At 40.5% G+C, this 144179-nt stretch overlaps 1 protein-coding gene across 1 annotated transcript; it reads right to left on the minus strand.

The window, feature by feature from the left end:
• Positions 1-24258: 24258 nt before the first annotated feature.
• Positions 24259-111082, minus strand: ADRA1A (adrenoceptor alpha 1A). Its single transcript, XM_061199434.1, has 2 exons — positions 110200-111082; positions 24259-24776 (listed from the first exon to the last, which is right to left on the minus strand). The coding sequence occupies exons 1-2, from the start codon at positions 111080-111082 to the stop codon at positions 24259-24261; spliced, it is 1401 nt and encodes a 466-aa protein (XP_061055417.1).
• Between the last annotated feature and the right edge of the window lie 33097 nt (positions 111083-144179).

The raw sequence follows: 144179 nt of genomic DNA on the forward strand, positions 1-144179 counted from the left end.
GTCACTGTGTGAGATGGTGGACATGTTAACTAACCTTATTTTGGCAATGATTTCACCATATGTATTACATCCAATCATCACATTGTACACTTGAAACTTACACAGTAGCATTTGTCAATTATATCTCAATAAAGCTGAAAAGAGAAAAAAATACAGCAGCATCCATCCTTGGTTGTTTTGGGGGCTGGGGATCCTGTTAGTGTCTCTTTAACCTCTAACATCACTCACTCCCTCTCTCACTCCATCCCCAGCAGAATCACCGATGTGGGTCCTGCACTGTGTGTCATTAGGCTTGGGATGGGGGTTCCCGTGGGAGGGGTGAAGGGACTATAAACACAGCTGAGCTGGGCTGAGAGCTCCCTGGCTCTGGGCCCTATCTCAGGTGTGGTTTTGTGCTGCTTTTCTTTCCTTCCGAGAGACTGGTGAGGTTAAGCATTTGGAAGGATGTCACTCCCCACTGAAAGAGATGCATCCACTCTTGCCCAGTCCTGGCTCCCACCCCCAGCCCAGGCTGGGCTTAGGTTCCCCTGCCCAGGAGGAAAGACCCATAGTAAAGATATGTATGCCCCAGATTAATTTATGAATGTAATACCATTTAAATCAAAATCCTGTGACTTTCTTAGAACGTGGCAAACTAATTCTACGTTACTAAAATTTATCTGATGGACTGACTAAATGGTTAAGTCTAATCAGAAGTTTTTGAAAAAGGAAAAAAATAATGTGGAGAACTTGTCCTAGCAGGTCATAAAACATACTATGAATTTCCTGAAATGTCCTTGCTTATAAAATGGGGGACAAAAATGCTTCCCAGCAGGTTTTTTTTGTAAAGATAATAAGGCATAACTTGTAAAGTTCTTAGCAATTGATAAATGGCAGTTGTTATTATTTTATTCCTGGGATAGCTTTGATAAATTTGTAGGTTTGGGGGGTACAGTCAAAGAAACAACCTTTGTTGTTGAAATAGGAAGTGAGGACTTCTGTGTAGGAAGGGGGGAAGGGGTTTGGGACCCAAAATATGTCCAAGATTGCAGCAGCAACTGAAGAGAGTGAGGTTGATCAAGGACAAGTATGGCTGAGGGACTAAATAATATTGGACCTCATCAATCAATATGTATTGTTTCACAGCGCTGATTCTCTAGCTGCTTGACCCTGGGCAAATTACTTAACCTCTTTAAACCTCTGTTTTCTAATAGGTAAAATGTGGATTAATAATAACCATCTATAGTATTGCTGTGAGCAATAAATGATAGCACATGTAAAGCATTTATCATATTACCTGACGTGTGGGGAGGACTCCATAAGTGGTAGCAATGATTAGTTTTGTAGCAGATGGTTGGTTTTGCTGGGCTATGCAGGGAAGAATGACTGAGCCAGGGGACTGAGGGCTCCAGGCATGGTGAGGAAAGAAGTAGGATGAGTGGAGGGTCAGAACATGGAGCCATCAAGGGAGATGGGCATGATTCTCTTGATATTGCCAAGCACATTAGTAATCATCCATGTAGGCTTCAACTTGCCTAAGTCAAGATCAGGCTTATCTATGTATTGGTTGCTGTTCACCAGCGAATACTTCAGCCCCGGCCCCAGGAGTCCACTCTGCCCTTTCACTGATGGAAGTTCTGAAACTCAAACCATCTATCATGTCATTTTTCTTTCTTTTTTGTTTTTCAAATTATTTTATTTTATTTATTTTATTTTTTCCACTCTGCACGGATTGCGGGATGTTAGTTCCCCGACCAGGGACTGAACCTAGGCTCCAGCAGTGAAAGCACTGAGTCCTAACCACTGGGCTGCCAAGGAATTCCATGTCATGTCATTTTTCTTTGTAGCCACACCTTTTTCAAGTTGCACTGAAATGGACTGATGGTTTTCCTTTGGCCAGGCACTAGTTAGAATACAGTTCTGGAAGGATCTATTTTTTTGTCTACAGGCTTACCCATAACATTTCTGGACCAAGACAAGAGTGTCAGTGGAGGCCCAAATGCCATCATCTTAAATCAAATACAGTCATCTTCATTATTCCCAGATTTCAGATTTGCAAATTTGTCTACTTGCTAAAATTTATTTGTAACTCCCAAATCAATACTCGTGGCATTTTCACCATCATTCCTGCGTCCCCATCTGAGGTCGAACAAAGCAGCAGTGTGCCTTCTTGTTTCAACTCAAACTGTAATCGAGGGTCCTTTTTGTAGTTTATTTAGTGTCATGTTTTTTGCATTTTCTGCTTTTTGTTGGGGATTTGACTGTTTAAAATGACTCCAAGTCTAATTCTGAAGTGCTGTCTGGGGTTCTTAAGTGCAAGAGGGCTGGGATGTGCCTTATGAAGAAAACACCTGTGTTAGATAAGCTTCATTCAGACATCTGACAGCGCTGTTGGCCATGAGTTCAATGTTAATAAACCAACAATATATATTAAATAAGGTCCCTTCAAATAGAAGCACCCATAAAACAAGGGTATGTTTTGATCAGTTGACAAAAGTAGTAACCAGAGGCTTCCAGGAACCTAACCCTGTATTTCCCCTAAGAGCAATGGTTCCGTATTTGCTATTCAGGTTTGCAGCCACGCTATGGACCATGACAAGAATGACTGTATGTTCTTCCTCCTACGATGACAAATACACATTCAGAATGACCTGGAAGGCAGGTTCAGATGCCCAGACCTGTGCTGGAGAGCTGGCCCCTGGCCTGCAGCTCACTTCCTTGCCACCTTCAGCTCTGTGTGTGCCTGTGTCTGAACTCCCTGGGCTGCAGGTCCAAGCTCTGCCCACAGCCCTGTAAACAGCCCTCCTTGGCCACGGCTTAAATGGACAGACAGGGGAAGAAGCCAGGCAAGCTTTGGAAACAATCTCAGGGCCAGTTGGGCAGGGCATTTTGGGCATGCCAGGGTACCTGGGATGTGGTCTAGAAGGTTGGAAGGTTCACCCTGGCCTCATGGATTTCTTGCCATATCCAAAATGAGGCCTCTTAAGGTCAAGGCTGAGGACTCTCCTGCCTGCCTACACAGCTTTTAACCCTAAGCAGGTGGGAAAGTGATGCTTGATGATCAGTGAAATTTTTCTTCATTTCTATTGATTATTTCTCAGGTGACTGCGATCCAAAGCAGTGCACAGGGATCTTGTACCAGAGACATGAGAATCTTGTCTTTCCTGTCTTGTTCTAGTATTTTCTCTTCTAGGTATTCTAGTATCTAGTATTTCTCCTCCAGCTGGAGGCATAACTTGAAGTTGTCTCTTCCAAGTATGAATGTGAATTCTTCTCACACCTCAGTATTCCCAAATTTCTGCAGGGTACTGAGCCTGGAGAAAAGAGTCTCTTTGTTCCCTTCCTAAATACTTATCCTAATGTGACAGGACCCCTCTCGCCCTTGATGTGGGTAGCAGGCAGTGATTAAGTCAGCAACTCTCCAATTACCAGCTAACTGGGGGCGAGGGTATTAACTCTGCTGCTGTCTTTGCAAGTAATTAAAAACAGTGTTACTGAGATGAATTCTAGGAGGAAATTTTTCTGGAAGCAATATTTACTATCTGGAGGATTTCAAGATCTGAGTCCTTAGGGAGGCTTCCAGCTGCAAGGCCAAATGTGGCTGCAAAAGGAATAATAATTTTTGGTGCCTCGATGCCGGTGTCCACGTTTTATTGGTGCCGGGCCTCTCATTGGCTTTCTCATCAGAAAGTCAGGAAGTCAGATTGTATCAGCTCACTCATGGGACTATGAAATTAGTTTAGGGGCTACTTAATGCAGTTGCGTGTAGGAGAGTGTTAAACTGACGATGCTTGCTTGGGGGAACTGGGGATTAGTGTAGTTAAGCAACCATAGGTCTAGGGATGCCCCACCTCTAAATATCTTGTCTGAATTTGAAAACCGCATGTCCTAACGTTGGAATGAGAGAATATTGTCAACAGTGGGCAGTGAATATACTTTTGTAGCGAAGCCATAGTCAACATTTTATTAAAAGCTTGACTATGTGCAGTGGAGAATTTTAAAGGAAATGCACTAATTTAGGGTAGCGTTTGAATATTCTGCATTGCAGCAAGTTTCTCTTCCTTCTTTGCCAAAAAGTGAGGTTTATTAGAGGCAGAGAGGAAATGTGACTCTGGCATGCAGCAGCTGGGAAACTGTGAGCTGTGCTGGACCTCGCTATGCCTCGGTTTCCTCATCTGTAAAAGGAGCTTACTACGTGCTCTAAAAGCTGGCTGTAAAGAGTAGCTTGGGCAGTGTGTCTTAAGTGCCTGTCATATAAGGGTGTTTGAAACCATATAATGACTGTCATAGTTGCTGACTTTTCGCCCAGCGCATGGCTCTACCTTTGCCACCATTTGCAGGGAATCAGCCCCTCGGCTTTGCTTTGTCGCCGGGTCTTCGTACTGCCCTGAATTTTCTTCTTACGGGAATTGGGGGTCCATTGCTTGCCTGACGTTTCCTGATTGGACAATTTGGAAAAAGCAGATAGGGAAGCCCCTCACAAAGCTCAGTTGCCCACGGGTATAAGCTATCTCCTGCAACTTGAAGCTTTATTAGCAATAAAACTGAGAGCCTAGCTTCCAGAGGCATCATGGCATATTGATTAAGAGATTGGTCTCCAGAGTCAGATTGGCTGGCTTCGAATTTTAGCTCTGCCACTTACTGGTATGTAAATTTTCCAACCCCTTAAGCCCTATTGGGCCTCAGTTTCTCTTCTATAAAAGGGAGAAAATAATAGAACCTACTTGATAGGTTTATTGGGAACTTTGGATGAGTTAGTAGTATATGGAAAACATTTAGAACAGTACCTGGTAAACAAGTGTTAACTAATTGCTAGTCCCTGGTCACGGTCAGCAGTTTATTCAGGACTTGCTCAGGGAAGGCAGATGGTGGACCCTGGGCCCCGCAGAGACTCCCATCCCCGCTTCTGCTCTTCCACGGCTCCCCTGCACCCTTGCCACTGTTCCTGAGCCCCAGCATCTCCTGGCCACCCCACCTGCCCTGGCTGTAATTCCCACGAATCCTGTTTCAATACCACTGTGCCACTTTTCCAGTTTTAAAATAGATTATTCTCTCTGCTGGAAATTGAGTGTCTGTCTTCTCTGTCATCAATTATCGTTACACCATCCACCCAGGCCGTGGATTCAAAGAGAGTCAGCGCCCTTTCCTCTGAAGTCCTCATAAACTTGTGCTGGCTCTGGATTTCAACCTTCAGCAAATCGTTCTTGCAGATGTGGGCCCCTGCTTGGCAATTATCTTTGGTTATCGGCCCTCTGTTGATCTTTAGCAGGCTTCTTTAAAAACTAAGTTCTTTAGGGAGACACTTTGCCCCCCAAAAGCCTTTTACTACCTGATTCCCTCCCTCACTTGGGAAACCTTTATTGGCTGATTGCTTTGTGCCAAGTCTACGAGAAGGTGAGCTACCCCCTGGCCCAGAAGAATGTGTAGTTCAGTGGTGCTTAAACCCTGCTCCTGGGGGGTCCTAAGGGTCCCGCGGGGGCTCCTCAGGGGCCACCAGGGAGAGAGTGTGTGTGCAGTGGGCGTGTCTGAGTGGTTGCGGTGTTACCCTGCCTCCCACATCGTTCCAGAACGGCTCTGCTTTGCTTTGTTCTGCATGTCGGCCTTCTGTGTACGATTCTATCCACAGAGAGGACTGAACTGTTTGTAAAAAAATTTGAACACCATCGACCTAATGTTTTCCACTGAATTTATTCAGAATAACTTTTTATAGTGGTTCAACCCTTCTTCCAGCTTGTGTCTGGCCAACAAGATGACAGAGCAATCTGGCGGAGACATTGGCACCAGTCACACACAGAGTCAAACAGAGGGGACCGTGGAAGTTCCAGAAAGACCTAGCGGGTCAAGGCTAGGATATTCGCGGTCATAAGTATACAACCCGGGAAGGAGGAGGAAGAGGTACCACATAGAAATTGATTCCAAAGGTACTCTCAGAAGAGTTCCCCAAATATTTTAAGCAGTGACAACGCTGTTGAAATAAGTTTATGGCCCCTAGAAATGCTAGACGCTCTAAAATAAGCTCTTGAAGTCGTTTTAGACTTCAAGAATTCAAAATATTCAAAATATCAAACAGGAACTTTGCAAAGGGCAGGAGACTAGACTTTGCTCTCTTAACTTTGCCAGGTGTTTGTTAAGGCAAAACTTTACAGATCTAAGATAATCAAGGATCGACCAATTGCTCAATCCCTGAACTATAAAAATGCATACACTGTAACCAATCAGAATATCTGGCTCATTCTCCTTTTATAAACATTTTTAAAGGATCCATATATTTGCATATGTGTAGAGCATTTCTGGAAGAGGCTCTAGAATGGAAACTTCATGGGGCAAATCTTTTTTCCCCTGCTTTGTTTATTAATGTATCCCGTGATGATGCCTGGCATATAACAGATGTTCAACAGATATGTGTTGAGTGGTAAAGGTGGTTGCCTCTGGGGAGTAGGGCTGGGAATTGGTGGAACTATTACTTTTCAGCTTATACCCACAATGGGATTTGTTCGTATGGGGATGGTGGGAAGAACGTCTGCTTCTCTCCTTGTACCTTTGCCTACAGAAGACGAAGACATTTAGATTGGACATTTAGATTCCATTGGACATTTTAGATTCAGGCAAGTCAGTGTAGGAAAACTTGCGTGGGAAGCGTTCTCTTGGGGATTAATGAGAGTTGTACTTTGTTTCCCACTTGGCTCTTATGTTTCTGTGGACAGTTCCTGGAGAAGAGACTACAGGGTGGTGTGTGGTAGCATTCAGGGACCCAAAACTCATCTCAATCCTATGACACTGTAGTGCTTTTATTTACTTAGTCTACCGTGTGCATATATTATCTTTGAAAAGAGTGTATGGATAAGAAGATAATAACAAAGTGAGAAGGGATAACGGGTTTTTTGGTCCACCTACACAACAGAATAATTATTTTTCATAAACACTGTTGAAGGCAATTTGTATTTATAAACAGAAGAGATCATAATAATTGGTTGGCAGAATGATTTGGTATGAAGAGGCTCTTTGAGAAAACTGGCTCATAGAATCATTAAATACTTTGGTTAGGATAAAAATGCAAAGGAGTAGAATTACCACTGAAAAACTCTGGTGTCTGAAACAGACACTAACACATTCAATGTGAATGGGGGGTGAGGAATCAGTTGCTATATAGTGTCTAAAATGGGATTGTAATATTGTCACATATATTTTGGAAGAGTTGCTCCTCTAGGAATTGAGAAAGGGTGAACACTTTTGTTATTCTGAGATGGCTTCTGCCTTGTGTCTATGTGAAGCAGTATTGTATTAACAATGACAATAGCAATAATAACTAACATCCACTGATTGCTTACTGTGAAATAAGCACAGAAATTCTTTACATGTATTAAATCCAGTGAGGAAGGTACTGTCATTATCCCATTTTACAGCTGAGGAAATGAACACACAGGTAGGCTTAGGTCACATACTACTAAGGGGGCAAGGTTGGGATCCCAGGTGTGCTAAAGTTGGCTTCTATGGCTCTAGAGAGATGATTATGCACATCTCTCCCCAGCACCATGTTCAATGACCTCATGTTAGCAGCTTGATATGGGTCACTGTGGGAGAATTTACACCCCAAGAATTGGCAAATGCTGTAAATCGTGGGGGTTTTTTGGTTTATTTTTTTTCCCTGAGACGTGGTTGCTAAACATTTACTGACACATCACTGGATAGGGTTCTAACCCAGGCAGTTTGATTTCAGGGCATTTTGGCAAAGATGAATGTTTTCATGCCAAATTATTGATAATAGTATTACACATTTCCTATTGCGTGAGCCACTTTTATTTGGGTATTCTGTTACTTCCAGACAAATGCACGGTAATTGATTCCTAGCACTTCCTTATAGAGTTGTTATGAGGATTAAATGAGATGATGCATCTGAATTAGTTAGAATAGGGTTTCCCATAGTAAATATTAGCCATAGAAGAATGCCCAGCAGAGATATGTCCCTAACGTCACTGCGGTCATCAGTTTCAAACTATTTCTCTACCTTCATAGGAACTAATGAATGGCAAAACTGAACATATCTCCATTTCCTCTCTCTTCCGGAGTCTATATCCTGGGGCAAAAAATAAATGAGTTAAGGAGAGAAGTCATCAGGATAATCCGTGCTGTTAGTTTACAAACCCGTTTTGCCAGTTCCATGCTCCATGAAAACAAAGCCTGAACAACTGACCTCCCACCCTGCCTCTGCCCTGCACTCCACACCCTCTGTGGGACCCCAGGGAGTGAAGCTGGATCGTGACCAGCAGAGCATCCGTAAGACATGACATCATTTGGCAAAACCCAAATCAGCATGTATAGGAGATGTGGTACTGTCATTTGACTGAGATGCTAAGGACTTTGGGTAAAAAACCATAATGATCTCTTATCACCAGGAAGGCAATGCTCATCTTTGTGGGCAGCCAAAAACAATGGCCACAACAAAAACATCAAGATCAATGAGAAAAGGAACAACCTATAATTGCTGAGTGCTAACTAGATGTCAGGCATTTTTCTAAGCATTGTGTATGCATTGTTTTATTATATTATCCCAGCAACCCTCTGAGTGATGTACAGTAAGTGTCCCCATTTTTTAGAAGAGGAAACTAAGATTTAGAGATGTTGAATAACTGGCTTCAGATCATATAGGTGGCAAGAGGTTGAGGGAATTTGGAGCCCGTGACAATTTGACTCCAGAATTCTTGTCCCCAATGATGACATCATGTTGCCAAGGAGTCCCATTGAGGGAATGGAGCTAAAGTGTTGTCTTGGGGCTTCCAGGTTCTGAGACCATGGTCAGACAAGAATCTCCATCAAAGAACTCTCCTTGAACTGTGTTTCCCAAGACCTTCTCTGACCACTAGCCCCCTTAACCTATTGCCTTGGCTTTGGGTTCCTTAGCACATCTATCCTTGAACACATTCAACATTTTTGTGTGTCTGGCTTCAGTATCAACTTCCCCTTCCTCTAAACCTGATGATGCAGTTATATTTCAGCTTTTGTCTGTGCCTTGAATACTGCCAACTCTCATATCTTAGGTAAAATCTACCTTAGATAGCTGACTGAAGGCATCAACTTTCCTTCTTAAGAGTTACCCACTCCAGTTCTCAACAGACATATTAACAATGCCTTATGATTGAAGAACTAGGGCACTGTGTGTATAAAGAAAGAGGTTTAAAATATTTTATTAGAGAACATACATAGATATTGAACAACACTTAATTTAAACATTATAGCATCCATATTTAGAAGGATAGTATAAATGCTTATAATTTGAACAGTCACTTTATTAAACAAATAAAATAAATTCCTTTTGAAGAGTGGGCTGCATGATTCATAAAGTCCATTTTTTCCATAATTTATTCATCTGCTTTATATATACTTTTGTTTTCTTAAAAAAAAAGTAACCAACATGATTGTTCACCATATCACATCAGAAACAAATGGATCTGTAAAAATGGCATGTAGAAAATGCAGAAACACTTAAACAGCACGTTCTATGGATATTGAATCCATTTAAAAGGAATTAAATGCTTTAGAAGCCATTGTAGTCAGCCTGGGAGTCATATACATGCATCCATACAAAATGGTGCAGCGAATTCAAGTATAACAATTCACACACATGAGCATGTTTATCTGACATCAGAGAGACTCCTCCCTCCTGTAGCACAGAGCACAGACCGATCTCCCAGCATGATTCAGACGAACTTTGTTACATGGCGGGAAAGGGTGGTGAGATCAACTCAACCGACCAAATAGCAAACCTGGAGAAGATGGACGTGTACGCAAGCAGTGCGTAGTGGAACTCACACGTCGTGGGGATCTTATTTGTCACAGCAATAGTAGGGGTTATAGGAAAACCATAGCAGCTAAACTCAGCCCGTCAGCTCACATTTGCTTCCCTGGCAATGTGGAAATGCTGTGTTTGTGTCTTGAACAGATCTAATGAGGCGACAAACCATAAAGCTGCAGTAAGCCGGGAATGTCCTGGGGTTCATGCTTAAATGGCATCAGCTTTATTTACTAAAACACAGATTTATTTTCATAGACAGAAGGAACCTCCAAATTTGTTTTCCTTAGTCCCAGAAAGTCAAGTCCCTCCTCACTGCTGCTTGATTGTAAAAGTGCAGCTCCAAGGCCTTCATTTCTGTTTCAGTTTCTCCCAACACCTCTGTTGCACTGGGTGTGGAATAAAACCCTAGGTCCCCTTCAATAATTATGTGCCCTGATACAGCATAAGATACCCACCCTTCACTGATGGACGGTGGGAAAGGCAGCCTCTGGGGGTACTGTAGTGATCCAATTATTTTCTGCATTTTTTTGGTAGGAAAAACTCTTTCTTTGAAAACGTATTGCACGGCCATTTTCTTGCTAAAAACAATTCCTCCATTTTTAAAAACATTAATTGCATCCTCTAAGATTTGCTCGTTAAGACTAACAGAGCATTTGGTTATTCTAAAGGATTAGCTACTTCATGTTCAAGCAAATGTTTATTTGCACGACAAGAACTAGACTTGTTTTTTTCTGTTTAGCCATCCCCCTGTAATGCTGTGCTAAGCCTTGAGACCTAAGGTAATCAGAAGACTGAGAAAATAAGGCCCTTCAGCGAAGCCAAACGCAGGAGCTCTGATACGAAAGGTCCTGGACTCATCATTTACTGGCTCATCCTTGGTTCTTCCTTGGCTTAAAAGATGAGTGAGAAGAACAGCCAGCGTGGTTTGCCTGCAGAGGACGTGAGGGCTGGGGATTTGGCCGCCATGATAAGCGAGGCTGCCTTCCACTTGCCCTGGCCCACTGGAGGAAGAGGCAGCCCAGCACATGCCCGGGGATCACAGCCCCTCGGCTTTTGCACGGGTGCATCCCTTCCTTGCTTGGAACAACTCCCGCTGTTTCCAATTCCACTTTGTCCTCCAGGATCCCACCAAGAGGTCACTAGTTTTGAGAAGCCTTCTACCAAGCTCCCGTGGTACCACGTGAACGCTCGTGCTCTAGCGCTTATCACTGTCTGCTCTCACTGACTTGCCTGGACTCTCCACAGACCACAGGTGCCTCACCGGATATTGCAGAACAGATAAATGAGGGAAGGAGCCGCGTGTGCAAAGGTAGCTTCCTTTGCAGGAAGGTGATTTTGTTTGGCAGTATGACTTCTACTTCTATCGATGTGCTAGAATTTGAGGGACACAAAAGGAACTTCAGCGTTTACCTTTTCAGAACAGAACAGGGGGAGTTGTACTAAGCTGACTCTCAAAATGTTGAGCTATTGTTCCTCAAATCTGTTTTCTTCATTCTCTTCACATTCAAAATCATTTCCTAAATCACTGTTGTCCCAGCGCTGACAAGAGTAATCTGCAAGGTTTGTGCCTTAGTCAGATGAATGCTGGATAAAGAAGGAAATCCACACGGCAGGGAAGACTTATAGGCTCCTGAGGTGGATTCAAAAGACAGTGGCTAGCAGGAAAGGGGGTTGGGATGGATACCCACCCTCCCCTTCAATGGGTGGTAAGGACCACACTCATGAACATGAAGCTGGCTTCATGTAATGGATGTATGTCCCCTCCAAAAACAAGGCAGATCAACCTTTAATGAATTATATTAATACTCAATATACTAAACGTTATGCATCAAATTGATCAAAATTTTATCCTCCTGTAGAGTATGAATTCTTACTCCAAACCCATGTCTTCATTGGCACAAGCTCAGACTTTGGTGAGCCGGTTCTTTGTAAATCGAAGCCCACGCTTATTTCCCTGTTCGCAGCCCCTTCGCGTTCTGCTCCCTACGAGGTGATGCTCAGTTTTCCATCTCCCAGCACTGAAAGGGTGGAAAACTCTTCTTTCCAATTTGGGCCAACACCAATCCATTCACCCCTGCCACAAGTCAGCAGCTGCTTCAAAACCCCAGAACACCGAAATAGACATAGACTGTGTTTGTACGAAGCAGAGTTGGGCCAAGGACCTCATCTCTGAAAGTGACTTTTCCCCTCTGTTTAAAACAAGTTTGAGATTCTGAGTCACGAGAGGCCGTTTGGCAGGGAGAGGATGGCAGCTCCTTGGCCAAACACCGCCTTTTGAGTCCAGCTGCCTGCCCTGGGCAGGCTGAGTCGTGGTGAGCTGAGCTTGCAGTGTGGACTTTCCTATCCAGCCACTTGCCCAGAAGGGTCCTGGAGATCATTTAAAGGGGTCCACAGAAATGCCGAGGCTGTCACGAGCAGAACTTGAAATTAGAGCTAAGACTGTGAGTTGGTGCTCCCGTGATGTGGGTTTTAATTCCGGCTGAAATCTAAACTGCCCGCGGGTCATGACTGGAATTTGCTATTTTGTCTTGTAAACACTTACTTCTGACAGTTCCCCAGCCCAGGTGGTGCCCAGCCCTATTTCCTGAGACGATTTTAGACCCAAGCTTTGCTTCAATTGCTCTGCTGTCTTCCACAGGTCAAAATTACTTCTCTTTCTTGTAACATTAGTTATGGAGACACATACACGTCTTTTATGTAATGACTGCATCCTATAGACTGTCTTTCACAGAACAATGATGATAACAAAATACTTCCTATTTGCCAAGTAAGTCGTCAGTGTGAGAAGGATGACAAACACCAGCACTGGGTACTCTTGTTCTGGGTCGTCTATAATTTGAAAGTTGGGTGGAAAGCCTCAAAGTAGCACAGTGAGTCTGACTTTTAAAATTTAAAACAAAATGTTCTGGTGGGGATATTTCCAACCAGAAGAAAATAGCATCGTGGAAGGTGTCAGGGCTCGGGGTGTGGAGAAATAACTGAAACTTGGATTTTGGTGGCCGGCACTCTAAATTTAAGAATGACGGCACCCAGGCAATGGTAAAACACCCATTCTGTGACTTCCTTTCTAGTGAAAGAGTCACTAGTGTCTTGAACTGGTGATGACTAACTTCTAGAAAGGATCAACCTGAACTAGGATGAAGAACAAAGGAAATGGAAAGACTTATTCCGTCTTTTCCTGCACGTGGAGTTTTCAGTGCTTTAAGATACCATAAAGGTGATCTAATTTATAATAATGTTTTATTTATATAGCACTTGTGAGGGGAAATGACAGGGAAAGAGGGCTAGCATTTATCGGGGGCCTACTGTGATTTCACACGTTTTATCAGCACATGAGGTGTTTTCACCTCCACCATTTCATTTGCTTACCCATTTCACAGATGAGGAAGACCAAGGGGCCAAGAGAGGTCACATGACTTGTCCAGGGTCACTCAGTTAGGTGCAGAGTTGCGGCTTGAAATTAAGCCCAGGCCTTGTGGCTCCCAGGGCCCTGCTTACAGAATCCACCAGTTCCCCTCCTATGATGGGCTCTGGGGTAAAGTCAGGCCAAGGGTTCAACAAACTGGGTGCCCTCCCGCACAGGTGAACCCCAGAAAAAGGTGCACAGAGAGCTCAACTTTTTCCAGTCTTTCTCTTTTTCCTGAACTCCCTTATGACTTTACTGTTTTTATTCTTCTCACACCCATATCACTGTGAAAATATTTCTTCGGTAACGCGACTGTAAAAATGTATATTTTACCATATCAAAAATGTGCAGAGGGCTTGGCACATAGCAGATGCTGGAAAAATGTAATTTTCACTCTTCAGAATTTATCTCTACATATTCCATCACAGTGCCTTGTATGGAGCAGACTCGTTTCATTGTCTGCAATATTGGGTTAAGTAGGTGTGGTAATACTGGAAAATGGATTGCTTATGGCTTGTTATACCCCAGAGACAAAAGTAGCTATTTTCCTCCCTCCACATCTGATGAAGAAAGCATGTGTTTTGACTCGGGCTTTACAAGCTGAAGCAAGGTTTCTGTTGCAGGATGGCAGCTCTCGTGTGCTGAAGTTTAGGGATCAAGGTTGTATGCGATGTTTGGAATAAAGAGGCAGAGGGTCAGGGGAGCTCTTAGGAATGGAGACAAAAGCAAGAAGGGGACCCCACTGTTTTCTTCAATGACTTCCTAATAAATGTTTAACTCCGTTATGAAAGTATATAGAAAACTAGCAATAACTTGTTATGTAAATATTTGTAATCCTTGCTTGTTTTGCTCTTAAAGATACTTCATCAGCCTACTTTTTAACAGCCTTCCTACTTATCAGATTGAATTGGAGCATCCTTATTTTTTATTAAATCTGCTCATTTATCTACCCAGTCAGCAGTGCTCCCTGTTTCCCAGCTCTCTACAGCCACTGTCACCTCTGCTATGACACGGGGCCTGGGTGGGGAGGACGCTGGGACTAAGATGCATTCATACTGAAGCTCAGCGTTTGATTAATATGCCCAGGGCCTTCCCACCTTTGAGACTTCAATTAGCCAAGCTGCAGAGCTAAAATCTTTTCACTATTAAGGTAAGGCTGGGTTTAGCAAAAGGCATGGGGACCACAGTGGGGAAGAAAAACAGTTCTTTCTTTTTACTGGATAAATCAAGAAGCCATTGTGACACACATTCAAACCTAATTTTGGATGGTTTTGGCTTAAATACACTTAATGCTTTTGTAGGACCCGCCTCTTCATGTGATTTTTCCTCCTGTAATTTCTAGATTGGATTGAAGCTGGCAAGCCACATCACTCTAGACAAAACTGTGTTCCCTTGTGATAGATATTGTGGAACCAGGAACACTTCCAATATGAGAGTCTCTGGGGAGGAGACAGGGGGGACGGGAACCGAAGCGGCATTGTTCTTCGTCCAGAAAGCACCTCTGAGCAGGGAATGGCTGTCTACATCCTCATATCCAGTCAAGTCAGTGGACTTTCCTTTACTCTACTCTTAGGCTGTGACACAAAGCAGAGTAAAAGCTAACTGGAGGCTGGTTGGCACCCATTTTCCAAGCTAATCCTGATGCAGGGCAGGCGTCATTGAAATAGCACTCACCCATTGCTGGGATTGGGGCCCCGTGGTGATCACAGCCTCCCATGTGCTCCTCAGTGACCCAACTCCCAGGACTAGGTTCTGCCTTTGGTTCTTTTTTTTTTTTGGCCACAAGGCATGTGGGGTCTTAATTCCCTGACCAGGGATCGAACCTGCGCCCTCGGCAGTGAAAGCACAGAGTCCTAACCACTGGATCACCAGCAAATTCCCTGGCTTTGGTTCTTGATCCCATCTTGCTCTGTCTCACCTTCTCTCAGGGTCTAGAGTCTGTCCCATTCATTGATGGCTCCGGGGAGGGATTCCGTGCCTGTGGGTCTGGAGACAGTCACTAGCCTGGGATTCCCCACTGCTGGGTTCTGAACCCTGATTAGAACCAGAAGCCTCTTGTCAACAGCTATTACCCGAGCCTTCCTGGTGGAGCATCTGGTGCTCCCAAGAACCTGTGGTCCTTGTCTCCCAGCCCCTACCTGTAACTAGTGCTTGAATTAGTGGTCCCTTGCTTTCTCCTTGCCTGCTTATGAGGGGTCCCAGTTCTCAGAGGTGACCACCCAGGTGCTGAGGACTGCTGTGGGCATATGAAGTCATGTGACACTCCCTGTCCTCCAAGAGATTTCATCTAGTTGAGAAGACGAAACCTATGTAGGTAGAGAGTAAAGTACGTTTTAAAGTGAAAAAATAGTTATAGATTTTAAAAAGCAACAGAAAGATCACAATAAAGTGTGCAAGTAGTTAAATATATTTTATAGACAGTCGCTGTAGGAACTTGGAGAGGGTGATCAGGAAGGGCTGCATTTGAACTTCTGATTTGGGAAAAGAATTGTGGAAAAATTTTTATGGGCAGAAAGAAGACAGTGGGAAGGGAAGTGCTATGGGCTGAATTGTGTCCCCCCTAAATTTTGTATGTTGAAATCCTACTCCTAGTACTCCAGAATGTGACTGTATTTGGAGACAGGGTCTTTAAAGAGGTAATTGCAGTTAAATGAGGTCATTGGCGTGGGCTCTGATCCAACAGGACTGGTGTCCTTCTAAGAAGAGATTAGGGCACAGACACACAGAGGGAAGGCCGTGTGCAGACACAGGGAGAAGGTGGCTGTCTGTAAGTCAAGGAGAGGGGCCTCAGAAGAACCAACCCTGCCGACACTTTGATCTTTGACTTCCAGCCTGTAGACTGTGAGAGAATAGATTTCTGCTGTTTAAGCCACTCAGTGTGTGGTACTTTGTTATGATGGTCTGAGCAGACAGAGGGATTACAAATGCTTGGAGCTGTGTCAGCAAAAGGAGGAGCACGTTTGGTAGGAGAGGACCCTTTGCTTGCAGTAGAAAGTCTCCCGGTGCAAGGATATGATGAAAGAATAGAAGGAGTCCAGGAACAAGGTCCAGGAGCAAATGGGCTGGTGGGATAAAGACGGGGCACAGCAGTACCAGAAAAGAAGGAACACCTTGCACCCAGTTGAGTTTTGCCTACAGTATTTCTTTTGGGGGAATAATCATTGCTTCATGCTAACATGAAACCAAGTTTACAAGATTAATCAAGGCCTCAGAGGCCCTAAGGCACACATGAGAGGGAAGTGAAAGGAAAAACAACAACAACAACAAAGGCAAGAGACAAAAGTTGAAGAAGAGAAAGAGAAGGGGACTTTGCAGGGTCCGTAAAGACTTCCGAACTGAGAGTGAGAGGTGGCAGCTGGTAAAAGGAGAAACGCACATCTTGGGGGAGGGAATAGATACCACTCCTGACTCTTCTGAGATGTGACTGCACATGGTGTTTGTAGCCTTCATTTGGAACTAATAGTATAAGAAGACAAAGACAGCAATCTGGGCAGAGGGTAAGGGTCCTTGGGGAGGCCTCGCCTGCGCTCTCAACCGGCGGGGGTGGTGGTGGAGGGGTGTCTCTTGCCCTGGACTCACTGGAGGGCACGGACCTGCCGTGGGAGGGACCTGCCGTGGGAGGGGACAGAGCAGCTGAGGGAAGCCCCAAGTTGTCAGCACTGTACCCCGTGGGAACTGGCCCCCTCTGGAGCAAGGGCACCTACCCCAGCATCACCACTGCTTGTAAGCTTGGCAAGAGAGGGAGGGCGGAAGGATGGAGAGAGAGGAAGGGATGAGAAAGGAGACGGGAAGGAAGGGAAGGAGATGGTGAAGACAAACAGGGCCGGGAGGAGGGAAGGGAAGCTGCCACACAGCGCCTGCCCCAAAGCCTTCCCTTCTGTGCCCACCACGGGCAGTGGTGTTATTACTGACTGGTCTCCATGCTCCCAGGTCCTTCCCGATCAGGTCTGCCCCTCCCCCCATCCCATGCTCCACCCCAGCCGAGTCTCATCTCTCAGCCCCGTGCACGCCCGGTCCTGGGCCAAGGGAACGGCACACATTGTTCCCAGCTGGGACAGCCTTCCTCGCTTGACTGCCCATCAGAACTGGGAGGGGACGGGAAGGAAGCCCCGCCCACAAAGCGCCCAGCTCAGAGAACTATGGCTCCGTCATCCCAGGGGAGGTCTAAATATGTTCCCCATAGTAACGCCATGTCGAGGCTAGTTAGGTCATTTCAGACTTAAACAAAAAGGAAGAGAAGAACAAGAGAAGGAGGCAGAGGAGAGCGCCTGCTAGTAACTAGCACTGGTCTTGTGGCTGCTGTCCTCCCGTCCGGCACCTCCTCTGGACCCCAGGTCCTCACGAGCTCCAGGGCAGACCCTCAGATGCCCGGGTGCCTGCGCCGTGGTGAGTGGGCCTTCCCAAGGAGCCAAGTGTGGCCCCTAAAGCCTCTGGGGACCTCCCTTCGGCAGGCTCCGGGGGGCTGGGAGGGATTTCACATCGACCTTGGTCAAATGGCTCTGATTGGCTGTTGCTTCTCTCAGAGATGGCCAGATTGTGCTGGGGCATTTTGCCAGTGAGGGGAAGGGCTGAAAGACCCCCGTGGATGCCCCTGGGCTTCTGCTGACTTGCCTGGTCTGCAGAATACAGCAGTGGGAGGGGGGATTGAAAATCACAATGACATACTGAAGTTATCTTTTCGGTGGGCAGGTCATATGGGGCAGGAGCCAGCCCTGAATATGAACTTGTCACTTTACCTAACAACTCATACAGTTTGGGAATGTTAATGTAGTCAAGTGTAGATGTGGCAATGGAATATTAAAAAAAAAAAAAAAAAAGAAGCTTGTATGTTGAACACCTAAATCCACTGCTTAGCATTATTTGTACTACACTGTAAACTAGTAATAGCAGAGATCAAGGATGGTAAATTGTGGCCCATGGGCTCAATCTGGCCCATGGCCTATTTTTTGGTATAGCCTGTGAACTAAGAATGGTTTCTACATTTTTAGAGGGTTGTCCAAAAAAATAAAAAAATTCAAACAAAGAAGAGTGTGTAATAGACCGTATGGCCCACTATGCCTAAAATATCTACTGTCTAGCCATTTGCAGAAAAAGTTTGCCAATCCCTGGTGTACGTTAAATAGATTTTTATTTTTTGGTTCATCTGGGAACATCCTTCCCCGTCCCCGTTTAAAACAATGCCTCTTGGAAAAATGCAACAGATGAGCTTGGAACACACCCAGATCATAAGCTGGGGACTGTCTGTGCCTTTCTGTATTTTTTTGTGCCAAGTGCAGCGCCTGGTGCAAGAGAAGAAGTGAACAGCTTGCTGATGGTGATGATCGGGGTGTATACAGTTCTCACTGGAAAACAAACATTCCCGAAACTCTCTCTCTGGGACCTTTCCTGAAGCCCTTAACGTGTCAATCACTGCTGGCTTTGCCTTACATGTCACCCCGTTGAGCAACCCAAGAGCCCCCCGCCTTGCTTATTTCCTTAGCTCTTGCTGCCTATCTAAGGAGAAAGAACGGAATTACATCTGCTTGTCTTTTAGCCAGTGAGAGAACCCTAGACAAATATGCACTCAGCCCCTAGAACAATCTTGATTGGCCCAGCCGCTGGCAGAGATACAGCAGGAGAGAAGGTACAAATAGAGCTGAAAATACGGTTCAAGAGGTGAGTGAAATGTGAATGTCAGAGTCTCGAGAAATGCAGTGGACCTTGGGGATATTGAAAGCATCATGGAAAAAGAAGTCAGAGGCTGGATTTGAAGATATTCAAAGAAATCCTTAAACCTCACGTCATCTTTCCCCTTGCTTTTTCATATGCTAGGTAAAGATAATGATTCCTTCCTTCTCTTTCTGCCTCACAGGGATAACTCGAGATAGACAAAAGTACTTTGGACCCGTATGAAATATTATATAAATAGAAGAAAATATTAAACTCATGTTGGGATTTTCTGTAGCTTCTTTTCTATCACATCGGAATGAAACTACTATATTCAGGTTTTTTAATAGGTCAGTGCCTTCATTATTTTTTTCCCTGCCAAATATAGTATTAATTTGCTCTTAGATTTTTTTTTTACCTAATTAAGTATGTATTTCTTATAGTTTCGCAATAATCATTTCCAGCTCATAACGTGCAACGTTGACTGTGATATGGAGGGAAAGTATTGTAGTAACTCCTGAGCCACAAGTATAAGAAAGACAACTATTTTGTCTTTGGAAATGAATAAGCATCAGCTTTAGGGAAGTTCCTTGTTTATCAGTTGCTGCAACGCATTACCGAACAGCTCTGAGCAATGTCCACAGTGAGTCTTCTTCCTCCTCAACAGCCCCCTTCCAACGTCATGACCTTCCTTTTAGGTGGGAGACTCAGTAGTCCGTGTTGCAGTAGCAAAGAAGTGACATTTTCCTATACAGAACAGACAAGGTCCATCCTCAGCCCCCATGACATTTGGGTCTGGGGAAGTATGAAAGAGGTAATGCTGATGGGATCACTGGCAAGGGCTGGTGTCCTCCGCTCAAATCCCAGCTGGCTTTCGCCAGCCCAAACCCACAACAGTCATCTTCACTCACTCATCTCGCAGGGACTTTGGAGGACCAGAGGCCATTGCTGCCATTGCTTTTTGAAGATGGCGGACCCCACAGCAGCCTGGGCTCAGCCCTGCTCCACAGCACAGTTTGTAGACAAGGAGCATGGGGCCAACAGTGTTCCAACCGGGCTCGACCGGAGCTGTGTGCAGGTAGTTTCATGGTTAAAAGTCCTAGTAGTGTAAAAAGAAATCAGAGTGACAAGTGAGCATACCTCGGATGCCTCCATATTTACCACCGCTGTCTTCTTTTTAGTCTCCCTGGTTTTGCTTGAAGAATTTACTTTCCATGTGCTTGGGCTCCCTTCTCCCTTTGCTGACAAGCAGAGCTCTTAATTAAGTCAACAAGTACTCAGACACAGAGGCAGCGTCTCTTTTGGCAAGAGGATCTGAGCAGAAACAGCCCCAGAAGCAAGTGAGAATGTTTGTCAAGCTGTGATTAAGCAGCTGTGATTAAAGAGAGAATAATTCCCTGCCCGAGCAAATAGTTCCTAACAACTTATAACTCCCAGGCCATAACCATGAAACCTATTGGGCCAGAAGGTCTGTGTGATGGTTCACTTTGAGGGATGGGAGTAACTGAGACACTCAGGACTTAAAGCTTTCATTTGTGAAATCCAGGAGCAAGAGGATGTCATCTAAGAAGCAGCCATAGCTGCCAACTTATTCTTCATTTTCAAAGCTTGCCAAGGTCTCTGGCTACTTGAAGACCAGCATTCGGAACCATTTCCTCATGGTGACAGATATGAAATTCACATATTTGACACACTCTCTGGGCTTTGTGTAATTCCTGGTGAAATATCTATAATTCCTTCTCTCTCTCCAGCTCAAAAAAACACTTTTTTTGGAGTACAGGTGAATGTAAGTGATACTGTACTTGCTTTTTGTTTATTTTAAATAGGGATATACTTCCTGAAAGTGTGCTGATGACCTGTGGCTGCTCGTCAGTGACTTCAACACACTGCACAATGCGTTTTGCATCCACAACTGTGTTTGCTGTTCTAAGCCAAGCCAGCCTCTTCTGCATTCTCTTATATGTCCATCTTCACCCAGTTTGATATAATTTGTCCTTCATGCAAAGCCTGAAGAACATTCCAGGCCATTCTCCCCTACAAAAGTGGTGCCATCTGATAGTTAGAATTATAGGCGCCAAACCCTTCCCATTACGACCTGCTCTTGGGTTTGTCTGGGATGGAGATTTGGCAGCATGTTTACTGAGATTGACTGGAAGCAAATCCCAAAGAAACAAAACATTAAAAAGTGTGGGTATGGTTTCGTATCCTCAGCATATCCAATCCCAACTGGGGGAGCTTTGACTTTCATTACTTATGAGGCTGGGGTATTGGTGGAGATCACGCGGGCTCTACGGTTTGGAAGACCTTGGGTCGAATCATGGTTCCTCCTTGGCCTTGGGTGAGTCCTTAGTCACATTTAACTATCAAATTTTTTATCTGTCAAATAAGAAGAATGGAATTGCTATGACATTTAGAGGCAATGGGTGCCAAATGCTCTGCCAATGCCTGGCATACAGTAGCACCTAACCAGAAAGCCTTAAGAAAATATTTATTTATCCAAACGTCACTGTCTACTATGGATGGACCAATCCAAGTAGGTGGCGAGAGCGTTAGAAGCCTTAATATCTTGGGGAGCGTTAGCAGATCCCAAGTGATTACAGGCAGAAGCGGTCTTTAAATGAGACACAAGGGAGGTAAAAGGAAGAAAACTTGACACGTAAAATGCTTTTCTGAAATCCTTGCAAAGGTCTGGGGAAATTCTTGAGTAAAGAGATTCAAGGTCTCCCTTAAGGCGTGCAATTTGAATTGCAGGAGAAACTCAAATTTCACCTATCCCATAATGTCAAGTTGATTTTTGGTGATGTTTAGACAATCCCAAAGCAACTGCTTTTTATAACACATTAGAGAAGATATTTTGACCACTGTTACTCTGGGTATGTTCTTCAAACTCCAAATAGAAGCAGTAAACATGTGAGTATAAATATGACGATCATTTATTTAACTGTGACAATTTTAGAGAGCTTTTGGCATGCTCAAAGGTACAGAGATTTTTGTGGATGAGTAAAAAAATAACTCGTACATTGTTTATCCCGCTTTGGACTATGTCTTGGGGGACAGTATCAATTTCTTGTAAAATTGGCATGTTTATACCTAATATCATGTCATGGGAAAGGAAAAAAATGTTAAAGTTTGCCTCCCTCGAGGGAGTGGGGATGGAAAAGGGTGTAGCAGACAATTATTTATGGATAGTTTTACATGAATACAATTGTCATGGCTTTTATCTGATGACCGAAAGATTTCCGAGTTGTTTATTTTGATTAGAAGTGGCATTAAGGCTAGCTTTCCGGTGATCCTAGGCTTTCTAGTATCTAAAATTTAAATTTGTCTGTAGAGGTGTTTAAAGAACATCTCAAATATGGAGCCATGTTCTGCTGAAGAAAAGCTATTACCCTTCTTTTCATGGGGACACACTTCCTGTAAGGGGGAGCCTGGTGAGATTTAAAAATTCAGATCCTAAAAGAAGTTCTTCTCAACGATGAAACTGAAGTGAGGTTTGCATAGTCAAGTCCTTCCCTGATGCCTACAGGCATAATAGGACACCTACATCTGGAAGAGCTGTCAGGAGACATACAAACAGACCAGAAGAGTCTAAAAATCCAACCAACATCTACTGTCAGAATCCAAGTTACGAGCATAAGGCACAGTGTCTATCTGGTCAACAACGAGACACTTTCCAGAAAGGGCTGAGAAAGCAGTAACATTCTAGGTCAAAACACAACCAACAACCAAACTCAAATCCACGTGCAAGCATACCGTCCAGCGCAGTATGTGAAGAAATTAGCCTTTTAGAAAGATTTCAGGAAATTATCATTTTGCTGCAAGAAAAGAAGGAAAGGATGCTGGGGATGCTACCTTTGCTGTGAAGGTTAAATAATGGCTACAATCTGCCTTGAAATTCTTAGAGGGAATTACCCCAAATAGGGGGAAGGAGGCCACAGAAATGGTCAGGAGTTTAAGAACAGTGATTCTAGTCAAGAATTATTTCCAAAACATAAATCTTCTTTTAAATTCTTATTGTGGAATGCGAAAATATTTTAATTTTTACATATAGTCACCATCTGTATCTTTGTAATATACGGAATTATTAAGGTTGACCAAAATTTGGTATACAGAAAGCAAAAAATAGTGTGTTCCCCAAGTTCTTGTAAAAAGTGGGGATAGATTAAATAAACGGACTATTGGATCTTTTATCAGCATAAATAGGCTTCTGTCAAAAACCGTTTGCAAACTTCTGTTTCTGATGGGTTTTTGGTGACCAGAAAGCATCCTCCCAAGCTAAGCGTGTGTATCTTTCAAAGTTCTGGATCATCAGGCTCATTCCAACATGTCCCATTTGCCCCGGGGACTGTGGACTTCGCTCATTATGCAATAGTGAAGCAGCTGAGAAAAAATGGGAGTTGTGATGTGCCTTTCAAAATATTATAAGCTCTGGTTTTTTCATAATGGAATTCTGGAAAAGGTAAGTGATTTGCCAAGAAAAGCCTTTCTAGGCCATGTTGAAAAGCCTGTGGAGTAATTTTGCCACCTCTATCTTAGCATGAAATTAGCATCCACCCCAACCCAACCTCTTGATCTTTAAATATGTTACACAAGAAGCCTTCTTCCAACTGATCTTTGAGCCACTTAATGGAATTCTGTCCGTAGAAGTTAAGTTGAAAAACTGACCCTCATCTTTACTGTCTTCCATTAGGAAAAGCCATCTTTCCCCGACTGGTTCTTTCAACTCTTTCTAGACCCAAGTGTAGATGATGTGCCTCCATTATATCAGAGACATAATGAGTGCCCCTCACTCTCATCCTTAGGGAATCAGAAGCAGTCACATTATAGCCAAAGGTAAATCTCACTGTCAAGTTTCACTCAAGCCGAGAAACTGGATGTGTCAGAAATGGTGGAGTTTAAAACTTGCTCTAAAAATAACGTGTCTGGATACCGGCCACCATCTTAAGGCTCTTCCTCTCCAGGCCTTCTCCCCGTAAAAATCCAAAGTGGTTCTCAGTAAGTTTAGCCTGGAAATAAAATCCCCTCACTCCATCAAGAAATAGCTCCAAACTTAGAGTGCATGCTCAAAATATTCATGATGAAATCATAATCCTATATTTATAGTCTTCTGGATTGTGTATGAAATTCTGTTTCCCATGGTGTTTTTCGTTGAAAGGGCCAGACATGGAAAGCGGGCTCAGAGGATGACCCAGAGAGCATCAGCCTCAAGGAAGTGCTGTTTATCATCATTGTGAACGGGATGGTTGTGTGACATCCTCCCTCTTCCCTAAGCCCTACCCACTGCCCGAGAGTCGGGTCTCCTCCCCAGCCCGTTCCCAGATGGTCCCTGGTTTAATGGTCCTGTCTCATCATCCACAAAATGTGAACTGGCCTTCCCAGTAGGAAGTGCAGTGGGTGCCTAAGATCATGCCCCTGTCCTTCTGACCTTCCCTGTCCTCTAGACTTCCTCCCCATTCTCACTGAGGGAGATGGTATGGATCTTAATGGTTGGAATTTGATGATTCTCTCCATGGCTGGGTGTCGAGGGCCCCGTGCAGCAGCAGACCTGCAAAAAGCTTTTACTTCTCACCCGGGCAGTGGTGCAGGCTGATTGGTCTTTGGGCACTGTAATCCTGGCAGATCCACGGGGCAGGGAAGAGAAAAATTTCCATTCACAGACCCCATCCGTCTTGGAGATCTTATAGAAGGTCTCTCCGGATCCCACTGGAATGCGCACCAAGTCCTTGTGCTGTCCCTCCAGGGCATGGCTGGGTGGGTGCAGAGTATAGCCCAGGGCATGTTTGGAAGACCGCTTTCGGCTCAGACACTGGATTCTCAAGACATTCTGAAAGGCCTTTTTAAACTCTTGACTGAAGCATGGGTATATAATGGGGTTGATGCAGCTGTTTAGGTATCCGAGCCAAAATGCTATTTTAAAAACTGTTTCTGAGGGCCTGAAATCGGGAAAGAAAGACCCTGGAAGAAAACACACAGATTCATACATGTTATTTGCAAGCCAACGGCCAACTGGTTAGGAAAATAAAGCAAACCAACCAACAAACACCTTATTATATCTTTAAAAAGTTTCAAATGATTCCCAATGCATTTGAGTTTTCACGTTTGACTGATTGTTCCCTAGGAATGTAACCCCTTGGTAATATCCTCAAAGGGCATTCTCACTTGGTCCACATGTGCAATATTATTTAAGGGAAAAGACCCAAAGGGTAGGGCTGTGCTGGTTCTTAGTGATAAAACATTACTTGGTGTCCGCTATAAAGCTTTAAAAGATGAAAACATGAAATTTAGGCTGAGTCTACATATGCAAATTGTTTTCCTGAATTTAAAAATAAGTTGCAATCCATTCAAAAATTCATAATAAAATAGGGTTACCTGAATGTTCCCTTTGTTCTTTGATGCAGTGTTACACAGGCACAGCCTAAATAATTATGAATTCTTTCTCTCCTGAATATTGGAGTTGTATATTTTAATGAGAATCCCAAATTTATAAAATATTGACTTGGCCAACTTTGGCCAGTGATTTTTGATTATTTTTCCTTTGATGATGCCTTTTGACAATTTTCCTTTGATGATGCCTTTTGACATTACAGTATACTTGTCTGCTCAAAATACTCCAGTAGCAACCAAATGCTTGTCAATAGCTTGACATGCAGGGTCCTTCACAGTGCTAAACCTACTCTAGATTTCTAACATTAATACTTCCACTCTAACCAGACTCACTACAAACCTTTCTCCAGATCATTGCTCATTTTTTTTTGTTCTCTTAAGTTGGGTCCAGATGTCTAAAACTCTCTTTCCTGTCCTCTTCACCTATTTAAGACATCCGCTAATTTACACGGCAGGGATCAAGTTTCAGGCGTCTTTACATTTTTTGTGGTCACTATCTCACAGCTCTTGGAAGCAGAGTGGCAAAAGCATGGAACCCTAAAGCAGGAACTGTCTTAGAGGTTATTTTATTCAATTATTCAATTTCCAAATTAAAAAAAATGATATTAAAGTGGCTGCCACAAACTTAATAGCTACAGTACTAACATAGTGATGGATAAAGAGATATAGAACTCCAAGCCCAGTGTTCTTTATTCTCCGCACAACTTTTTTCTTTTGCCTCAGCCGAATAAAGGTCTTGATTTTATGTCTTTCTTTTTGTCTCTGCTCTAGAGACCCATCAGAGTCATGACAAACTGATGGGTAGGCTTAAAAATCTACTGTGGCAAGCAATGCCCTGAAATTTTGCAGAGAATCTCATAAATATAAACAAAGAGTAAAGTTAAATATTGCAGAGCCAGAGAAGGCAAAATGGTACAGTGATTAATGAGAGCATTTTTTTTTTATCTCTGAAACACACTCCCTGATAAATTCAGTGTGTCTCAAAGAAATTAAGACACACACACACACACAACCACACACGCAGATGATGATGATGTTAAGTGAGAAAGTATTATTCTTTAGCTCCAAAGCTTTTAACATCTTCCTATAATTATAAGTTACTCATATGGGATGTCTGGTTTGGAACAGGCTGTGTGCTAAATACTTTACATACAATTTAATCATCATTAGTAACATCAAGAGTTACATGATTCCTACTGTAGAGCACAGGGAACTCTACTCAATTCTCTGTAATGACCTATATGGGAAAAGAATCTAAAAAAAAGAGTGGATATATATATATGTATAACTGATGCACTTTGCTGTACAGCAGAAACTAACACAACATTGTAAATCAACTAGACTCCAATAAAAATGTTTAAAAAGTTATATGATTCGTATCAACATCCCCATTTTACAAATGAAGAAACTGGTTTAATGAGATTGAATAATTCAACTAAAGTCACTCAGCAGATGCTTACTGGTAGAGCTGGGATGTGAAATTGGGAAGTCTGACTTTGGGGCCTATGTTCCTTTATCGAGTCTCAAAATATATTAGAATAATACATCTCTAGGGAATGAGGATGGTGGGTGGAGAATGATGAGGTGTACAGTTGGGAGTGTTAAATTGGAAAGATGGTTTTTCAAACTTAAGCAGAGAGGTGAAGAAAGCAGCCAATACCAACATGAATGGTGGTTTTGAGTGAATGTAGTCAGTTCCAGAAAAAATTCGTCTTAATTATGATGCCTATATGTTGTCCAATATTTCTTCCTGATAGTAACAGTGACAGGATTAAGGGAACCTACTTCACAAGGCAGGCCTTGGCTCAGGCTTAATGAGAATATATGAGCAGGGCATGCCCCAAATTACCTTGTCTTGGAATTTCACTATTCTGTAAATCAGCTAGAGAGGGAAGTGTATTTCCCTTATTTGAAGAGCTTAAATTAAAAGAAAAAGAAAAAAAAAAACCACATGAATTCTGAATGTGAATGCTAGCGAGGTGATTTGGGATCCTTGGAATTTCCCATAATTCCTTCAGGGACGCTCTCTGTGCTCACAGAGCCCCGTTCTGCATTCAGACATCTCAACAGTTCCTTTGAGTCCCTTTCCTCCCATTCCTCTTCTCTCCTTCGAGGCCCCCTTAATGCCAGGTCTGGCCGACCCAGCGCCAAGTCACTCTGGCCTTCCTGTTGTGTCCACAGCTTCAGAGGTAAATACTGGTCCTTTCCCTCATGTGCCCTGCTCAAAACACCCATTTCCTCACTGCAGCTGAGGTATAGGGTGAGAAAGGAGATGGTTAAAATGAATTTACACTAAGATTTGAAAAGTCAGATAGTCCAGCTTTAACCCTGCAGGAATACTGTGTTGCTAATCCAAGCAAATCTCTAGATTTTTGGCTTTTCAGATAGTGAATGGGAGAGTCTTCTGGCCAGAGGCTTTCCCATAAAGGAAACCACTTGGTTTATCCCATCAGGTGTGTGACAGCACCTAGATGTGTCTAAACCTAGCATGATCTGCCCACTCCCAATCTGATGATCCCACAGGGGCGGATCATGGGACCCATTTCTCCTGCCTGCTGTGTCCATCCTCCCTTGGGGGTGATTCTCTCTCGTCAGCTCCCGGCTGGGGTTAAGAGAGAGACTCATGACTGTGCTTCCTTCACATGCTTTCCAAAAGTTAAGAAAAGACAGCACAAGGCTGTTTCCATCCTTATTTATATTATTCACATCTTTAGATATCTTCCTTCCCTTCATTTTTCCTCTCCTAGGAAGAGAAGGTTGAGCTGGGATCAGGCTTGGAAAAGAGTTGTTGCTTCCTGGTCCCGATCAGGGTGTGCTCATCTCGGTACCCACTTCCCTGCCCAAATCTTTCCACTCAGGCGCCATCTTCTCTGAACTCCTCACAATTTCTATTCCCAACCTCACTTTCTTCTCAGATCCCTCTCTTCCTGATGACGATGGTGTTTTTTAGACTAGGAAGGCAGCTGGACCATGCTTCTCTCTGTCGTCCACCCATCATGGCGTGGAGCACCAGGGTTGAACCTGCCTGGCTTAGGGATGGGCACCTCAGACCCAGTCACTAGGTTGTAAACTCCCTCTGAGCCGGTACCATGTCAGTTTTGCTTGCTCATGGAGCTCCAGAACCCAGCACACTGCTGGCATCTCAAAGGCATCCTTCTAATTTTTGCTGAATGAATAGCCGATTCCTTGAATGACCTACCGAATGAATGAATGATCCTCTCCATGACTCTGCTTCACAGCGCGGCCTCGTTTCTGCTCTGCTTGGGTCATAGCTCTTATTTCTCTTCCTGCCCCTGCCTTCCTTCTGTTGTCTCTTTGTTTTTTCTTTGGCCCAGTTGCTGCTCAAACCTCTGCTTTTCTCTGGGCTGTTATTACACTATTTTATTTTTCCGTGCTGCATCACCTGGTGCCTAACAAACACTCTAGTTTTTCTCACCATGCTTCATAGGAAGAGCCAGACTTTTGAGTTATCCACAGAAGCATAAGGTCTCCTATTTTTCTTGTCACTGTAGGTATGTTGTGCTTTTCAACAACTTCTGTCCAGACTCTGCTTCAAGAGGAGCAAATAGCTTCCGGCTTAATTCCCAGGAACCCCTCGCCCTGCGGGTCATCCTTTGCATATGAATTTGCCTCATTTAATTCTTGAGCTTTGGAAACTCTCCAAGGCCCTGGGGACTCTTCCCTTCACTGAGTTTTCCTCCACGATTTGATCCTGCTGCAGAATTTCTGACTCTTCTTTTCAGGATCCTCCAAACTCCCTGATCGACTAAAACTTGGCCAGACTGAGATGGGCAGAGCATGAATTTATCCATGAACATCATCAACATCTTCACCCTTGGAGAGTCAAAATCTTGGCTTCCGTTGTCAAGGTCCCTAGATTCCAATAAGAAATTGAAACTGATGTGTTCGAAGGATGCCACTTAAGTCTCATCACTTGATGTCCCCTCCATTGGAAGCATTTGACTTTTTGTTTCTGATCTGGGGCTTATCTGTAGGCTTATGATGGTGGACACTGGGGACCATCTTAGTGAAGGCTGTGCCACTACAGTCCCATTTTAGCTACAAAGTTACAGCAAAATTTGTTCTCAATGCCCCCAATACAAAGAAAACCATTTTCCGGCCAATGTTGGTCTCCTAAGTGAGTTTTCTCCACCAGTGTTCCAGTTCACTCTAAAACACAGTGAGGATAAAAATGGAGTTCTCAAAACCCAACCCAACACTGGTAATAGAAGGTTCCTCTTCAGTTCAGCTCTTGCAGAATCAGGGGACTCGGTATAGAAGCAGAAAACCATGAGTCAGTCTGCTGGGTTCTAACCTCCCAACTTCTAAGCTTCATTTCACCTACCTGAAAACTTGACATCTTAATGACAACCTTGAGAGACATTGGGTTATGACAAACCCTAATTAGCTGGAGTCACAGAATGCTAGGGTGTGAAGAGTGGCAGAAACCTAGCAGGCACTGTCAACCTGTCCTATGCAGATGAAGAGAGTATGGATGAGAAGGGAAAGTGGTTTCCACAAAATCATCTGCTCATCTGTGGTCCAGTCAGAACGAGACCCAGACTCTGCTCTGCTTCCCCCATTTCTGCTCCTGATCTTGTGCACCATGTGGCAACCCCAGAATGGCTGGGAAGTGTTAATGGCAATATGTCCAGCTGTTGTCATAGGATGACAACAGGTCCTGCAGAGATAATGAGAAAGAAGGGGGAGGAGAGTAGTGTCATCAATAACTGCATCATTTAAAAAAGTTGTACTGTTCAAACACTGGAAAAAAAAAAAACAGTGGGTGACGATCTTGGAAGGGCTTATCTGAAGGGTATCACATTCTGAAGACTGGAGTTTAAATGACTCCAATTAAAAAAAAAATATGGACTCCAAAGCAGAAGCTAATGCTATGTGACCATAGGAGACAATAACCCTTAATCGTTTCTCTTTGTCCAACCAGTAGTCTCTCCATATGTCTGGTACCAGTCCAATGTGGCTGGTATACATCTAATGAACAGGGGACAGACACAAGCTGTTACACAAATAGGTGGCCAGTTCCCTAGACCAAGGAGCTCCAGTGCCAAGCAATATTCAGGCCAGATCAGTTGGCATCTTCTGGCCAGGAAAAAAGTTCTGTCACATTGATGTAATCCCAGAGAAAAGCTGTTGGAATCAGAGTGTGAGCACAGACAGACCCAAGTTTATTGTCATCCTGGAGTCTACCAGACGCCTCCATGTTTGGCTGCTGGCTTCCCTGTGTCACAGTGACTTGCCTGAGCCCTCCTGAGGTTTATCCGGGGCCACCCTTGGGCAATTCTCAGCCAGACAAGAATATTTAGGTTAGCTACCTGGAATGGTGGTCAGAAATCTCTAAGAATGCTGACCGGATTAACCGCAGACTAGAACCCTAGGCTCTCAACCCAAGATTCATGGATCGACTTCCCATGAAATGAAATACAGTCTGTGTATGAACAGAGATTTTCCTGAGAACAGGAATTCAGCTTTTGTCAGCTGTGCACAGTGGTTTTGGAGACGCAAAAGATGGCTGAGCCTGCCGCCCAGCTACTGAGCAAAAGCTGAGCCTCTGGCTGGTGCACGTCACTTAGCCCATAGGTCCTGATAAGAGCATCCAGCTTATAAACATGGCAAGAGGGTGCCAGTTTACACCTCTTTAGAAGGACCTGCTCTTTTCTTCTCCTAGTTAACTGGGACTTGAAATAGCACAGCGCTCATCTTGTGCCTCTGAGGGCAGGCATCTGATTGCTCCCTGGAGAGAGTTAACATGTTGGGTCTTTTCTGAACTTCCTGGAGGGAAACTTGAATAGTAGTCAAGGTGAGGAAGGATGGTGTGGGAGGGTGTAGTGAGGAGGGGGAAGAGAGGCACATTGTTTGCTGGGTATGTAGTGGTGAACAGAACAAATCTGGAGTGCTGTGGGGACCAGTGGAGGATGGGAGCGCTGCCCCTTTTCTCTTTTTCTGGGGACTGAGGTATATCAGCCTATGGTTACTGTTGTCAAAAACCACCGCTTCTTCTAACCATGGTGGGGAAAAAGGTCGGTTGGGGAGACATTTTCTCATACCTCATACTTCTGCAAGTGGGAGACATTCTTCATGGGATCTTTCTGGCTGGTCAAGTGTAATTCTGCAGAATCAGGGATTTTATCCTGGAGGAGTCCAAGCTCCTCGAAGTAAAGTTCTTCAAAGAGTTCCTCTCTCCAGTTACCGAAGCCCCAAACAGTATTTCTCCTTTTAGCAAAGAGGACTGTGTCTCCCAGAACATGCATGTGAGGCCCCGAAACCCACGATGACTCGGGAGAGAACGACTCTGACGCAGGTGCACTCGACTCACCATGTACATTTCCCTAGAAGAGCTCCTTGCGTTGCCTGTTTCCTTTTGAAATGAATACATAATTCAAACGATTTCAACAGATTGCAAGATTTTTTTCTCCTTTACTTAACAAAATATATTTTGATTCAGGAAAACGATAGTAACTAAGTCACGTGTTCTTTTGTAGGTTGTTTCCTCAAAAGCAATCTCCTTTCATAAACCAACTTATTTTCCAAACTTTGCCTTTTTTCATTAAGGTCACCATTGTTTCATGAGTCTCACATTAGAAGCATCTTCTTTTTTTTAAAAATTTATTTATTTATTCATTTATGGCTGTGTTGAGTCTTCGTTTCTGTGGGAGGGCTTTCTCTAGTTGTGGCAAGCGGGGGCCACTCTTCATCGCGGTGCGCGGGCCTATCACTGTCGCGGCCTCTCTTGTTACGGAGCACAGGCTCCAGACGCGCAGGCTCAGTAATTGTGGCTCACGGGCCCAGTTGCTCCGCGGCATGTGGGATCTTCCCAGACCAGGGCTCGAACCCGTGTCCCCTGCATTAGCAGGCAGATTCTCAACCACTGCGCCACCAGGGAAGCCCTAGAAGCATCTTCTTATCATCTCTACAAAAGCTTTCTCCTACCACCCAGTGTAAAGCAGAGGCATCCTCGAGCGTACACCTGTGAGCGTGGTTTATTTCTTTCATGGCGTGTACGATTTCTTTTTTTTTTCTTTCAAAAAATTTTTCTTTTTCCTTTTTCTTGTGATGAGGATGTTTAAGATCTACCCTCTTAGCAAATTGCAAATATGCTACTGTATTATTAACTATAGTTACCATGCTGTACATTATATTCCCAGGACTTTTTGTTTTATAACTGGAAGTTTGTATCTTTTGATCCATTCACCCATTTCATACCCTGTAAGTCGTCTTGTTTACTTGTTTTCTTTGACAGTCTCATTCTCCAGAGTGTCTAATAAGCACTACAGTGGTTTTCTTTTGGAAAGCCAAAACTGTCAAAAATGATACCCAAGTCTGTGTCAGGAGGGATGATTAAGGAAACTTGTGGGGAGATGGCCAGAAGGGAAGAGGGCAGATTGAAAGGGGGGAACTCGAGGTCCTAGGTTAGGTTTTAGGGAAAACATCCTGATATCCATCCTGGAGATCTGTGTCTTCTGGAGGGAAAGAAGGACTGGGAGAAGAAATCCAAGGGCTGTTGCCATGAGACACACCTGTGTAGAGGCATGTGTGACACTCTGAGGCCCAATGACAGTGAGTCACACGGAGTGGGAATGGCATTTGCTCTTCTGTGGTCCAGACTGCTGGCGGCTCCAGGGCACCCGTGCTCCTTGGCAACGTGGGGGCTTCACACACGCACATCTAGGGCCTAAGGTGCTATGGCAGATGTCATCTGGTCACATCCAAGGGGATGGGACAGAAAGCGGTGGAAGCCATGAGGGAAAATTCCCAGGAACAACCAAAGGAAGGGGAGGTTTTTCAAGGGGATAAGGGAACATCATAATAGTGAGATCGGCCAAGATATGTGTTGTACATGATCTTTTTGTTGCTGATAAGATCAAGTTCAAGCTCATCACCTTGTCATTCAAGGCCCTTCATCATTTGGTTTCACCAGCCTTACACGACTTTCTCTCCCGTTATTCATTCACTTAACAAGTAATTTGCTTAGTGCCTTCTACGAGACAGGCACTGTGGTAGACATTGGAGATAGAATGATCAGGAAAATGCACACGGTTCCTGCCCTTGGAGTTTACATTTTGTAAGTATTTCCAATAAATGCCTGTTGAACTGAATTGTGAATTTCCAACAGCAAGGCTATCTTCTTGCCATGGTTGACTTTTCACTGTAACTCTGTTAATCCACCAAGGTGACTATGGCCTTAGCTCACATGGTTGTCACCTTCATTCTCCTGCTCCTCTCTCAGTGACCTGTCCCTCTCCCCTAGTCAAACTTGGATTCATTCAAAATCTCTCTGTCTTCAAAATTGTGTTCAAAATCCAGCTCATCCATGAACCCTTCCTTCTTGATAGTGTAACTTGTTTTCTCACCTCCCCTAAGCATTCAACCTTAATTCCTTTTCTCTATATAGCACTCATCACCATCTTCTATGCTTATTTCTTCTTTGTCCCTTTCCTTGAATATGAACTCCTTGAAGGCAGAGGTTTTTGTCTTTTCATTTCACTGCTACATCCGCAATGCCAACAACAGTTTATAACATATAGTAAGCTCACAGCAAATACTGTTGGATGAATAACACAATCCTTATTTTTAATGTCTCTCTAAAGACACATACTACTCCTTATCCTTCATTTAAATTTCCTTCAGTGACGAACAAAATTCTCAATAAATGTGTATCAAATCAATGGATGACATTTGCTGATGGAAGAAAATGACATTTTGTATAAAACTCCCGCTTCAACTACTTAAAGCTGGAAATACACTCTTAAATGGAGAAAGAGAGCCTGTCTTAACTCCCATTCCAACACTTTATCTTCCCGATCTTCAAGACACTCATATTTACACAAAAATAAAACCATTCTACAAATAATTTTATACAGCTAAGTTGTAGGCACTTCATAAAATGATTACTTCCAGTACTTATAAAGACATTTTATAGGGTCCTGTAGGAAAGGTCAGAGCCTGTAATTAAGACGCGATAGTCATCAGCAGCCTTTCATATTTGTGGGATGTGAATCCGAGGCCAAACACCACAAATCCGAAGCAGTGACAGAAACAACCAAAATCGGTCACCCAGGGAGGAAGCATGGGAGTTCCTCACGTTGATGTGCCTTCATGTTCAGCTTAAAGACTACTGCAGGCTCTGTTCCAGAGTCCGGCCACCAGGGACATGGGTGAGTTGGCTGGTGCTTATGTAGTAAGAGGTTAATGGGGGAGCCAGCAGGGGCTGTTGACTCTGGACTGATGGTAAAGATATGGAATCTGAGTTCTCTGGACAAGTCCCTACTTGGAAATGACAACCCAGGTCCTCTCACTGGCCACTGGGTCTCCCAGAGGCATGTCCCCTGATGCTGTAGCCATCCTCCAGGAATATCATCTAGTTCAGTTCAAGGTAGAATACGAAAAACACTTTGCTCTCCACCAGGAGCTCCTGCACATCCCCTTCCCCTGCCTGGGTTACGCCAGGGATGGAGGTTGTCTTTGGCCCCTGCTACTTCTCCCCAGCCCTAGACTCAAGCTGGACCAGACCAGAATGCCTGACCTCCATCAAATCAGATGGTATTCAAACTGACATAACATACACGCATAGGCATTTTACTAGCTTATTTTTCAAAATAAAAGGTGCTTTTGGGGAAGTTGTAATCTGACTTCTAAATATAGCTGGGCAAACTAATTTTAAAATGCAGAAAAGGGTTGGGAAAATTTACTTTTTAATTTTAAAGGGCAATAGAGTATGGCCCTGTTTTGATTATAGACACCTTTGAAAATAAGAAATGACTATGCCTCCATCTTTCATAATAAATGCAATGCCGAGACATCTCAGTTTTGCTTGCAGGAGACATTCTCATTCTTTTCAAACTTAACCAAGCCTTTTGCAGTCTCAACTGAGAACCGTCTGACACTTTAAGGGGGAAGATAGAGGTCAGGGAAGCTCATCCATTTCCATGGTTTCGATTTCTTTTTTTGCCTTGACGAATTCTCTGATCTCTATCCTGAGATCATATCTGGCTCCTAAGCTCCAGTTCTGTGTACACAACTATCACCAGACATTTCTCCTGATGTTCCCAAACCATCTCATCCTTAACATAACCAAACTGAGTTCACTGTCTCTCACAAAACCTACTCTTTCTTCTCTGGTCCATCCTCAGTAGATGGCACCCCTTCCCCTAAGTTGTCCCAGCCAGAAGCCCACTGTCATCCTCAGCCCTTCCCTCTCCCAACTCTTCCACTCTCTCCAGCCACCCAGTGCAGACCACAGAACCTTCACCCTTCTTGTCGCCATCCATCCTAGCTCAGGCCACCATCACTTCTAGCTAGGATCCCGCATCAGCTTACTAACTAAGCTTCCTGATTCTCATCTCACTGCCTTCCAACCTACTTTCACATTGTAGCCAGAGAGAGTCTGAGAAAACAAAGCTGATTTTATCTTCCTTGATTAAATCATTTCAGTGACTCCTCGCTGAATTCAAGATCTAGCACAAATTCTGTACTAGGACTTATTAGGTTCACGGGTCTGGGAGAGTGAAAATCCACTTTGCTAGATAACTAGTTAGTAGACTACGGTGATCCCAGTGCCCCTTCAAGGACTCTAGTTAGTATTATAGAAGAGTAGAAAATTATAACCAACAGGAATAACGGTGTGTAACTGTTACCTCAAGTGAGTGATAGAGCATTTCTGTTCGCTAGGATATGGTTTAGGGTTTCAGTGGTTGATGTATCATTAAGGAGTCCTTAATCCTAAGGAAACAAATATTTGGCTTCCAGACAGAATCATGCCCACTAAAAAGTCTTCTCAAGGTCAAGGAATAGAAACCACTTATGAATTTCCAGCCGTTCCAGTGGTAGTGATGACAATGGTTCAGAGAGTTTTGCAACATCTGGAAGGTCTGAGTTGGGAATAAAGATGCCTGGAGGATAAACATGGAAAATGGTGAAGAAAAAGCAAAGACACAGACAAATGCCTTCGAGGCCTCCCGAAAAGAACGAATCCCTGGTGCATGGTGTGATTTTCTGTTACCAAAAACAGTCATGTTTCTAAGGAAAGGTTGTTCCCCACTTGGTGGTTCCCCTCTGAAATGCCCACCCGATATCTGCTCGTCAGGTGATTAATTCAGAAGACACTAGATAATCACAAACAATATTTTTTGGATGCACTGTTAGGAAAAGTAGTTTCCCTCAGCAACTCCAGCCCAGCTGGGTTCAGTCCCCAGGCAAGTGTGGAAGCAGCAGGACTTTTACCTGGATTGGTTGTCAATTTGTCTCTCTCATTCACAGAAAAATTTCCATGGGAAGAGAAGAAAGCTACAGTTTGTCAACATGAAAATAATGATACTCATTGTTGTCTCTTATTCCAATTTGATTCTGGTGAGTTAGAAGTTAGCTCCACTTTACGTCTCGAGATGGATATCAGTGTTAGCAAGTGGCTGGCTTAGGAACATGCTAGAACCTGGGGTTCTGGCAGGTTTCCATTTTCCTAGTATTTTGTTTTTTTCAGAAAGCTTACATATCTAAGAATAACTAAAGAGGGATGCTATTAGCAGCAGGGAGACCAACTAGGAAACTAGTACATTAATCTGTCTTAGATTTCTGACCAATGGCTAAAAGCTGTAGGAAATCAGATTTGGGCTGCCCTGAAAATAAGTCTTAGCATCAGTGAAAGTATCCTAAGATAGGATGGATAACCACTCACTGAAGCATCATACTGGGGACCCAAGCATCATAAAGCATCCTATTAAAATACTCTTAAGGGAGCCTTCTAACCCTGAAGTTTTAGAACTCCCTAGGAAAGCAAACAGTATTGGGGGACAAAACACTGGTTGTTGTGAATGTCTTGCTTCCTTTTTAATACTGCAATAAAGAAATTGTGCATTGGAAGGATTTTAAGAGGCACGTACATATAAGAATACGGACATGTTATTGGATCTGACCATTTATTCAGCTGATTTAACTTTTTCTGGGAGTGGGACTAGTCTGCATGTATTTCAATAGTTTGTAAATTTTCTTCGTAGTCTATTTGGGATCCAGCATACATATTTTGATCTAAATTGTTGTTGAAATTATTTATAACCACTTCCTATAAACTCTTGAGGCACCAAGAGCCAAGCGGACATCTGGGCTACAAATAGATAAGGATGTGAACGTGCAGAAAGGGTAAGGCACATGCTCAGGCTTACACAGCTGGTGAGCAGGAGGGCTAGATTAAAAATTCTTGTCTTCAGACTCCCGGATCATAAACCTTTCTATTAATTAATACACTGAATTTTTCAATTGCAAGAGTGGAAATATCTCTGATTATTTGGGAGTGCTCAGAGAATCTGCTCTAAGAAATATGGATGCCATCAAGATTATTATCTGTAGCTAGCATTTAGATATTAAGTATATAGCTTGAGGCCTCGCTTATTTTTTGAACTCATGACCCATATGTGCATCTCCACTTAGATGTCTCACAGGAACCTCAATATTAATCTGTCCAAAATGACACCCTAATCTGTTTGCCTTCCAGTATTCCCCACCTCTATAAATTATATTTAACATTCACTCATTTGTTTGTGACAAAAACATGGCCGTCAATCCTGATACCGTCTTGATATCTCCAGTAGACTATACCTCCTAACATTGCCCAAGTCTTTGCACATCCCTCTGTCTCACTGTCATGGCCTAATCCAAGCCACCACCATCTATCATCTGCAAGAGAGTCTTCTCATTGGTCTCCTGCATGCATGCGTCATCCTCCTTTTTCTCTAGGATGATCTTTATGAAATGCAACTAACTCCAATTCCGTGATATCTCTGCCTATATGTCTCAAGTGCTTTCCAGTACTCTTAGATGAAATCCACAATCACTAACACGGCTCATCAGGCCATACAATCTGGTCTTGCCTCTCTCTCCTAATCTGCCTTGCATACCTTCCATGACTCCTCCAATCATCCTCATCTTCTCTCAATTCTCTGCCCCAGGACCTTCACACCTGCTGTTCCCTTTACATGTAATGTTCTCTCCATCTCCATCCCCTTTGTAGAGCTTACTCTTCCTCATCCTTTAGGTCTAAGATTAAATTCCAGCTCTTCAGGAAAACTATCTCTGATCTCTCTCTACCCACCTACACACTCCGGATTCCACCTAGGAATTCTCTTGTTAAATGCAACCAAAACATCCTATACTCTTCATTCCTAACACTTGTCACAATTGTTCTTATATGATTACGTGTATGATGATTTGCTTAATGTCTTTCCCTATATAAATTTCATCAAGATAGGAATTGTGCCTGGAACAGCATAGGCATTTAGTAAATATTCATGAAAAATACTCACATTCACTGAGCACTCATATGCCAGACATCATGCAAGATATTTTGCAAACATTATCCCATTTAACTCCTCCCTAAAGCCCTATGTGGATATATTCTCACCCTCATTTTACAGATGAAGAAACTGAGGCTTAAGGAGTTTAATTCACAACTAAAGAAATAGCTGAGCTCAGATTCAAACCCACTCCTGTTTGGCACCAAAGCTTATGCTTTTAACCTCCAGATAACGCTAAGAGTAGGTCTCTGCTTTGGGGGCTTTTTAATGAAAATAGTGTTCACTGTTACAATGCTCAAAGTTCAAAACAAAAACAATCATCCGAGTGGCCAAGAAAATTAATCACACATCTTATGTACTATTTTTCAGAAAGCAGAGAAATGTATAATTCAAATCATTAAAACAACAATAAATTCCTCCAAGTTAATAATTTTGTTTGTTCAGGTTAGACATGATTGGCCATGTGAAAAACTGTGAACATTATATTCTGTCAAAAAACCTTTGACAAAACTCTATTAACAAAGTAGGCTCAGAAAACAATCGGGTTAGACTAGGTCAGAAGGTATGATTTTTCATTTATTAAAAAAAAATTAGAGTTCAGGCCTAAAAGGAGAACTGAAGTCTGTAGTTCTTGAACATGGAGAGTAGGAAAAAGTGAAGGAGAGCAAAATGAAAATAGTTACCATCTATTGTGGTGCATAAAAATACCAGTTCCTGCTACAGACTCTTTAGAGCTGCTCCTTGTTCCTGGGAAGGAAATCCTGAATGCTCACTTACTGGTCTACTGTTAAGGGCAGGTTTCCTACCTTCTCTGTGCCTCAGTTTCCTCCTACAGGTAAGCACAGTGCCTGGCTGTAAGCACTCATTACATTTGAGTGATTTCTTCTTGCATATATGTCAGTTCTGCATCTAGTTTCAGGGTATCTCCCTCATTCATTAGTGCTGATCTTGTCTTTTTTTTTTTTTTTTTAAATTTATTTATTTTTGGCTGTGTTGGGTCTTCGTTTCTGTGCGAGGGCTTTCTCTAGTTGTGGCAAGTGGGGGGCCACTCTTCATCGCGGTGCGCGGGCCTCTCACTGTCACGGCCTCTCTTGTTGCGGAGCACAGGCTCCAGACGCGCAGGCTCAGTAGTTGTGGCTCACGGGCCCAGCTGCTCCGCGGCATGTGGGATCTTCCCAGACCAGGGCTCGAACCCGCATCCCCTGCATTGGCAGGCAGATTCTCAACCACTGCGCCACCAGGGAAGCCCTGATCTTGTCTATTTTTAACCTTCAGGGATACTTTCCAAGGTCAGAAACCAGACCTTCTGGTTATCCATGAGTATATCTTCTTATCGAGATGCATCTGGGATTCTTGTTCTGACAGTAGGGCTCTGGTCTCCTGTGAGCCCTCCCTGATAACATTTCTACTTGATTATCTCCTTAAACAATGATCAGCCAGGTACCTCACCTGTCATTTTCTCAAAGCAGCTGCTCTGAGAATTCCCAGGTACTTCGAGAGAACTTTGACTCTTATTCACTGTATTGGGGGGAAAAGAACATTCACACTGACGTGGGTTCCCATTTCTTGAATAGCCTGCTGCCTGATAATACCTAATTTTGGCAACAAAAAGGAAAGGTATAATTTTGTCCATTTGAGAATTTTCTTGGACTGGGTTGAATCTAATTACATAAATAGTAGGTGCTTTTCCAAGTTGTGCTGTGTCCAGACTAGGGCTAGAGCCACACGCTCATTCCATTGCATTTCTCTCTTGAATCCCCTCCTCACGAAGGGGCACCTGGCCTTTCTACCACCTGGCACTTTGTTTCTTATTTTTGTCTGTTTTAGATGAAAAGGCTCTTAGGAATGAGGCATAGTTTTGTTGGTTTTGTCTTTAAAGTATTTAAAGTTTCACGATCCCATAAAACCTGCAAGAATTCTTCAGAGACCATGGGAGTGACAATGGCGGTTCTCGTAATAATAACAATAAAAATAGATGTTAATTATTGAGCACTTTCAAGTGTCCAGTATTGTGTTAAGTGCTTTTCATGAATCACCTCATTAACTCATCACAACCCTATAAGGTTATACTGTTTATCCCCATTTTGCAGATGAGGAAAATGGGACTTGGGGAGTTTAATAACTTGCCAAAGAACAATCAGCTAGTAAGAGTGAAGCTGTGTTCAAATCCATCTCTGTTTGACTCCAGATCCTGCACTGCGCCCCCTAATACTGAACTTGCCAAACAAACCAATCAAAAAATGAGACCTAAATAGACATTTCTCCAAAGAAGACATACAGATGGCCAACAGGCTTGATTCATAATTGCTAAAACTTGGAAGCAACCAAGGTGTCCTTCAGTAGGTGAATGGATAAATAAACTGTGATACATCCAGACAATGGAATGTTATTCAGTGATAAAAAAGAAATGAGCTATCAAGTTGTGAAACGACATGGAGGAACCTGAAATGCATATTACTAAGTGAAAGAAGCCAATCTGAAAAGGTAAATACTGTATGATTCCAACTATATATGATATTCTGGAAAAGACAGAACTATGCAGACAGTAAGAAGATCCATGGTTGCCAGAGGTTAGAGGGGAGGGAGGGAGGGATGAATAGGTGGAGCATGAAGAATTTTTAGGGCAGTGAAACATTTGTATGTTACTATAATGGTGGATACATGTCATTGTACATTTGTTCAGACCCATGGAATGTACAACGCTAAGAGTGAACCCTAATGTAAACTATGGACTTTGGGTGATTATGACATGTCAATGTAGGTTCATCAATTGTAATGAATGTAGGACGCTGGTCGGGGATGTTGATAATGAGGGAGGCTGTGTGTGTGGGGGGGTATATGGGGAATCTCTGTACTTTCCTCTCAATTTTGCTGTAAATCAAAAACTGTTTAAAACTTTTATATAAAAAAGACAAAGCCTTTCAGAGTTAAAAAAATTAAATATGTACTGTTTGTGAAAGAACCAAAATAAAAAAACATAATATCATTATATGGCTAAAAGAAAAATGTAGTTTGGAATTACACACACACACACACACACACACACACACACACACACAAACCAACATGGGGTAGCAATATTAGTATCAAACAAAACAGAATTCAAAGTGCAAGGCATTTCATGGGATAAAGATGCTTATTTTATGTTGATAAAAGGCATACTTCCCAATAGAGCTATATTTGTTAAATTTTATGTACCAAATGATATCAAATATATATATATGTGTGTATATGTATAAATATTAAAATGCTCTTAGAAAAAAATTGATAAAGCTGTACTCATAGTAGAATGACTAAAATATAAACTCAGCAAAATATCTATTGATAATTTTTCAGTTGAAGAGTAAATCAAAACTGCAATGACAGACAACTTAGAAAATACTGAAATCTGAATTTCATATAATTTTTGTGTTATAAAATATATTCTTCTTTTGATTTTTTTCAATTGTTTAAAAAATGTAAATGTAATTCACAGGCCTTCAAAAAAAGGAAGCAGCTTGTATTTGGCCCGTGGGCCATAGCTTGCTAATACCTAAAGAAGGATTTATCCCTCACTTTAAGGGGAATTTGTTTGAGATCAGAAATATTTTTTCTGTTCTTTCCTTGATTATTAAAAATGTTTTTTATGGACAAAGGTGTCTAAAATTATAATTAATGAACAATATTCTAGAAGGCACAGTCAATGCAATGGCAGAAGAAAAGAAACAGGGGATATAATGGAAAAGACAACTTATTATTATTTGTATACTGCACACTTATGATTTGTTGCCTGGAAAACAAATGGTGTATTTTATCCTAAAAAATCATATTTCCTAGCTTTGACTACTAAAAAGACCTAGAAACAATGAACAATGCAGTGTAATAAGTCTCCTACTAGACTGTGGCCTCAAATACTGTTTCCCACTAAAAAGAACCAACGATTCTTGGAGAAATCAGGTCTGCGCAGGAAACAGACAAAAACAGACACGAATATGGTAGTCATGAGAAACCATGGGATCATGTCAAAAGGACTCAGGAACTAACCTGAAGAAGTTGCCACTGGCCAAAGTTGGCACAGTTTGAGGCTTGATAAGGATTTTTAAAAAGTATTAATCATCACAGTAAGGATTAATAATGTGTTTCAATCTATAAGTTTGAATCAAGCATTTATCCTGCCTCTCTTGTAAAATCTATACCTCAACTACTCAAATAGTTGATGAGTGGAAGTTGCTCCTTTTAGATGTTTTCCAGCTAATAATAAATGAAGATAGAATGACAGAGAATAGAATAGAATGTAACCATTTTGTGATCCTAATAAATAAAGCAAATTGATGAATCGAGGCAGAGGTCATCATTATTGATAGAGAGAACCAATAAACATTATGTACCTCCTGATGGAAGTACACCATCTAAGCATTAATTTTAAAATGAAGTCAAACATCTGATAAAGGCTTTTGGTTCTAATGACCAATTTCCAGGAAATACAAGGAGAAAAGAACATGACAACACAGGGATGAAGTCAGCGGAATCTAGACTACAGAAAACTGTGCATTCAAATAAAGTAAAAATAAAATTTTTAAGGAAAAGGAAAATAAAGAGATGAAGGAGGAACTTGTAGGGTGAAAAAGATTTAAGATACATAAAACCAACTGTAATATATGAACCTTATTTGGATCTCAATTCAAACAAAAAGATTATAATAGTAGTATAAAAAAATTAGAGAAATGTAAACACTGACTGGATATTTCATAATAAGTAATTATTGTTGACTTTCCTCTTAGAAATGATAATGATATTATGGTTATGCTTTTCAAAAATGAGTATTGTAGAGAGGTACATAGTGAAAAATTTGCAGATGAATCAATGTGCTGTCTAGAATTTGCTTCAAAAGCAGCTGCATGGAGTAGGGAATTTGAATAAAACAAACGGTCTACATCTCTATTTATAATTGTTAAAATTGGGTGATAGATAGGGCAGCCTCATTACCCTGTTCTCTCTACTTTTGTATTTGTATTTGATAATTTGATAATAAAAATTTTAAAAATTAAAAAAGAATGAAAGCATATAACTATCAAAACAGTTCACTTATTACCTGATTAACTTCTAATATGGTAACATCAACAGATGTAATCCACATAAACAAAAGCTCTTTGAGGGTCTCAATAATTTTTAAAATTGTAAAGGAGGCCTGAGACCAAAAAGTCTGAGAACTGCTGTACTCAAGTGTTTATTAAGGATACAGAGAAAAAAAAGGAAAAATGTCAAGGTAAAAGTGGTCAAGACGTAGTAATTACTTCAGTAAATAATCATTAAACACTCACTATGTCCAAAGTACTGCAATGAAGCTGGAGGGATAAAAGTTATCCTCAGGCTGTCAAATTGGCTGTCTGTTTGATTCAAAGTCAGACACAAATTGTTATCTGCATTGACAAGTAAGTTAGCTTTCAATAATTCCTAGTGATGATCCAAATTATCTGCTCTTTTAGCTGAGTGGATGGGCAAAGCTTTGAACATCTCTCACTAAGAAAAGCATAGCTTTACTAACCCATGGAGAAAGAACGTGTTCTAAAAAGGACTCCTAATATATTCAGCAGATCCAAATACACTTATCCCTTTGCTTATACAAGTCATCAACACTAACAGTTCTCACCTACCTCCTGCTTATTCTCATTTACTTTTGTTCCAAGGACATTTTTCAGAGATAACAGTTCATTTTTCTTGACATATCATTTAATGCATGGGTAGGGAAAGCCAACTTCTTTGACTATCTGGAGTCTAATGAAAAATAGAGCTAGAAAGGTATATGCCTGCAAAAAAGACACAGAGCTGTAAAATATTCTAAACTTTACAAGAAGAGTATATTTTAGGAATTATGTAGGTTACCATTCTTCAAAACCCAAATGGAGGGGTTACTTCTTTAAGAAACTTTTCCAAAACACTTCTCACCCACCACCAACCCCATGTCAAAATTAAATACTCCCTTGTGCTCCTCTGAGCACTTTGATTTTCATCTTATGTCCTTTATTAATTTCTTGTATATGACAATTTATTACACTACTTTCTCCTTTGCTTCCCTGCCTAGGGAGACCTTTTCGAGCAGGTACTTTACCTTATTCATATTTGATTCTCAACAATGTGGTACATGGTGCCAATTTTCAGTAATGGACGTTAAATTTAATTAGCTAAAAAATCCTAAGAGTTACCTATGTTGCATTTGTTTATTTAATGTGTGTAGTTCTGAACATTACCAACCGCCTTGATCTACTGTCATTTATATAAAACATTACTTTCAAGGAGCATGGGGTACATATTCTTTTTCAATTCATAGTGCACTCACCAAGATAGACCATTAGCTGCTTCATGAAACAAGTCTCATTTCATTTAAAAGTACTGAAATCATACAAAGTCTGACCATATAAGAAATTAATAATGATAACATATGTAAGAAAACCCACACTATCTGATAATTATGCAACATATTTCTAAATAATTCATGAATTAAAGATGAAAACAGGAGGGATATTAGAAAATATTTTGAACGAATAGGTAATGAAAATAAAAGACACTAAAATGAATGGGATGCAGCTAAGGCACGCAAAGACACAGCTAAAGCTTAGAGGGAAACTTAGAGCTTTAAATGATTACATAAGAAAAGAAGAAAGATCTAAAATCGGTGACCTAAGCTTACACCGTTAGAAACTAAGGAAAAATAAAACCAGAATAGTAAATTAAAAATAAGTAGAAGGAAAAAATAATAAAAAGGAGAAATCAATGGAATAGAAAACTGACATATGGTGGAGAAAATTAACAAAGTCAAAAGCAGGTTCTTTGAAAAGATCAATAAAGTGGACAAATCTCTAGCTAGACTGATTACCCTCCTCCCCTGCCAAAAAAAAAAAAAAAAGAGAGAGAGAGAAAATAGGAGTCACCAATACCATGAATAAGAGTGATGCTACCACTACATGTTATATAGACATTAAATGGATAATAAGAGAATATTAAGAGCCACTCTGTGTCAACGAATTTGACAACTTAGATGAATTGGACAAATTTCCAACAATATATGAAAAGGATATGACCCTTCATGTTATGACCTATTATGACCAATTATAGATTATTCCAGTAATACAAGCCTGGTTTAACCTTCAAAAAATCAAATGATAAAATTCACCATATTAACAGAATGAAAGAGAAAAACTAAATGATCATTTCAATAGATACAGAAAAATCATCTGACGAAAGTAAATAATCATGATAAAAACTCTCAGTAAACTACGAATGGTAAATGATAAATGACACCTATGAAAAACCTACAGCTAATGGTGAAATATTGAATTGTTTTCCCCTGATACCTGCTCAGGACATTAGGAACTAAAAGGCATAGAAGTGGAAAAGGTGAAGGAAAACTATCCTTATTTGCAGATGATATGATTATGTATATAGAAAATCTCAAAGGCTGAGTCTACAAAATAACTACAGAAACTAGGAAATGCATTTAGCAAACTAATAGAATACATGGTTAATATGTAAAAATCAACTGTATTCTTATATGCTAGCGGGAAACGTTTGTAAAATACAAAGGTAATCCCATTTATAGTAGCACCTAAAACATAAAATACTTAGGAATACATCTAAAAATTTGTCAAAGACTTCTATACAGTTTTGTGTGTGATAACTGTACTTGAAATCACTCTCTTAGCAAATTTCCAGTGTTTAACACAGTATTAAGTTTAGTAATCATGTCTATACATTAGATCTCTAGACTTATTCATCCTACATAATTGCAGCTTTGTATCCTTTAACCAGCATCTCCTCACCCTCTCCTACCCCATCCTTGCCCAGCCCCTGGTGACCACTCTTTTACCCTCTGCTTCTATTAGTTGGATTTTTTTTTTTTTTTTGTAGATTCCACATATAAGTGAGACCACGCTGTATTTATCTTTCTCTGTCTGGCTTGTTTTACTTAGCATAATGTTCTCCAGGTTCATCCATGGAGTCACAAAAGGCAGAATTTCCTTCTTTCTCATGAAAGAATAATATTCCAAGGTGTATATATACCACATCTTTATCCACTCATCTGTTAATGGACTTGGGTTTGTTTCTGTAACTTGGCTACTGTGAATCATGCTGCGATGAACATGGGAGTGTAGTTATCTCTTCATGACCTTGCTCTTATTTCCTTTGGTTAGATACCAAGTGAGATTACTGGGTCATACAGTAGTTCTATTTTTAATTTTTTGAGGAATCTCCATACTGTTTTCCATAGTAGTTGTATCAATTTACATTCCAACCCATAGTGCACAAGGGTTCCCTTTTCTCCACATATTTGCCAACACTTATCTTTTTTCTTTTTGATAATAGCCCATTCTAACAGGTGATATCTTATTGTGGTTTTGATTGGCATTCCCTCATGATTAATGATATTGAGCACCTTTCCATATATCTGTTGGCCATTTGTATGTCTTCTTTTGAGAAATGACTATTCACATCCTTTCCTATTTTTAAATCAGGTTATTTGTTTTCTTGCTATTGAGTTGAGTTTCTTACATATTTTGGATATTACCTGCTTATCATGAATGGTTTGCAAATATTTTCTCCCATTCTGTAGGTTATCACTTCACTCTCTTGATTGTTTCCTTTGCCATGCAGAAACTTCTTAGCTTGATACAATCCCATTTGTCTATTTTTGCTTTTGTTGCCTGTGCTTTTGGGGTCATATCCAAAAAATCAATGTCAAGACACTTTTCCTCTGTTTTCTTCTAATAGTTTTATGGTTTCAGGTCTTACATTTAAGTCTTTAATCTATTTTGAGTTGATTTTTCTATATGGAGTGAGATAAGGGACAAGATTCATTCTTCTGCATGAGGAAAACCAGTTTTACCAACACCACTTTCTTTCTTTCTTTCTCTCTCTCTCTTCTTTTCTTCCTTCCTTCCTTCCTCTTTCTTTCTTTTTCTTTCTTTCCTTTTCTTTTCTTTTCTTTTCTTTTCTTTCTTCCTTCCTTCCTTCCTTCCCTTTCCTTTCTTTCTTCCTCTCTTCTTCCTTCCTTCAATTCTTCCTTCCTTCCTTCCTTTCTTTTCTGTCTTTCTTCTTCTTTTTTTCTTCCTAATTGTTATGGCTTGGACTTTCAGTACTATATTGAATAGAAGTGGTGAAAATGGGCATCTTTGTTTTGCTCCTGTTCTTAGAATAAAAGCTTTCAGCTTTTCACCATTGACTATGATGTTAGCTGTGCGCTTGTCATAAATAGCCTTTATTATGTTGAGGTACATTCCTTCCATATCTAATTTGTAAAGAGATTTTATCATGAAAGGGTGCTGAATTTTGTCAAATGCTTTTCTACGTCTATTGAGATGATCATATGATTTTTATCCTTCATTCTGTTAACATGGAACATCACAATTATTGATTTACATATGTTGAACGATTATTGTATCCAAGGATAAATCTCACTTGATTATGGTGTAGGATCCTTTTAACGTGCTTTTGAATTCAGTATTCTAGTATTCTGTTGAGGATTTTTGCATTTATGTTCACCAAGGATATTGGTCCCTAATTTTTTTTCTTGTAGTGTACTTGTGACTATGAGAATAATTTGTTATGAGAATAATTTTGGCCTTGAGATGAATGGATAAGTTCCTAGAAACATGCAACCTACCAAGAGTGAATCATGAAGAAATAGAAAATCTGAACAGACCAATAATGAGTAAGGAGATTGAATCCGGAATCAAAAATCTCCCAACAAATGAAAGCCAGGACCTGATGGCTTCACTGGTGAATTCCACCAAACATTTAAAGAAGCATAAATACCAATCTTTCTTAATTTTTTCAAAATATTTCAGAAGAAGAAACATTTCCAAACTCATGTCAACAGGCTTTTTTGTTTGTTGAAATTAACAAGTGAACCTGTAAAATTTATATGGAAATACAAAACATCTAGAATAAACAGAGCAATTTTTAAAAGAACGAAGTTTGAAAACTCATATTACCTGATTTCAAGAACGTAGAAAGCTAGAGAACTAAGGTAGTTTGGTATTTGCAAGACTTTAGGTATGTAGATCAACTACACATTATAGTCCAAACAAGAGCCTACATAAATATTGTCATTTGATTTTTGACAAGGATGCCAAGGTAATATGTAGTGGGCAGAATAACAGCCCTCTAAAGATTTCCATGTCCTACTCCGAGGAATCTGTGGAATATATTACTTTACATGGCAAAAGAAACTTTCCAGACATGATTAAGTTAAGGATGTTGAGATGGGAAGATTATCCTGAATTATCTAGGTGGATGCAATGTAATCATGAAGATCCTTATAAGTAAAAGTGGAGGCAGGAGGGCTGGGGTTAGAGTGGAAGTAGAGGTAAGAGTGATGTGAGTGCTGACTTTGTAGATGGAAAGGGCCATGAGGCAAGGCACACAAACAGTCTATTGAATTCTCCAAAAGGCAAGGAACAATTTCACCTTTAGAACCTTAAGGAACACAGTCTTGCTGATTTTGATTTGATTTTCGTGCTGTAAGATCTATTTCTGACCTCAAGAACTGTAAGACCACAAATTTGTATTGTTTCAAGCCATTAAGTTTGCAGTAATTTGTTATAGCAGCAATAGTAAACTAATACATATCCAATGGTAAAAAAAAGTGTTTTTCAACAATGTTTCTGAATCATCTAGTTATCCATATGGAAAAAAAATGAACATTAACCCTTATTACATACCATACATAAAAATTAATTCAAAATGGATCATAGGCCTAAGTGTAAAACCTAAACCTATGAAATTTCTAGAAGAAAACATAGGAGGACAGCTTTGTGACCTTGGAGTAGGCAAAGGTTATTCAGATAGACTACCAGAAGTATGAAATATAATGAAAAATATTGATAAATTGGACTATATCAAATTTTTGTTTTGGGAAGACACTATTAAAAAAACAAAAAGACAGGAAGAAACTAATCTGCAACATATATATCAGATAAAGGATATGTGTCCAGAATATACAAAGAACTCTTACAACTCAATAATAAGACAATATATGTCACATAATAACAAAAAATGTGTAAAAGATTTGAAGATATCCTTCACCAAAAAAGAAACAAATGGCCAGTAATCACATGAAAAGATAATACACGTTGTTAGTCATCAGGAAAATACAAAGTAAAATCACCATGAGATACCATTGTACACCCATTACAATAGACAAAAAAACCTGACAATAGCACATGCTGGTGAAAAGCAATTGGAAACCTCATACACTGTTGGTGGGAATGTAAAATAGTCGAATCGTTTTGCAAAATATTTTGAGAGTTAAAAAGTTAAAACACACACTGAGCACATGACCCAATCATTTCTCTTCCATTTACCCAGGAGAAATGAAAACATATATCCACACAAAGGCTTAGATAGAAATGTTCAAAGCAGCTCTGTTTGTAATAGCCTCAAACTTCAAAGTTCAGGTAGTTGAAAGTATAAACATGTTATAATATACATATTACTCAGCAACAAAAAGGAACTAACTTGATACACACAACACAGACACACCTCAAAATCATGGTGAATTAAAGAGGCAAAAAAAGAGTACATACTATATGATTCCATTCACACAAGAGTCTAGAAATTCCAAACTAATATATAGTGACAGAAAACAGATTAGTGTTTGCCTGGGGGCACAAGTCCATGACTGCACAGTTGTGTTCTGAATTACTCAAACACATGTCACTGTTTGTTTAATGAACAAATGCTCATATAAAGTGGAGAACATCTAAACTAAAAGTTTGGGGACTAATTCCAGAATGACCACTGACAAGTCAGGTAACCTCTGTGCAACCCATCAGAAGAATATCTAATGCCTTAGAGGTTGGTTGTATTAGAGATCAGATGAGATGACTTATGAAAAATAATAGCAATTATAAGGTCTGATAGAAATTTAATTTATTCTTATTGTTTTGTTATTAACAGCTAGAGAGAAGCCATGAAATTGGGATTTCATAGCTCATCAGTGAGCATCAACCATGGGTGTACATTAAAATCAACTTTGGAGTCATAGACACACACACACACACACACACACACACACACACCCACCACTTGGATTCCACAGATGTTGATTCTGGAGATCTGGGGCATAGCTCTGAAATTTTTTCTAATGCCACCGGTGATTTGGATGCTCATTTTAGGCTAGGATTCAAATCCTAAAAGATCAGTTAGATGGAGCTTCATTGTGACCACTGAAATTGGGGTCACATATGTCTACCTATCTCTTTTACTTAAAGTCACCTTCCTAGTTTGCCCAGGGCAGAAGCAGTTCATTCCAGTTGTCTTGGCATAATTATTCATAGCCTCTCTTTCATTCTCTAAAGTGTCACGGGCAGGACAGCAGATTAACATGAATTGATATTTGCTGGTTAGGATCGACAAGGTGGGTATATCATTTCCACCTTAAAGATGAGGCAAATGATTTGCTGTAATGAAGGGAGCCCAAGACCAGGTCAACCAAGACCCAACATTTATTGCATGTTCACTATGTACCCAGAACTTTATAAATGTGTTCCATATATTATCTCACTTAATTTTCCAAAAATGCTATGAAGTAAAGTATTATTACAGATGAGGAAACAGGCATGAGAGGCTAAGGAACCTGCCTGACACCACTCAAGAAGGAAATGGAGGAAGAGGATTTGAACTCACGCAACCCAGTGATCTGGAACCTATGCTCTCAGCCTGTGCTCCTTGACCTTACCACATGCAGCCACATCTTTTTTGTTTGAAGAATGAGTTGGCATGTTGATCTAACAGTTTTCTTCCTCGGAAGGAAGAAAGAAAACCTCTATCTATCAGACCGCCACTTCTGCCCCACCTCTGCTCTCCCCCCAACCCCAGCATGACCCACTGTGGGGAATTATTACTGTTCTATTTTTAACTGGCTGCAACTCATTCAGCCTCCTAACTGTGTTTGCATCAAAATAATTTCCACCACTGCTTTCCTTTGGATACGGTAAAACCAGCCCCAGAAGCTGAGTGTTTACGCATAAGAGTTTATTTTTTAAATTGAAACCAGGCTTCTGTTTTGCTCGTCCTTTGTAGTATAATAGCGAAGAGGGTGTAAAAAGCTCTTTATCAGTTAATACAGTGGCCCTAGGTGGAAAAAAAAGCACTATTCAAGTTTTCTGTGGATTCTGACTCAGTTTTAATGGAATGTAAGTACAATGCCAGAGCCTGACAAAAATAGAAATTCTCTGGTGTCCAGGCTCTTCTCCAGATGGTGCATGGGAATCCAGATAGTAACTCATCACTGAGAGGGTCACTATTAATTAGTGGGAAGATGTCAAGCTTTACACAGGGCAGTAAGTGAAAATGGCTTAGAGTTTAGAGTAGAGCTGTTGCTATTGCCAGAGAATCAGGGTTGCTCCCTAAGTGTCTTTGGGAGCAAGTCTCTGGATTAATTGAGAGCTCAGTCACTATATAAAGCAGCCACATGCCTTGAAGGATGAAACAGGAAGAGACGGCGTGGTTGGCCCTGGTTAGATATGGCCTGAGGGAAAGTCCTGGAAAAGGAGAAAGAACCCGCCAGATATCCACAGAAAGGAAAGTGACATCCTAGACCCCACTTAAAAGAAGTAAAAGGAAAACAGGGCAGAGCCCTCCACCTCAGGTCACCAGAGTGGATGGGAGTGGGGGCAGCAGACCTTGTGAGCACTGAGAGAGGATGGATGAGTGGGAGGAGGGCCGGGGCTCGGATACGTATGGACCATCTCCTTCTCTACTGAGGGCCTGCAGAGCTTGACTTTGGCCTTGTTCATAATGTAAAACTTATGTAGGGGAAACACTACAAAAGAAAATGTGTTCAATGAATGAGCTTAAAATTCCCAAAACCCGTGGCTCAACAAGGTCCTATAACCAGGCGCAATCAATATAAGAAGAGAGAGCCTTATAATAGTTTTCACAACAATAATTATTTTCCTTCATAAAGATTACAAGCTTACCTGCCTCCCATTAAGCATAGCCTCCTAAGAGGAATTAGCTTCCAGCCTTGGGCAAGCCACTTACCTCTCCAAGTCTTCCTTCTTTATCTGTCTAATGAGGATGATCATAGCTATTTTCACAGGATTTCTTTTAGCAATGAAATAACGGTGTACGTGCAAGAATCAGGGAGGGTGATTAAGCACATAGGTGATTAAAATATTAGTTTACGTAATGAAAGAAATACAAATGATTGGTACCATTAAGTTAGAATCAGAGCGAAATGAATCTTTCTTTCTGATTTGACTGCAGGGTATCTCTCCCTTAGTCAATTCTTACTAATTTTCACTATTAAGAGTCAGTGTCATTTACAAGCAGCTCATGCAGCTCAATATCAAAAAAACAAACAACCCAATCCAAAAATGGGCAGAAGACCTAAATAGACATTTCTCCAAAGAAGATATACAGATTGACAACAAACACATGAAAGAATGCTCAGCGTCACTAATCATTAGAGAAATGCAAATCAAAACTACAATGAGGTATCACCTCACACCAGCCAGAATGGCCATCATCAAAAAATCTACAAACAATAAATGCTGGGGAGGGTGTGGAGAAAAGGGAACCCTCTTGCACTGTTGGTGGGAATGTAAATTGATACAGCCACTATGGAGAACAGTATGGAAGTTCCACAAAAAAACTAAAAATAGAACTACCATATGACCCAGCAATCCCACTACTGGGCATATAGCCTGAGAAACCATAATTCAAAAAGAGGCATGGATCACAATGTTCATTGCAGCACTATTTACAGTAGCCAGGACATAGAAGTAACCTAAGTGTCCATTGACAGATGAATGGATAAAAAAGATGTGGCACATATATACAATGGAATATTACTCAGCCATAAAAAGAAATGAAATGGAGGTGTTTGTAATGAGGTGGATGGAGTTAGAGTCTGTCATACAGAGTGAAGTAAGTCAGAAAGAGAAAAACAAATACAGTATGCTAACACATATATATGGAATCTAAGGGAAAAAAAAAAAAAAAAAAAAAGAGGTCATGAAGAACCTAGTGGCAAGATGGGAATAAAGACACAGACCTACTAGAGAATGGACTTGAGGATATGGGGAGGGGGAGGGGTGAGATGTGACAGGGTGAGAGAGTGTCATGGACATATATACACTACCAAATGTAAAATAGATAACTAGTGGGAAGCAACCGCATAGCACAGGGAGATCAGCTCGGTGCTTTGTGACCACCTAGAGGGGTGGGATAGGGAGGGTGGGAGGGAGGGAGATGCAAGAGGGAAGAGATATGGCAACATATGTATATGTGTAACTGATTCACTTTGTTGTAAAGCAGAAGCTAGCACACCATTGTAAAGCAATTATACGTCAATAAAGATGTTTAAAAAAAAAAAAAAAAAAAAGAAATGAAATTGAGTTATTTGTAGTGAGGTGGATGGACCTAGAGTCTGTCATACAGAGTGAAGTAAGTCAGAAAGAGAAAAACAAATACCGTATGCTAACACATATATATGTAATCTAAAAGAAAAAAAAAAGTGGTTCTGAAGAACCTAGGGGCAGGACAGGAATAAAGACCAGAAGTAGAGAATGGACTTGAGGACACGGGGAGGGGGAAGGGTAAGCTGGGACGAAGTGAGGCTGGCATGGACTTATAAATACTACCAAATGTAAAATAGATAGCTAGTGGGAAGCAACCACATAGCACAGGGAGATCAGCTCGGTGCTTTGTGACCACCTAGAGGGGTGGGATAGGGAGGGTGGGAGGGAGACGCTAGAGGGAGGAGATATGGGGATATATGTATATGTATAGCTGATTCACTTTCTTATAAAGCAGACACTAACACACCATTGTAAAGCAATTATACTCCAATAAAGATGTTAGAAAAAAGAAAGAGTCAGTGTCACCTATCTGAGAAGCTGTTCTGGAATGCTGTGCTACATCATTAATCTCAGTGTCTGTTGTTCTTAATAGGCAGTGAATCCCTTCAAGAGAGGGGCTGTGCCTCATTCAGGTGTGTGGTCTGCCAGCATGTCTAGTGAATGGAGGTGCTTGGATATTCATTGAATAAAGGAATGAATGAAAACTTGTGTTGGTGGGAAACATTGGGAAGAGTACTCCCTTTGGTGGGAATGTGGCATGAACAAAAGAAGCATACTTATAATATTGAGGAAGAGGCAGGGGAGGGTGGCCTGGCTGGAGAACAGGGGTTGGGGAGTACTGAGAAATAGATCTGCCACAGAGGCCAGGACCCACCTGCTTTTGCTCCTCACCTGTAAATTCTGTTCCCTTCTTCCTTTTCGCTGCCTCACAAGATGGCTAATTCTCTCCATCATCACCTCCTTCTCCTCTCTGGACACAGACCCAGTTCCCAAGCCCCTTATGCTACGTCCTCTGCAATTCCTTATTTTTTTGAGTTCACACTTTAATGGCTAATACATTTACTTGGTTCAAAAATTAGAACAATATAACAAGGTATGCACAGAGATGTCATACCCCTAGGCAATTCTGATCAGCCCGGTTTGGAAACCATTGCTGGAGAACTCGATAAAGTTGCAGAGATCCAGTCCTTTCGTATGGAAATGATCCTGGCTTTTGGAGGCTCCGTTAGCTCTCCAGCTGATCCTGACACACACCAGACTTCGAAAACCACTGTTCTAAGAGAGATGTGAGGCCAAATATCAGAGCCTTCCGTGGTTGCTTTGTTTTTAATGCCAATTGTTCAAATTTTGCACAATCTTTTGAGACCTTAAAGTTCTCTTCTGTATTAGCCTTTTCAGGTAGAGTTCTTATTACAATGATTCTGAAAATAATGGTAGAGTAACAAGTTCTCTGTAAAAATTGGTTTTTATTCATTGGTTTGAACCCCTGTAAAATCACAAATCCCACAAAAATAGGAAATAAGTTGTAAAAAAAAGAAAAGACTCTATCTATGCTATTCCCCCTCAGCCCTACAGGAAACCGTTTTTATTACTTTCTTGTTTACTATTCCAAAGTTTTATTTTCTGCAAATGTAAGAAAGTGTGTCTATATAGTCTTGTTTGCTTACATTTCCTCCACAAAATGTAGCATACTATATATACTTTTACTCCTTTCTTTTTCTCACTTAATGCATCTTGGTACTCACTTCTTTATCAATGTGTAAAGATCTTTTCATTCTTTGTCCTAGCTGGATAGTATTCCACTGTGTGTATTTAGCACAGCTTATTAAACCAGTCCCCTATTGCTGAATTCTTGGCTTGATCCCTCCCTATTTTTCTCACTATACACACTGTGGAAATGGATGACCTAGTAATTTTGAAGAGTTTTTGAATTTGGTCTTTTACTTGTTATTGCCTTTGTCCCTTGGTGATCTCAGCCATTCTTAGAACTCCACAGATGACTTCCACACTGGTGGCAAAGCCCTTTTGTGCATGTGTGCCCTCTCCCCTGTTCGAGCTGCTTGCAGAATATTACAATGTTGTTATCTCAGAAATATCTCAACTGCAACTCTAAAACTGACCTCATTTCTCCTCTGCCCTCCTCTGCTTAGTAGGTTTTCCTACTAAAAAGGTATAAACACTGAGATGTCATGCTCGCTCTCCTACTCACTAAGATTTAAAACTTCTGTTGCCTGTGACTTCTTCCCTCCCTTTACCTCTACATCCAGTGGGGCAAAAAAACTCATTTTTTTTCCCCCCTGTACAACATTTTGGACATACGTCCTTTCTTTTGGTTCTGATTGCTGCTATCTTGTTCAGGTTCTTGTTAACTCATACCTGGAGACATTTTAAAAACCAATATATAATTAGTTTTTCCACTCTAACCATACAGAAAGCTTTGTGGGGGGCAGATCACCACAATTTTGATGGGATTACTTCCTGTCATCACGCATATCCCACTGCTGGTGAAGAAAGTTTATATCGCTGCTTGTAATCACACTTAGATGTGAGCTCTGTAAGAGTAGGAACCTGTCTGCCTGCTTCCCATCCTACCCCTCTCATCTCTCATGAGGCAGGGCATATGGAATGTGCTAAGTATACAACTGTTGAATTTGTCTCTACAAAATAATTTTAGTGGGAGTTTCCAATCTTACCTCCCACTAATCCTCTGACTGAACTTTAAACCAAAGCCACCTTGAACACTGTGAAAGATGCCTTTTGGGCTTCCACATCTTGGGTTATGCCATTCTCTCTGCCTAGAATAGTCTTCGCTCTTCCTCATACGCCACTCTGGCCACATACTGAAAACCCATTATTCCCCAAGGTCCAGCCTCTCTGAGAAGTACTTTCTCATTACCCTAAAAATATTGAGGCCCCAAAGGAAGCAAGCTACTTAATAGAGAAAACCAAACCATAATTCTGGTGTCTCAGCTTCCATGAGCCAAGAAACAGTAAGAGACTCTGCTGTTGGAAACTACTCATTTCTATTTCAGTGTCATCTGGTCTTAGACCGATACTTGCCTTACAATTTTTATTGAAAAATAGGGAGAATCCCATGAAATAATAGATAGTAACCATTTGTAAAAACACAAAATCTTATCTACTTTAGTGATGCACAATGGACACTTAAACTCAAATAAATAAACAAACATGTATTCAGCTTTTACCTCTACTATATGCTGGGCACTGTGCTATACATGGAATGCAGGGATGGTCTGTTCCCTCAAAGAGCTGAGGGACAGTCATGGCCACTGAGTAAGCCTCATAAAATGCAAAGTGATGTCACCTACTCAAAGGAAGATGAAAGAGTGACAATCCTGAACATGGCTTATCTCTGTAAAAGACTTGCTGTATAATTTTGGCAAAGTCTCTCCAGCAATTTGGTCCTCAGATTTCCTAGATGGTTAATAGAATTTCTTCCTTAGATTATTAAACTCTTTCCTGTGTCTCAGCTTGCAAATTTTATAACAGCAGTCGAACTCTCTAAGAAGGAGATCTTCCCCTGGAAACTGGCTGCCCTTCTCTTAACTATGCTCCATCGGCTGGCTTGTACACGTCTTTTTTTGTTAACCATTAATGCTTTAAACTCAGAGGTCAAGTCAATAAAAGCCAACATCTTGTAATGTGGCTATCTCAAGTACCAAAGTAACTTTTTTTTTAAAAAAAACAAAAGAGTAGTCATGTAGTTCTAGTAATTCAGGTAATTTCCACTGTGGATTAATTTCACATTGAATTTCTGAATTCCCTCTGCAGTTTCTACTGAATGTAATCGTGATTGCAGATTTTTCTACTTGCTCCATCCTACGAGTTGGTGACAGGCAACAAGCTTAAAACAGCTGCTCCATTTCAACAGGGAGAGAGGCTGCACATGTACTCTGAATGAAACCATATGTTAGAATCTTCTAGCAGTGTGTTAAGGAAGGAAATGGTGGAGAATATTTCAAGAAGCTCAGTTAAAGGTAACTCAGTATTTATGGGATGATCTGAAGCATCTTAAATAAGAAGGCAAGCCCTTATTAACATCTCACTCCTAAGTCACACTGGCAAGGCAGACCCGGCATATTCCAGCCTAAAGTACGCACAGTGATTTTTCCTTGCAGAAAACCAACTAGTTCATTAGAGAGATGGCATGGAGATTTTAGCAGAGACCAGAACTTATATTTCATTTCTACCTTCCAAATCCCATATAGCCACTCCTGTGAATCATGTATGGACAACACATCTTTGTTCCTTGGATGGCAGGTTTTGCAATTGTTTTTAATATGTGTGCTTCCTACTTGACTGACCCCAAAGAGTTTGAAAGTAAAAAAAAACAACAAAAAAAGAGAGTTGCCTTAATTTAAACTATGATTAACCAATTATTTGAAAAGTTACCTGAAAATAAAAAAATCAAGATTCACCTGGCATGGCATTTTATTCTTTCACGATTTCCTCCAAATGTGCTTCTGTGCTCAGTTAGGTTTTGGAGTTAACGTGAGTTAACTCCGGTGCACGAGAGTATATAAGTGGGGCTCTACTTCAAATTTCTTGCATTAGAAAAAAATTGAGATTTAACTTAAAATTTGTAAAGTGCCCAGATCTTCAGCATCCAGCTCAATGGTCTTATATGGATGTGAACACACAGGAAATTGCTAACCAGATACAAATACAGAACATCTCCATCACCTCAGAAGGCTCCCTCATGCCTGCTCCCAGTCAACACTCCCCGTAAAGGTAGTGGCTCTTCAAACCTCTAACACTATAGCTTATTTTACCTGTTTCTGAACTTCATATAAACAGAGTCATGCAGTTTGTTCTCTTTTATGTCTGACTTTGTTCACTCAATGTTGTCTGTGTGATTCATTCTTACTGTTATATATATATCAGTAGTTTGGGTTTTTTATTGCTGTATAGTATTCCACTATATGAGTACAACACAATGCATTTTCCTGTTTAATAGGTGATGGGTATTTGTGTTGTTTCTTGTTGTTGGGCTACTCCAACTAACACAGCTATGAACATACTTATAAATGTATTTGGGAGACAAAAGCCCTTTAAAAAAAAAAGTCTGATTTGATAAATTAGATATATTTAATGTACTTTCTCTTGGAAGAAAAAGGCAACATGACCTGCTGCAATAGGAAGCTGAGAAAACAGGACTCTGATTAGATGAATCCAGAGGTAACCTCTGCAAAATTGTGTCTTTTCTGCCTTTGATATGCCTACTCCTGCCTCTTCCTTCCCTTCTGCGTCCACTCCTAAGGATGGCAGCTCTTACTCACCCATTCTTGTTCTGGGGCATTCTCCATACCTTCTCCACATGCCTTCAACTTACATCTACTCAGAAAAAAATATAATCAAGTGACTAATACTTAGGCTTAAATAATAATGACACCACTCTCCTGATGATACATGCATGTTAACAGGAAACAAAGGAAACATAGTGTAACTACAATTTTTAAGCATTAATTACAACCATATACTTCTAGAAATTGTGAGCCGAAGGACAGGTAATGAAAGATTATACTCGCTTTAATAGTTAAACATAGTAGAGGAAGGTTTTTCAGTGAAAGCTGTTCAGTTGCTCTGAAAAAGCAAAAACTGATAAATATTGGCTTCCTCCTATTATATCCATGGTAGGCAACCTACTCCAAGCCACCAAAAGATCAGGTAAAATGATTTTCAGTAACATACCTAGTGGGAGGCTTTTAAAGGCAAGATTAGAAAGAAGGTATAATAAATATTTGGCACTCTTTTGTCTTGCCTTTCTCAGCCCTACCCCTCCCAAACTTTCTGCCTCATGGATTAATGAAGACTTAGTGAATTAATGAAGACTCTCCCTGTAAGGGAACCTGTGGCTGAAAGGGATCTTAACTACCCTTGCATCCATCCATCGATCTGTGCATGCATGCATGCATGCATCCATCCATCCATCTATCCATCTGATGCTTAGATCCCAGACCACCACTCCACAATGTGGACATTCGGTCTGTGTTTCATTCTTTCCAGTGATATAGGACCCACACAAACCAAGCAGCCAGCTTATTCCTGACAAAGTAACAAGGTCAACAAGTAGCTTTGATAAGTTAGCATTCTTGTGTTCTCATTATTTTATTCTCCATTGCTATAACCATTGTTTCGGCCACTGTGCAATAGGACATTAAAAACAAAAGGCAATTTCATATGTAAAGGTCTTTTAAGACTGGAATATAAAACCTAGACAAAATGAAGGGCAAGTCTTAGAGCTAAAGTTTTTCTATAAGAGTTGGAGCAGGAGAATAATTTCTTTACAAGTGACAAGGTCCTGATTCTGTTTTGCAGTGTGGGGCTCACACATTTGCTTTGTTTGGCCAGCACCATATTTCTAAAATAATGAATACATTGTTAAATTTTAACATTAGACTATTTCACATAAAACTTGAGTCTGGCTTATCCTAACCAGACTCAGAAAAAGGACGCTTAATGATTTTCATGATCCTTTTTCATAACTTTAAAAGAATATCTTTGGTGATTACTATCTGATATAGTGAAGAAACACTCCCAGGAATGAAATGATTCCTTTAATTTGGCTTTAATGTATTTTCTTTCTGCCAAATAAATTAAATTTAATACCTTAAAATTAAAAAAGCATATATGTCACCATTTTATGTTTCTTTCCATCCATCCATCCATCCATCCAACAATTTTTCCATTTTTAGACTGTGTTGGCCAAGTGATAATGGCTGTTATTTATGGATGGTAGAATTTTAGATGGCCTTTAACTTTCTTTTTGTATTTTTCTGAGTTGCTGTCATTTTTAGTATTCAACACATATTTTTACATAACAATAGTCATTGTCACTTAACAAATTTCTTTAATATTCAAATATATTTCTTTTCTTTTATCTCTTGAACTGAACTTTTAATGGATATGATTAGTGAAATCTAAATTAATAATAAACATCATTTTTCAGATTATAAGAAAAACTTAAAAACCAGAGTTTCTCTATTGGATAGCTTTTGCCTCTAATACCAACCCTTATTATTTAACTCATTTTAATAATTTAGAAAAACATGTATTTTATTCCTTTTATTGGTCAATATCATTTAGACATATGGGCCAAAATGTCAAAAATTTTCACTACCAAATTCTCATCAAGACATACTGCATTAACTTCTATGATAAAAGATGGTAAAATAATACTCTTAAAGAGACTTAAAGATCACATGTAGACTTCCATTTCTGGAAATAGGACAGACGAGATATATTGAAAACTTCCTGTAACAGAACACCTAGACATAATGGGTAAAATTTAATAAGACCCCTTGTACGTACATAGCTAAGTTATAAGATAGCAAAAAAGTTCTCCAAGGCCCAACAACAAGAGGTAGTTGAAAACAGAGTATCAACATAACACTGACCTAATGTTGCCTTAGGGGCACTTACTGTTCTTGATTATCCAGAGATGTGAGTTTCAGGAACCACATGGGGACAGAACATGAAGGTTTGGGTCTGCATAAGAGTAGGGGGAATATAAACTAAGATCCTTGCATGAAACCTGGAATCCTCAAAGGGCTAGGCCTTCAATGAAAAGGTAGATGACTAGGAACCTTATCAGTATCAGCCTGGATCCTGATTGTGGGAGAGAAAAGTCTTTGTTGAGAACTGAACCATAACAAAGATTAAATATATCCAAACTTGGAGGTCGCAGCCAAAGCAGTACTTAGAGGTATATTTACAGCCTTAAATACTTCTATTAGAAAAGAAGAAAGCTGAAGATTAATGAGCAAAGTATCTGTCTCTGTTCTCTATAAAACAGAGGTTGATGCAAGGAGTAAGTGCTAATGCTTTATTTGGAAGGTCCACCTCCAGGGCAGAAAGAATGAGGAAAAAGGGAAGTGAGGCAGGAAAGGTGGGAAGCAAAGAAAAGTGATGTGTTAGTACACTGGCCATTGATATATCAGAAGCCATGATGGGACTCAGCTGATTCCTTGACAGGTGTATCAATTTGGCCACCCTTGTGTGTCTGTGGATACAGGTGATACAGAGAAATAGTGCCTCAAAACAGAATCCTGAGAAAGTGTACCTTTTGGTGTAGGCCTGGGAGAGGGTAATAGCCGCCCTTGCAGGAAAGGCATAAAATACCACCTGGATCCTTCTCTTTTATATTTCCAATGGAAACAAAAACCTTAAGCTGATGTGGGAAGGACATAAAACCCTCTCACCTTTAAAGCACTGGAGAAAATCAAGCAGGGTAAACACAGTAAAACATAACAAAAATTGCTGATAACCAAAGACAAAGAGAGAAATTTTAACACAGATAGAGGGGAAAAAAATGTACATTACATACAGGAGAATACAAATAAGAATTACAGAGTTCTTATCAGAAACAATGCAAGCCAGAAGACAAAGATGTGACATCTTTAAACTGCTGACCCAAAAAAATCATTCCAGAGTTCTATACCTAGAGAAAATGTCTTTCAAAAGTGAAGGAGGGCTTCCCTGGTGGTGCAGTGGTTAAGAATCCTCCTGCCAATGCAGGGGACATGGGTTTGAGCCCTGGTCCAGGAAGATCCCACATGCCGCGGAGCAACTAAGCCCATGCGCCACAACTACTGAGCCTGCGATCTAGAGTTGCGAGCCACAACTACTGAGCCCACGTGCCACAACCACTGAAGCCTGCGTGCCTAGAGCCTGTGCTCCACAATAAGAGAAGCCACCGCAATGAAAAGCCTGCGCACCACAACGAAAGAGTAGCCCCCACTCGCCGCAACTAGAGAAAGCTCAAGCACAGCAACAAAAATCCAATGCAGCCAAAAATAAATAAATAAATAAATTTATTTTTTAAAAAAAGTGAAGGAGAAATGAAGACTTTCTCAGACAAATAAAAATTAAGAGAATTTGTTACCAACAATCTTGCACTATAGGAAATAGGAAAGGAAATTATTCAGATAGAAAACTGAATCTACACAAAGAAAATGAAGAACACTGGAAATAGAATAAATCAAAGTCATATAAAATCATTTCCCCTTATTTTTAATTGTTAACAGACACCTCCAGAAGTAATGTTTTACCAGCTATCTGTTTCTTTTATTCTGTAAAGTTGCTTAAATTCCTTTAAAAAAATTCTTTAAATCTCCCCTTGAGGAGTAATTTCTTGATTAAATGACCTTGATCTCCTTCACCTACAGCTTCATATCCATTCAGCTGGACAGTACACACATTCCTTTCTCTGTGAGACTTTTCACCACCTTACTAAGGCATGTACCAAGCATTCTCTGCTTCTCTGCTACCACCTACTACCTAACCAAGCCATGCATTTGTGGTTTCATATGCATACATATGCTCACATGTGTCAATATATAAATACTGTTACAAAAGAGAACTGGCTTCATTACACTGAGACTCTGGAATGATATAGTGTCTATAAGTAATGGGTGTATAAAAATTAAAATTTCTTTTGAGATAATTGTGGATTCACATATAGTTGTAAGAATATACAGAGAGGTCTCTTATTACCAGGTTTTCTCCAATGGTAACATCTTGTAAAACTATAGCACCATATCACAACCAGGATATTGACATTGATACAGCCAAGATACAGAACATTTCCATCACCCGCATACCACCCCTACTTTGTTCCCAACCCCACGTCCTCCTTAACCTCTGGCTACCATTAATCTGTTCTCCATTTCTATAATTTTTTCATTTCAATAATGTTTATAAATGGAGTCATACAGTATGTAATAATTTTGGAATTGGCTTTTTTCACTCAGTATAATTCTCTGGAAATTGATCCAAAGAATGTTGCATTTATCAGTAGTTCTTTCCTTTTTATTGCTGAATAGGAATGGATCAGTTTGTTTAACCATTCATTCACTAAAGAACATCCGGTTGTGTCTGGTTTGGGGCTACTACAAATAAAGCTGCTATAAATATTCCTGTACAGGTTTTTGTGTGAGCACAAATTTTCACTTCTCTGGGATAAATGCCCAGGAATGTAATTACCGGGTTGCATGATAGTTTCATGTTTAGATTTTTAAGAAATTGTCAAATTTTTCCAGTGTCTGTACCATTTTACATTGCCACTGGCAATTTATGAGTGATCCAATTTATCTGCGTCATTGCCAGCATCTGATGTTGTCACTATTTTTTATTTTAGCCATCCTGATAGTTGTGTAATGATATCTAACTATTGTTTTCATTTGCATTTCCCTAATGGCTAATGATGTTTTTCATTATCATTCAAAAGTACATCTTTTCGTGTACTTATTGAGATGTCTGTTCATGTCTTTTGCCCATGTTCTACTTGGATTGGTTTTATTACTGTTGTTTTGAGAGTTCCTCAGATATTCTAGATAGCAGTCTTAGGATTGCTGAATATAGGATTTGAAAATATTTCCTCCCAGTATGTAGCTCATCTTTTCATCTGCTCAACAGGGTCTTTTGCACAGTGAAATTTTAAAATTTTTATAAAGTCCAGTGTATTAATTTTTCCTTTTATGAATAATGCTTTTAGTGTCAAGTCTTGTCTAAACCTAGATGTCAACGATTTTCTCCTTTGTTTTTCTAAAAGTTTTATAGCTTCGTGTTTTTTACACTTACTTCCATGATACATTTTGAGTTAATTTTTGTTTAGTGTGTAAGGTTTAGGTTCAATTTTTGCCTCTGGGTGTCCGGTTGCTCTAGCGTTATCTGTTGAACAAGCTATCTTTCCTCCATTGAATTGTTTTTGCATCTTTGTCAGAAATCAATTGGGCATATTTGTGTGGGTCTATGTTTGGGTTTTCCATTTTGTTCCATTGATCTGTGTGTCTGTCCCTCTGCTTGGTTACTGTCACTATATAATCAATTTTGAAATCTGATAGAGTGATTCCTCTCACTTTAAATTTGTTTCCAAGTGGTTTTAGCTATTCTAGTTCCTTTGCCTTTCACATAAATTTTAGAAGAGTCTTATGTATAACTATTGATACAAAAAAAATCTTGCTAGAATTTTGATAGTGATTGTGTTAAACCTCTATATTAATTTGGGGAGAATTGATATCTTTGCTATATTGAGTCCATGAACACAATATGTCTGTCCATTTATTTACATCTTCTTTGATTTCTTTCATCAGCACACAGATACTGTATAATGCACTATTAGATTTAAACCTAAGTCTTTGTATAGTATTGATATATTTCATTTTGATGTCTGTGTGCTCATTACCAGTACATAAATATATATATTTTTTGTTTTGTTTAACTTGTATTCTGAGACCTTGCTGAACTCTCTTACTAGTTCTAGAAGGTTTTTTAAAAAATAGATTCCCTTGAATTTTCAATGCATATATCATATCATATCATCTACAAATAATGACAGTTTCATGTCTTTTCCTTCCTTTTCTTGCCTTACTGCATAGACTAGAACTTTCAGAATATGCTGAATAAGAGTAGTGAGAGGGAAGATCACTGCCTTGTTCCTGATTTAAGGGGGAAAGCAGTTACTCTTTTACGATTATGTTGAATGTAATCTGTAGGTTTGTTGTAGATAATCTTTATCAAGGTGAGAAAGTTTCACCATCTACTCCTAGTTTTCTGAGGGTTTTCATAATATCTGCATATTAGCTTTTGTCAAATGCTTTTTCTACATCAATTGATATGATCATGTGACTTTAGTGTGTTAATATGATAAATTACACTGATTGATTTTCAAATATTAAATTAGCTTTGCATCCTTGGAATAAATTCCACTTGGTAATGATATACAATTATTTTTATATATTGCTAAATTCTATTTATTATTTTGTTAAGAATTTCTGCATATATTCATGAAAGATACTAGACTGTAGTTTTCTTTTTCTCCTTTCCCCCTTCCTTCCTCCCTCCCTCTCTCTCTCTCCCTTTCTTTCTTTTTTTTTCCTTCCTTCCTTCCTTCTTTCTTTCTTTCCCTCCCTTCCTCCCTCTTTTCCTTCCTTTCTTCTTTTCTGGTACTAGCTCCAAAATGAGTTGGTAAATATTCCATCCCCTACTATTTTCTTTGGATATTATTCTTCATGGAAACCATCTGGGTCTGGAGATTTCTTTTCTGACAGTTTTAAGGTGACAAATTCAATTTCCTTAATAGTTATAGGGCTATTTAAATTATCTATTTATATTGTGTGAGTTGTGATAGTTTGCACTTTTCATGAAATTAGTCCATTTCATCTAAGTTGTCATATTGATGTGTGTAGAGTTGTTTGTAGTACTACCTCATCCTTTTGATGTCTGCAGGATCTGCAGTGATATCCTGCTTCACTCCTGATATTGGCAATTAATGTTTTCTCTCTTTTTTTCCTGGTCAGTCTAACTAAATGTCTGTCAATTTAATTGATTTTTTTCAAAGAACTAGCTCTTTGTGTTATTGATTTTCTCTCTTGTTCTTCTGTTTTCAATTTCATTGATTTTTACTCTTTTTTATTTCCTTTCTTCTTCTTGCTTTGGGTTTATTCTGTTTTCCTTTTTCTAGTTTCTTGAAATAGAAGTTTAGATTATTTGAGACTTTTCATTATGATGTAAGTATTTCCATCTAGCACTACATTAGCTGTGTCCCACACATTTTGGTATGTTTGCTTTTCATTTTCACTCAGTTCAATGTATTTCTGTTGAGACTTCCTCTTTGGCCCATGGATTATTTAGAAGTATGTTTTTTAGTTTCCAAGTGTCTGGGGTTTTCCCTGTTGTCTTTCTGTTATTGACTCCGTGTTTGATTCCACTGTGGTCAGAGACCACCTGTACACGTATGCTTTTAATTTTACATTTGTTGATGTGAGTTTTATGGTTTAGAAAATGATATATAGTCTAGGAGTCCTTGAAAAGTGTGTTTTCTGCTGTTGTTGGGTGACATCTTCTATAAATGTCAATTAGACACTCTTGATTGACAGTGCGTTGAGTTCTAAATGCTTGCTGATTTTCTGTCTGGTTGTTTTATCAATTGTTGAGAGAGGGGTGTTGAAATCTCCAAGTATACTGTGGATTTCTCTGTTTCTCCTTTCAGTTCTATCAGTTGCTCCACATCTTTTGCAGCTATGTTGTTTGGTGCATACACATTTAGGATTGCTAAATGTCTTCTTGGTGGACTGACCTATTTATCAGTAATTTGCATGCTCTGAAGACTACTTTATCTGATATTAATATAGACATTCTTGCTTTCTTTTGGTTAATGTTGCATAGTTTGTTTTTTCCATTGTTTCACTTTCAAACTCATATATCACTATATTTGAAGTGAGTTCCTTGTAGACAGCATATAGATGGGTCATGTTTTTAAAATCTACTCTGCCAAGTCTGTGATTTATGAGGCAAAAAAAGACAACACAGGAAACTTATCACTGTGTTGTTCCTCAGGTCTGAAGGTCTCTAGCTGGTCTACCTTTTCTCCATCTTTCAGAATCTTCTGATGTTTACTTTATACATAATGTCTAGGATTTTTAGTTAAAATTAGTGGAAGGGATAGGCAAAAGTACATATACTCCATCTTTCTGGAAGAAGTCACTAGTCACATTTTGTAAGAATTTTTTGTTGCTATTTATCCATCAGAAGTAAAATACAGTATGGTGGTTTAGAGAGGAGATTTTGGAGTCAGACTAGCCAATATCCACCATGTTTCCACTATATATGATCTTGGCAAGCGAACAAATATCTCCAAGACCTACATTCTTCATCTGTAAGATTGTACTTACCTCATAAATTGTTTTAAGGGCTAAAGGAGATTACACATACAAGTTATTAGCATGTGGCTATTGAGAACTTGAAATATGGCTAATATGATTGAGGAAGTGAAGCTTTTAACTTTAAGTCATTTAAATAGCCACATGTGGCTAGTAGCTACAATATTAGACAACACAGACTTAACTGTTATAAATGAGGATAATAATAATCCTCACAGGATTAAGGTAGAGTAAATAGAACTACAGAAAATAAAACTGCTTTGAAGACATTCTAGTATGTAACCTAAAATGATATTTTAGTCAATATAATAAATCAAGGACTTTTTGGGTACAGACTGAGAAAGGTTTTTTTCTGCCTTCCAACTGAGAACTGACTTGTTTTATTATAGGCATGAATAGAAAAATAAATACTTGGACCTAGAGATGATCATACTAAGCGAAGTAAGTCAGAAAGAGAAAGACAAATACCATATGATATCACTTATATGTGGAATCTAAAATATGACACAAATGAACATATATATGAAACAGAAACAGACTCATAGACATAGAGAACAGACTTGTGGTTGCCAAGGGGTGGGGAGGGATAGATTGGGATTTGGGATTAGCAGATGCAAACTAGTATATATAGGATGGATAAACAACAAGATCCTACTGTATAGCACAGGGAACTGTATTCAGTAACCTATGATAAACCATAATGGAAAAGAATATGAAAAATAATGTATGTATGTATAACTTTCATTTTGCTGTACAGCAGAAATTAACACAACACTGTAAATCAACTATACTTCCATAAAATTTAAAAAAAGAAAAATAAATACCAGCAAGAAATGGACAAAGTGAAGGAGGATGGCAACAGGAAGCAAAATGTGTGGCTAGTCTTTCTCCAAAGTGTGCCCCTCTCTGTGACACACTCAGACACCCGCACAGCATGGCATCTTCCTTCCACAATGTCACCTGATGAGCTCCACCTTACATGGTGGCTCTCTGCTGGGGGCTGGGCACGGGTAGCAATTTTCTTCTGCTTCCTCACAAAGCATCATCTCACAGAATTCATTATGGAGATAGGTCTCCCACAGGGATGTGCTCTGGCATGAAAAACTTGTCCCTGATTAGCCCCATCTCTGATTCCCCCCTCTCAAAAATTTGTACAAGGAAAGTAGATGAGGTTCATTGACAGATAGTTCATTATTTCCCCATGACAGGTATAAATTCCTGAAGAAAAAGAACTTTTCTTCCATCTTGGAGATGAGGACAAGTGGGCTGGCTCCAGAAGCACTGGGAATGCTATGAGGCTGCCCGGGTTCTCGGCATATTTGTGCCACCAACTATGTATGTGGCACCAGGAAATTCAGCTCCTTTTCTTCCTGTGTAAACTGGAGGATCAGAACTCAATGGCTCAAGACCCCCACCAGGACCACAATTCCATTGTTTACACCTGACGTGTACATTTTTGTGACTACAAGGAAAAGGAAACATCACTCCCTGATGTATATCACAATTACAGCTGTATAGATGAGGAACCAGAGGTACAATAAGACCACGATTTGGTCAAAGCCTCACAAGAAGTTGGCAAAACTGGAAATGAAAACCTCAAACTCCAAGCCCTCGGGTCTTTCCCATATACCATGGTGCTCTGAGCTCATTTACTAGTTTGTTTTTTTTTTTGGCCTCACTGTGCTGCACGTGTGATCTTAGGTCCCCGACCAGGGATCGAACCTGTGCCCCCTGCAGTGGAAGCGCAGAGTCTTAACCACTGGACCGCCAGGGAAGTCCTCTGAGCTCAATTAGAAGACAGTACTGTTCAGGGCTGGAAAATGGAATGCCTAGTGAATATACCTGCTTCTCTCTCCTTCCCCTACCTTCGTTGCTCAACCCCTACTTCTGTTAACACCAGCCCTGGTTCAGATATGTAGAAAGGAGGATAAAAGCAGTACAAAAGAAATAGGGAGCCATAAAAAGTACAAAAGATGCTTAATAGTTTCCATTGGTTCAGAAAGAAAGGCACTTAGAGTTTCCATGAGAGCCAGCATCTTCATAGAGTCATGAACAGTTAAAGAAAGGAAAGACAGGAAGGTGGAGTGACTTGTTTCAGGTGACAGAGGTTTATTTAGTAAGTGGACACTAATAATGGACAGCAGAGCCTGGGAATTAAGGCCAATTCGAGTTCCAATCTCAGCTCTGCCACACTCCAGCTGGGAAACCTTGGTCAGGGCAGCTTCTCTGAAATTTTATTTTTCTCATCTCTGTAAAGGGGGTTGGGATACCGCTTCATAAGTTTATTGTGACGATTAAACAAGATAATGTATGTAACACAGCTGTCCAAGATAAGAACATAATAGAAGAGAAGATTTATTAGTTTGGACTAGAACCCAGATATTGTTTCAATCAAGTGATCTTCCTGTTATAATATGCTGCCTCTCCTCTTCCCTCCCTCCTACCCCAATGCCAGCTCATTCCCTTAAGCCATCTAATTAGCTAAATAAAGAGTGCAGACAGGGTCTATGTAAAAATGCTCTCGGAGCCAAGTGAAATCCCCAGGGATGCGAAGAAACCTACATGGCCAATTACCATAGCATCATTTCATTTCCTGGGAGTGACTAATACCCAGAGATGGTCACTTAAACACTAATTGCAGGAGAACAGGTAGAAATCACGTTAAATGAGCCCAACACTATTTCTGGGGAAAAAGACAGCAAGCCTCTCTGATCCACGAGTATGTTTGCTTCTTAATCTACAGAAAGACCGCGGCTTCCATTTCCAACTGGACATAAGATTTCGATTGCATTGGTAATTGTTCTTAAGCTAGTGGGCAGATTTACAGCATGGAACTGATTTATCATCACAAAAACGTGCCAGCTCCATTCTGTGAGCATTTGATTTTTCTGAATTCAAGCAGTGCATGAAACAACGATGCTTCAGAGAAGCCATCCACACCCACACCTCTTACCTTGAGCTTGCTAGACCTTCCAGGGCCTCGGTGCCCACTTCTGTGCTGAGAGCGGGGGAGGAGAGAGCCTCTTCTTTAAGAGGGTTTTAGGGCAACTGTGAATCATCCCTACCCATCCCCTAGCTGGCTTTCCGCCTTCCAACAGTACCTTTGTTTCCTTTCTTCTCTCTTCCTGCTTTTAACCATACATCCATCCAACACCAAAGACAGAGAGTTGGGCTGCATTACAAAAGGTGTAAGGCAAGCAAGGAGGAGGATGGATTTCCTTCATTTCCTAAGTCAGCCCCACTTCCTTACCTGCAAAGAGATCGAAAGCCCTTCTCACTGGTCAGCCTTGGGTCTCTCATCCCCCAAAGGCTGTGTTTACCCCACCTGCAAGCTGTCAACCATTCTTGTCAAAATGTCCTAATCCCTCCTACTTAAGTCTTATTTATTCTCTAAGTCCAGGTCAAGTACCACCTCCTTAAAAAGTCTTCCTTAGCTGCTTCAGCCCTCATACAACTCCTGTTGCTTCTTTAGAAAAACACAAAGCGTACTTCATAATTATATACAAATTGTATTGTTGTGTAACGTAGACTCCTTGTCCTGATTTAATGATACTGAAGGAAGGAGAGCAAATCTCCCATCACTCTTGTATCCTCCATGGGTGTCTTGGTTCAATGCTAGGCACAGACCTGGTTGCCTATTTGATACCTGCTTAAAACAGAAAACCCACTTCCAACTTCCACACGCTGATGTTTGCATGAGGGAACGAACTTGGTAAGCCACAGAGACAGCTTTCCATGGTGCTAGGGTTCAAATCAACACAGAACATATTTTTTTGAATTCCCCCAACGTGCCAGGTACTGAGCTGGCCACTGGTCGTATCAGAAACACACTCCGTGCAATGCAGTCTTCACCTCTTCTTTCTCAGGAGATGGCCAACCCTACAAACTGACCTTACTCTCGTCACGAGGATAATGAAAACAAGGTGCCTTACAGCTGAGCCAATACTTCATGTCTGTCAAGGCTCAGCTCAAGTTGGACTTCCTTCTGTGACTTTCCTCAGACTGCGTAACCGTAAGTACCTTCGCTTTCCCCAAGGAAATGAAATGAGGAATGTTAGAATAATTGACTAAGACGATTGTCTCACGAGATGATCTTTTGAATCTATTTCCAGTTGGTGGCTGGGTGTTCTGAGTGGCAGGCAGCTCTTCAGTAGACTCCTTCCACCTGTGCTCTGCCACCCCCGAAGGCCTTGGTGTCACCTGCAATCAGGAGGCGGCAGTAGGGCCACATTACAACTTTCATGGCTCTTATTCCATACAAAATATTAAAAATTATATTTTATGACTGTTGGTATAAAGATGAATATATTATGCATGAATACATTTTCTTTGACCTAAAAGTTTATTTTTTGATTCTGATTTTAAAGAAATTAAAACCTCCCATGAGGCCTTAAGAGCATCCTGGTTCCCAGGTACTGTTCTTATCCAGTCTGTGGTCATCTCTCCCTGGTCTGAACCTCCACGGCGCTGGTCCGCCCATGCCCTTGGCAACCAGCTCGTGGGGACTTGCTCTGCCCACATGATATGTGCACATGAGACAGAGAGTAGGGTCTTAGGCGTCTTGCTAGCTCTCCAGCACATTGCACAGTGCTTGGTCCAGAGCTAGGGCTCTGTGTGTTATTGATGACACAGCTGTGCATGATTGGACAATTTCCTTGACTCAGTAAACTTCGTTTCCTCATCTGTAAAATGGAGCTCAAGATTTGAATCTTTCTCATGGTATTGCTGTGAGGATGAAATGAGATGATTCGTGCTTCACACAGAATCTGGCACATGGCAAGCACTGCATAAATGTCAACTTCGTTATCATTATGATTTAATATGACGATAATTCGTAGTTATAGAATGCTAGGGTTTTCAAAGAACTGCCACAGGATGATACTGTGTGGCCACAGTTTTCATGTCTCACTGCAGCCAAAGCTGGTTTATGGAAAATGTTGAGATTTAACCAAAAGGTTTTAGAATAAGACAGATGTGGATTTGAATTCCACTCTGCCACTCACCAGCTGGGTGACATGTGACACATATTTAATCTCTCTGAGACTTCGTTTTCTCATCTATAAAATCAAATCATAATAGCAGTTGCTTTACAAGTACTAAAAAAAAACCGTCCCAGAGTTTGGGATTGACGTGTACACACTGCTGTATTTAAAATGGACAACCAACAAGGACCTACTGTATAGCACAGGGAACTCTGCTCAATATTATGTAACAACCTAAATGGGAAAAAAGAATTTGAAAAAGGATACATGTATATGTATAACTGAATCACTTTGCTGTACACCTGAAACTAACACAACATTGTTAATCAACTCCAACTCCAGTATAAAATAAAAATTAAAAAAAAACCCCACTTAGTTCATTTTGCTGTTCAGTTTAAAAAACAAAAGCAAAAACAAAACAAAACCATCCGGGGTCTCCCTGCCACCAAGTTGCCTTACTTTTTTGTTGAGGAAGAAGATTAGTCTAACGAAATCCCTCCTACTTGCGTGTGGTTACGAAAGCCTCCAAGTCCTCATGGGAGACCAGGAGATTTGGTACAAAGCTCAAGAATGCTAGGTCCTCTTCCCTCTCCCATCCCTGTTAAAATAAAAACACTGTACTCCTGGAAGGGGTGAACACCCAAGTCCTTCATCACTCGCTAACAGCTTAACATAAACGTGCTTCTCGTCTCCAGAGAGCAGCTCCAGTAGCTGGTGAAGGGAGGGAGGATTTCAGAACGCACGGCTGGGGTCTAAAGCCTGAGATGCTGAGGACTGACTGTGTTTCGTTCTTTAGGCATCTGTTGTTTCTGTGATACTGGCATGACCACAGTACGATGAAATCCTCTTGGTTTTAGAGTGACTACGCTCCCTGTAGACCTCTTCTCTAATAAATGAAGTCGTGGGGTGTACATTTCAATTCTTTCAAGTCTTTGTGGTCAGTGGCCAAGAGTCAGTTGACCTTAAACATTGGAAATGCCTGTAGCCTAGTGAGCATTGATATTTGCTAGGCACACGTCATAACCACATGCAGGGCATCCTTGGTTAGAACCCAGGGCCTGATGCCAGTCCTGCCTTTGCCACATACAAGCCACATCACTTAATCATGGGATTACTCCATTTCTGTTTCTTCCTTTAAATTTGAATCATAACAGTACCTACAGGGCTGTACGCATGAGGTAGTTCAGGTCAAGCTTACGGTGTCTGGCACATAATTTTGCCAGAAGCGTTGTATCTCAGTACAGCAGAGCCATGGTACACAAACAATTGCTGGAAGCCGGGAAACAAACCAGGAACCATGGTGCCTTCCAGCTTCCACCTGAGCCGGGGATCAAACCATCACCCACCCTTACCTGTAGAGCCACAGGTAACCTGCCTGCCTCACTTGCTGGCAAAGCCAGGGTCTGGATGAACCCTGCTGGATTCAAGACCAGGTGACAAGAGGGGAAATATAGGGCTGACAAGAAAATGACCACAAAACAAGGCAAATTCTAATGGCTACCAGTAGTAGCCATTAAAAGGAAGCAACAGGAAGACAAGACAGATCCAGAACATTCCAAAAAATGAGAAAATGAAGAGATATGCATGTCTCTTAAAGCAAAGAGCAATATTGCAAAGATTCCAATTCATCCCATATCTTTAATAAATTTACTTTTAATGGAATTTTCATCGGCACTTAAAATTATGTTATAAATTTCACCCATAAGAAAAGTGGCAAGGAAAAGATGACAATTCAATAAATGGAGAAAGAAAACAACAACAAAGGAACACTAGGCAAAAGGATAAAAGGCTCAATCACATAGCAAAGAAATGCAGCTACGTAATCTTTGATTCCACTTCTGAACATACAGAGCCTGCATCTGAAGTTTATTGTGAACGTGGGCAAACAGCTAGTGTCGGGGCTCAGAAGACTACCTTACAGAACATGGAAACCTAGAAAAAGATAAGTAATTCCATAACACATACTCCTGGTAAGGGTCTTCAGAGGAAATACTGAAAACCCTCATCTAAGATGCAGGCAAGCTGAGTTGAGGCAGATTCATTAGGGAAACAGTGGCTCTACGTTCCTCAATGCAGACGAAGGCGGACTGGGTATTGCAGGGAGAAGAAATGGCAAAAGCTTGAAGAGAACAAGGTGTGTGGGAACCAACCTCTAATAGACTCAATTCAACTCTTTGTGTCAGAACCGCGAGGACCCAGCGCAGCCCTCATGAGGCAGAGTATCTGGGAGTGGGGCTGCGAATCTGCACGTTGAAAAAGCTTTCTAGGGCTTCCCTGGTGGCGCAGTGGTTGAGAGTCTGCCTGCCAATGCAGGGGACGCGGGTTCGAGCCCTGGTCTGGGAGGATCCCACATGCCGCGGAGCAACTAGGCCCGTGAGCCACAACTACTGAGCCTGCGCGCCTGGAGCCTGTGCTCCGCAACAAGAGAGGCCGCGATAGTGAGAGGCCCGCGCACCGCGATGAAGAGTGGCCCCCGCTTGCCGCAACTAGAGAAAGCCCTCGCACAGAAACGAAGACCCAACACAGCCAAAAATAAATAAATAAATAAATTAAAAAAAAAAAAAAGCTTTCTAGGTCATGCTGAGGCTCACCAAAGCTTGAGAACCACCACTTTAGCACCTGCCACCCAGACACCAACGGCTGCTTTTGGGCAGGGCCCAGCGGTCCCATAGGGTGGGGAGTAGAAGGCTGGGTCAAAGCCCAAGACCACTGTTAGCAGAAGATGCTTCATGGCCTGTTCCATCTGCACCTGCACTTGATCCTTGGAGGCAGCCATGGATACCCTGCTTTTTTTTTTTTTTTTAATTATTTATTTATTTATTTTTGACTGTATGGGGCTTCGTTTCTGTGAGGGCTTTCTCTAGTTGCGGCGAGCGGGGGCCACTCTTCATCGCGGTGCGCGGGCCTCTCACTATCGCGGCCTCTCTTGTTGCGGAGCACAGGCTCCAGACGCGCAGGCTCAGTAATTGTGGCTCACGGGCCCGGTTGCTCCGCGGCATGTGGGATCTTCCCAGACCAGGGCTCGAACCCGTGTCCCCTGCATTGGCAGGCAGATTCTCAACCACTGCGCCACCAGGGAAGCCCGGATACCCTGCTTTCAAAGAAAGGGGAGGACCTGGAGGAACATGGCTATGAAATGAGGATGCGCCTTACGGTCTCACTCCTGTCGACCCGGTTCCAAGCCCTGCTTTCTTTTGCTGTCTCCAGAAGCTCCAACTTAGTCATCGGGACCCACAACTGGACCACAGGGAAGTGGCCATGAAAGGATGAGGCTCTGGACAGTATTCTTTCAACTCAAAAAGGGGAAAAGTTAACAGAAGGTAAAAACCAAAGATGGTTTGGCTGGAGGGACAGCGGAGTCGGACCTTCCTCAGCGTGGCTAACAGCAAGAGTTGGCAGAGACGATGCTTTACTTAAGGAATTAACTGAGAAATAGCTGTTCTGCCCACAGTCATCTCAGCTGCCAAAACCTCAATTATTTTCCTACCCTGAAGTGATCTTAGGAAAAGAATCACTCAAGCTCTGCCACGGTGTCAGCTACTGCCTCTGGACTTTGTGTTAACCCTTTCAGAAGATTAAAATATGATTCTGCATAATGAGACTAAAAGGACCTTGATTGCATGGGAAAAGCTCACAAATGTCTAAAATACCACGTCTTGTGTGATTCCATTTATATGAAGGCCAAAGGCTGGCAAAATGAATCTATGGGTTAGAAGTTGAGAGAGCAGTCACTTGGGCTGAGAGGAAGGGGGCCACTGGGGCCTCGGGCTTCTGGTGATGTTGGTTCTTAAGCTGGGTGCTGGATACCCAGGTGTGCTCACTTTGTAAAGATTTATCAAGCTGGACACTTAGGTGCACTTTTCTATGGGTATACTATGCTTCTATAAAAAGTTTTTTAAGTTAAATATATATATACACACACACACATATGTGTATATATATATATATATATATATATATATATATATATATATTTGATTCTGTAGCTTGGAAGCTGGTTGCTGCATAGCCTCCCAGATGGAGTTGGTTGGGGTCTTTCCCTCTCTCCCACGTTCTCTCTCTCTCTCTCTCTCTCTCACACACACACACACACACACACACATTTTTTCCTCTTTACTTATTTTCACAGGATTAAATTATTTGAATGAAGCCCAAGATATTGGTCTTCATAAGGTCTTTGTTCTCACTGATGCATCATTACTTCCCAGACTTCGGGAGACGGAGGTCTTTTATAAGGAAATATGCTGGGAAGATGAATCGTCCGCCAGGAGGCGGGCGGGCAGCGAGGCTCCGGAGTCGGAGCCAGGGTCGCTGGAGCTGTAACCTAATCATGTATCCTTGGCAGCTAAGGCAAGATCCCCTGCTGACTTGTCAAACTCTCACATGGACGTTAAGAAGATTAAGATAACAGCATGCCTAACATAGCTAATAAAAGAGACTTAAAACAATTGGCAAAAATAGATTGAGTTATGAAATGCTTATTAGGGGTAATGATCCTGTGTCACAATAATAGCATATAGGGTCAGCTCAGTTTCATACACCAGAAAGAGGAGAGGAGGCGCCAATGAAGACCAGCCAGGGGATATGCTTTATGCCCAGTGCCCGACCAGGCAGAGACACACCTGCCTGGCAACAAGCCCCCCACCATACCCCATCACTGATCATGGCCAGTTTGGAAAGGGTGTAGAGGTCATGGAGGTGCCAGGTCACATCCAACATCTTAGACATGGGAGGAGGTGCATCTGCGCCCAAATATCCTAAATAGATTTTTCTCAGTTTAAGAATATTCACCTCGGTCTTCCCCCTGCCCAGCCTGGGTACATCAGCGACATGCCAGTTTTCTTCCTGCTTGTTTTTAGGGACCAGAAGAGCACAATTCCACTCACAGGGGACTAGCTAAGGACCCTTTTGGGCCCGCTGTGTCTTCCATCCATTTAGAGGAAGGAGTCACCTGGAGGCCTTGGGACTCTCTCAAGCCCGTCAGCCTTGTCTTTCCCTCACCAAACTCTCCTTCTTTCCAGCAGGGAAGAGACAAGGTTGGGTCTGCAGTGGGAAATGACAAAGGCCTGAAGCAAGCCCTGATGGAAGATGAGCCCTTTGATCTTCAGGGGGAAGCATAAGCAGCTGGGAAGTCTCCTCCGTTGCTGGTGAAACGATGTCGCCGAGTCTTAAGAAGGTTATCCAGCAACGTCTTCTAAAACTGAAAGCACACATACCCTTTAAACCAGCAATCCTCCCCTTAGGGATCTATCTCCTAGAAGCCAAAGCACCTGTGTACATAAGCACCTGTGTACATAAGGGAGGAGTTGGCAAAAAAAAGAGCAAAAGAATGACACTAAAAATTCAAGCAGATTGTACAGGTCAGGGAAATGGATTGAGGTACAGACTCTGGGCAGTAGACTCCACTCCTTGGGAAGTTGACTCTGAGATGGAGGTTTGCCTGCAGGAGGTTTATGGGATGTGCCCTCGGGGTCACACCTGTAGGGCAGTGAAGCCAATCCCAAGGGAGCTGGGAGAGCTCTGGACAGTTGCCCTGAATTAGGACGAAGACTGTCATTGGACGTGGGCTGCTCCCAGAGAGGGGGCAGCTCCCACCAACAGAGATGAGACGGAACTGTGAGCTGTGGGCCATCAGCACTTCCAGCTCCGAGAGGATGACTGCTTTGGTCCCAGAGGCAAGGGACCTGATGGCCCAGCACAGCATCCACTGCACGGGATATGATCACATGTATGTGTATTTGAGAAACTACAGATATAGGGTCTGTGCAGATATATAAAGGAAAAGCGTAAGCAGAAGAAAAGAGCAGCCTCTTTGACTTTCAGATTTACCTTGTACTTCGAACGTTGACAATTCTGAAGCCTAACCAGACTCCATATCGAGGGGAAACAGAGGAGATGCCCAGCCTGGGCAGTTCTGGTGATTTCCCCTGACCTTGTCAGAGTGGACACCAGGCACACAGTCTCCCAGCTGAGCCAACTTCCACTCCTGAGAACTCTGCCTGCCTTCTATTTTTGAATGGGTTGGAAATAGAACCAAGGGATAAATTTTATCTTCCTTTTGCTTGTCAGGGGTGGGTACCTTGAATACGGGTTTGAATTAAAGTCAAGTAGGAAATGCAAAGTAAAGACCTCAGAAGGACCCCCACTGTCTCCCTGAAAGGCAGAGCTATATAAGGTGCTGTAAAACTGGAGCAATTGCTGTGACCCAGCCCGCACTAGGGAGCCCCGCGGTGACTCAGGTAAGCACCTTCTTGAGACTAATTAAGATGCTATAAAATGTAGAAACCTCATAATTAAACTAGAATCAATCCTTCAATCCCACCTTCTCCTTCTTGCCCCATATTACTAAGGCAAAGCCAAGAGAAAGCACTCAACTTGCATATTTCTCCAAAGATTGCCTTTCACAGTCATCTGAATGAGATTTTACTTCTATCAGCAAGTGTTTGAGAAACGATGGAGAGGAACAGGAGGCTGACACAGAGCTTTAAAGTTCCATGTTTCTGCTGGTAAGAAAGAAAGCCTATCGTCCCAACAGGATATCTTCATTTATTTAACATTGTTCTAGAAATAATAGCTAATGCAATTAGCCAAGAAAAGGGTGAATTATATATATTGGAAAAGAGGACCACAGTTAGTAAGTGCAGATGAGTTTTGTATACCTGGATAACCCCAAAGAATTAGCTAAAAAATTACTAGAACCATAATAAGAGAGCAGGGAGGTGACTGGTTAAACCTAAAGTATATTAAAATCTATAGCTTTCTTATCTACCAGCAATCATTAGAATTAGAATGTAATGGGGTCAAGATTCCATTCACAGTAACAAAAAAAATCTAAAATACCTAGGGGTATATTTAACAGGAAATGTATAGAATAAACAAAGGGAAAGCTACAAAAATTAACTGACTTGGGGCTTCCCTGGTGGCGCAGTGGTTGATAGTCTGCCTGCCAATGCAGGGGACACGGGTTCGAGCCCTGGTCTGGGAAGATCCCACATGCCGCGGAGCAACTGGGCCCGTGAGCCATAATTACTGAGCCTGCGTGTCTGGAGCCTGTGCTCCGCAACAAGAGAGGCCGCGATAGTGAGAGGCCCGCGCACCGCAATGAAGAGTGGCCCCCACTTGCCACAAATAGAGAAAGCCCTCGCACAGAAACGAAGACCCAACACAGCCATAAATAAATAAATTAAAAAAAAAAAAAATTAACTGACTTGAATGAAATGATGCATGCTTGGATACATGCTTGGATGTATGGGCAGTCTTTATATTGTGAAAATATCACTTTCATTCATTTTAATATACAAGTTAACAGAATTCCAAATCAGAGTTTATTTAGAACTAGGCAATTCTAAATTTCATCTGGAAGAATAAATACGGATGAAAAGCCAAAATCAGATGAGGATTGTCCTATTCGATATTAAAATATATTTCAAAGTTACAGTTGACTGTCGAACAACATGGAGGTTAGGGGTGTCAGTGCCCACGCAGCGGAAAAATCCGTGAATAACTTTGCAGTTGGCTCTCTGCACGCGGTTGGCATCTGCAGATTTAATCAGCTTCTGATTGTGTAGTACGTAGGAGGTACTTATTTAAAAAAATCTGCATATAAGTGGACCTGTGCAGTTCAGACCCCCGTTGTTCAAGGGTCAACTGTGCATCAATTTATAAATATCAATACCAAAATGGAAAGCAGGCTGTCTGCTGATCATTTAGCCACTTCTGATGGTCCGGACATGGAAATTAGCATTCTCTCCTTCCTCAGCTGACCGTGGCTTCCTGTGGATGGGATTTCTTCTCCTGGCTACCTCCACCCACGTCCCATCGGCCCTGTGGTCCTCGACACCACCTTAGGAAAAGCGCTTGTAGCCCTACACTTTGGGCCTTTATTCCTTTTGACGATACTGGGTCAGACTCCGAGGTTGGGACATTAGAGCATGTCCTCTGGTTGTGTTTACAAGACACCAGACATCTTCGAGAGAAGTGACCCATCCAGCTGGAACAAACTCTTACATTTTCCACTTCCTGTCAGCCTCTTAAGGGATAGGTAAAACATGCAACCCTCATTTTAATTTTTCACTTGTCTTCTGGATTTCTGATGCCCCACATACCACAGTTTCTCAAATCTGTGTGAAGGGCCAGTTTTTTCCAAATACAACATGTACCAGTCCTTTTTTTAAATGTAAGAAAAATAAATTACAAAAAAGGAGAAAAATACCTTAAAGACCGAGCAAATACAAGCTCCTATTTTTATTATTATACTCAACAGACATAAAATTTCTGTCATCTTGCTATAAATGTCTCTAAATACTCTCTTCATAGACCAGTGACTACCGTCCCTGGCCAGGCACCCGGTCCCCAGACTGCACATTCTAAACCTCGTCACCACCAAACTGGCTACCACTTTAGACAAGGATTATTCACGGCCCGCGGTCTGTGTAACAAGACAATCTTACATTTGTATAACACAACTTTTTATAGCACTCAAATCTTCTCCCTCAGATGACTCTCCAAAAATATTATTCTGAGGTAATTGAGGCAGCTTTTAAACAAACCCCATTTGTCAGGCAAGAAATTCAGATCCTGGCAGAGATATTTAGTGACGCGGCCAAAGTGGTTAGTGAGGAAGCTATATTCACTCACCTGAAATGTTCTGATTCATGATCCCGAGATCTTCCCACGCCTTAAAGGAGCCACACACGTGGCAGTGACCTGGTTACTGGTCTACGCAACGAGTCTAATCTCACAGCCCTGGGCCACAGAGCATGTTTAGTACTCACACTACAGAAGTCCCTCTCTACCTTTCTTGACCCCATATCCTCGAAGAGAAAGCCCACCAAATTGTCCAGAGCCCTAGGGCTAATGATACTGTTCTTATACTGCAACACTGTGTTAGGAAACAAATTTCAAATGATCCATAGTTCTCAAACACAATAGCAAAATCAAACTGCAGCCACGGCACTAAAAACTAAAAACTCTCATTAAACTCTTCGAGAAGCACAGCAAATTATTTAGGCTCCGTGGCCATAACTAAGGTGGCTATGTTCACCTCCTAGCTGTTTTTCCTACCTGCAGGTACTTTATGTAACAGCAAGTAAGTAGCCTCTTGTATGCCAAATTTGCAAATTAAACTACACAGAAATCTCGGAAATTTCAAACAAAATCTCTGCTCATTATTCAAAAGGGGATGCTTTTCTCTGTCTTCTGCAGGAGGTGCCAGCAATGGTGTTTGGTGTAGGTGATAGCAAAGGTGAATGCTCAGGTCATCTCAGGCTTCGTGCGGTTAAATGCAGCCCAAAAGAGCTGCAGGGAAGCAAATGACCAGCTCTGGAAGGCAGTACAGTGCAGGGGCAAGGTCTTGGTTCCAGAGTCAGAGGGTCCTGGTTTGAAACCCAACCCTGCCACTCCTTAATGGGTAATGGGCCTAATAGAACAACAATTATTAAACAAAGGTATATGGAAATGGCTTAGCACATAAGTGCTGGAAAATACTTGTCTTTGTAAATAGAAAGAAAAAAGCAGGTAGAGTTCACTTCCTCTACCAGGCATCTGCCTACATCTTTTCCAAAAGACCCTTCTGAAAGATTTTTGATTTATTTTGGTCCCACACAGATTCTATAGTATTAAAATAGCTTCAGGTGGAGTGTGGAATCTACAGGAAACTACACAGTCAAAAGGAGAAGCAGTGGAAATATGTTAATATAAATGTCTCAGACATTACATGAAATTTCTAAAAATCTTATATGTTCTGGTATAATGTTATAAGTCATAATCCTAGTTATTACTTTAAAACGTATATCTCAGAAATAACTAATTTTCTTGTGAACTGCATTATTATGAACTTTCATCAAATCTTTAACCGTGGTCATTTTTAAGTCTTTTGTCATTTACAGACAGTTCTGGGTGTACTCTGATGCTTTTGTAAATATGTTCCTATAAAAGGGTTTCATCTTCAGGAAATTCATGGAAAAGACTCTGACAAGTACAGGTTTCTGGTACCTGACTGTACTGCTGAACTGAATGAATAAGCATTTTCAGAACTCTAATGAAAAACTGATGAGCTCATAAAAGTGCTAACAAAAGATCAAGATGAAAAAAAAAATTAATTACATGGGACTGAGTGAACTGATGAGGATGAGTATAATTTTTGTGACTTTCTGTTTGAATTTAAAAAAAGAAAAAATCCCACAAGGACTCAGAGGCAAAGAATATACAAATCAATTTTCACTGCAAAGTAAAGGAGCTGTTGCAGTGGAGGATTACTGGACTGAATGTCAATATTATGACATAGTATGAGTGTGTTTCATGTTTGGTAATTGCAATCATTGTTGCTTTTGTTGTGGTCATCCATGTACAATGCTTGGTGTCAGTCTATTTATCTCTTGTAAAAATAAAATACAGTGTGTGTGAAAAAAAAAAAAAAGGAGAAGCAGTAAGAGTTGCATTGAAGTCTGCACTAGCCATTGGTGCTCAAATGGATAGCTGGAGGGCTGATCAAAGTCAACAGTGGGGATGCTTTATTTGCAGTGGCTGTTCTGACACCCAATGATCTAACACACAAGGAGAAGATGCATCATCTATGGCTCAGTGTTTCCACCTTTTCTGGCTTTGATTCCTGTCCTAACACCTTATTCTCTAACAAGGCAACTCAGGACAGGGAAATAGAATTGTCTTTAAGTTACTGCAAGCACTACAACATACAATTAGGACAATTCAGATTTTTTTCTTCTTTTTATTTTTTTTGCTTGAGTTGTTCCAGTTGGCTGTAGACACTGATCACAAGACTCCTGTTTCTCAGGGCTATGTAGTTAAGCCAAGTAACCAAGTACAAACCAGAACAGGCTTTCGATCATACAGATGTTTCACACTGTGTTTACTTTTCTGGCACCAAAAGAAAACTTAGAGACCTTTTTAGTTTACAAGATCACATGTAAGTGTTTTGGATAATTGAATTTTTTTTCTTTTAAATTTAAATATTTAACAACACGAGGCTCGGGCCAGTCTTTGCCTGAATCTACATCTGAAGATTAAAGTTGGACCAACTTAAAGAGCCAAGTCACCACCAAGTCTCTGTGACAGGGAGAAAACCCAGACTCTTGGTTCTGCTATTTATATACAATATGGCACAGGATCTCTGAACTCTACATTAAGACCTGTTTTATCATCTCATGTAGAACTGACTTTGAGTCTCTTTAATTTAACTCAACAAATATTTATTCAGTACTTACTACTGTGCATTGGACATGAGGATTCAAAGCTGATTAAGACAGATTTACGTGAGACCTGTAGAATATAATACAGAGCTTAAGAGACATCACCTAAACCAGGCCCATCATTCTTTTGGTGAAGAATTGAGGTCTACAGACATAGAAAACAAACTTATGGTTACCAAAGGGGAAAGGGGGGTAGGGAGGGATAAATTAGGAGTTTGGGATTAACAGATACACACTACCATATATAAAATAGATAACCAACAAGGACCTACTGTATAGCACAGGGAAATATACTAAGTATTTTGTAATAACCTATAAGGGAAAAGAATCTGAAAAAAAAGATATATATGTATGTATAACTGAATCACTTTGCTGTACATCTGAAACTAACGCAACATTGTAAATCAACTATACTTCAATAAAAATTAATTAATTAATTAAAAAAAAAGATGGACTTCCCTGGTCGTCCAGTGGTTAAGACTCTGTGCTCCCAATGCAGGGGGTACGGGTTCAATCCCTGGTCGGGGAGCTAAGATCCCGCAGGCCACACGCTGCGGCTAAAACATAAAAAAAATAAATAAGTATATTAAAAAAAAAAAAGAATTGAGGCCAGGGGAGAAGGAACCTTCCCAGAGCCACATAGTAGCAAGTGTGAACCTTTAAAAGTCATGCTTCTGAACCAAGGTAATTCAAAAGTTCAAAATCATGGTTAAAATGTAGGTGCCATTACTTTTAAAGAAATGGTAGAAAATAAAAAGAAATGGTAGAAAATAAGAGTAGTGTATGCACGTCCCGTATTCTGTAGATCTGGGGCTTAGTTGTCAATCCATTTCCCAGCTGGACGCTACACACGCAGCTGTCCAGCCGGCCACCCCTTCACATAAACTGCCTGCAGATTCTCCAATCTGTCCCCTCAGTTCTGAAGGCAGAGTCAAGGCCACAGTTACTCTCACTATGTCCTCAGCTCTATTCTAGGTAAGTCAGTTATTTAACCCACAGTAATAAAAACCGGGTTTTCATGCTGAAGATTTTTGTAATCTAAGGGGATATCGAGACAGACTTGCATGCAGATGTGTGTATTTAAAATCTACATTTTAATGATGAAATGTGCATGCTAATTACATTGAAAAGATCATACTCATCAGGTCACTTCTCTTATGAAGCCTTTTTGACACGCTGCCCCCAAATTGGAAAAGGAACCTCTTCCAACGGTACCTGTGTAATAATCACAGCCCTTTATTGGGCTCAGTTACTTAGGTCTCCACCTTGAAGTCAGGGTCTGCTTGCATCTGCCACCCAGTAGGCTCTCAATATGTTTCTTGCATAAAGTAAATAAAAGATATTTTGAGATTCTAGTCCACTCTGGGGTGGCTTCCCAGAAGAGGAAAGCTGGGATTTATTTTAAGAAATGGAAATGATTTGGTGGAAGGAGGCACATTTCTTCCTTGGTTCCTTCGCTCTGCCTAGAAAATAGGAGCAGGGTGTGGGATGAGGGTGGTGAGAAGGGCGTGGGGAAGAGGAAAGGCACTCGCTGTCCCTATGATTCTCCCATGATTGGAGGGAAGTTCTCAGAGGCAGGCTCTTCTGCCAGGTTCAAGGGTGGGAACAGGAAAGGCATTCCTGACTCTCGGTACAATTTCTTTTGCACTGTCATGCCATATGTTCTCCATACAAGGCACCTTTGTACCGAGCTTTGTAGTGACCTTGGGAAATCACTTCCCTCTGGAAGCTGGGGTGAATCACAGGAGGGCAGGATGCAATTTCTCCAGTTTGTAATTGGCCTGGACTATCGAATCCACGTTCTAACCGTTATGAAGCACGATTGCCCAAGAGTACTGACAGATGCAACATTGGTAAATCAAAGCGTGTGGCTCTAACTCCCATCCAATGAACACAGTTAGATAGAGAGAGAAGTCACAGGTGGACGCAGCTGATCGTTTGACTTTGAGAGGACGGCTGACCCTGGGGAGCTCTGGGCACTTGGTCAGCACAGCAGCAAGGTACAAGGGTGTGGGGAGGCAGTGGTTGGGTGGGGAGGCAGTGGTTGGGTGGAGAGGGTGTGCATGCAATATTCTTCTCTCTGGTGTTTGTCCCAGGAGACCTGTCTGATATTGACACCTGAACTTTGTGACAGCTCGGTTCTGCTCCACTGACGTCTATACAAAAAACATGATGCAAACCAGCTGGGGTAAAAGCAGTTCCCATGGAAACCCCCGACTTTACTTTGGAAAGTAAAAGTGATATTTAGGATGACCACAGCTATGGTTTGTATCAGCGCACTTCCTGGGAAGTTTCTTTTTATCCTGAACTTGAGCATTCCTTTTTTTTCCCTTGCCCTGCGGAATTTGGCAACAGAAAAATTTTAAATCATATTGAAAATATTACCTTCCCAGTTAAATGGCTAAAACAGGAGGTCTTGATTTATTCAAACCATACTTGTTAAAACAAATTTAACTCTAAATGGAGAAACTGTGTAAAGGTCAAGTTTTGTCTTGGATACTTTGAAAAGAGTTGCTAAGCATTTTGTCCCCCATGGAGGCTGTGTTGACACCAGGAGGTGTTATTTGTGTTATTTCCCCATAGCCATTTTTCCACCTCTCAGTAACAAGAGGAGAATTACGGCTCTAGAGAGCAGAGACACATCCTTATGTGGGCATGATCACAGTTGTGGTCAACATGGTCACGATAGCAGGAATAGACTGGTCGCTTTAGCACACTAGCCTGAGAACACAGAGGACATTAAGGGCATGAGGTTGGGCGCCAGAGAGACTCATGTTCCAATACCTACTCTGCCACTTGTACTTGCTGCATGAACCTGGGAAAGTTACTTAACCAGCCTCTGCCACAACTTCCTCATCTCTGAAATGAGAACCAGAGTACCTATTACTCCAAACGTTTGCAAGGATTCAATGAAATAATGCACACAAAGCATTCACTATCAGCCCACAATAAACTAAAATCCAAAATTAAATCAGTCTCTAACAACTGTTTACCCTAATGGCAACGAGGACAAATGATCTTTGTCTGGCCAATGGAGTTGCCAACACATATGCACGCACGCATGCACACGTATTCAACTGTATACATCTATTTTTAAAAGCAGCTCTTCAAACACGAGTGTAATTACTGATCTTTATAATTAAATAGTATTGAATTAATTGCCCCTATGTTCATAGTAGTGTGATGAGCCCTGTGCAGCTCAAGTTAAACTGAGCCCGTCCTTGTCCTTACAATCTGAAACAGATGACACGGGCTTCCCTGGTGGCGCAGTGGTTAAGAATCTGCCTGCCAATGCAGGGGACATGGGTTCGAACCCTGATCTAGGATGATCCCACATGCCGCGAAGCAACTAAGCCCGTGCGCCACAACTACTGAGCCTGTGCTCTAGAGCCCACGAGCCACAACTACTGAGCCCGCGTCTAGAGCCCGTGCTCCGCAGCAAGAGAAGCAACCACAATGAGAAGCCCGCGCACCGCAACGAAGAGTAGTCCCCGCTCGCCACAACTAGAGAAAACCCGTGTGCAGCAACAAAGACCCAACTCAGCCAAAAATAAATAAATAAATAAATAAATTAAGTTTATAAAACAGATGACACTGACATGGACAAATAATAAGTGTACATGTAGAGTTGCAACAGTTTTAGAGAAATCTAGAAAGCTAGGGAGTAATACTATGCATAAATGTTAAGGTCTAATGCATTAGAAAAAAAAGTCAGAATTAAATCGATCTGAAGGAAGAATCCAGTGGAAGGGAAGTGGGGAAGACAGGAGAGCGAGACCAAACTGAGCAATTCCCCGGCTTCATGCAACTCTTCTGATCTCAGAGGACAACGGCCACAAGCCCACCCACAGCTCCCCTGCTCCCCCATCCCCTGGGCCCCCCAAAGTCTAACCCCTCTCCTCATGCCCCCTTCCTCATTCCATCCCAACAGTAAAGGTGTCTGGTTTTCACAGGTACCTTCTTCTTCTAATCCTCTGAACCAATCCCTGAAGAGTCTCTCTTTTGTATCCATCTTCCTTTTCTTGGGGAAAGAAAGAATACTTGACTGTGACGCCTTTGGTGCTGACAGTTCCATCTTCTTCCTTCCTTTCCCTTCTCCCGGCTGCTGGCTCTGCTCCCCACCTTTATTTTCTTCCTCCACATCCTCCTTACCAAGCCCTGGTCCCACCACTCTCGTGAAACTGTTCCTAGTCCCCGAAATCCTACCCCGGTCTCAGAGAGAGCGGGTGACATTCCTATTTAATCACATCTCTCGCTCCCTCCGCCATCGAGTTTGATAGGTCACCAATGACCTCAGATTACCAAACACGATTTCTTTCCTGGTTCTCTCTCTCCGTGACGTCTCTGCAGCATTTGACATTGGCACCACTCCCTCCTAACTGACGTTTTCTCCTTGTTTTGTTGCCAGGATGTTATGCTATGCTGAGTCTCCCACTTTTCTAAGACCTAGGGCAATTTCTGTTTGTTCTTCTTATGCCTCATTCTCTCAACTTCATGTATGTCCTAAGATTCATCCCTAGGCCCTCCTCCTTGAGAGATGACCCATTGAATTAGCATCACCATTTCCCCATTCCCATCCCAGGAGCTACCCCATCACCAAAATGCTGATATTTGCTACTGATGTCTAGATTAGTCCAGTGCAACTGAACATCCCGAGATGATAGAAATTGTTCTATACCTGCAACTGTCCAATATGGTAGCCATTAGCCATATGTCACTAATGAGCCCTTGAAATTTGTGAGCCTGAATGGGGAACTAAGTTTTTATTTTTATTTTATTTTTATGGAACTGTGTTTGTGGCTGACACGGCATTTATATCTGGTATGGGGTATTTCCAAAGCACTGAGAAATTTAGGGGAGAGGGGATGTATGAAATGGGATTTAGAGTGGAACCACATGGGAAAAATGTTACATGTGTTTTTGCAAGAACTAAGTTTTTAATGTTATCTAAAGTCAATGAATTTTAATTTAACTTCAATGCACCACATGTGGCTAGAGTTTACTGTATTGAACAGCACAGCTCTTGATAGTTTCACTTAAACACCACGATTTCAGGTTGAACATGGTCAAAACTGAAGGCCTTGCAGAAGATATTCATCCTCCCAGCGTCACTGTCCTTGGCACTACAACCCCACTCCGCACTTAAAGCACAAATGCTACGTTTTGTTTATCCCACTCTGATTCTTCACATGCAGCCTCTGATTCCCATAGATTCTACCTTGAAATATCCCTATTCTCTGTGCCTCATGGCCTCACCCCTGTTCAGGTTCTCATTCAAACATAGACAGTCAGCCTGGGTCTTGCCCCCACTGCTGATCTCATCTCATTCTAACACTTGTCCACCATGTCACCTCCCTGCTCTCTACCCACAGTGGCTCCCCAGTTTTTCTTAATTCAAGGCCAAAATCCTTGTCTGGTTTTCAGTAAGACACGCAGGAGAATGGCATCCACCAAACCTGGTCAATGTTGTCTTCGATGGCTGTCCCTTGCATGTGTGCGCTTACACACACACACACACGCACACACACACACGTGCTCAACCACCCTCCCCAGGGGGATGAGCTCATTAGCGCATAAACTTGCCGTGTTCACTTCTGCCTTGGAGCTTGGCTTTTCAAATCTTACCTTTCAACACCCAATGGAAGACTCTTTCCCTCCACAGAGATTTCCATGACTATCTAATCCCTGCCTGACCTATCTTGCCTCTGAATCCTAGAGCTTGTCCTGGTAACTATTGTTTCATGGGTGTCATCCTTTTCTTCCCAGTTACACTTGAAGGCAGTGGGTCACCTTCTCCAGTATCCTCCATTAGACTTAGAACTGAGCACATAGCAGATGCTGGGTGCTCCGTAAACACTTCTGATTAATCAGCAAGTTCAGGAGAAGAACTGGACATGAAAACATCTGAGAACTCAGCGAACATTAGACTTACATGGTTAATAATTTACTCCCTGCTCCCTCTCATTTTCTGCGTATCCCTCCACTTGTCCTGGCTTTTTCCAGCTTCAATTCCTTTCATATAACTACTTTTTCCCTTCATCCAGGAAATTATACGAGCTAATCATGACAGGGTCAGGGTAGATAGTGCAGGGTTTTCTGTTTTCTCCTGGAGATGATGGCCAAGGCTAATGTCTTGTTTGCCATATGATTGACATGGTTCTATTGAGGAAGTTAACACACCACAGAGGAAAAATCATGACGGACCTTCTGTTACTAGCTTGGTGGCACTGGTTAAACTCTTTAACACCTATGAGTCTCATTTCTTGGGCAGATAAAACAAGGATAAAAACACCTCCTCACAACTTTATAGGGCAACTGTGGAGTTAAGGAAAATAATACTTGAATAATGGGCTAAGGATATAGGATTGGATGTACCAGAGGAAGAATGAATGCACCTCATGGATGGCCAAGGCATTTTTCATTTTAAAGGATGTTCCAGAAGGGCAATGTTTAAACCAAAAAAACCTCATAAAAGTGGAAAATTCCAGACTCTGTAAACTAGTCCAAAGGAGGAGAATAATCTAGAAATCACAAAGAGCCCATGATGAGGTGAGGGGGTATCTGGGCAGGTCTGCTGCCTCTCAGGAGTGATGATACAGAGCAGAACTATAAAAGGGAAAAGAGCAGTCCCCACACAGGAGCCAGACCAGACATCAGGAGAAAACTTCCTTTGGTTTGCCACACATGGGAGCTAAGCAGGACCTTGAATTCATTGCAGAGCTTTCCTTTTCAGTTTCTCTTGCTGTATAAAAAGAGGCTCAGAAAAACCACTCCAAACTTTTTTGACTACCAAGGGTCACTTTCTTATTTTTCCCAACAGAACCTGTGTTTTAAAAAATTTTAAATGAGATAGAGTAGGTAAACTGACTAACACAGATCATTGTGCCATAGATGTTAGTTACAGAAAACACATTGTGATTGTTTCTCCTCCTGTTTTTCTGCTCAAAGATAGAAAATCGTCAGAGTTTTGAGCATCATGAGATAACCAGTATTGCCCTAATAGAATGACACAGGTCCACCATTCCTTTTCTTTTGGAGCCAGATATGTTTTGGAACCCAGGATGTTTCAGATTTTATAAAAGTAATACGGATCACATACTGTACATTGAATAATACCATCAGAGAGGCAGGGGTACCCCACAATCAAACACATGCATCTTTTTGCAACTTGATGTGTGAATTAAACAATCTAGATAAAATATAAATACTATATAAAATTTATTTAAAATATAGATTTTATATTCCATAATCTCTATATTCTGAAATCTATATTCTCATAGATCTCATAGAATCTACAGATTCATGTGAGTTCAGGTTAGGTTCACTGTCAAATGAGTTCTCATTAGCTCCAAATTAGTAATCTAGAACTTTTTAGCCCCAAATTAGTAAGCTAGAACTTTCCATCTTTAGAATTTTTGAATTTAGGAATTCCAAAGGAATCATGCACTATTTTATGTAGTATTAATATTTTTTTAAAAAGAGGTAATATTTTTTAAAGCTTCCATCAAGCTTTAGGAAATGTAAAAAATACTGGGTAGCAATCTCAAAACTACTACAAAGCTACAGTAATCAAAACAGTGTGGTACTGGCATAAGATTAATAGACATATGGAATATGGAAAAGAAAGTCCAGAAATGACCCATATATCTATAGTCAATTGAATTTCTACAAGGATGCCAAGATCACTCAGTGAAGGAAAAGATAGTCTCTTCAACAAGTGGTGCTTGAACAACTGGATCTCCACATGCAAAAGAATGAAGTTAGAACCTTACCTCACACCACACATAAAAATTAATTCAAAATGGATCAAAGGCCTAACGGTTAGAGCTAAAACTAAAAACTCTTAGAAGGAAGGATAGGGATAAGTCTTTGTGACCTGGATCAGGCAATGATTTCTTAGATATAGCACAAAAAACACAAGCAACAAAAGGAAAATTAGGTAAATTGGACTTCATAAAAATTAGACATTTGTGCATCAAAGGACACTATCAAGAAAGTGAAAGGACAATCCACAGAATGAGAGAAAAGTATTTGAAAGTCATATATCTCGTAAGGTTCTAGTATCGTAAATATATAAAGAACTCCTACAACTCAACAACAAAAAAGACAAACAACCTAATTTAAAAATGGGCAAAGGACTTGAATAGACATTACGCCAAAGAAGGTACACAAATGGCCAACAACCACATGAAAAGATGTTCAACTTCTGTAGTCATCACTGAAACGCAATTCAAAACCACAACGGATACTACTTTATGTCCAGTAGGATGGTTATAATTAAAAGACAAAAAGGAAAATAAGTATTGGTGAGGATGTGGAGAAATTGGAACCCTCATACATTGCTGGTAGGTATGTGAACTGCGGTAGCTGCTGTGAAAAACAGTTTGTTAGTTCCTCAATAAGTTAAACATAGTAGGACAATATGACCCAACAATTCCACTCCTAGGTATAGACTGAAAGAAACTAAAAACGGGTATTCAAACAAAAACTTTTACCTGAATATTTATAGCAGTGCTATTCACAATAGCTAAAAGGTAGACACAACTCAAATGTCCATCAACTGATGAAAGGATAAATAAAACACGGTATATCCATATAATGATATTCAGTTATGGAAAAGAATACAGTACTGATACATGCCACACAGGGATGAGGCTTGAAAACATTATGCTAAGTGAAAGAAGCCAGACACAAAAGGCCACACAGTGTATGATTCCGTTTATATGTACTATCGGGAATAGGCAAATCTATACAGACAAAAGCAGATTGATGGTTGCCGGGGGCTTGGGATGGGGGAAATGACGAGTGACTTTTAAAGGGAACAGAGTTTCATTTTGGGGTAAAGAAATGTTTTGGAAGTAGATAGTGGTGATGATTGCACAACATTGTGAAGGTACTAAGTGCTACTGAATTGTATGCTATAAAATGGTTAAAATGGTAAATTTTACCAAAATAAAAAAAATAGTGAGTAGACAACTATTACTTTTTAAGGGACCTTGAGGCATCTGGAGACTGCTTTTGTTTGCTTTTTTTTTTTTTTGGAATCACTAGCCAAGATATTGGAAACACAGTTAAAAAAAAAAAAAGTCTGAATCATAATCAGAATTGGGTTTTTTTTTTTGCTTTAAACGTGGTGTTTCTAAAGATTTTGATTGATTTTAGGAATTCCTTTAATATAAACTATGGTTTATCAGTCTTGGCAATGTTGTCATTTGGGGCTGGATAATTCTTTTTGTGAGGCCGTCCTGCACATTGCAGCATGTTTAGCAGTATCCTTGGCCTCTATCCAGTAGATGCCAATAGCACCTCTCACCCCAACTGTGACATCGTGACAACCAAAAATGTCTCCACACATTGCCAAATGTCCCCTGGGAGTCAAAATCGCCCCTGGTTGAGAACTCCTGCTGTGAATTCTTTAGGAATGGTTTGTTTTCCTGGGAGTTCACCCTCTCCTAGAGTTTCCTTTAAAAAAAAATATCCATTTCTGAGATTGTCCTTTAGTTATCTCTTGATGACAGCAAAAGCATTTTACAAAGCAAATGACTGCAGATGGCAGGTAACCTTCAAAAACATTTCTCATCATATGGGATCAAACTACATGACCAATTTGTAAACAGCAGGTTTCTCACTGGCAACTAAATTTCCCAGCGATAAGCTAAATGCGGAGAGTACACAAAAAAATAAAGAAAGTTAGTGTGCAATGTTCCCTTTTCAAACCCTTTTTGGGCAAAGACTACGGCTCTGCCAGCATTCCAGAACAATGACAGCCGATGTGCCCTTTGTCAACTTTCCCTCCTTCTCCTTTGAAAATGCAAACCGAACTCCTTCCAGAACTTCTTCTGATACCCTTTACTGAGTCTGGAATCAGATACTATTACAGAGAGCAACCTGTGCTCCAGACCCCCCCAGCGGCCACTGCCAGTGGGAAGGCGAGGACTCAGTGTCCAGGACTCCGGGTTCCCTGGCCGCTTCCATGGGCGCAGCACCACTTTCATCCATTTCATATCTTGGGCTTCTGAGTAGGATATCTTTGGAACAAGGAATTGTGAAGCTGAGAAGCTGGAAATCTACTGGCCCCACGCAAGCCCCTTTTTCTACAGATGAGGAGCTGGAACACAGGGCTTTTAACTCATGGCCAGAGCACTTTCCTCTGTTCCAGGGAGGGCAGCCAGGTAGCTCCATCAAGATGTCATTTCCTCCTTGTTGTGCCTTGGTTTCCACTTCTCTACATGAGCCTGGTGACTTCTATCTTACAGGCTTTTTCTAGGAATTAAATTAGATGCAAAAAGTGGCCTGCAAGCACCACTGCTATGGACTGAATGCTTGTGTCTCCCCGCCCCAAATTCATCTGTTGGAGCCTTACCCCTCACTGTGATGGTATTTGGAGGCAGGGCCTCCAATTTGGGAGTTAATTAGGTTTGGATGAGGTCACAAGGGTGGAGTTCCCATGATGGGATCCGTGTTCTTATAAGGAGATAAAGGGACCGGAGCTGGTTCGCCCTCTGCAGTGTGAGGACAGAGCGAGAAACTAGCCATCTGTAAACCAGGAAGAGGGTCCTCACGAGAACCTGACCATGCTGCACCCTGACCTTGAAACTTCCCAGCTCCGAAACTGTAAGAAATAAATATCCGTTGTTTAAGACAGCCTGTCTGTGGTGTTCTGTTACAGCAGCTTGAACTGACTAGGGCAACCACCCCTCATGTCCCATACGTAAACTCCTTCATTTCTTTATCCTAGAAGAAGACTTGTTAAGCTCTTCACATGATTTCATCTCATCCACTTGTGATCAAGAGAAAGTTCAGCCTGCTTACCTACACAGACTCTGCCCCATCTGACTCCATAGGTATCTCCCTCTGATTGCCTTGTCTTGAACCACAAGCTTCCATGAAACCAAAGGAAATGATCACATGTCAGGCTATTCTCATTTCTGCTTCACATTTTGATATCAACCTGAAAAGATGCCAGGGCTGAGGCAGTGATGTGTGGATCAAGCTGCACTTCCTCATCCCTTTTCTAAATTCTTAATAAATCTAAAAGAATACACATGTAGGTGAAATTTTACATCACTACTAAAAAACACTAGGGAAGGGCCATATCCATAAGCTAGAACCTCTGAGAGATTTCTGGAAACTATAATTCCATCACCACCAGCCTGAATGAAGGACTAATGAGTCCTCAGTTTACCTCAAGAAAAGGGGTGAAGGGAAGATGGCTCCCAGTTGCTGCCAGGTGACACCCCCAGGGGCTTGGAACAGCAGATGCTAGAGATACAGGCAGACTCAGGGGTAGCTTTTCAAAGACAAATCGTAACTGCACTCAAGTGTCTGAGGAGAGTACTGATACTGAGGTCCACACAGGGTGGGAAATCCCTCGGTTTTCCCATCAAGACCAGCAAACAAGTAAAGGGAGGCTCTTCGGGACGTGGATCCCTGGGGGCCGGCCATGCCACCTGGAGGAGAAATCACTGCACGCACTGTGTCAACCAAACAGGACAAGGACTCTTCTGCTGTGCGACAGTGAACCTTTGTCCTTCTACCTCCTCTCTGCTCGCTCGGGATGAACAGATCGGTATACTCTGGCAAATATAAACTACAACAAAGACAATTCTTTCCTTCTCCCCTTAATATGGGTCTGAAAGATTTGGACCAGGACCCAACCAGTTACAAACAGAACCCATTTCAAATTTTATCCCTAGGTCACCCTCAGTGAGGTTGAACAAAAAGAGAAGAATTACTGTTCCCGTGAAAAGATTCAGCTGTTCAGGAGATGAGATCGATCTGAAGAATCTGAGATCCTCAGATATAAAACTCCACTTTTGGGACTTCCCTGGTGGCACAGTGGATAAGACTCCATGCTCCCAATGCAGGAGGCCCGGGTTCAATCCCTGGTTAGGGAACTGGATCCCACATGCATGCTGCAACTAAGAGTTTGCATGCCACAACTAAAGAGCTGGTGAGCTGCAACTAAGGAGCCCACCTGCTGCAACTAAGACCCGGTGCAACTAAATAAATAAATAAATATTTTAAGTAAATAATTAAAAAATAAAACTCCACTTTTAAAACAGTGATATGGAAGAAAATCTCTATGTTGTATTGAAATGCGATTTAAGGAGCTATTGGGTTTACAAATTCAGTGTAGGAGATAATGAAGATGGAACAATATGCCAATAAAATGGAGTGGACTGGAGCAAAGGTGGTGGAGGCAGCTACTAAGGCTAACTAGGTAAAATAGAACACACACTGGAGAAACGTGAGAAACTTGGAAGTCAGAGGAAAATAGCGAGAAGATGACTAATGTGAGTAAAAGAGCAAGAGGAAAAGGGGACAGGTACAGGAGATACCAAAATAGAGTTAATATGAATTCCAAGAGAAAGAGTGAAGTAGACAAAGTGATCACCAAAGGATGCTATCTTTAGCTTCAGGACAAAAAAAAAAAAAAATGTGCACAGGGTTCCAGGCAATCACAATGAAAAAGTTACCCCACAACCAGAAATGTCCAGGGGACATTTTTTAATTTGATTGGGAAAAAATTCTATAAACATCTTGGTTAGAAAATAAACACATAAATAAAGAGAATACATGAGAGAAGGAAAACAATAATCAAGTTGGCCTCAAGTGATTTATAAAGCACTAAATACCAAGAGACAGAGGAGTAACAACAACAGTATTTTGAAATTAAAAAAATATATAACTCGAGTTCTATACTCAGAGAAGTTGTCTTTCATGTATTTAGGCTCAGGCATATACGGGCTTAAAAAATGCGTTTGGCTTATGTTGTTATTGGTCAAATTTTATTTGGCATTATACTCTAATATAATAGCAAATATTTTAAACCTTGTGGGCCATGCAGTCTCTGCAGCAACTACTCAACTCAGCCACTGTAGCATGGAAGCAGCCATGGATGATTTGTAAGCAAATGTATATGGCTGTGTTCCAATAAAACTTTATTTACAAAAACAGGCCATAGTGTGCTGGTCCCTATTTCACATGGTAGATAAAGCAAAATCCAGAGCTCATGAATGAGTAAATCATAGTATATAATAAGAAGGCTATTTGTATTACTAAACTAAATTACAGAAAGGTACAAAAGACAGGATAGGAAATATAAACATTTAATAGCAATAACTGACATTTAAAACACAAAATTTTATTAACCAAAAGATGTAGGTTTCTGGAGGAAGGGAAAATAAGAGTGTGATAAACTTCCTCCCTTATGTGGGCAAAGGTGGGTGATAGGGATGGTTGTTTAAGAGAGAAACGAAGGTTTAAAAAATGCTCTTGAAAAGCTCAAAGATAATCTCTAGTAGAATTAAAAATAGAAGACCACCTTTCCAAAATACTGCAGAATTTAAAAAGCAAAGAATAAAATGGTCCAGTTTGCAAGAGACAGAAAACAAAGAAAAGGAAGGGAACATAAAACCAGGAGACAAAAATCAACCCAAATATATCTGTTACAATCAGTGGAAATTAGTTAAATGTTTACTAAGAGACAAATACCCAGATAAGACACGTAGACACTGAAAAATCCATTTGATGCAAGTTACACAAGCTGATGTATAAAAAGACAGGCAGGGGCTTCCCTGGTGGTGCAGTGGTTGAGAATCCGCCTGCCAATGCAGGGGACACGGGTTCGAGCCTTGGTCTGGGAAGATCCCACATGCCGCAGAGCAGCTAAGTCCATGTGCCACAACTACTGAGCCTGCGCTCTAGAGCCTGTGAGCCACAGCTACTGAGCCCACATGCTGCAACTACTGAAGCCCGCGTGCCTAGAGCCTGTGCTCCACAACAAGAGAAGCCACCACAATGAGAAGCCCGCACACCCCAACGAAGAGTAGCCCCCGCCCACCACAATTAGAGAAGGCCCATGCGCAGCAACGAAGACCCAACACAGCCAAAAATAAATAAATTAAATAAATTAATTAAAAAAAAAAAAGACGGGCAAAGGTATGTTGGCAAATGCAAACAAAAATATATTAGAGATCACAATATTAATTTTCAAAAATGTACATATCAAGGAAAAATAAATAGGACAAAAACTCTATTTATTAATTAAATAAATAAATCTAAATAATACCTTTAAATGAAGGTATTATTGACTTAATCTCTTAAGTATCATGCATCCGCATCAACATATATAAAGTAAAACCTGTTAAAAATATAAGAAATAATTGGAAGAATTATTCCCAGTAGGAAGGTTTACCATGCCTCTCTCAACATGTAACAAATAAAGTAGATCATGGATAAAGGTAAAGATAATGAATACTGGATAAAGATGATCTTAAAAACACCCCTGTTAATGTTTAATTAATATATACCTTTCAAACATTAAATCTATTAAATGTGCTAATTATTGATCATATATCAAGTCATTAAAAAAGCCTCAATTCATTTCATAAGCTAGAAATTATTGGATGCACATTCTCTGACCACTATAAAGTAAATTCAAAATTAATTTTTAAAAAAGGGGGATAAAAACACCAATTATTTTTTAAATTAACGAACAACAATAATACAATGAATCCTCTTCTGTCCACATAGGACTAAGGAGCTACTAAAAGAGGAAAAACAGAAAAACTGGATGAGAGTACTGCCTAGCAAAACATAAAGTAAGGAATTCAACTCTGCTTGGAGGAAAATGTACAACTTTGGTTGTTTTTAATCTTAGACAGGAATAAATTAAAGTATGTGAACCAAACATTTTCCTCAAGTTAATATAAAAGAACAAAATATAACCAGAAAAATAAATTTCTAGAGATTAAATTAGTGCACTGGAAAACAGAGCAAAGTGATAAATAAATCTAGGACATGGGTTCTTTGAAAAAACTAATGAAATAGACAATCTTTCAAGATATCTCAGTGAAGACAAAAAGCAACAAAACACAAGTATATGATGTGGGAAATGAGAAAGATAGAAAAGAAATGAAAAATAACAGAATTTCATGTAGAATTCTGTGCTAAAATGTTAAACCTCAATGAGAAGGAAAATAGAAAATAAGAAAACAAAGATTATCAAATCTGACAATCAGAATAGACCACTATCCATGGAAGAAATAGAAACCAGTCTCTGAGAGCTGCATCCATAAAAGGAGCTGTGTCCAAATGTTTTATGGGCAAGTTCTTTCAAACCTTCAAGGAACACATAATTCTTATGCTATTTAAATTGTTACAGATGGTAGAAAAAAAAATGGAGAGTGTCACAATTTGTTTTATAAAGTTAACATAAACTCGAAACCAACATGCAACAAAAACAGCACTGTAAAATAAAACGATATACTCATTTCACATAGAAATACAGATGCAAACCAGAAATAAAATACTTAGTATAATGCAGTAACATAAAAAAGAATAATGTCACTGATCAGATAGAATTTAATCTAAGAATATATGGATAGGTTAATATTAGGAAATAAAATTTATCAATTCAATATCAATGAAAAATATTATATTGATGCATATTTAAAAAGCAGCATTTGATAAAATTAAAAATTCATTTTTGATAAAATTGTTCTATAAACTATAGAAAGATACGTCCTTGACATGATGAAGGATACTGATCTAAAAACCAACCTGCTGTATCTAATGTTGAAATACCAAAGCAGCATTTCCTGACTTCATTGTAACAATCATTTTTCTAAGACATGTTAGTAAGTGTGATTAAAAGTAAAGTTTAAACAATAGTCCAAAAGTAGTTTGGGAAGTAAATGGAGAAACATGTCATATATTTTTATTGAAGTAGAGTTGATTTACATATGTCATATTTCTTAACAGGAGGTCTCAATGTGATAAAGATGTCTCCTTTCAAATTAATCTATACACACTAAAAATTATGATTAACATGTGACAGGATTTGTGTGTGTGTGTGAGTGTGTGTGCGTGTGTGTGTGTGTGTGTTGGTGTTGGTGGGAGTAAGAGATGTAACTTGACAAAATGAGTCCAGACTTTTCCCGGAAGAACGTGCAAAGACAGACAAAATCATTTTGAAAAAGAATATTCATCCAGAGCTTCCTCGGTGGCGCAGTGGTTAAGAATCCGCCTGCCAATGCAGGGGACACGGGTTTGAGCCCTGGTCCGGGGGGATACCACATGCTGCAGAGCAACTAAGCCCGTGCGCCACAACTACTGAGCCTGTGCTCTACAGCCCGCGAGCCACAACTACTGAAGCCCGCGCACCTAGAGCCTGTGCTCTGCAACAAGAGAAGACACCGCAGTGAGAAGCCCGCGCACCGCAATGAAGAGTGGCCCCCGCTCGCCGCAACTAGAGAAAGCCCGCGAGCGGCAACAAAGACCTAACGGAGCCAAAAATAAATAAATAAATAAAATAAATTTATTAAAAAAAAAGAATATTCATCCAGGGGCCTTAACCTAGAAAATATTAAAATGTATTATGAAACAACAGTAGTTAAAATAATGTAGCACCAATATCAGAGAGACAGATAAATGTAACAGAAGTGGGAGTTCCAAAATAGATTCAGGATTCTAATACAACAAAGGTAGTTTTCCAAAGAAGATGGGAAAGGATACATTATTCAATAAATCTTTTAAGAATATCTGGTTAACCATTTCTACATAAATAGTTAGACATCACCTACCAAAATACAAAAGTAAATTCCAGGTAGATGACAAATGATGCTTTAAAAGAACGAAGAGAAAATAGAGGTTATCTGACTTACGTGGGGGAAGATCTCTCCAAGCATCCCTGAGAAGGCACAATCCATGAAGAAACAGATTAAAATATGTGACTACATAAACATTTTAAATGTCTATGTATTTGTAAAAGCCACAAAAAGGATAAAATGCAAAAAAAACCAATGGGAAAAATAGTTGCTGAATATGTATAAAGATTATAACATTGTTAAATACTCCTGGTCTTTATTCCCTTTTTAGTGAACCCATCTCTCTCTCTCTGCCTGCATCCATTTGCCATCGCTGTCCCATAGAAGATGGATGCCCCCCCAGGGAAGGAAGGGGACATGGTGCTGAGTAGGGTCCCATTTAGCCAGAAAAAGGAAGGGAAAGCCTGCCGCATCTGTCCTCCACCAGTGGACTGCGGGGAAAAGTGGGGAAGGAGGGAGTGAAAAGAGGCATCCTGGTGTTTGTTCTGAGCTCCCCTCTCAACAAGGACCACAGAGGCATTTAGGAAGATAAAGGTGGTAGTGAAGGTGTTTTTCCCCACTCTCCATTCTGGGCATCTGGGAGAGGACACAGGAGGGCTCTAGTGCCCATTAAAGTGACAGCCAGTGTGGGTGGGCAGAGAGTAAGTCTGGGTTGGCACACTTGTTTGGTGTGGTGTGGAGGGGTGTGGAAGGAACCCACAGGGCTCTCCATACCTTGAGACAGGGATGAAACATTGCTGAGGGTTTAGCTCAGAAGCTTGTGAAAGGTGATCATGGGGGCAGTTATGGATAAAGTGACTCCTTGGCTAATGGCCACAGAGCAATTGTCACCCCAGCCAGGAACCAAATGGAGACACACATAAACTTTGAGTGTCTGTTGTCGCAGTAAGGACTGAGTGGGGCTGAGTCATCAGGTGGGTCAATGGTCCATGGGTGAGCACCGTCAGACTTATTGGGAGACAGCTGCGTGATGGCTGGAGACTAGCGCCTGGGGACCGGTCACTAGACTAAGCCAACATCCCCAGTGCAGGAAACTAAAAACCACCATGGAAGGTCAACCGAGGGCCCGACAATTTCCTCTCTCCCCGACCCCAATAACCACGAGGTTATGTGTGTCCCTGATTAACAATTTAGCAGGCAAACCTGAAAGGCTGAGTTATCCAAGGGAGGCTGAGTATATAAAGACGCTGCTTAAGTGACTGGATTTGACTGAACTTATTGGATTCAACTAAAAGTGTGTGTGTGTGTGTGTGTGTCTCCGCTGGAGTTCATGAAAAAGATCATATCAGTTTTTGAGAAATAAAAAAGGTACATTTTCTCAGCATGTCTGAATATAGCATGAGAAAGCTGGCAACCCAGGATATGCAGTAATAAGTGATTAATGTTCAATGTATACAATAATCTTACAAAAAGAAAATAAATGAAAATCAATGACTTAATAAAATGTGGCCAAAGAGCACAGATGAGCAATTTCACATCACAAAATCGAAATATAAATGACTGATAAAAATATGGGGGGAAATTTTCAAATAGTAAAGAAACATGCAGTTTCAAAATGAGAAGCCACTATGTAAGTGTCTAGTTGGAAAACCAAGTGAAAGGGCTAAAAGACAGTGAATCTGCCAAACAAAGAAAATGCCTCAGGAAAACATCCTAGCATCTGAACCTGAAACTATGAGGTAACAGAACACAGCAATGCCTAGGTCACTAAGTATTGTCTCCTTCAAAGTAATGACTTGCCAGTGTGCAGCTGGTTTGAAAGAGGCGGCAATTGTTCAAAGCTTTGTTAGAACTTACAGTAGACGTTTTCTGAGCCTGCAGCACATTCTTTTGAATATGACAGTAAATCTCTGTTGACACATTCGTCTTGCGGAAAGAGCCACAATTAACTTAAAGCCAAGTCTGGTTAGACTACTTGTGATCAGGGAAAGCATTTCTCGTAAATCTGCTCTGGAGGTAATGACAGAAGAGGCATTCAAAAACCATGTGGCAGCTCACAGAAATAACTATTTTCAATCACGAGTGAGAAGGATCCTACTTGGCAGGATATCTCTCAACTGTCCTGTGTAAATGTCTCCCAACTGGTCTATCCACAGTCTTCTTTTCATTAAGCCTTTGATAGTTTAAAATATAGACTTGATCATGTCATCTCTGCTCCTGGTCCTCTCCAGATAAAAACACAAACTCATAATATGACTTTAAAGGCTTATTTGGTCAGATCTCTTTTCGTCCAGCTTCATTTGATACTAGTTTTCTATCAGCCTTTCATCTCTGGCCACACTGGCCTTCTGGAAAACCCTCATAAGCATCAAGCCAGTCCTATCAGAGTTTTTACCCATCCCATTCCTTCCCTCCTCCTTTTAGCCAATGAAGAGCTCCTCATTCTACAGATCTCAGCTCAAAGGTCAAGCTCTCCTTCCTAGCAAGACTTTTCTGCCCTCCTGCCCAGGGTCACCCTTATCCACAGCATAGGTTTCCAAGGTACCACCCCATCCTCTTCATTGGACTTTTTATGTGGTTATCTGATTAATGTCTATTTCCCTGTGGAGATTAGAAGCCTGCAGGAAGGCAAGCACCCAGACTGGTGTTTACATGGTGCATTGAGTAAAGCCCAGCAGGTGGGGAGTTCTCCGTAAATAACTGGAGGATGAAAGAGAAATGCTATTTGATGTGCTTGTGAGGAAGAGGTGCTGCAGGATGGCCACAAAAATCCCCTCATCCCTTTATGGATCTGCTCCCCCATCAGGAGATGAGTCTATTTCTCTCCCTCCTTGAACCTATACTGGCCACATGACTTGCTTTTCTTGCAGAATGAGGCAGCAGCGACACTGGGCCGGGTCTGGGCCTCTCTCTTCAGAAGCCTGGCAGCTCCTGCCCTCTTGGAGAGAACTGCCACACTGCGGGAGAGCGCGTCTCAACCCCTGGAGGAAGAGCAGCCACCGATTCTGACATCCAGCCAGACAGCCCAGTGAACTGGACCTGGACTCATCCCCGCCCCACAGAGTCACAAGCCATAACATGACTGCTGCTTTAAGTTACTATGTTTTGAGATGACTGGTGGTACAGCAAGAGTAACTGAAAAACTGGTCTCATGTTAAAATCACAGTGGCTCTTAGATTCTCTCCACACCATTATCTCTCAGAAGTCAACCTTTTCCATAAATATCAGGGGCCTGATCTTTTGTACCTGCAGCGAAGCAACATAGTCTCGAATTGTCTTGGGCATGCACAAGAGTCAGAGTCATTATGTCATTACATGTACTCGCCCCTTTTCCTGGCCGTTTTTCACATCACCATCTGAGACTTTGCTATGTATTTAATTGTGCAGATTTTCAGCTCCACTAGGGCAGGGATTTTTTTTTTTTTTTAACGTTTACAGTAATCATATTGCTGGTTGTGCTATTATTTTTATTCTAAGAGTGTTGTATGTATGCTGTGGGATAAAGCAGATGAGTATTTATTTATTTATTTGGTCACGCCGAGGAGCGGCACGCAGGATCCTAGTTCCCTGACCAGGGATCGAGCCAGTGTCCCCTGCATTGGGAGCGCTGCGTCTTAACCACTAGACCGCCAGGGAAGTCCCGGCAGGGATTTGTTTGTCTTTATCTCCAGGGATTCTCTAGCTGCCTGGCACATACTAGACGCTCAATAAAATTTTGCAGATTAAGTGCAGGAATCATTCTCTGCCTCACTGCTTCCACCTGATAATCTCCTTGCCAGTACTGCCTTTCCCTGAACACTCCATCTTAAAACTTATTCTCCCTCCTTACCATGTGCTGTCTGCTGCCTTTTTTATTTTAAACTAATTCGCAAATAGTCGACGTCCACCTGAACCACAGCTCAGCCCAACGCTATCTCCTTTCATTCAGAGATGATAGCAATGGCTCAGTCTGACAATAATGCCTATTTTGTATTTAAATCAGATAATGTGCCCAGACTTCCAACACATAACCATATGTTCAGTAGATGTTGCCCCCCTTCATCCCTTTCTTTCTGATGCTTTCTTTTTCTCAGACCTCCAAGGGCATCCACTCCTCATGGCAACATCCTGCATCAACATATGTCAGTGGGGACTTCCCTGGTGGCGCGGTGGTTAAGAATCCGCCTGCCAACGCAGGCAACACAGGTTAGAGCCCTGGTCCAGGAACATCCCACATGCCACGGAGCAACTAAGCCCGTGCGCCACAAGTACTGAGTCTGCGCTCTAAAGCCTGCGAGCCACAACTACTGAGCCCGCGCCTAGAGCCTGTGCTCCGCAACAAGAGAAGCCACCGCAATGAGAAGCAAAGAGTAGCCCCTGCTCGCCGCAACTAGAGAAAGCCTGAGGGCAGCAACGAAGGCCCAACGCAGCCAAAAATAAATAAATAAATTTATTAAAAAAAAATATGTCAGTGATGGTCTGTGAATCATATGAATTCAGATAAGGTTAACATTTATTGCCATTTGCTCTGTGTTAGGCGCTATGCTAGGCATATTTTATGAAAAAGAAAGCCTGGGTTGAAATCTCAGGTCAACACTTTTTCCACCCAGCACACTGCCTTTGGTACTGCTGGGCTCTAGACAAAAGGATGAAATAAGCAAAGATGGTGCACACACTTCAGGTGCCCAGGCTTCCTTGAGGCACAGTTATACCCTTCCTTCTTTCGTATGTTGAAGTCTAACACCTTCAAATTCTCTTTATTTAGCTTCATGATCAAAACGTGTTTTTTAAAAACATTCACTCTAAGGTATAAATGCCTGATAATGACGTGAAGCATGATCCCCCCCTCCCCCGAAGGGGTTCTCAATTTCAACCAAACATTCAGGATGCGGAAAGAAAACAAGACTAGCAAGACTTAGACTGGAAAGCAGACAAGTCAGATTCCTACCTGCAATCACACTATTCAGGCCAGCAACCAACCGAGCCCTGGTTGGGAGGAGCTGGGGAGAGAGTGAAGTGTAGAGTCCAGGAGGAGACAGAGCCTTCTCACAGGTCCGGAGGGCCCCTCAGCAATGAAATGGAAAGCCCTCACTCACCTGATTGTCCTGGTCTGGTTCTTACACAGGTGGGGGCTTCACCTCTCAGCTTTGTACACTACACTCACTCACCCCTGCTCTGGTTTTACTTTCCAGTTCCACTGTTCTCTGGCAGCCTAGAGCAAACCGATAAGCTATTCTTCCCAAGAGACTACTTGTTATACTTAAGAGCTCGTGTCCTTTGTGTATAATAACATAATGACATGTTTATTCTTCTATTCACATTTTGCATGAACTATGTACTTCAGACAGTTACTAAAAACAAATAACATCTCACTGATGGCCCAGCAGACGCAGTGCTGTCTTCAAGTCCCTGCTTAGTCAACTGCAATACTTCTAGAAGCTTCCGTAGTGATCTCCAGACACAGTTAATTGTCCTATTTCTCAGCACTTGTAATACCACTTTGGGGACCAATCTCACAGATTTGTGATAATCTTTTTCAATTTGTCTCCTTAACTAGATTGTGAGGCCCTTGAGGGCAGGGAATGTGCTTTAGTCATCTTTTTGTTCTGTCTAATGCAGTGCCTGGAACTAATTATACAGCCATTAACTCCTGGAAGAAATAGTGTCTTACTAGTTTAGTGTCAGGAAGAAACCGTGGACCACAGATGTGGTAGGTTCGGTGATCTTGTGCCCATCTTCACTTCGACATTACCAGGTCTCCAAGACAGCAGATCCGAGAGGGAGGCTATGATTAGACCAGAGTCTCCCTTCCCCTGGAGGACCTCAAGACCCAGTCTATCATGCTCATCTCCTTGGATAGCTAAGCCACCACCAGCAGTCCCAAACTCCCAATCACCTATCCTTACCTGAACTTTTTCCACCATCTAACTCTGTATGACCAGTAATCGGATCTAGCCTATGTCCCTTCACACACTCCTCTTCTTTTTTTTTAACATCTTTATTGGAGTATAATTTCTTTACAATGTTGTGTTAGTTTCTGCTGTATAACACAGTGAATCAGCTCTAACACACTCCCCTTCTTTACCAGGGTCCCTAGATACAGTCAGTCATCAGCAACATTCCCTATCATCCTCAGCCTCTTAGCTGTAAGAAAGCAGCATCCAGCCTTCTTGATTGGCCTTCCTTTAAATTTATGACCCTACGTCTCAAACACATCCTCAGGACCTCCTAAATTTCCATCATCTATTTACTCCCTCACCTCAAAGATTAATCTTTCAGATGTTCTTTTGCTCCTCAAACCTCCATCATTTCCTATTCCTTCCTCACTCTTAGGTGATGATCTTGATTCTTACTTTTTTCTTTTCAACTCAACTCAATTTATTGAAGATAGGGAATATAGATACCACAGGATAGTTTCATATACATTTAGATATTTGGTTCATTTCTTTTTAAGAATGAGCAGAATGATACAGAAGGGAACCTGAAGAAAGAGGAATTAAGCTGATGTCTAGTTTTATCTGTCTCACTACAATTTGTTCCTGATGTGCAAAGCAACGCGCAAGCAATTACCATTACCCACATCTAAAATTTAACTCTCACAACAATGCTTTTGGCTTGGTAGTGAGGAACACCTGCTTTTTAAAAACTTGCATGTTTTCTATTCTTTTAGTCATTATGAAATTAAAAAATAACTTAGTTTTAAAAATACATAAAATTCATCAAATTTTGAGATGATCTTGATTCTTATTTCATAGAGGATATACATATATTTGGAAGAGATCTTTACCTTTCTCCCTCCATACCTACTGCCTCTGTGCTCATACACCCTGGTTTCCCTGTCACCTCTAAACCCTCTGGTCTCCTTCCTTGCCTACACCATCAGGATCTCTCTATTCCGTCATTTCCATCAGAATATAAATATGATATCCTGTCTCCCACCTTTGAAAATTCTCTCTAGATCCTTCTAGCTACACTGCATTTCCCTGCTCCACTGTCTAGCAAAACCTTTCCAAAGAGTTGCCTGTTTTCACTGTCCCCACTTCATCTTTCATTCTCTCAAGAAAGCACACCATCAGGCTTTTGTCTCCATCACTCCACGGAAACTACTATCCTCAAAGCACCTCCTCACATCACCAAGGACCTCCACATGGGCAAAGTCCAATGTTGATTCTCTGTCCTCCTCTGACTTGGCCTAGCAGCTGCATGTGACACAGCTGATGACTCTTGCCCTGGTGAAACATTTCCATTCAGCTTCGGGGACATCAGGCTCTCCTACCTCCCTGGCCACTCCTTCCCAATTTCTTTTGCTGGTTGGTTCTCCTTTTCCCAACCTTTAAATATCAGGATGCCCCAAGCCTCGGTTCTTATCTCTCTTTTCTCTCCAGACTTTCTCTCTTGCAGATCCTTCCATTTCTGTGGCTTTAAATACGGTGACGTGTCCCAAGTTTATATCATAGCCCAGCTTCCCCTCTTAGCTCCAAATTCATGTATCTAACTGCCTACTTGACATCTCTACTTAGACATCTAATAGACACTTCTCAACATGGCTGTACAAAATAAGCACTTGTACTTTACACTCCCACCAGCCCCTTACGACCTTTAGTTTTCCCAATCTCAGTAAAACGCACTACTATTTACCCGGTTGTTAGGTCCCCAAACCCGGGACTTATCTCTATTCCTCTCCTTTTCTCATATCCCATGTCCAAACTTGTCAGCTCTACCTTTGAAATAAGTGCCGAATGTGATCACTTCACATCACCTCCACCTGTCTCACCTGAGTGCAGGGCATCCTCACCTTTCTCTCCTTGACATCTCCAACAGCCTCCTAACTGGTCTCCCTGTTTCCACTCTCACCCCAAAATAGCTCTCACTCCTCCCAGAAGCCAGAATGATCCTTTAAAAATATAAGACCAGCCACTCACCTGCTAAAGCCCCTTTGATTGGATGGCTTCCCATCACAATTAGAATAATATGCAAATTCTACTTTGGCTTAAAAGATAGGTCAGTTTCCTTCCCATCTCTGCACATGCTGTTCCCTCTGCCCAGAAAGCTCTTCCTCCCAGACTTTGCAAGGCTTGCTCCTCAATTCAGTCAGGTCTCTGCTCAAATATCACCTCTTCAGAGAGGACTTTTCTGACCACTCGCCACATGGATAGATAGAGCACCACTCTATCCTCTTATTCTGTTCATTTTAAAAATAGTGCTTATTAATCCTTGACTTCTGAAGATATATTTATTTGTTTTTGTCTATTTCCCCCCAAAGATTGCAAACATCTTACTGCAAGGATTCTTCTGCCTTGTTCATCCTAAGTGTCTAGAGCAAGTGCTTAATAAATACTCGACAACTGAACAGATAGATGCATGAATAAATGTGCAAACTTCAGGAGGAAGGGATGGGATGCAGGCAGGCAGGTAAGCAGCCAGTGGCTCAAGTAAAGAGTTTTACTATTTATTTAAATTTATTTAAATAAATTCAAAACTCTGATATAATTCTAGGAGCAGAGAAAGCAATAATGATGAAAGGCCAGGGAGTGGACTTGGAAGGGCCTCTCAAGCAGCCATGTTGGGTAGAAATTTCTGCAGTGATAGAAATGTTCTATATCTCTGCTGTTCAAAACAGTAGCCACTGGCCACATGTGGCTATTGAACACTTGAAATGTGGCTGGTGGGACTGAATATTAATTTTCTTTAATTTTAACTTACATTAAATAGCCACATGGGGCTGGTGGCTATGGTGTTAGACAGCAAAGCCCTAGAACCCGAAGAATCCCTTCCCCCGACTTGTGATTACAGGATAATAATGCATACCTCACTGAGTTATTGAGAGGACTAATGATATAAAATTGTCAATATCTGAAACATAGTCCTCAAAAAATAATAGCTGCTATTACTACACAGTGTTGCAAATCACTTTCAGTACATGCCATGTAAATTGGCTCTAAAGTACAGAAACAGACTTTTATTAATTTTTTTATTGTAATTTTTTGTTTGCCAGAGTTAGTGGATAACCAATGTGTGGGTCTATATTTGAGCTCACAAGCTAAAAATAGCAAACAACCATTTTGGGATCTCAGGAAGGCCTTCCAGAGACAGACGATTCCAAGTGGATCAGCTTGCTGATATTTATAATGAACTAATTAGTTTGACAACAGCTAATTTAGCATTTGCGAAAATTGGATTTGTAACATTACTGTATTATTTTCAAACAGTGTCATCTGAAGCTTCCTGAATGATTTTGGGTAAGAGTAGTGTTTGCTTTAATACTTGGTATTAAAATAAAGCCGAATGTATTTACTTATTGGAAACATTATGTTGAATTCTTTAAAGGTTAAATTGGTTTGGACATAATATCATTTTTTTTTTCTTGTCAGTGGCTCACCATACTTTCTTCCACACTGAATCCAGAAAACAAAATGAACACAGATACAGAACATAAGCAGACCGTTATAACTAACCCTTAATAATCTAATCTAATAATAAAATTACACGTTTGTTCAGAATAAGCATGGTGCTTACTTTTAGGACACAAGAATCTGCAGTCCACAGCAGCAGAGGTGAAAGTGGCGTTCCACGGCCCCTGCCTAAGGGCCTGGTGGAGACTGAGACTTGAAATCCGAGGATGGATGTATTTAAATTAAACACATGCTTTAAAGCATTAAGAAAAGTTGACGTTCTTATTAAGGAGACCAATTAATCTGCTTCGGTAGGATGCCACTTTGCAGTAGTTGAAAAAGTGTCCTAGGACGTTATATAAATGAAACCAGGAGCAGAAAGGGAATGAAAATTTACTTTTCTACATAGGAGCCTTTCCTTAACTGCCCTCCCTAGCTTTGCTGTTTGAAATGCAGATCCTTTCTCTTCCACCCCTGACTGTGAGTCTGGGGTAGCATAATGGGAAGAGGGTGAAGACTCCTAAATGCTAAAACGAGGTGCTGTAAAGACTTACCAATGGGCATCACTAAGAAAAAAGGCAGCCAGCAGAGGACGAAGCAGCCGACCACGATACCCAGTGTTTTGGCCGCTTTCTTCTCCCGGGAAAACTTGAGGAGTCTCACGGAGAAGTGTGTCTTGTTCTTGGCGCTGGGCACCCCCCTGCCTCCTACCGGGGCATTTTTGCGATGGATGCGGAGCGTCACCTGCTCCGAGTCCGACTTGTCGGTCTTGAGGCCGGACTTGAGGCCCCGGCTCTCCCTCTTGGCCACCACGTAGACCCGGCAGTACATGACGAGGATGATGGTCAGTGGCACGTAGAAGGAGCCGAGCGCGGAGAAGAGCACGTAGCCCGGCTCCTCATTGATCTGGCAGATGGTCTCGTCCTCGGGGGCCGGCTGCCTCCAGCCGAACAGAGGCCCGATGGAGATGACCAGGGAGAGCGCCCAGACGCAGAGCAGAGCCATGAGACCCCTCTTCTGCGTGACGATTGTGGGGTAGCGCAGCGGGTAGCTCACGCCGATGTAGCGGTCGATGGAGATGATGCAGAGTCCCATGATGGACGCAGTGCAGCACAGGACGTCCACCGCCGCCCAGATATTGCAGAAGACCCTGCCAAAGGCCCAGTAGCCCAAGATCTCGAAGATTGCGGAGAAGGGCAGCACCGTGGAAGTGAGTAGAAGGTCGGCCACCGCCAGGTTGACGATGTAGTAGTGAGTGACCGAGTGCAGATGCCGGTGGCAGGCCACGGAAAGGATCACAAGGATGTTCCCCAGTACCCCGAAAAGGATGAGGCCCCCCAAGATCACCCCGAGCAGAATGGCCTTGGAAATGTTCACCGGTGGCGGCGGGTGGGTGCAGTTGGAGCTGTCCGAGGCATTTCCAGAGAGAAACACCATGGTCCCAGCCGGGGCCGGGCGAGGTCCGGCTCTTGAGGGCCACTCCGGGCCTGGGCGGAGGTGGGAGCGAGGGAGCGGGGAGTCAAAAGGTCTCCGCTCCGGGGAGCCTTGCCTGCTGGAGTTGTCTGGGGGTAAGAGAGAGCGTAAAGGTGGGAAGCAACCCGGGCCAGCCCTGGAAACCCTCAGAAGACCATGCAAAGGGGCAGGGCATTAAAGGCAACATGGCCAGGGGCGCGCGGGGCTGCCCGCCGACCCTCTCCACCAGCAACGCTGGCCCGGGGCCCCAACTCCCTCCCTACGCGAGCCTCAGCACGGAGCTCGAGGAGACGCGATGCAAAATGCAGTCCCAGAATTACACGAGTCCCCTTTCCTGCACTGTCGGATCCGTCCGGGTGTGAAGATTGAGCATTCTGCACATAATTTGGAATTCAAAAATCCAGCGCCTGTCTCTCCCACAAACCACAAGCACGTACGGGTCTGCCGTCGACTCTCAAAGGCGGGGACCGTTGGCATCTGGGCACTTCTCCCCACCCGCAGTTACCCTCAGTGTGGCTGGACTCATGGTAGATCCAGCTTCTAGGCGCGCAGGCCAGGGTACGTGGATGTGAAATGTTTGCCAAGACCGAGGCGGCTGCGGAGCGTCGTTTGCCAGCGTCCTCCTGAAAAAGCGCAAAGAGAAATGCGGAGTGTAAGCCAGGCGCCCTGGGGAGCGAGGCTGTGCCCTGCCTCGACTGGCGGTTGGACCCGGCGGGGAGTCCCGCCGACTCTGCGATCCCGAAGCGGTTCGCCCAGCAGCAGGCGAGCGCGCGGGAGGGGACCGAGAGCCGTGCCCCGCCGCTGGGAATCTGCCCCGGCGCGCTCCGTCGCGCAGCCTCTCGCGGGGTTCAAGATCCGAAGCACACACCCCCCCAAGCTGCAGCGCCCGGCGGCCGGACTGCTAGCAGCCGTGCAGTGAAATTAAAATCCCAGAGCCCGAGAAGCGCGATTGCGGCTGACGGGCATGCAGCGCCGAGCCAAGCCGGTGGAAACCCGGAGGATCTACCCGGTTGCCACTAGAACAGGTTGCTTCGCAGTCACCTGGAGGAGACGGCCTGGGAGAGGGAGCCGCTGCGACCCGGGGACCGCAGGGCCAGTGCCACGCGCACGCTCACGCCCGAGGAATTCACACTTGAGTGTGCGGAGAGCGTCGGTCTGTCGACCAGCCAAGCCGGCCTGAGAGCCGCGTCCAGAGCAAAGCCCTCGCGACCCAACGAGGGCTGAACGCGACCTAGATCGGTCCAGGATTCCTTTCCTAGCCAGAGGATCAGCGGTCCCGGAGGACTCGAGCCTCAAGCCACACCCAGGCGGGCTCCGGGGGTCCAAGAGGAAGAGTGGGAGCGGGAAGCGTCACTCTGTCTAAAGGGCTGTGCAGGCGGCAGTCACTGCGGATTTTGTACAGTAGGCGTAAAAATCAAGTCCGCGCGCCCGCGGACAGGGGACGCCTCGTATTTTCCGAGCTGGGGACCACGGTCTGCGTCAGAAAGCTGTGTTTCCACAGCTGCGGGCCGACCGCAGGGACTCAGGCAGGAATGCGGGGAGTGGGGACACACCTTGCCTTGTAAGGACTCTGCGGTTGGGCCTTGAGGCGGGATTCCCGGGCAAAGGCTGCTGTGAACATCACAAGTTCTAGAGCTCACAGGCGGTACAAAAAGCAAGCAACTGCAGAAACCCGTTTCCCCCTACCTCGGAGAGGTAAATCCGGGGTTAAAAAACACACTTGTTAACGAGGGGATAACTTCCCAGAATATATAAGGGAAACGAAGTGGGGTAAGGGTAAGGGTGAAAGAAGCGGGAGGAGCTTGGGGAAAGCGGGAGTTGGGTCTCACCCTGAGGCCCAGGGAGGTTTTCTCTCATCCACCCGGCCCTGCTGGACGCCGGCGCCCGGCGCTGCAGCGCACTCACCTGGAGCGCGGATGCAGAGCCACTCGCGCGCGCGTGGCGGGGACTGGACGGGCTTTCGGTCCCAGGAGCAGCCCTGCCGCCTCCTCCCTCGGGGGAGAGGGGACCGTTTCCGACGAACCAATTCCTGGTCCTTTGCACCCGCTGACTCACCCCTTTCTCTACCACAGACGTCTTTAAGCTCCTGTCTCACAGACGCTATACCTGGAGATTTTAAAAATAAAGAGAGAAAATAGAAAAAAAAACAAAACAAAAAACCAAATACAGCCAGGCAATAACTCCACCTTCACCCTTTTAATATTCAGCTCCCCGACATCAGCAAATAATGGCAAGGAACTTTGCAGCTCTCGCTGACGTAACACAGTCAGTAGCCCTAGCTAGTACCGTAATCTCCTGCTGTTACCGTATTACTCTGAGGTAACAGGAACCGGCGCACAGCAGTATTTTTTTTTCTCTTGCCTTGGGTGAATTGGGTTCTCGCTTCACTTTAAGAAAGTGTGTGTGTGTGGCGTGGGGGTGGGGGGAGCGGGGAGAAGGGATTTTTTATTTGTAGTAAATAACTCTTTTAAATGATCTGATTTTAAAAGTAAAGAAAAATAGACACTTGCCAGACACATATTGCTGTGTGTATGATGTGTTCAAAGAAATGCCCAGTAAAGTTACTTTTGAACAGCTTGATTCAATGAACACTTAGGTTCTGTTAAAATCAAAAAGAAGCATATTGTTATGCCAAATATGCAGGTAAATTATATTATTTGCAGATGTTTTAAGATGAATGTAAAATCAGATAAAATTCAATAAATCTGATTATAATAAAATTATAATTCTAGGAAAATAAAGTAAGCATATCTAAACCTTCTGAAATACGATCCATCTCTCATTTCTTCAGACAAATGGACTTAGAAAGTATGATGGTCGCACTGCCGTTTCTTACGTGGCTTAGTGTTATTAAAGTGCTACTAATTATTTTCCAGTTTCCGTAAGAAAATGTACCCTTTAAAAGAGTGTTACTTCTCTTTAATGCATGAATAGTTGGAGTATGAAAAGTTGACATCACCAGTCTTATTTACTTTTTTTTTTCTGGTAAATTCCATTTTCTGTTTAGCTTAAAATTGAAGAAAACCACCTGTGTTTTAGAATATTGGGAAAATACCAGAATTTTCTCCATTCTGATTCCCACCACCTAAGTCCCCTTCTTTCATCTTTATCGATTCAGACAAAACACACTGTTCATAAAGTAGTTAGTAGGTTCTCTTAAACGTAGTAATAAAGAGATAACTTTCAGTACAGGAAAGTATGTACTTGAATTCCCTCACCCGAACAAAAGTTTATTAACATTGTTACCTTTTCCAAGGGAGATGTTTGGGAGACTTTTTTATAGCAGTATACCTCCAAATGCCTCAGAGGAATGCCCTCAGGAGGATCAGGGAGCCCTGCTTCATCAAAGACCTAATATTTAGATGACCTCTTTCCTGTAAACAATGCCATCCCACCCGCCACATCTATAGCGGGGTGAATTTTATGTTGTAGGAAAAGCATATGGGGTGAGGAGACAGGAAATCTGGGTTCCCTCTAATTACTAAGTCACTTGCTCTCTGAGATGCCGTCCCCTCCGTGGAAGAGGCTTTACTACAGTTCCCTGAGACTCCTACATCTTATCAAATATGTATACAATGTCTGTTCTTCAGAAATCCCATCCACCAGAGGACGATATTATTGTTTAGTTTCGTATTCATTAACCTTACACCGTGAATGCAAGCTTTCTAGTAAGATCTGTTCCGTGGCAAATAAGGGAAGTAGTGTTATCAAGAAGAGCGACTGAAAATTGCTCAACTCTGCAGGGTCAAGGTGTACAAAGGCTTTTGGAACTCCCAGGCCCCCCCCCTCCAACAAACAAGCATACTCACAATCCCACCCCCTCAACCAATTAGCTAGTGCCCAGATGGAGAAGAGCAGCGCTTTATTTCCACCTTGGCCTCTGTATGCTACCAGGTAGGTCTTTCAAATCCACTTCCAAGCCGGTGAACATCAATCTTGGCTAAACTAGCTCTCAGAACTAATTTTTCCATGGCTAATCACAGACCTGCAAACAGGAAACTATTCATCTTCATAAAGAATGGTTGATGTGGATGTCCCAGAAGATGCTGAGATAGACCCATGGGAAGGTGGAGTGAAGAAAGAGTAGGCTGTGGAGTGGTAAAGATCTGTTTCTGCCCTCCTATGAAACCAGGGTGGAACTCAGCTTTTCTGAGCCTTGGTTTCCTAATTTTTAAAGGGAGACAATAACCCCCAACCCCAGGGTTATTTGGACTGAGTGAGATTATATCTCATGAAGCTTATCAACTCTCTTGTTATTAATCTTATTAACCCTTTCCCTTTCTGCTTATTTTGTGTGCTACTTTAAAGTGAAACATACTTCTAACCCAGAGTGGTCCAAATTCCACATTTAACAAGAGCACAGAGTATTCAGCTGGAGAGGTGTTTGAAATGCCCTGCGAACTATGCCCCAGTCCACTGATGTAACCAGAGTGACCCTACACGGCAGAGTGGGAGAGCTGGCTATGACTCCTGTCTACTCCTCCTTTTCTACCATCCCTTCTTGTCCCACATCTTGAAGGGCCATGCAGATATGTGTGAACACTTCAGTCTGTACACCCAAACAGCTGCCTCTTGGCCTTGGGCCTCAGGGTGCACACACCTGTGATATGGTCTCCCCTTGAGAGGATAGACCCAGAAAAAAGGCCTAAAGTCCTTGAAAGTGGTTGTGTGGCCATTTGGGGCAGGAGATGCTAGATCCCAGAGCATGATCTAGAAGAGAGGGCACAGGCTCCAGGCTGGGATATTACCTTACTCCTGTGGACTTTTTGCTCCATGGAAAGGGCCACAGCCAGAGGGAATCCGAGCTGGGCTTTCTAAAGCACGAAACCCAAGGCACGGGTCCTATTACCTGGACCTAAGGGTGCTACTCTGTAGACTTCAGATGTGCTGGAACTTGAGAAATCTCCTGCAGGGGGGGTTCTGGGAAGCCTCATGGGATGATGTTGCTTGACTTAGTGCTTGCAGGATAAGCAGGATTGGTAGACAAAAGTTAAGGTAAGCAGATGAACAGCAGCTGTACAGTAGAGTGGTGTGTGTGTGTGTGTGTGTGTGTGTTCACAGACACTGGGGGAACCAACCTAATTGGAGAAGAAGGGCTTGCAATCGACATACACTGATGCCTTAGACTGGCAGGACTCTGTCAGTGACTAGTGAGAAAGTCAGCTAGTGTGGGAAGCTTTGAAGAAAAAAAAAGAATCTGTCAATCATTATCTTACAAGACAATACACAATGAAATTAGGAACTGATTTCTGGAATTTATAATTCCACTGACAGGGTAGAGGGCTTAATGTTCGTATCCACCAAAAAGACCTGGCTTTTCAACGAATTCTCCTAAGGCTTAAAAAAAAGTGTGAGGGAAATGAAAAACTTTGCTCAGAACGATACCGATGCGGTATCCAAGTCATGATTCTCCAAACAAACATTGTGTTCTAATCCTTGAACGAACCGAGAAGACTCACAGTGCCCAGGCACTGCTGATGGAAGCCTAGCATGAGATAATGATTCTGTCTTTGGCATCATTCATCCCGATTGTTCTCGTCGCCCTGAGCAAATAACTTGCTTCAAGTTATGGGAGTCACAGCGTCCCATCCGTACAGTGTATGTTATGGTGGGAATGTGGAGTCAAGCCAGCCTGTAGCCAATTATACTTTTAAAAGAATAAAACTCTGCTCTTTGCATAGCAAATATTAGTTGAGGCACATCAATCAAATTCTTTCAATATCTTTGTCCAATAACAACAGAAAGGGAATTGAAACACCTAAATCAATATCTGTACCAAATTTAGAAATTCTTTATCTCATTTCTCCATCTGCTGACCTGCTCTTACAGGCACATTAAAATTCTTATTGACCTGAATTTCATTATAAAATGTATGCTCATAGTAGCACATTTTAAAAAGTTAGAAATATATAAAAATAAAACTAATCTGTAATTCTGTCATTGGAGAAATAGACACTGTTAAATATTTGGAATATTTTCCCTTTTTCTAAACCCACGTGTATAAATGACATACATAGATATATATATATGAAATATATTATATACATGTATTTACAATATTATGTGTGTAAATATACATTATATACAATACTGTGATCATACTGTACCTACAGTTATATACCTTGTTTTTTCATTTAATACTATTAACCCCATATTACTAAATTTCTGCCCAAACATGACTTATAATGGCTGTATAGCAATTTCATTGTGTGTATATGTCATGATAAATTTAAATATTTGGATAATTAATACTTGGATATTTATGTTTTTAACAGATGTCTGATTTATAACTTGTACTGTGATAAATACCCATATATAACATTGTACTCTAATTTTTTCTTAAGAATAACTTCTATAAGTGAAATTAAATAATCGAAAATTATGAACACTTAAAAGGTTATAATATATATTGCCTTCTAAGAAGGTTTTACAAATGCAAATGGAAAGTGTAAACTCCTAAGAGTAGTGTATGGCAGAACCTCCTTTTTTTTCCTCTTGTTAACCTTGAGTATTTATAATAAAATCAATAAGTACATAAATAAATATAAATGAAATAAACCTTAGCCAATTTAACAAGTAAAAAAAACTCATTAAAATTTTTATTCTGTAATTATAAGTGTATTTTTATACACTGATTTGACATTTTCATTTATACTTTTCTGATTTGCTTGTCCATGTTTCTATCAGTCAGGATTTAGTCAGAAACTGCTGTAGGTATTTCCAGCAGGGAGTGATTTAATACAAGGAATTAGAGGCTCATAAGACAGTTAAGAAAGATTGGAAAACAGATCAGGGAGAGCTGCTATTTGCTTTCAGGAAATCTGTAAGTATAGGAATATCAGGAAATCACAATGGTGAGTTCAGGTGCCTGAAGCATCAATAACATGCAGGACACCCAGAAAGAATCTTCTGGCAAATCCTCACATGTGCTGTGGGCTGAAGCCTTCATTCCTACATGACAGTGTTACATGGTGCACAATGGCTTCTGCTTCTCTTTTACAGGAATTCCTCTTATTGGTACATTGCAACCCAAAATCTGGTTGACAGAGATTCTTCCAGCCGTTGCAATGCAGAGAGGAGCATAGAAGGGGGAAAATGGTTCTAAGTGGCTGATGGGTAATTTGGTATAATGTCCACTGGCCATTTTTATATTGGTGTTTCCCCCTTTTGTCTTATTGGTTTGTAAGTACTCTTTATATATTATGGCAGCCATGAAAATGTGCCATCAGAGCTCCTGCTGCATAATTGACTGACAGTGCCACATTTTGTCCTTCTGGATCCATCCCTGTGTCACACAACACTTCCTATAGGCTGCTCCCTACTGATGGTAAGCATGGCAGAGGTTCTAAAGCAGGCCTATTAGTACAAGACCTGGGATTTCTTTGTTCTTTTTTTAAAAAATTAATTTATTTTATTTTATTTATCTTATTCTTTTTTGGCAGCTTTGGGTTTTAGTTGCTGGGTGCAGGTTTTTCTCTAGTTGCGGCGAGCAGGGGCTACTCTTTCGTTACGGTGGGCGGGTTTCTCATTGTGGTGACTTCTCTTGTTGCGGAGCACAAGCTCTAGGCGTGCGGGCTTCAGTAGTTGTGGCACACGGGCTCAGTAGTTGTGGCACATGGGCTTAGTTGCTCCGCGGCATGTGGGATCTTCCCAGACCAGGGCTTGAACCCGTGTCCCCTGCATTGGTAGGCGGATTCTTAACCACTGCAACACGAGGGAAGCCCAAGACCTGGGATTTCTTGAATGGGGGATTTTGTCTCAAGTGCTCCCCATCAGCTGGCCAAAACTTTCTTCCAACTGTGCAACTGTCTGACACTTTTCTTTCCCAGTATTCCTTTCTTCCTCTCTGCTTCATAGGATTCTGACTTGGATCATGGTGTGAAGGCTCTCCTTCTCCAGCTCTTCCTTTTGCCTTCACAGGAATTTCCCCCTTATATCTTTTGTATGATTAATTATGTCTTGGTGTCTGCTTACTGGAGGACAAAATTAACACATACATTAAGGATGTCAGCCCTTTGTGATATATGTTGTCATTTCTTCCATTCACAGATATATTTAAAGGAAAACATCTCATGAATTTTTAAATAAAACATAAAGAATAAAATTTTTTAGAAAAACTGACAAATTTACATCAATATTCAATACTTTTCAGTATGATAAAAGGGACAAAAGAGCAAGGCTAAATTATAACTTTAATTGGGAGCAAGTATTATAAAATGTATAACACACCAAAATTATTTTCCAGAGTATGTATGTTCTACTGTCTAACCTTCATTGTTTCTGAGAAGTCAGACAAATCTATATCATTCTGTCACTGTAGATAATATACAGTTTTTTCTAGCAGATTCACATTGATCAGCTGGTGAAGATGTGACCAGAGGCTTGCAGGAACCTAACCTTGTATTTCCCGTAGGAGCAATGGTTCCATATTCACTAATTCAGTGTTTGCAGTGACTATATGGAATATAACTACCACCGGTGTGAATAAACTGTGTGTGTGTGTCTGGCTATGTCTGTATCACATGCACAGACATGTACACAGTGTGCATATGCACACACATACATATAGATAATCCAGGATTTATAATTGTTGTGTGCGGGATAACTATGACAAAAATACTCCACCGTTTCCAGAAGGTAGAAATGTCATTTGAATTTTAATGAGTTCACTGGTTTTCAACAATAATCTTATTGGAATTTTAATTGTAATTGCAAGAGTTAGACTGTGGAGAATGAACATATTTATGATAGTCCCATCAGCTACATTGGTATATTTCTCCTTTTACTCAAAATATATTCTTTAATAATTTTTAAACAATTTTTCATAAGCATCTGGCCTGATTTTGGTTAGTAATTTTTAGATATCTTATGTTTCTTGTTCCTATTATTAACAGTGTCTTTTCCCTATTAGAGTTTGCTGACATATGGGAATGGCATTAATTCTTGTATACTGATCTTATTTGCTGAATTTCTTCTATTTCTTTTTCTTTTCAAAAAATTAATATTGATTTTTAAAATTTCTGGATCATCTTGGATTTCCTACAAAGACAATTATCAATATTTAGTAACAACTTTATGCCTCTCTTTCAAATGTTTATACCTATTCTTAGTCCTTTTATATTTAATTATAGCCCCAGTATAATGTTGAATTTTAGGGATAATTATAGACATTCTTGCCTTAATCCTTACTTTAATGGGAATGCTTCTAGACTGCAATGTTTAGTATGATGTGTATATATCTTTTGCTAATAATTTGTTAAATTGGTTCCCATATATTTCTAATTTGTTAAGAGACTTTTTAAAATTCTTCTCGCTCTTAAGATGATCGTATGATTTTTCACTTATAATTTATTAGTATGGTGAATTATATGGATTGATTTTTTTTATATTGAATTTTTTTTTTCTGCTCTTGATATAAACACTACTTGGTCTTAATATAGTATTTTCTTTTATATACTTTTTGTTTCATTTTCTGTAATTTATTTATAACTTTTTCTAGTGATATTTACCAGTAAGATTGGACTCTGATTTCCTTTTCTTATGTTTTCTTTGTTCTGCTTTGAAATTATAACTGTACTCGCCCAGAAAATGATACCTGGTTCTCCCTCTTTTTCTGTTCTCTGAGACAGTATAAATAAATTAGAACTTCTGTTATTTGAAGGTTGTGCTAATTCAGGTACAAAACACTTGACTTAATATCTTTTTAGAGGGGAAGGTTTTGTCTATTTCTATTTCTTTACTAGTTTATAGTTTACTCTGGTTTTAACTTTTTTAAGTTATATTTTAATTTATCTTTTTATGAAAATATGCATTTTCATGATATTGTCATACAACTTTTAAAATATTTATTCTATTTTATGTCTATTTATGTCTTTTTATTCCTAATATTGTTTAAATACTATTTCTGTCCTACTTCATAATCAGTCTTTCAGGAGAGCTTTTTTTTTTTACATCTTTATTGGAGTATAATTGCTTTACAATGGTGTGTTAGTTTGTGCTTTATAATAAAGTGAATCAGCTATACATATACATATATCCCCATATCTCCTCCCTCTTGCGTCTCCCTCCCACCCTCCCTGTCCCACCCCTCTAGGTGGTCACAAAGCACCGAGCTGATCTCCCTGTGCTATGTGGCTGCTTCCCACTAGCTATCGATTTTACATTTGGTAGTGTATATATGTCCATGCCACTCTCTCACTTCATCCCAGCTTACCCTTTCCCCTCCCCGTGTCCTCAAGTCCATTCTCTAGTAGGTCTGCGTCTTTATTCCTGTCCTGCCCCTAGGTTCTTCAGAACCATTTTTATTTTTTTTTTAGATTCCGTATATATGTGTTAGCGTATGGTATTTGTTTTTCTCTTTCTGACTTACTTCACTGTGTATGACAGACTCTAAGTCCATCCACCTCACTACAAATAACTCAATTTCATTTCTTTTTATGGCTGAGTAATATTCCATTGTATATATGTGCCACATCTTCTTTATCCATTCATCTGTCGATGGACACTTAGGTTGCTTCCATGTCCTGGCTATTGTAAATAGAGCTGCAATGAACATTGTGGTACATGACTTTTTTTGAATTATGGTTTTCTCAGGGTATTTGCCCAGTAGTGGGATTGCTGGGTTGTATGGTAGTTCTATTTTTAGTGTTCCTTAGTTTGGTTTTTTTTTCTGAAACACCGGTTTTGATTTTGTTGGTCATCTCTTTTGTTGTTTTGCTTATTTGTAGTCTATTAATTTCTGCCATTATCTTCATTCTTTCCTTCCTTCTTTCTACCACTTTTGGTTTTACACTGCAATTAATATCTTAGTTTTTTGGTGTTGAATAACTAATTTTAATCTTTATATTTTGACATGTATTTAAGAATATAAATTTATTTCTAAATGTCACTTTAGCTATATTCTAGAGGTTTGATGTCCTTACTTTTTTATTAAGTTCTAGATATACTTTAATATCATCAGGATTTTTCTTTAATTAGTTTTTTCAGTTAAACTTTTTACTTTTAGATAGTTGTAGATCACATGCCATTGTAAGAAATAATACAGAGAGATCTCATGTAGTCTTTACCCAGTTTCCACGTTGATAAAGTCTTGCAAAGTCATAGCACAATATTACAATCAGGATGTTGATCCTGACAGAGTCAAGATACAGAATAGCCTCACCCCACAAAGATTCTTCCTGTTGCCCTTTTATAGCTGCTCAGATTCCCTTTCCCACCTCACCTGTCCCATTCCCCTGACAATAAAATAAAATAAAATCTCTAAAATATGTCATTTCAAAATATTATCAAAGGAATCATGCAGTATGTGATCTTTTTGGGTTGATTATTATGTCTCAGCATAATACCCTAAATATTCATCTAAGTGGTTGCATGTAACAATAGTTCATTCCTCTTTATTGCTGAACAGTATTTCAAGGTATAGATGTACCACAATTAGTTTAACTATTCACCTTTTGAAGGACATATGCGTTGTTTTCAGTTTTGGGCTATTACAAATAAAGGTGCTATCAACATATTTGTACAGGTTTTTATGTGAACACTAGTTTGCATGTTTCCCAGATAAATGTCAAAGAGTGCAATAGCTGGATTGTATGGTAAGTATATGTTTAGTTTTATAAAAAACCACCAAGCTATTTTTCCAGAGTGGCAGTACCATTTTACATTACCAACAGCAATGCATGAGTGATCCAGTTTTTCTACCTCCTTACTAGTATTGTCACTCTCTTTTTTATTTTCGCCATCCTGGTAGGTGTGTTAGTGATATATCACTGTGGTTTTAATTTGCATTTCCCTGGTAATTAGTGATGTTGAGCATCTTTTCATGCGCCTATTGTCCATTTGGATGTTTTCTTTGGAAAAAAAATGCCTGTTTAGTTCTTCTGCCGATTTTACAATCAGATTCTTTTTGTTGTTATTGAGTTGTATGAATTCTTTATAAATTTTGATTATTAACCCTTTATTCAATACATGATTTGCAATTTTTTTCTCCCATTTCATAGGATGCCTTTTAATTTTGTTGACTGTTTCTTTTGCAGTACAGAAGCATTTAAATTTGGTATAATCCCACTTTTTGATTTTTGTGGTTTGTGCTTTTGGTGTCATATCCAAAATATCATTGTCAAGACCAATGTCCAGGAACTTCTTCCTTATGTTTTCTTCTAGGAGTTTTATGGTTTCAGATCTTATGTCTTTGATCCATTTCGAATTTCCTCAGTCTTTAGCTTTACTTTTTAACAAAAGCAAAATTTCTTCTTAATGATAAAATCCGATATGTCAATTTTCCCTTTCATAGCTTGTGTTTTTGTTGTCAAGTCTGAGAACTCTGCCTAGCCCAGAGATGTTTTCCTATGGTTTTTTTTTCTAAAAGTTTCATAGTTTTAACTCAGTTTTTAAACATCATGCTTTTAGTTTCCATTAGTATTGGTTTTGTCTCTTTAAAGAAACTTATCTTTATATTGTTGATTTCAAATTTAATTGCTTTGGGATCATAACTCCTGTTACTGTGCTTACTGTTCCAATAATTTCTGCTCTTTCCTTTCCTTTTTCTTTGTCTACTTCATTTGGTTTTATTCTGATGTTACTTTTTCTGTCACATTGGACATACACAAATTGGACATTTTATTAGTTTCTTTTCAAACCAAACACCATTACAGTAAGAAATTTACCTCTCAATTCCACTTAACAATCCCACAAGGTTTGACTTGTTATGTAGTGATTTCATAGTCATCTAGTTTGAAACATTTCACACGTTCCAATACATTTTTTTTTCTTATCCGTGAATTAATTAGGAGTGTGATTTTTCTTTGTATCAAAATTTTAAGCTATTTTTTTAATGTTGATACATAATTTGATTACATGATTCCTAGGAAAATAAATCTATATGATACTGAATCTTTGAAATTCCTCAGACTTACTTTGTAACTTAGCATATGATCAGTTTTGAAAGGTTTCATGTGTGCTTGCAAAGCATGTATATTCTCTATTTCTTGGGCACAGGAATCCCAAACACATTAATTTTGTTATGAAAATTCTACTTACCCTTACTAATTTTAGGTCTACTTGGTCTAAAAGTTTCTGATGTAAGTGACTTAATGTCTTCCACTATGATTATGGATATAACATTGTCTCCTTATAATTCTGACAGTTGTTACACTGTGTATGTTGATATTGTAGCCAGGTTCATCCAATTCATGATTATTCATTCCATAATATTCGTAGTATTGAGGGGTAGAGCAAGAAAAATTCCCTGCCACATCACAATGTAATGTCCCTTTATTTTTCCTATTAAGGATCTTTACCTGAAATTTTATTTGGTCTGATATTAATATTATAATACCAGGTTTGTTTTAGGCAGCTTATTTCTGGTTTATGTTTTTCAAGACCTTTATTTTCAGCTTTTTGAGTCATTTTGTTGTTGGACTATTCTGTACAGGTACTTCTGTGTAGATGCTATAATTCTTTACTTTTTTTCTAAATATAATTTGACAGTTCTGTATTTTAATAGGTAAGTTTCATCTGTTCACATGCATTATGATTATAGATCGTTTGGATTATTTTATCTGTTTTCAAAATTGGATTTATTTCCATCATATCGTTTTGCTTGCTGACTATCATCACTTCTCTCTGTTTCCTCCCCGGTTTTCCCTCTTTCTACTGCATTAATAAAGTTATTCTTTATTCTTTCCTTCATTTAATTTTTTTTGAATTTTTTTGGTATGTTTTTTCCTATTCTGTTAGTAGTTACTATCAAATTTTTGTTATTTGTAATTAAATATATGTTTTTCAAGCAAAAGCCAGAGTTATGCTGTGTTTCTCTTCCTCTCCTAAAACTAACCATTTTCCATGCTTTAATTACCCGTTGAACTACACTTCCCAATTCTGCATTCTTGCCAATTAGAATTTAATTCCACCTTTTACAAATAAAAATTAACAATATTATAATTGAACTTACCAGCATATTTCCTAATTTTTCCTCACTTTGTTCATCATTATCTATTTTTTTTCCTGTTCACTTTTCTTCCTCATTCAGTAAATATTTATTGAGAATTTCCTCTGTACCATGCATTATTTTAGGCAGTTGAAAAATATCAATGATCAAAGGAGACAAAAATCTCTTCTATAGATTTTTAAAAATTTTATTTATCTTATTTATTTATTTTTGGCTGCGTTGTGGTCCGCGGCATGTGAGATCTTCCCAGACCTGGGCTTGAACCCGTGTCCCCTGCATTGGCAGACAGATTCTTAACCACTGTGCCACCAGGGAAGTCCCTCTTCTATAGATTTTTAAATTCTTGTTAAAATATAATCTCTAATAGTTCTTTCACAGAAGTTTTGTAATGATATAAAACTTTCTTCACGTGTGTATATCTGTGTATATAAAACTATATATTTTTATTTCATATTTACTCTTGAAAGATAGTTTCATTGGTGATAAAATTCTAAGTCAACATTTATTTTCTCTTTAGTATTTAGAAGATTAATCCTTTTTATGCTGTTATTCATTTTTGCTGCTGATAATTTTGCTATCAGTCTAATTGGCATTTGTTTGTAATCTTTTATCTCTCTAGTAGTTTTTATTTTTACCTTTTATATTCTGCAGTTTCATAAAAATGTGAATTTGTTTCTATTCTGTTGGGTACTATTGTGTCTTTTCAAAGTGAAGATTCATGTAATCATTTCTGGACAATTCTTATCTATTATTCTTTGTTTAAATTTTAAAATTGAAATAAAACACATATGCAGAAAAATACACCAATTGTAAATGTGCAACTTGATGGATTATCACAGTGACCCAGGTTTTAAACAAAAACAGTGCCAATTCCCTAGAAGCCTCTTTCATGGGCAATTATATTCTTCCCTAAAGGTAACCACTATCTTGATGTCTAACTTTATACTTATGTCTATTTTTGAATTTTATGTAGATCATACAGTACATATTCAATCATATCTAGCTTCTTTAGTTCAAGATTACGTTTGTGGGATTCAATCATGCTTTTTGTATAAATCATGTAGATCATTTATTGATGCTGTTTTATAGTATGTCAGTATATAAATAAGCCAATATTTATTTATCCTTTCCTTGTCCACTGTTTAGCTATTATGGATAATGTTGTTATGAACTTTGTGTAAAGATTCTTGGTGCACATGGGCCAGAATTTCCATTGGGTATATTTCCTAGAAATGGAATCACGGGATCATAGGGCAAAGTGTAAATTCTAGAAGTTCTACTTTAGTAGATATTGACACATACTTTTCCATAGTACTTGTACCAGTTACACTCCTAACAGAGGTACAAGAGTCTCTGTTGTCAGTCTTCTTAATTTTAACCATTTTGGTGTGTATGTAGAAATAGCTTATTGTGGCTTATTTTGCGTTTTCCTGATTACTAATGAATTTTAGAAACTTTTCATATGTTTATTGGTTGACTATCTTTTTTGTGCAGTGTTTGTTCAGGTCTCTTTCTGAAATTTCTATTGAGTTATCTGATTTTCTTTTCTTATGAGGTTTTATTTTTTAAATAAAATTTTTATTGAGGGATAACATGTGAAAAAAACCCAGTAGAATCGGTAGTGTACAGTTAGCTAGATATTCACAAAGTAAACATCCTGATTAAGAAATACATTCTTACTAGAATCCCAGCTACTGGGATTACTAGAATCCCAGCTACTTCCCAAAGTTAACAACTATACTAACTTCTAAGATCAGAGGTTACTTTCCCTATTTTTTTTTATATTTATATGATTGGAGTCCCAAGCATATATATATAATATATAGATATATTATATATATTTTGCTTTCCAATAAACCTCTGTAATGATAGAAATTTTTTTATATTCTGTGCTGTCCAATTTGGTAGCCACTAGCCACATATGGCTACTGAACACTTGAAATGTGGTTAGTGTGACTGAGTAGTTGAATTTTAAAATTTTATATTTTAAATAATTAAATTTAAATAGCCATATGTGGCTAGTGGCTACCATATCTAGCACATCTCTAGAATAGTCCCCTGTATGAATATGCTACAAATTATTTATCAGTTCTACTGTTTATGGATGTAAGGATTACTTTAACGAAAAAGTTGCTGTCAACATTTTTGCATAAGTCTCTTGGCACACCTATGTACACATTTTGTTGAGTATCTACCTAGGAGTGAAATTGCTGAATCTTAGCATACATGTATATTAAGCTTTAGTGGATAAATGTCAAATGGTTTTCAAAAGTAGCTCATACTAATTTATTCTCATAGGTCAGAATATGAGAATTCTAGTTCCTTCACCTCCTCAAATATCTTTATCATTTTAGTCGTTCTAGTGGATGTGTATGGTCTCTCACAGCAAGTTTAATTTGCATTTACTTAGTGCATAATGGGGTTGAACATCTTTAAAAATGCTTTTTAATTATTTGGAATATCCTAATTTTGGAAGTCTCTTATCCATTTTTCTAATGGGTTGTATTTTTCTTATTGATTTGTGGGAGTTCTTTATATATTCTGAATACCTGTGTTTCAGCAGTTATATGTATTGCAGATCGCTTCTCCTGAGGTATGGCTTGTCTTTTTACTTTCTTAATGGTGTCATTTGATGGACAGAGGTTTCTTTTTTAACGTAACAGATGTATCCATCTTTTCCTTTATGTTTCATACATTTTATACCTCAAGGCTGTGGAAATATTATCTCATCTTATCTTTTGAAGCTATATTATCTGCCTTTCAAATTTGGATCTTTAATCCACCTGGAATAGGTTTTGTGTTTGGTGTGAGGTATGGATCAAGGTGAATTATTTTTCATGTGACCCAAATTATTTTTTTATTTTTCAGTGTCCCAGAATCATTTATTGAAAAGATCATCCTTTCTCTACTACTCTGTAGTGTCATTTTGGTCTCAAATAAATTGAGTATGTAAGGCTAGCATCTGGTCTTATTCTGTTTTACTGGTCTATTTGTTTATCATTGCACCATATCAAACTGGTTAATTCCTGCATCTTTCCAGTAACTTTGATAGTGAAAGTTCTCTAATCTTGTCTTTCATTATTGTGCTAACTACATTTGGCCCCTTCACATTTCCATATAGACTTTGGAATCCCTTGCTAATTTCTGAAAAAAAAACCCATAAAAAGCAAACACACACATACACAAAAACAACAAAACAAAACAAAAAAAACTCAAGTGGTAAACTTGGCTCTGGTGCATTTTGTTCCTCATTCTTTAGAGTGATAAAAGCTTTGCCTTTCTCTGTCTCTAAAATCTGGGTTCAACACACCTGTTTAAAGCTTACTTACTACTTTGACCATATCTGTTTTTTAGATCCATAAAGATATTTCTCTTAGAGTATGGCTTTATATTTTTAACCTTTTAAAATGTTTAATGTTTTGTATATTGTTGCTGTTTATACCAGTGGGGAAGAGGAAGGGCAAATAAAAGCTGAAACTCACAGTGCCAGTTTGACTAGAAATCTACAATATGTTTTCCCTGCCCTAATTCTCACTCTTGCCCTTTTCTCAACAGCTGTGTTGAATTACTTGCCAATCACAAAGTTTTGTTCTCAGTGTTCATTCAGCCTTATTTGCTGCAATATCTACATGTGCAAATCAGCTTTGTATTTCAAAACGCAAATGTTACATCTTCTATGACCCTTCCGCTAATAAACCCAGCCAAAATTAATCTTACTCTTAAACTTCCAGAATTTTGGTAGTTATCACTTTGGACTTAATTTCAGAGTTACTTGTGTTTATCTCCTGTAATAAGGCTTATATTCTGTGAGGCGGGAACTATTTATATTGTATACACCTTTGTATTATGTATGATTTCTAGTATAGTTCTTCGTCCATAGCTAAGGTGATCACATGCTTCATTTTCTCAGGACAGCCCATGTTTATGCTGTCATCCTGACGGTCCAACTAGTTAGCACTCCTTTCTACTCTCAACATTGTCCTAGTGTATATGTGGCACTATTTGGTCTCCCTACCCATATTAGAAGCTCCCCCCCTTCAAAAGACGGAATTGACAATAACTTAGAAATTAAATTGCTGTTTGAGAAAAGGAAATACCTCTAAGTGACTGAGAAAATAGCTGGTGACATTTATGAAAGAAGTCAGGAGGAGAAGATTTATGAGGTGGCTGATAAGTGTGATAAGTGTGGCTTGAATATGATGAGTTTGAGGTTGCTAGTGAGCTATGTGGCAGAATACAGTTCTACAGAGAATGCTGGGTAACAGTGGTGATTAAAACACTGGGTGTTGTTACAGTGAGCCACCTTCCTTTTTTCTTACATAGGGATTTAGCAGGAAGGAAAACAAAGTTCCTGTTCTCATGGAGCTTAAAATCTAACGGGAATAGGTGCATTAGACAACTATTTATAAATATGAGTGATTTTGTTTTCTGGAGGATGGAGCTGAGGAGACAATTGGGTCAATCATAAAATGTTGGCAAATACTCACGTTTTCAGGGTGCAGTAAGGAAGAGGAGCCAGGGGAAAATAAAGAGCTGGGAGAATAAAATATCAAAAATTTCAGGCTTTTTAAAAAAAGCATCATCTGATGTCAAATGCTAAGGGTTAAAAGGAAAGACTGAGGCATTAGAGATAATTTATTATACACATTTTGGAAATGGACACACTATTTGCTATCACCATTTACCACAATTTGTTGATGTTCTTCAATAACTTTTGAGGAGGGAGAAATACCTTAAGAGGCTCACGGGTGGAATATAATTTCATTTTTTGTTTTGTTTGTTGCCAAGTTTGGTGACATTTAAAAGCTCTTCAATTCCTGAATGTATTTGACAAGGTAGCATTGTGGTCACAATCAGCCAACAGCATTTACTTGAATGTGCTTTTTCTCCTTACCAAATATATTATATTAATTTGCAGCAAAATTTTGAATTTCTCTTTTTCTAAAGAAATGAGTCTTCACTCATTTTAACTTCAGGAGGATAGAAGCTTTGGCATTTGAAAACAAATCTCTACAAATAGTTTTTGGAAAAATATATTTTTTTTCTTTTGTGGTTTTTCTACTTTGAGTGTGGAAGGTTAAAAAACCACAATTTCTTTTCCATGGAAGTAATTTCCCACATAAACCAAATAACAGCTTCTAAGAAAAGTTCGAAGCTTTCGAATAATTTATGATTCAAACCAAATATTTCTTTGGGATTTTTCCCACACTCTATCATTGGAACTATATATATACAAACTAAACCATAATGTCATCAGAGTGATTCTATTTCCTAAGAGTTCAATAACATTAAGAGTAATAATAGCTAAAATTTAAATAAAGTTTATAGTTTACAAAGAACTTTGACGTACGGTTTGTCACTGGGGTATTTGAACGGCCCTATAAGATATTCATTTATTACTCATATTTTTAAGATGAGGTAAACTGGAGCTTAAGAAGTCATATGAGCTGGCCCAATCACACAGTGTCTTAGAGATAGAAACCTAGGTTTTCAGAACCTAAATCCTTAACGCATTTAAATAAGAGAAGGTCCAAAATAAAATGAACTTATTGTTGGTTTGGAGGTATCAACAAAGTGAAAGAACAATGCTAACATCCAGCAGGTCCATTTGGCGTTTTGCAGGGTTGATGAACTATGACCCATGAGCCACATCTGGCTCCTTAAATTATTTTTTGTAGGTGTCCTCCAGCTAAGAATGTTTTTATATTTTTAAGGTTTGTGAAAACAAGCATACAGAGAAGAATATGCAACTGATATGTATGTGACCTGCAAAGCCTAAAATACTTAAAATTTGACCCTTTGCAGAGAAATTTTGCTGATCCCTGTTTTATGGCATGGTTGGTATTAGGCCTGCCTGGAGCCACCTGCTTCTCTGGCAAATGCTCCTCTAGCTTGAAGAGTTTGGGAGGAGGATAGTCTTAGGAGTTTTCAGGGCACCTCTGGCCTGTACTTCCCAGAAAGTCTCTAGGAGCTGACCTGTGTGACTTCTGAAGATAAGGAACTGGTCCCCAGTGGAAAAAGGCCTGGCTTTCCCCTAGGCTTTTGCCTCAAGGGCAGGCTGGCTGTCCACCTTTGGTGAGGATAAGAGCAATTTTAGAGTCATTCTATATTTCAAACTATCCAATGATATTCTGGAACGTCTGGCTTAGAACCCTACATGAAGGTGGTAGCCTAAGGAGTATCTTCCAATTATGAGCACAAAAACAGGGTAGTTTTCCCGTTCTCAAACTAGGGGGGCAATAAAGAGGTTGAAAAGGTTTCCTTCTATTTGAATTTTTTTTTATTTTAAAATTTTTATTGGCGTATAGTTGATTTACAATGTTGTTTTAGTGTCTGCTGTACAGCAAAGTGAATCAGTTATACATATACATATATCCACTCTTTTTTAAGATACTTTTCCCATATAGGTCATTACAGAGTATTGAGTAGAGTTCCCTGTGCTATACAGTACATCCTTATTTGTTATCTATCTTATATGTATAGTAGTGTGTATATGTCAATCCCAATCTCCCAATTTATCCCTCCCCCTTTTATATATAATTTAAAATATTTAACATGGGACTCATAATTGAGAAGTGTAGTTTCTAAAGATTGTTTTTCTGCAGACTTTTATTGAATACCTAGTATGGAAAGGCACTGTGCCCGAAGCTAGGAGTATGAAGATGAATAACAGCTATACCCGCCCTCGGGGCTTCGTGGACAGGACATGTAAATAACTGCATTAACACGTTACAATAAGTATTAAAGAGAAATTCAATGAAACAGATAAATGCATTTTTAATATCAAATATGCCTGGATCTTGACAACACCCATAGCTTTTTACTGCTAAAATTTAGAGATAGCCTTATATCAATGACTAGGAAGTGGAGGTCCAGGAAATTCTGCAAACATTTACTAGGAACATACTGTATACCAGGAAGGCTTTTTGTCCTTCCACCGAAGAAAGTTCTGCAAATAAAATGGCAAGTAGCACCAACACCAAAAACCACTTAAGCCTCCAGTTAAGTATTGAACCAGGAATCCCACCACTGCCGAATGGCAACTCAGATAGGCGCTGGCAGCAACCAAATCTGTTTGCTGTGTCAACCTGAGAAAGTTATAAGGAAACCAGTGGTAATTCACATCTAGCAATCAAAGCGAGTTTGGGAAAGTGAGAGGGTTTGGCAGAGGGGATGGCTGAGGCATTGACTCATGGATACATTTGTTACCTGACGGCTACTTGGGCAGGCTCTGTTCTTAGTGTTTTGAATCACATGCAGATATAAGCTTTATCTGCTGCCATTGCAGACTGGCTCTGCTTTTTCACTTCCCAGTTTTGCTTACTCCCTTTCAGATGTCACAGCTTCTACTTTACACTGGAGCAAAAGAATCACCAAAACGAAACCTACCCATGGCAATTTTTTTCCCCTCTGTACTCAGAGATTCCAAAAGGAGCATTTGCTTCAATCTAAACTGGCCTCAAGTCCCTGGATGTTGCTGACTGGTGCTCACAGAATTACTCTCTCACGCTCTGGAGTTTCTTTGGCTATCAAGGCATTCTGAGTTGTCCCAGGCTTCCAGATGAATTATGAGAAATTGGCAGAGGGAGCAGTGGTATCAAAACCAGAGAAGCCGGAAGTGTTGATGCCAGGCCAAGTTCAAATGGAAATAGTCATTCTCCTTTTAGGCCAATGAAAACTTAGGTTTATGTGAAACATTTAGAGGAGGGTTTCCTTCACTGTATCACCCAACAAATATTTACTGGGTGCAAATCCTGGGTGCAGCATGTACCCACTAAGAATCTCCTCCACTACATGGAACTAAGTGAGCTGGAAAAGTAAGTGGACTCTATTTCAAAGGTACAAGCAAAACTAATCAAAGACATTTTGGAATTTTCATATTTGTAGGAAGAAACGCAAATAGGTTCCAATCCCAGTTTGTGAGAAAGCTTATCCCCATGCTGTGCTGCAAACAGCTTGTACTTGTGGGGAGACACAGTGATGGCTGCTGACAGATGAACCATGACTTCAGGTGTGGGGTTATTGAAGAGGAAAAAATTCAGAGGTACAAGTGAAAAAATCCCCTTTGCTTTTTTATTATGTCCAACTCAAGTCAATTTATCCCAACTCATTTTTATGGCAGGCTGTCAGTGTAAGGCGAGGCTTGTCTATTACATACTTTCAGGATGAATATGGGAAAGGGATGAATCAAAAGCCATTGAGGAAAGTGGGCTGTCTTCTGAGGACTTTCTTTGAGCTAATCTTTGTGGAGTTCAGTCAGAACCATAGATGCCTTTCCTGGGATTTTCAACCTCTCTGCTCCCTGAAACATACCACAGTTACCCAATAGCAGAGGGATTTGCAGCTCAATCCGAAGAAGATAAACACCCCAGAGTCAGCTTGCAAACTAGAGCAAGTCACTTCATAACTCTTTGCCTTTACAGCAACAGATGTAGTCATATTTCTTTATTTTTCAGGTTAACACTTGCTCAAAACCCCACCTGCCATATTGGAAAGAAATCAGATAAATCTGTCTACATTCCCCACTACAAATTTTCCAAAACCCTAAAGACTTACACAGTCTTAAGGGAGGAAGGACACTGGGGTCCACTCAGTGTGCTCATACAGATGTCCACTCAGTGGAATGAATGGATGAAATCATGGGCTCTGTGACCAGACTTCCTGGGTTTGAATGCCAACTCTGCCATTTACTAGCTTTATGATCTTGGACAAGTTGTTTAGCCTCTCTGTACCTCTTTTTCCTCCATGGTGCAATGTATAGTAATAACACATTTTCACTGAGTCATTGTGAGGATTAAATGAGTTAATCTATGCATCTTAGTGTGCTTGGGCTTCTATAACAAAATACCCTGGACCGTGTGGCTTAAACAGACATTTATTTCTCACAGTTCTGGAGGCTGGGAAGTCGAAGATCAAGGTGCCAGCAGATTCAGTATCTGGGGAGACCCCTCTTCTTGGTTTGCACACAGCCTCCTAGTTCCTATGTCATCATGTGGTGGAGAGATGGAGAGCTCTGGTCCCTCTTCCTCTTCTTAAAAGGACACTAATCCCATCATGGGGCCTCTGCCCTCATGACCTTATCTAAATCTAATTACCTCTCAAACGCCCTACCTCCTAATTCCATCAGAGATACCAAGAGATAATAAATGTTTGTTGTTTTCAGACACTAATTTTGGGAGTAATTTGTTAACCAGCAATAAGTAATTAATACATGGGTTGTTAAAGTCCTCTGAGGGCAGATGAGTGCCAGGTTCATACCAGGATGTTCCTATTTGGGCTTTTGTCTAGTTGATGCTCAGCTATTTTTCCAAGGTTAGAAGCACTATGACAGTGTGTTTGCTTTGGAGGAGCTCCCAGGATCGGCCCCACTGAAGAAACCAATCCTTTCATATGGAACCTTCCGTTCTTATCCTGAATTCTCCTCTTGAGCTTGCACTCCACTTTTCGCAATGAAATTGTATTTCAGGGACCTCACTGTCCTTCCCTGTAACTGGGACTTGGTTGAGGTCACGTTGGTTTAACACATTAGAACTCCTTAAGTTCAAGTGTTGAGAAACCTGGGTGGTTTTTGTTCTTTCTCTTCCATAATCGCAGGTGATGACAACCAAAAATGAGTCATAAAAACTTATACTGATATCCCAGAGTTTAAAGGACGCACTCAGGTTGGTAATCCTTCAAAAGATCTTAGTGTGTACTTTCCATTTGCCCTACTGGTTGTATGTTTCTTTTTCTTGATTTTTGGCTTCTTTTGGATTTACTATATTATTCCATTTATTTCTTCTCTTAGTTTGGAATTTATGCACTTTTTAACTCTTATTTTAGTACTTACCCTAGAAATTCAGTATGTACACTTGAACTATCAAAGTCTAATTTTAATCGATCATTTTACCCTTCTCTGAAACAATAAAGGGCCTAAGAACACTCGGCTTTCTTTTAATCCTCTCTTGACTTTTATGTTATTGTTCCCATTTAATTCAATCATAGATATAATATCCAAACAAGACGTTATCACTGTTGTGATAACATCGATGCTCATTTTGGTTTACCTTTATATTTATCAGTTTTGTTGTTCTTCCTTGTTTTCTGCATCTTGAGCCTTCTGTGTGGGATTATTTTTTTTCTGCCTTAAGACCTTTAGGATATCTTTTACTATAATCTTTTGGGGGGCAAATTACCTCAGTTTTGTTTACCTGAAAATATCTTTAGTTCAACTTGGTCCTTGGAGGAATTGAAGTTGAATTCTAGGTTGGCAGTTATTTTCTTTCAGTATTTTGAAGGTTTTTTTGTTCTACTGTGTTCTGATTCCTGTGAGGTAGGCTATATCCTGTCATTCTTTTGAAGGTAGTCTGTTGTTTTAACTCTGACTGCTTTTAAGATTTTCTCTTTATCTTTAGTTTTCTGCAATTTTACTATGATGCATCTAAGTTTCAGTTTCTTTTTTATTTATTCCACTTGGAACTTATTGGGCTTCTTTTTTTAAAAATTTATTTATTTTCTTTATTTATTTTTGGCTGCATTGGGTCTTTGTTGCTGTGCACGGGCTTTCTCTAGTTGCGGCGAGCAGGGGCTACTCTTCGTTGCGGTGCACAGGCTTCTTCTTGCAGTGGCTTCTCTTGTTGCGGAGCATGGTCTCTAGGCGGGCGAGCTTCAGTAGTTGTGGCACAGGGGCTCAGTAGTTGTGGCTCATGGGCTCTAGAGCGCAGGCTCAGTAGTTGTGGTGCACGGGCTTAGTTACTCCGCGGCATGTGGGATCTTCCTGGACCAGGGCTCGAACCCGTGTCCCCTGCATTGGCAGGTGGATTCTTAACCACTGCGCCACCAGGGAAGCCCCTTATTGGGCTTCTTAAATCTGTAGATTGATCTCTATCATTGGTCTGGAAAAATTCTTAGTCATTATTCTTTCAATTTTTCTTTTTCTCCTTCTGGGACTTTAATCAACTATATATTAGAATTTGTTACTGAATTTCCCACATCACTTATCTGCTCTTTTTTAAATTTCATCCTTTTATCACTCTATGCTTTTTTCTTGATATAATTTTTGACCTATATGTTATTTACTAATTCTCTTTTTTCAATTGTGTGTAATTTGTTGTAAAACATATTTAGTTAAATTAGTAAATTTCTAGAGTAACTACTAAAATAATAGCAAAACAGTGCTTAAATTCCAAAATAATTAAATTCTTACTTTTGATTATTATACTTTTCAGTTCTAGAATTTTGGGGGTTTGTTTTCAATCACAAGGTATTACTGTTATGTTCTAGTACAAGAAGCAATAGGACAGAGTTGTTCAGGAGGGTTTAGGACCAGGAAAACTTCAGGAGAGATGGGAGGAAGTTTGGACACTTGTGCAAGTTCTGACACTTGAGGAGGGAAGTCCTAAGAGGCCAGTTAAAGCAGGAAAGAGCAGGAAGATGAGGTTCAGAACCACTGTCTCAGAGAGCCATCTAAAGTAGGACTACTGAGCATTGTCAATGGATTCTGAGCCTAGGAGTGATTTACTCTTTCCTATATTATATGCTGCCTGTTGGGTGTCACAGGCCTGTGGACAGGCACTAAATGAGCTAGAAAGTAGGAAAAATCCCATTGCTGAAACTAATCCCTAATTGAGATAAGGAAACTAAACTTCCTTACCAAAAGACTACATAGGCTGATGAAAGTTTTGTGGTAAAGAAAAGTCATAATAAAAGTAATGCTTTAGTATTTCTCTTTCTCTCTGAGTGCAGTATTTTGCATTTTTCAACAATTTCACCTTCGGTAACTTTCATTATAAAAATGAATGCATTAAAAAAGGAAGGAAGGAAGGACGGATATTCATACTGTGAATCTAGAATGAGAAATGAGAATTGAATTTACAACTTTCAACTCTATAAATATGAACTGTGTAGCCAATTTTGTTTTATAAGTTTAGGCATTTTGTAATTTTATAACCTGCCTAAATGCTTTCAGGGCCTTCCTGCTCAAATAAAGAACACACATCTAATTCATGTCATTTCTTCTATTCATTGTTAACATACCTCAGAGATTTATAAATTAAAAGAAAAAGCAGAATTACTATGTTAGAGAAATGCCAGTATAGCTCAATTAATGTATCTCTTGGGAGTAAAGCATTTTTGGAGGAAATCTGCTTTGTTAAAAATGACAATGAAACTTCACTTCACTCTGGTAGAACCTAAGCAATGAGAAGTAGAAGAAATTTGAGTGCCATTAGGAAGAAGGGGCTGTGCTAATGTCTCATTGCTGAATTGTTGGTGGGGGCAGCATCTGAGCTGGGATGGGGCATAGGGATGGTGTTACTTACTGCAACTACTGTGATTCTATAGCAGCAGCAGGGACAACTGTGGTGATTGTGCCTGAGGCCACAACAGATGCCCCAGAAGAAGTGGAGTTGGTGGCTCTGGAGTGGCAGCCATGTTGGCTTAGTAACATGTCATGTGTGGGCAGGACAGAACCTAGGAATCAGGATGTACTTGTAGAATGGTACTTGGGAGTGAGAAACCAAAGGTTTCTTCTTTGGCTTCTGTCACCAACCAATTATGTAGCCTTGGGTAACTTGCCAACCATTTGAGGCAGCAATGTCCATATCCCTAAGTGAGGGTGTTGGAATAAATGTTCTCTAATATCTTTCACGGTTCTAAAATTCTCTGATATTATCGATGTATTCTCAAGCCTTATATTGTTCCTACTGCTGCAAAGCTTAAACTTCTTATAGTAAAAAAAATTTAAGCATAATGAGAAGTAGAAAAAAATGCTATAATAATCCTCTAAAAATTCCTCACTTACATTCAATAATTATTAACATTTTTGCTTTATCCATTTTTGCTTAATTTTTAAAAATTTGGATACCTTGACATTCACCCCTAAACAATAAAGACATTTGCTTACATAGTCACAATACCATCATCACAACTAATAAAATTAATAACAATTCTTTGACATTGCTTAATACTCAGCCTTTAGTCAAATTTCCCCAAATGTGCCCAAAATACTTTCTACCTTTGGTTTGTTTGAACCAATTAGGGTCCACACATTTCATTGGGTTGTTATGCTTTAAAATTCTCTTTTAATACCAAGCAATCTCCTCCACCTTTTTTTTTGTGACATTAACTTGTTGAAGCAAACAAAATGTTTAAAGGCAAATAAGCTATTAGCCTGCATCCTCTCCAATAGTAGAGGTGCAATATTATGCTGCCTTGGGTTGGATTGTAAGCACCATTTAACTCAAAGTCCCCTCTCCGATAATCCCGTTCTCAGTAAGAAACAAAACAGAACAAAACTGACATCTTTGGCTCAGACAGCTGTGACTCAAAGTAACCAGCTCCTGGGGTCACAATTCTTCAGGGAGTCAGACTGGAGTGCAAGGTCAGTGGCTGATAACTGCAAAAGGAGACAGAAAGAAAATGTTTTCCTTGCTGAATGGGGAGAAATTTAATGGAGGACATTAAATCTGCAATATCATTTAAATTAGTTTCTACTTTATTAGATACAAGCTTAGAGTTTCTTTAGTCCTAGGGGAATTTTAAAAACAGTCAGCTACCTTTTTCCATTACAAAAGCCATAATTTTTAATATGCTTCTTACGGATATTTTAACCAAGGACTATAATGTTTTTGATTTTATTGAACATGAGGAAGACGAGATTTTGGGAAGACTTTAAACTTTGATCAAACAGTTTGGACTGAGGTTGTTCATTAGACAAGAGTCTCACTAGTAGCCTCTTAAGACAGTGCTACTTGCAATACAGACGTTACTCCCATATTTTGATATTTGCTATCAGTTGAACATTTAAATCTTTTCTTTTTTGTTTATATATCAATTTATTGGGGAAATTTTCACTTAGGTTAATACACCTGTATTTGAAAGAAATGGAACACCAGAAATTGTCTTCCCATTTCTCAAAGTTCCTGATAAGACCCAGTGGACCCATTGCTAATCCTGCCTGCCGCTCAGTTCTCTGGAGATGTTAATTTTGTCATATGTAGAATAAACAGAAGAGCTTTTCTTTCTTCTTCTTTACTTTTTTCGTCAATTCAAAATGAACATTTAAATCTTTAATGCTAGCTATACATGTCTGCTTACCCTTTGCTTTGTTTTTCTGCCTACAATTTGTATATCCTTTCTTTTTCCCACGAGTTGTACCCTGGTTATGATTTCATCATCCAAACAGCTGACCTCCCAGAGCTGTGGTTAACAGAAACGGAGGGAAGAGCAATTTAAAATTCAATTATGTCTTAAAAAACTTGATGAAAATAGCTAAGCATACACAGTAATTAATGTTAGTCGTGGTCATTTATCTTCATTTAAAAAGTAACATAGACACATTATATAAAATTAATAACAAGTATAGAAGCAAAAAAGGACCATCAATAATCTGATCATCTAAAATCTTTGCTGTTAAAATGGTAACATATTTTGTTCCATTTTGAGTTTATTTTGGTATATGATGTGAGAAAGTAATCCAGTTTTATTCTTTTACATGTAGCTGCCCAATTTTCCCAACACTATTTATTGACGAAGTTGTCTTTTCCTCATATATTTTTGCCCCTTTTGCCAAGACTAGTAAGTGTGGGTTCATTTCTGTGTTCTCTATTGTGTTCCATTGATCTGTGCATCTGGTTTTGTGCCAGTAACATACTGTTTGGTGACTGCAGATTTGTATTATAGTTTGAAATCGGGAGCATGATACCTCCAGCTTTGTTCTTCTTTCTCAAGATTGTTTTGGCTATTTGGGGTTGTTTGTGGTTCCATGCAAATTTTAGAATTACTTGTTGTAGTTTTGTGAAAAATGCCATTGGTGTTTTGATAGGAATTGCATTGAATCTGTAGATTGCCTTGGGGATTATGGTTATTTTAACAACATTAATTCTTCCAACCTATGAGCATGGTATATATTTCCATTTATTTGTGTCATCTTCAATTTCTTTTATCAATGTCTTACAGTTTTTAGAGTATAGTCTTTCATCTCTTTGGTTAAATTAATTCCTACATATTTTATTCTTTTTGATTCAGTTGTAAATGAGATTGTTTTCTTCATTTCTGTTCTGATAGTTTGTTACTCGTGTATAGAAATGCAACAGATTTCTCCTTTTTTTTTTTTTCAAATTCACCACAGGCTAAGACTTTAGAACTTTAAAAACTTCACCTGTATCTTCATCTTTAGCTCCTTGACCAGTGAAATAAAAACTTGGATTGCTATTACTCAGTTGGTAAGCATCTGTGACCCTATCAGATGAGGAATAATGTTCCACGTTTTTTAAGAAACTACGGTTACACAAGGTTTACATTCACAGTAAAACTAGACATGTGTTTTCAAACACATTTAAGCGAATTATACAAGCAACTAACTAGATCTCATGGCTGACTAACTAATTCAGCTTCTGTATAATGAAGAAATTTAAGTAGAAGGGAGCTGCTTTGGAGAGGAGCCCTCTGTGCTCTGAAGGAAGGCTCTATCTGCCCTTCTGTGCAGATCAGGGTCTTCAACTCCCACCTCTTCTATTCTTTATTAACTACTCAACATTCCTGAAACCTGCCCCCTGTGTCTGAGCTCATCTTGGATGCTAACCTGTAAGAGTCTTATTTCATTTTGTCCCATTATCCCTATGGTGTCTTTCTTGTACTTATCCATTTTTAAAAAAAAATAAGAGATTTAACTTTTTCAGAGCAGCTTTATGTTTACAGAAAAATGGAGCAGAGAGTCCCCATACACCCCCTCCTTATCCACTACCCAGTCTCCCTTATTAACATTCTTCATTAGTCTATTTGTTACAGCTAAGGACCAACTTGGGTGTAGTTTACATTAGGGTTCACTCCTGGTATTGTGCATCCTATGGGCTTTGAGAAGTGTATAACAACGTGTATCTATTCTGTTACAGTATAATACAGAATAGTTTCACTGCCCTAAGAAGTCCCTGTGTTTCATGTATTTATACTTCCCTCCCCCCGCAACCCCTGGCAACTACTGATCTTTTTCCTGTCTCCATAGTTTTGCCTTTTCTATGTAGGGAGAATCCTACAGCATGCAGGCTTACACATCCATCATTTGTTACTAGTCTCACCCTTACTGCCTACTCACCCCCAGCCAACTCCACCCATTCTCTCTTCTTACTGGGCTAGCCCCTTGCCAATTCTGATCTTTTATGTTCTTAAGATGTATTGCATGCCCATCAGAAATGTGGTCCACCTTGACATAGCCCTCAGCTGACTCTGCACAGGGAATGGATGTACAATTATTAATGTTTATCCGTCACTGATTGCAGATTGCCTAGGGAGTATTGGCTTAAAGATGACCTTGAAGGTGATCCAATTGTTTGGTGATTCCAGTGAATTTAAGTATCTGACTTGGTTTGTTATTTCAGTGATCTATTCTGTCACTGGGTTTTAGACATCATGCCAGCTGAAAGGGGTGGTGTTGATCTTCAACTAACTCAGATTAGTTTGAAGTCTCATATGCTTCATTGTTCATCTCCAACAATAATATTTAATTGCTTTTCATAATGAAAATAATCAGCTGTTAAGGTAGGAATCAATTCTATTTGCAATCATTGTTGAAAAGGAGTCTTATGGCATCTACTCCTTTGAAATAGGATAAGCACACCAGTAGGTGCATATTTGTGATGATCTATTTTGAGGAAATGTTTTGCTTAAAGGTTTCTATTGTTTTGATGTGAACAAAAAGAGTTACTACTACTACTATGAGCTGAGCCACTATGGAATGTTTCCTGGGAAATCAGTGAAAGATGAACACATGGATTACTGAGAGAGGGCAAACATGCAAGAGGAGTCACCTCTGGTGGTGGTGGAGGGCATTAAGTGCTAAAGTTGGACACACAGGACAAACATGAAATATAAGAAACTGAGAACAAAGATTACACAGTTTCTTTTAAATGCCCCTGTTTCTGATAATAACTGTGGATTTCAGAAGATGGCATTTGTTCCTTTTTTTATGAAATATTTGATGGCTTAAATATCTTTCTGTTTATTGTCCCTTTAGGAGGAAGGTCCATGTTTGCTCAAGATTAGCTTGTATAGTTAGGATTTCATGATTTTGTGTGTGTGCTTTTTCTAAGATTGGATGACTCTACCTCTTCCTCAATCTTTCAGTCTAGTGGAAGGGAGACAGGAGTGCTCAGCTTTTCTCTGGTTTACTTCATAGCAGTTCCCTTCTGGCATACCTCCATCCCCTCTTCAACATCAGTCACTGTACAGCCTGACCCAGGCCAGGAAGGCATCTCAGCAGGGACCTTCCCTGTGTTGAATCCCTAGAGGATCAGTCCCCCTGATGCTTGCCCTGATGTGTACCTTCTACCTGGCTCCAGCTCACGAGAATGTCCAAATATGCTGGAAGAATGGAAGTGTTTCACCCAGCTCTTCAATATTACATTGGATATTGAATATTGGAAGTAATACAACACCATCTCCCTCCACATTACCCCACAGCCTGTCAGTACTAATCCTCACTGCTTTGCATCCTAGGATTTTAATGCAGTTTTGCTAGATTCTCTTCCCTTACTTTCTGGGCAGACAGCATGGTAGTAGATGATTCTTTCTTTTAATCCAATCCTATCTCACTATATCTAAATGATTTCTTCAAGGTTTCTGGCATCTATCTATCATCTACATGTATGTATGTATATACAATCTTTCCTTGAACTGCAACACTGGAGGTCCTTCCATAATCTTTATCATCATTTCAGTAGGAATGAGGGAGAAGCAATTTGATGTTTGTACACATGTCATTATCTTGCCTGGTCTCCACATTGCTTCTGAATGCTTTCTGTTGAGTCTTGAATGTGTCTCTAACTAGACCGCAGAGCAAGCCTTAGGTTTTCTTGCATTTTCAGCACCATAACCAGAGCTTTGCATATCATTTACATTTTATAAACTGTGGGTGAATTGGATTGAATTCTAACACAATCTCCCCCACTTTCTTACCTCCAACTCAGGATTTAAATATCAATATTTTTGCTGGCAGGGATTCTTCTAAAATAAGACTTGAATCTCCAGTTTTCTTTTTCAGTTTTAGGAATAAGAAGGTAATTCAAACACCAGATAAGAGAAATTTTCTGTAAGTAATTTAATAAAATAATTGGGTTAATATGCCTGAGTCTATATCATTATAAGTGAAATCCATGCTTCATTGCTTTCACGCGGGGTGAATTACCCAGGGAAGCTGAGAGACTGAATTGGAAAACAGCAGCTTGTCTTTCCCTGACTGTTCCTGCCTCCACCTTCATATTCAGCTTGTGCTCAAAAGAACAAGACAACAGGAGAAGATGGTTGGAATCTCTTCTGAAATGTTCACATAGATACGGTTCTGATGGCTGTTATAAACGTCAAGTTTAAGCCACTGAATTAGTCGAGTGAATCACCTGTGAAGGCTATGTCTGAGAATGTGAGCCGACTAAAGCTATTAATTATAACCCACTTCCCAGTTTATTCCTTATTCCTCTCTAAGTGACTGACACAACCACCTGGTGATGTAGATTAGCAGCTTGACTCCTGTTTTAGAAGAGGCAGTAACTGAGGAGGGAGGGCAGTGTCTTAGTCAGCTCACCGCTATAACAAAATACTCTAGACTGGACAGCTTGAATGACGGAGGCTGGGAAGTTTATGATCAAGGTGCTGGCAGGGTTTGGTTCTTGGTGCGGGCTCTCTTCCTGGCTTACAGATGGCCACCTTCCCCCAGTGTGTACGGGGAAGAGAGCAAGAGAGTAAGCTCTCTGCTGTTTCTACTTATAAGGGCACTAATTCTGTCAGAGCAGCCTATGACCTCATTTAACCTGAATTACTTCTTTATGGGTCCTATCTCCAATTAAAGTCACATTGGGGGTTAGGGCTTCAACATATGAATTTGGGGAGACACAATTTAGTCCATAGCAGGTAGGCTGGGGGATATGGGTATATGTGGAGAGATTTGGACCAGGGATCACAAAGCACATTGTCTTAGTTTCAGTTGTACAACAAAGTGATTCAGTGATACATATACATATATCTATTCTTTTTCAGATTCTTTTCCCAGTTAGGTCGTTACTCCAATATAAAATAAAAAGTTTTTTAAAAAAAAGGATTAAATAAAGATTTAAAAGAAAAAGAAAAAAGCTACCGTGAATTTAA

Source organism: Eubalaena glacialis, chromosome 9 (genome assembly GCF_028564815.1).
Source record: "Eubalaena glacialis isolate mEubGla1 chromosome 9, mEubGla1.1.hap2.+ XY, whole genome shotgun sequence".
In the NCBI taxonomy this organism is placed as follows: Eukaryota; Metazoa; Chordata; class Mammalia; order Artiodactyla; family Balaenidae; genus Eubalaena; species Eubalaena glacialis.

Excerpts from the sequence above, each read along its gene's own strand:
- ADRA1A (XM_061199434.1), bottom strand. The coding sequence starts at position 111,082 with ATGGTGTTTCTCTCTGGAAATGCCTCGGACAGCTCCAACTGCACCCAC. Across the intron at positions 24,777-110,199 it reads TTTCTTAGTGATGCCCATTG|GGTCTTTCTTTCCCGATTTC; the intron begins GTAAGTCTTTAC and ends GTTTTCTTCCAG.